Genomic DNA, 144,179 nt, shown 5'->3' with positions numbered 1-144,179 from the left:
ATTGTCCAGCACAGAGAAGTTGTTTCCTTGTTCATCACATCTGCCCAATTTAAGCCAGAAACTTTCAACAACTTCAAAATCATCAATCATTTCTTTTGGTTTTGGCAACAGTGATTTTTTTTACACTGTGAATGTGACCCGCAGCAGATTCTTGAGATGCGTTCAGATTGAACATGAAGTGTTCCTGAAGTGAGATGAAGTTTCTTCTCGGTTTATTCACATTACTTAGCTTAGATAGCTGGAAAGCCACAAGCGGTCAGACCGTCTGCAGAAGCCGAGGTGCTGGAGGCACAGGAGTAACTGCTCAGTATCAATCAGTATCTGCTGTGTCTGTGTAGGGAAATCAGTAAGACGCTTGGGCGGCTGTGGCTCAGGAGGTAGAGCGGGTTGGCCGTTAATCGGAAGGTCAGGCTCCCCCTGGTTGCGTGTCAAAGTGTCCTTGGCAAGATACTGAACCCCGATTTGCCCCTGGCGGCTGTTCCGCCAGTGTATGAATGTGTGTGACTGGTGAATGCAGATGTAGTGTAAAAGCGCTTTGAGTGGTCGAAAAGACTAGAAAGGCGCTATACAAATACGGAGCATTTACATTTACTTAAAATCTTACTGTGCTGGGAAAAGCTTTTTGTGTGTTCCAACTAAACTCTATAAACTGGTGTCTGAAAGTTTGACTGTCTGGCATCACTGCGGTCATCCTGCAGGTGATCAGAGAGGTGATCAACGTCCACTCAGAGGAGCTCACCAGACAGTGGAGAGAGGAAGAGGACGAGGACGAGTCGGCCAGATCTGAACTCTCCTCCCACAGGTACAACAAACACCATGGCCTCCTGACAATCAGTTTCCTGTAATGTTGTGATTAATGAAATGAAAAGTATTTTAAAGTGAAGAAAGTCTGACAGAACAGTTGAAGGCTAACAACTGATATTGTGTGACTGTCAGGCGCCGGCTGGATGAAAGGCGCTCTGCGTCGTCAGAGTCTCGTCACTCCCACAGCAGACGCCATCGCAGCCGGGAAAGAAGCCAAGACAGAGAGAGCAAGAAGAAGAGGAAGAAGAAGGAGAGGTGTGAAAGGACAAACCTCTTTATGTTGTCCCAGGTTCTTTTAGCTTCATTACTGGATACTTGTCAGATACAGAATAGGCTTTTGCTGTCAAACCTCTAACGAATACATTTGTCTTCTAACAAAGCAGCTATAGAAAAATTAGATGGCAATTAGTCAAAGATGGATTAGTAGAACAATCTTTTTTTGAAAGTGCCAAAATGCATTCTCACTGTTTGCCTTGGGAATCTTTGCAGGGATTCCCACTCCCCTGATGACCGCCACCAAGACCGAAAGAAGAAGAAAAAAAAGAAGAAGGAGAAGTGATAGTTCTGGATCAGCAACAGCAGAAGCCCGATCCGATGTGGGTCATTGTGGCCTCTACAGGTCAAAAGATGTCAAGTGTCATAACTTTTAACGTCCAGAAATGAAGATAAATGGGAAATAAAGTTTTTGGGAACCAACAACAGCAATATTTAGAGCTTTTTTTTGCTTCACAAAAACCATTGTGAAATATAAAATGTTGTAAATTTCAGTGTTTTACAGTTCAGTTACATGTCTGCTAATCCTTAACAGGCCCCGCCCACCTCTGCGTGATTGGCTGGGAGAGGTTTTCAACCAAAAACTGTTAGGAATGTTGGACAGGAGTGTCACAGCTGACACGCTTTTATCACTGGGTCAAAGGTCACTCTTGTTTCATTATTTACGCAAGGTTTCTGCAGTCATTGGGAAATCCTGGGAAGTTTCTAAATTCTTTTTAGAAAAATGACTCGATTCTGAAATCCATGGCAGAGAAAATTATCACAGTGCTTCACATATAGGATGGGACACATATCACTACGAGTACACACAGACAAAGGTTAAAGTCCTTCCATCCATCCATCTTCAACCGCTTATCCTGTGTACAGGGTCGTTGGGGGCTGGAGCCAATCCCAGCTGACACTGGGCGAAAGGCGGGGTACACCCTGGACAGGTCGCCAGTCAGCAAAGATTAAAGTATATAATCTAAATAAACAAAACTTAAGGCAAAGGGAGCGTTTCTAAAAAGGCAAACAGCAAACCACAGAGTCAGCGGATCTGATGGATGCGGAAGGATATTTCAGAGTTCAGGCACAACAAATGAAAAAGTGCGCTCACCATATGATTTAAAATAGGGACAGGGAAAAGATAAAAGACCTTAATCCGGTGATCAGAGTGGCTGAGAGCTCAAATAGGGGCGCAACAACGCTGCTATATATACGGGGGCTGTAGGCCATGCAAGGCTTTGTAGGTGATTAGTAGGATTTTAAAATTAATTCTGTGTTTTACTGGAAACCAGAAAAGGGCGGTGCGAACTGGGATGATATGAGTCAGAACACTGGTATTTGTTAACACTCTTATTGCAGCATTTTGCACTTAGACAAGACAGACTAGAGAGGGCTGAGTAATGCAAGTAAAGAGGGAGTTATACTCTAAATTAGAAAGGGTTAGGGTGTGTACCAGAAGTTCCATTGGTTTGGCTGATAATGATATTATTTCTCAGCTGAATGAAACAACACTGAATGACTTTAGTGGTGTGGGGTTCAAAGTTCAATGTTGGTCAAAAGGAATACCAAGATAACCAGGACTGCTGAAAGTTTAAACTAGCGGGCAACTGATCCATATTTTAGTTTAAACTATTGTCTGTGTTCTCTATATAATATATATATATGTCATTTTCTACATTTTTTACTGTTAAAACGTGTCAAGAAAAACTCGATTTTGGCATTCCTTTCAGTCTACGTTAGGGCTGATACAATTGTTTTAGTTGTTTACTGCTAATAATTTTCCTGACTAATTGTTTGGTTGAAAAAACATCAGAAGACAATAAGAAATGAAAAACGCAAATTTCCTAGAGGAACTCACATATACCGTTTATAGTAATGTACTCTTACAGTACTCTGAAAATTACTTCATAACATAAAAATAAATGTATAATTAAACTAGCTGTTATTTAATTTCATAAATCTGTTTGCAGCTCTGGGTCAGATCATTGTATAGTTTGTGTGTAGTTATTTTAGCACTCTAAACTATTTAAACTTTTGTTTATTGCGATGTTGCGAAACATTTGTTCTCATGATATAAGGAAAATTACTTTGACAAGATAGAATAGAGAGGAAATTGGGCTGAGCAGCGAGAATCCATTTTAATCTGCAGATAGATTAAGTATTTGTAGTTTCTTGCATAGTCTTGTCAAGTTGGCTTTTTGGCATGGGAGTTGTGTTTTCAGTGCCGTTGGTGAGAATATGTCATAAATGTTCAGTTTCAATGAAATGAAATGTAGATGTAGATATGTTTAGCATATTCAGATAAAACTCAAAACAATCTGGCGCGTCCATGTATTTTAACTTTGATGCAGAAGATTACAAACTGATGAAAAGGTGTTTCAGGTATTAAAATAATATATAATGCTTTCTAGTTACTTCTTGAACTGTAAACATCACGTGAGAAGAATAAATGCTTAAAGTTTAGACATTTCTGCACAGATCCCTCGGTCTCTTTCTCTGTCTTGGTGTTTCTCTGCTGATGCTGGATTCTGGCTCAGGTATTTCTCACCCTGTTGAGATGCAGAGATAGAGCATGTGAAGAACACGAGAAAAAAAAAAGACGGAGAGGATCCCGTCAGTGCCTGGGAACCTGAGGGATCCTGGAGAGACAGAGCGAGGACAGGGGGAACCACCGGGGTGATAATGCTGTAAGGAGAGCTGCTCAGGGAAAGCTAAATCAGGTCGTATTTTTGTCCTCATCTGTATCCTGAAAACGTCCTGCGCAGGATCTGGTTTAGTCTGAGGGGACTCTGCAGCACCATGGGAGCCTCCAGCGACAAGGTAAGAGGGGATGGTCTGGGTTTGGCCTGGGGCCCTGCAGGTTTGGTGTATGTTTTGCCTCCCTGATGGGACCGGGGTGTAATTTAAATTGAAATCAAATGATTTCTTGTGCAGGAGGCAGGTAATAAAGAGGACTGATCACCGTTAACATGTTTTGGACAGTTAATATCAAAAAAACTGTTCAGGTTTAGCTGTTAAATCAAGCAGTTTGTTTTAGCACTCGGTCTGTTTTAAAGTAGTTAACAAAGTGTCAAAACATCAGGCCTTAAAAATAAGTATTGCTTAAAAGTTGAATATATAACGTCATCATTTCCACATTAAAATGTCAGCTGAATTTGTTTCTCTCTTTGTTAGAGTTAATAGAGAGGATCAATGTTGGGATAACGCCTGTTTTAGAAAATGAACTGAGAGTCTAACAGAAACTCACCAACCATTTGTTAAATGTCTTTATTTATTTGGTCTTAGAAAAGTATTAAATGTGACTTTCTGCTACCTGCATACACCCTGAAGTTCTAACACGTTCTTCAATACAACTTAAAACTCACTCAGCTTCGTTCTGCACATTCAGGCATGATGAAAAATGTTTGATCGTATGTGAAGGACATTTGTTTGGAAGTTGTTTTGCTGAGATCATTTTCCATTGTGGCAGATGAAAAAGCAGATTTTTATCTACGTTGCTCTTGAGTGCATAAACAACGGTTTTATTTGACTTGTTCTTTTGAAAGATAATCATCATAATAAAACCTTAAACAGGAATTGTTTTCCCCTGAAATGTGCAGACCATGAGGCATTTTTATTGTCAGGTACAGTAAAATCCTGGAGAAAATAATTTTATCTGAAACCCCAAAACAACCTACACTGACAAAATATACTGCATTTTCATCATACAACACACGTTTTATTTATTTGGAGCAATGTTGCATGACACAAAACATTTTTTTCTATCACAACCCACAAATATCCATGAGAAGGTGTTGAATATGAAAGACTATGGAGCGTAGCAGGTGAGACCCACCTCAGTGCCCCAGAGGTCCCGCAGGTCAGGATTATTGGTCCATTCTCACCACAACAAGCTCCACCTGTATCGCTTCTGTTGCAGCAGATTTTAGATTTAAGCCCAAACTAACCTGTAGTGAGTGTTAATTTACAGCACATCATACTGTACATCCAGCAGAGCCCAGAGACACTGCTGAAAATATTCAGAGTAACAGCTGAACTCTGAGATGAATGTGGCAAACACATTTCTTGTGCTCTTTTCTGCATTTTTACTAAATCAAAACAGGCCCCTTAAATGTATTTTCAAAATAAAAAAAGTAAAGTTGTTGAGGAGAAATACAATTTTTTGCCAGCCATGACTGTCAGCTGTTTGTGGCTCTTCGTTTCTACTTTTACCCTAAATTATCCTTTAAGTTAAAAATAGTCGTGGACAGTCGTTTAGATGTTTTGAGAGTTAAATATATCCCTAAACGAATTTTCTAAAACCAAATATCTAATGTGTGATTTGTGATATTGGGCTGTATAAATAAAATTGACTTGACTTGACTGTGAGATTTTAGAAATCACACAATGTAAGTGAGGTCATGGTCAGTCTCTCCCCTTCAGCCCACAGTTTACTGACCTCATGTCTCACTGTGCAGCGCGGCTAAACGTTCAGGATTTTCCTAAGATCACAGTGACGCTTAAGGAATGTCAGATGAGTCTGAGAAGAACTCAGCGGTTTTCATCCTGACAAAGAAACCTCTCAGTCTGTTTCACTCTCACCCAAACACCAGCAGAGTTTCATCTGAGCAGCTCAGACCCTCAACAGCCACAGGGAGCCTGCACTCTTCAGAGAAAGAATCTACTTTTTAAATGTAGTCCACTTAAACACTTTTCCTTCACACAGCAGGCTCTGCTTGCTTTATCACGCCTGTTGCTCTTTTGGTGCCAGTTTAGGTGACTCAGGCTGCAATGATGCATAAATTAATGGAAGTTGTCCGTAAGGATTTTTCAGCTAATATGGAAGGAAGCTGGCTATTTATTTTGGCTTGATTCTTTATGGCTGCACCTAAATCTGCAGTTATCACATGCATTAATCATGGTGCAGGCACTGTGCTGTCCAAAAAATAAGGGCAGTTTTATCTAAACATCTAGATTCCTTTATATGTGCTGTATTTCCAGTTATTGTGGATTACGTCACATGATATTAATTTATATATCCATATCTCCCTGCATTATGTTCTGCTGTTATTTATATTTATAATCAACTTTTTGTGATGTGTTTAATTCTAAAAAGTTCTAAAATTTTGGGTAAAATATCCAAACCCCTGATATGAGTTTGTTATTTGAGCCAATCTTGAGTTCAAAAAAGTCTAAATCTTTTTGTTTTACAATGGTTATTTGGTAATTGAATATTAAGTATTTGTTTTAACAGTGTTACATAAAATCCATAACTCCTAATTAAAGCTGAGTTTAGCAAAGTTGTAGACACCAGCCAGAGTTTGAAAGTTTCAACCGAAGAAATCCCACCCCCTCCCCTCGGGCTTCCCTCCCTCAAGAACACATGTGCATGTGCAATGAGTGCACTGGCAGAGTGCAAATTAAAAGATAGTATGTGTTTTATACAGATTTATACGTTAAATATCCAGATCTTGACAGAAACAAGTTTTTTGATGTTTTTATTTATATCAGAAACCAGGAATATAAAAATTGTAAGTTTATTTTGAGTAGTATCAGTAGACAGGATGCGTTGTCCTTCATTACGCTCTGGAATTATTTTAAATATAGTTTTGTTTGTGTATAAATTACCTTGTTCATTATATGTTCAATTCAATTCAATTTTATTTATATAGCGCCAAATCACAACAACCGTTATCTCACAGTGCTTTTCATAAAAGAGCAGGTGTTATTTACAGAAGCCCAACAGTTCCCACCAAGAGCAGCACTAGGCGACAGAAGCAAGGAAAACCTTCCTTTTAAGAGGCAGAAACCTCGAGCAGAACCATGGCTGGAGAGAGAGAGAGAGAGAGAGAGAGAGAGAGAGAGAGCAAAAGAGAGGGGGGGGGGGGGGCAGCCTACACAATATACACACAAAGGTGACTAAATTCAAAGTGTGGTTGCTAGAACAAAGTAGGGCTGCAACTAATGATTTATTTTCATTATTGGTTAACATGTAGTATTTTCGCAGATAATTTTACTCTGAAACAGCATATTTAAGTGAAAAAGCCCCTTATAAAGTAGGTCAAAGTTCTGTCTTTAAACTGTTTTATTTGACAAAGAAAAAAATAAATCCATTTAACTTAAATCAAAGCAGTTGCCAAATAATGTTTTGTCTGATTCATTAATTGACTAATTGTTTCAGTTCTACTCAAACTCTTTTAAAAGCATCATTTTGAGATAAATATTCCCTCTCAGCAAGTGAGATTTGAATTCTTATCATTTTAATTGTGTATTTTTTATTTTATTTCAAGCCAGTGTTCTTTTGTTTATTCAAGTGTTTTTAACAGATCTTTTATGCATTTAATCCAAGATGTAAATTAACAAGGTGTCAGTCCTCAAAGCTTCATCATGTTTCATGGAAATTATTTTTACTTTGCATTTACTTGATGAAGGTCTCAGAGCCGATGCCTTCTTCATAAAGTGAGAATGTAAAATCCTTTTTTCCTTCACTGCAAAGAGTTTTTGTTCCAACAGATCTGTCAATAAGACAATCAATAAATCAAAACTGTTTTCATCTGCAGGTCTGAATTGAGTAAACTCACACACAGTGGCTGTTCTGAACCTAACTTCACAGATTGTATGAACTGGTATTAAATGGATGCTGCTGTGTGTGTGTTTCCCCTGCAGGCGTCTCTCCTCTCTGGGCTGCTTGTGTTCACGCTGTGTATCGTCTCTTCTCTCTGCCAGGAGGAACATTCTGGATACCACTCAGGTGTAGAGCTGCCAAACACTGATGTGTTCATAACTAACACATTTAGAAATGTCACTTATATTTATCATGAAGAGCGTATGCAGAAATTAGTTTAATAGTGCTTCACAGAACAACTAAGAAACAAGCAAAACTACATCAGTTTGTTTCATTTTAATAACTGTTTTCTTTTGAAAAATGAAATTATTTTCCATATTAAAGAGAAAGCTGAATAAAAACATGTTGGTGTTGGAGATGAAACAATTGTTTGGTCTAGAAAATATCAAAAATAAAGACAAATATCCGTCACAATTTACCAGAACTTATATATTTATCTTAAGATTTCTTTCTGAAAAGCAAAAGATTTATTTTTAGAATAACCTGAAAAAACAACTACTGAAAGTTGCTGCTGCTGAAACCAGGAAATGTTTAGCGGATCTTAAAGATTAGCGTATTGGCTCGATTATATGGCAACATTTGTTTTTCTTTGGTAATTATATTAGACAAAATGATATTACATATATAATCACCTTTCAAGATTAAAACATGCCTCAACCCTCCGGATTAACAATCAATTGTTTCTACTTTTATTAGTTTTTCTTCACTTTCTGCAAATTTTGCATGTTTGAATTACTGTTTCAACCCATATTGTAGTTATAGAAGTAATATCTATGTGTCTCAAAGTAAGGGCTCGTGCGGGATTTGAATCCGGGACCTCTCACACCCGAAGCAAGAATCATACCCCTAGACCAACGAGCCACATGTGGATTAACCTACAGAATCAGGTCTAACATGCTGTTTTTAATGTGTTGCTGTCCAGGTGAGGAACATACCTATGAAGGCTCCGTGGTCGACCACTATGACAACTTAGCCTCTCCTCAGCCAGGTTAGTACAGCGACCCTTACTGTTTGTTCTTATCTGATTCTGATATCTGTATTTGAACTGCATTTATGTCCAAATGTTGTCCCATCCGTCTCCTCTGTGCTGTCAGAGTATCCACCTGAGCCCACTCACAGCTACGACGAGGACCAGGAGCGAGACTACGACCCCTACGGCCCTGCCCCCACCCAGGTGACCATGATCACTGAGGAGGCCTTCCCCTACGCCACCACGGCCGAGTCCCACTACGCTAAGGAGGATAAAGAGACCATGAAGGTAAGACCACTGAGGCCTGGAGGACTTTAAATTTCAGTCCAGAAAACTATCACACCACAAGGTCCGTTTAGCAGCTGCTCTGGAGCTTTCAATCACATGGACATTTAGCACATGGAGTTTGTCTTGTTGTCAAGGATTTGTAGGTTAATTAAAATTTTTTACCTCACCTGTTTTTTCCAAGGTCAAGAATTAATTTAATTTGATCTTCATTTTAATTTCACTTTTTACAGTATGTGAGCATTACTTCTTCCAGATTATTCTGATGGCAAAAATCTTTCCTCTGATCCTGCATTGGATGTCTTTTTGTTATTACTACTATATAAAAAAAGCTTACACAAAGAAGAAACAGATATTATGTCTTTTAAAAGGAATTACGTTTACGTACATTGTTTTACATTAAATAAATTATGTTTACAGTTTTAGATATATTATTATTTGACAGAGGTGCTGTGCATTATTCAAAGTTTCAGTACTTTTTCAGGCTTGAACTTCAACCAGTACAAAAAAAGCATGATAAGAGCTAAATCTGTGCCGGACAATAAATGTGACGGTGGCAAAAAAGTGTTTTAGTTTAGGTCAAATGTGGAACCTGATCCAATAAACACGCATTAAAAGCTTCAAAATGGCTTCATCAGCAAGCATGAAGTGCAATGTTCCCAGTTCAAATACAACTTGATCCGACAGGTTGCATCTCCCTCGTTTCCTTTCATCCCTCCACTATCACTTTATAATCATCCCAAATTCAGTTCATATCCCATAACACCCCTTATATGCTTTTGGTTGGAGAGAGTTGGTTGTGGAGGGAAGAATGTTACACAAACTGTTTATCATCAATGATAAAAGACATTACGTTATAGTTAAACATCATTGAGTGTACATCTCAGATTTGTAAATATTTGTTGTAAATATATTTTTAAAAATTAAAAAACTTACATTTTGTGTAAATATGTTTGGTCTGTAAATTTTTGTAATCTGTGTCAATTTTGCAGCTGCAACAATGCAATTTCCCCTCAGGGATCAATAAAGTTCTATCTATCTATACATTTCAAAGAGCTTTGTAAGGTAAAGTAACATATTAACGAGAGTTAAGGATAGTAAGCTAAAGAAGTCCATGTAGGCGTCACATTATCTCCCATTTTTGTCAGAGAAGACATGTATTTCAACTTTAACCAGAATCTCAGCAGTGTGTATTTTCATGCTTCCTGTGGTGTAATATTAATAATATTGTTGTGTTTCAGGTCCCATATCGTCCAGCAGGACCAGACACAGACTCGTCGGAAGAGTCTGGGGACGACGCAGCGCTCGGCGAGGAAGGGCCGACAGAGTGCAACTGTGAACCTGGAGAGCCTGGATTTGCTGGCTTTGCAGGACCAAAGGTACCGTATGGAGTTGTTTTAGTGCCAGCACAACTTGAATCTGAATTTAATATATCTAAATTTGAAATATTCTTGTCTATTTCACAGATCAGAATAGAATCTAATGGTTTGAAATTGAATTTAACTAGAATTACTTTCATCTTGTGATTAATATTAAAATTTTTGTGTTGGAATACAATTTAAATTTTTTCAATTTAAAATTTAGTAAACAATCTTCAGTTTAAACTTTTCTAATTCAAAACTATTAAATTCAAAACTGAGTTTGTGCTGGCACTAAAATAACTCACTCACAATACTCACATCACATCCTTATCATTGGGGTGGGGATGGAATAGTGGATAAGCTAGCTTCCTTTGGTGTGAGAGACTCAGGTTCAATTCCCACTGTGTGTCCCTGAGCAAGACACTTAACCTCTGAGGCCCAATCCACACTACTGCGTTTTTCAAATTAAAACGGAGACCTTTTGCTACTTTTGGACCTCCCGTACAGACTAAAACGGGGAAAAAAAACGGAGAAGTTCGGAAACGCTGCCGACCTCATTTTGTGTTTCGAAACTCCGCAGGGCGTTTTAGTGAAGATGGGCAAAAACAGAGGACTTTAGAAATGATGACACAGACGCTCACGCTTGGCTCTCTGATTGGCTCTTATAAGTCATGCAAAGCAGAAACATGATGCTGCTGATAGAGTTTTTGACAGGGTATTTTTGTTAAAATAATCTGTACGTGCAAATAACACTTAGGCCTATCTGCCTACGCTTCTAGGCTACTGTCCATGTCGCCGTTTACTTTGCTGCGATTCTCAGTCTGTTTTAACACTCCCGTGTTACATTCAGTAACAGTTATTGGTGCATGCAAAAAAAAAATCTGGCCTGATCTTTTCGTCTGCATTTCTTTATTCTTTTGCCAAATCTTCTGTAACTATGGAATAGACCATCTGCTTCATGTTTACACCGGCATGTACATGCCCAGTGTACCTGAAAGGCCACTAGCTGTGCGTTTTCAGTCGTTTTAATGTAGACGGAGATTACCTCTGATATGCAGCTAAAACGGTGGTGTGAACGGAGATGTGTGACTAATTCTTGGATCATTATTCTGTACAAACACTGCTCCTTGTTCCATGGACACTATGGACGGAAACAAAACCCAACTTAATTTCACAAAAAAGTTTGTACGCTCGCTTGTCGAAAAAGAGTTAATGCGCTAAATGGGAGATTAAGAGATAGAAACACTTTTTCCCAATAAGTTCAGACGTAACTCACGTCTGATCAGCTGTTTCTGCTGTCGGCGTCTTGCCCGGTTGTGCAGAGTTCCATATGCCTGCTGAGAATTTCATGCACCTAACTTTTCTCATTTTTCTCTTTTTTTCTCGACTTTGCTCATTTGTGCTGAGAAAAGAGGTGAATGCAAATCTTGGCAGGTAGCCTTCATCATCTGTTCTGCCTAATTATGCATTCACCTCTTAAAGGTCCTTTTCAGATCCTTTGCTCTGCACACTGATCAAACGGGGTTATCACCGCATATTTTTGCAGAATCTCAATGAATGCTTCTTCTGCTGGGTGTAATAAAATAATAACGACTCTAAACGTTCATAAAATATATACTTTGAATCATTTATCACCATTGATGAACCCCACAAAGAATATTAAAGCGTTTAGAAGCAGTATTTGGAGGTGCATGCAATTCTCTGCACCGGATATTCCCATAACGTGCGGGGACATGGCTGGTAGCAACTTGCCCGCTTGAAACACATTTCTGAGGACCTCTCTCCATTTTTCTAAGATCAGTGGTCCTCAGGTTCATGCGACTGGTTTTGTTTCTGGTTTGGAAGCCATACGTCTTGTTTATTACAGCCATGTGTAACCTCAACTACTTTACGCTTGCCGTAGCCTGTTTATTCGCTCCAAACCAGCTGATGGAAATGACATTTGACAAATGACAAAAGGACATTTCAAAAGTACGCTAAAAATTTGCATGAAAATTAGATGGAAACATGGCTACTGACGACAATACATATGAATACTTGAAATTTACCTCATGCACCAAATTCTTTTGCCCGTTACTCGCTGCATTCATCCAGCTCTCCTTACAGTTACCTAAAATTTATTTAGTAAGTTTAAAATCTACTTACCATCAAAAACCACTCTTAGTACATATAAACCAAATTTGTAAAGGAAATAAACAATCTTTAGACGTTCTGTATAATACTGCTGTATGCAAAGAAGTTTATTGTACACTGAACATGCAGTCAACTCAACAACTAACACCATCTGGATGAGCCCATGAAACACCTCTGCTAAACAAAAATATATATAAGGGATCTTTTGTGACCGTGTGCAATTCAAATAATGAACTATTTTGTTTATTATGTTTGTTCTTTTTATTTTGTTATATTTATTGTTTTTTTGGCATTCAGTTTCTTGATTGATGACAGATTTCCTGCCCTGGTGGAAAAGTTTTATTCTATTATTTAGCAGCAGTCCAGTTTATGTGTCCCCCCACATATTCACACTGTTTGATGAGGCTACATTAGCAGGAAATCAGTTTATTCTAGAGATTGTTTCTATCTCAAAATGTTTGGTGTAATGTGGTGAAACACTTAGTTTCTAACGCATAAAAAACACAGTAATACTTTAATTGCACGCACTCACCAAGAGTTTATTAATACATGCATGCATTTTGTTCTGATCAATTTGTTATCTTTTACTTTACCTGTTATTGATTCTTTTTCTCTTCTTGCCAGGGATCCAGGGGTCTGCAGGGTAAAACCGGTGAGCCAGGAATTCAAGGCAGAGAAGTGAGAGACTACATCATCATTACTGCATGTTTATTAAAGATGAGAGAACCTAAATAGTATAAGAATCCTATTACAGCTGCATGTTTCTGCTGCTGCAGTTTCATCGGTTTTAATTGTGTTTTTTGTTTTTTAGGGTTATAAGGGAACCAAAGGAGTTCGGGGAAGAGGAGGAGACACCGGACCAGTAGTGAGTAAATCATGTTAAGGATAGTTAATGCAACCATGGCTCCTACTGATAGATATACCTGTACTGACACTGTAGTGACAATATAGTTGAATAAACACAAACTGAAAGAAAAAGTAAAAGTGGATGGGAAAGTAAAGGAAGGTAAAATTGAAACTAAAGCTGGATAAACACTTAAAAGGGGAAGTTAATAAAAGACAGAAACCAAACAAAGAAATAAAAGTAAATTTAAAGTAACAGATATTTATTATTTTTACACGCCTGAACACTGTCTTACATTAGAACAATAAAATAAAACTAGATTTTAGAAACATGTTAAGGAATGAAAAGAAACAATTATTTTATTTAAAAACAAATAAAATAGTATCCACCTGTTGTGAAATAAAAATACGTGTGATTAGTTTTAAGTTTGCTGCTGATAAATTTTGTCTTTTTATACAGATGATATCCTAAATATTTAGAGACATTTGAATTCTCACAACTTTAACTGTGTGTAGTGTGTATTTATATCAAACGGTATATACTATAGTATACTATATAAAAATGTATATATACCAAAACCAAAACAGTCAATACCAAAAGTATTAAACATTATTTATAGTGAAATTGAAAACAGAATTCAAAACTATTTGATTTTGCAATTTAACAATGCCAAACCTTAAAAGCCTTGTGGTGTGTTACTCACTGTGTCAATGCAGTTCTAAAACTAACAACGCAATTCATATTTGTTCTTCCTGTTGGTTTATTTGTGGTTTCTGACCTTTGCCCTCTCCTCCTGCAGGGCGACCCCGGGCCTGAAGGAGATGATGGCGCTTCTGGTTTCTCCGGAGCCATGGTGAGTTCACTGACCCTCCGACAGTGAAAGTCTGCTGATGATTTTTAATATAGGAAAATGACACAACTTGTCACATGTAAACAGGGTGTCATAGCTTATAAAGTTTTATAATTTGAGGAGTAATACTTTCACTATAATGTTGAGCTTTATAATTAACGGAACCTTTTGTCGTCAACAGGGAGAACCTGGACTTCCAGGAGACCCCGGCGAGCAAGGACAGCTGGGTCTGAAGGTACACACACACACACACACACTCTTTTAGATTGAAGCACTGACCGGAGATACACCTTCAACATTAAAGACTGAACACAGTCATCTGAAATACACTAACGTTACTATAAAGTCACTTTAAAATTATTATTATAACCACACAGCAGATCAGTGGCGACTCAGCTATCAATTCTGTTTTGGCTCAAACAGGCTAATCAATACTAAAATGTATTGATGTAATGTTTTTACTTTCTCCATAATGGTTCACATACTGTATCATATTTACATTTTCATCTTTTACCCATATTAAGAATTAAGCTCTTGGTAATTGAATTGGTGAAACAGCAACACAAATGTCTTTGTTTTTAAACATTCTGGTTACTAATATTTTATATTTTGTTTTGATTTGATACAATAACGAGCAGTGGAAACAATTGCTAACAGGCTATGAAAGAAATCGATTGTCATCTATTGGATATTATTATCAACTGGAAACAGGTTTATTGCTGAGTGGGTTCTCACATACAAGAAATTTTCCTCAAATTTTTTGATATCTAAAAATGAACATATTATAAGAAAAGAAAATTCAAGTACTGCAAAAGTTGAGAATCATAAATATAAAATATAAATTTACATTAAAAATGTAAGTAAGTATATATTACGTATATCTGTTTTGTTTTTAATAAAAAGAGCTGTACAGGGTAACAAGTCAAGTTAGACTTTAACACTTTAACATGACATAACGTGTAGTGTCTGTGGTGAGTTAGTTTTGCAAACAGACAAAGTCATTTTTATTTTTATGGTTAATAAAAATGTTTTTTCAGCCCTAGTTTTTGTTATTTCGTTTGTTCTTCTCAACAATACTGCAGAAGTATTTATATTTCATTGTTGTCCCTCTTTCATTTTTCAACCTAGTGTTCCAGCATCATAAGGAGCTGCAGCAGATGAAGTGTTTATTAAAATCTGACATCTCTTCTTGTCCACAGGGTGACATCGGTATGGAGGGGCCCCGTGGAGGAGTCGGAGGTCCTGGGGAGACTGTAAGGAAAACACAACCTCATCCTCTCTGTGGTGGAGACATTTTTCATTTCTGAACTAGCTTGTCTGTAAACTGCACTGAAGAGACAAAATATTAGTACTATTACTATTTTCTTTAACTAAATCTTGCTAAAATATTTGTATCTCCTATTGAATTCCATAAAAAAATCTATAGCTCTTGATCACCTCTGACCCTACAAATGATTCCCACCACATTTTAAGCTTTTAAACACAATATGGATGTAGGTTCACAGTATTTAAGGTGCGTGGAGGTCAAGGTTGTTATTAAAGTCAAATTACTTACATTTAAAGTAAGAAGTTATATTAAAGATAAAATAAAAACTCAAATCAGTTATGAGTATAAAACAGAAAGAAAAAAATGTGTTTTAAATATTTTAAAATGTGTTCTTTATTGATCATTTAAAAATATAATATGAAATTAATCCCTAAAATAATTCATATGAATTCATATTTAAAAATATTTTCATTCATCATTTTAAAATATAATCAAACAATTGGTACACATGAAATTCTCCCATTACCAGTTTATTTTCTGTATCTATTAAATAATTCAAACGAATCCCTGTAACAGTTTATTTTATGTATCATCTAAGTAATCCATACCATTGAATTTAGTGATATAAAAAAATGTAACTACATGGAGATTTAAGTGTTTTCAGACCCAGAATCAGGAACGGCTTCAATGCCAAGTAGTTTTTACACATTTAAGGAATTTACTTTGGTGACTAGGAAAGCATAAACCTACATAAATGTATAGATATATAAAAAGTAATGTGTACCAATTGTTTGATTGTAAATAGAATTATCTCAAGGTCACACATTATCGCTTGATAACAGATACCACATAATACCAAAATGACACTCTTGAAAACTGTCAGGGAACCACCTGCTGAATTGTGTAAAGATTCAGGTGATCTTTATCTGTTGATCCGCTATTTGTTCCTCCACATGGTTGGAAATCACCCAGAGTTTTCACTCCTCCCTCTGGACCAAACATCTGTCGCGGTGGTTCCTTCAACAACCAGTTGGAGAAACAGCACAGAGAAAATAGGCTGGTGGTGAATTTGGGGGTTTACCCACTGCTGACGCTGTTAAACAACATCTGAAATTAATTCCATTTTTCTTTTTCAACTGCACCAAATTCTACAGCCCAGTAAATGTCTACATATTTTATTTCAAAACAGATTAACTTCATATCAAACTGAATGTAAAAACTTTAAATAAGCAGCAGTCTGTATTTAGTGTAAGCTTTAACATTATAGTGTATTTTCATGATTGTTCTTATTAATTTAATTGTAAATTGTTTAGTCAGCATTACACACACACATACACATAAATTAAAAACTTTTTATTAATAATTTATTTGTTTTATTCCAGGGCCCTCTTGGTGAACCTGGGCCTCCAGGACCAAAGGGAGGTAAAGGAATCAAGGTAAAGAAAACACTTATTTAAGTAGGAGCGTGTTGTTCTTATAACAATGTTTCAACTTTGATCTGTCTTTTCAATAGAAATATCTACTTGTTTTATTCATTTCAAGAATCATCATTCATTTCATCATTTGACCTCTTTCCTTAATTTCCGGCTCTGTGTTTTCTGTTCAGGGGTCTCGTGGTGATGAAGGCAAACAGGGTTCTGAGGGACGAGAGGGACAGAAGGTCTGGGAATAAAAACATACTGAGAGAACTTGTTGTCTCCAGTGTGAACTTGTTGACTTGTTGTCTTGATGTCTCTTTAATCGTCCCATTCTTCTCCCACAGGGTCAGACCGGAGCTCCTGGGTTTCCGGGGGACGTCGGCGACAGAGGATACACTGTGAGAAAGATCCTCAATCACCATCTGTGCTCTAGAAGGAAACATAAATTGTTGGGTCATTCACATTTGGTTTTGATTTCTGCTCAGGATTCAGGGATCTTTCCCATTTAGAGCCACAAAAAGACCTGAAAAGTGGATAATTATCATAGCAAAACTTTCTACAAATGTAATTGAATGTTTAGGCTTTTATCTAAAGGATTGCTCATACAGATGTTGAGGTTGATCTCTGAGTTTCTCAACTTTGAGGAATTAATTTTGTGCGACGAGACTTTTTAAGACAGAAAATATATTTTTTGCATTTGCATAAATTATACTTTGTACTAAAAATTACCATCAAGCAAACAATCATTTCTAACAGTAGTTAGCAGGAGTATTTGTCACTAGGTAAATTTATTCACAGAATAAATTTTTGTTTGCTCAAATTGAATAATTGAATGAGGATAATCTCCATAGAAAATAATGTAAATATAATTATATAATGCATAACATATTTTTCTGCGCTCAAAATGTCCCATGTCACACTTCTATAGATTACACTTGGGTTCAGGAGATTCTCAACATGGATGTATTAATGTGTATGATACATTTTTGCTAAGAACAAAGCCTTTACAGCCAAAAAGCCTTTACATCAGTTTACGTCAAATTGTTGCCACAAACAAGGCTTCATTGATTCTTCCTTTTTTTATGTTTCCATTACAACAGACGTTTAAAGTACGTACCATGTATCATGTGTCTGTTGTGGTTCAGTTTTCCCTTAGTGAGTTTCATTTCCGTCTGCATAGCAACAGATGACATCCCTCAAACTCCTCCTCTTGGGCATATCCTGACATGAGATCCAGCCAGAGTCGCTTTAATAACTCGTCATTTATTTTGTGGTTTTTAATGAGCTGCTTCCAGTGTGATTTTACTCCTTACTTTCAGGTTTAAGTTACATAATTGGTACTCCTGAATGAAATGTTTCAGTGCTTTCTTTGCCTTTGAAGTCATTTACTTGTCATTGTGCAAATATGTATTGGTGCTAATCTTTGCAAAAACACGTCCTGTGTGTCCTCCTCAGGGTTATCCTGGACAGCCTGGATCCATTGGACCCGGTGGACCAAAGGTACAAGCACATAGAAGATCCAACTTTTACTTTCTTTGTTCTTAGTTTACATACCTCACTTTGTGTGTGTGTGTGTGTGTAATAATCTTTAGTTTATCTTTCAGTGGCATGTTTTAGTTTCACAATGACATTCTGCAACAGTTTATTCCAGGGATGAAATACTGAAACCTAAAGGCTGTAAAGACAGAGAGTCTGTCTACCTCAAATACTACCAACCAAATTCCTGTTAAATGAGCAATGAATATTCAGCTTCCCCAGAGGATGAATCTCACTAATTTAAGTGACCTCCTGAGCTTTATTTTAGCTCTACAGTGAGATCAAATTTCAACTTGCACACAGACAGTACTGGAAATATATTCATACTCCCCAGAGGATGAACTCTGCCCCTTATGACCTTTCTTCTAGCACCAGCCTCAGGACAAACATTAGAACTAGTAAGACTCTAAAAATAACTAAATCATCCAAAGCTGTGGTTTCCAACCAACCAGGGGTGTAAGGTGTTCAATGCTATGCTAATGTTAACTTATTTCTATCCTTTTGGGTAATTTAATCTACAGCAATGCATCATATTCCATATCTGTCATCATATGCTTGTGGTGTTGTTGTCCTGTGAGAACCGCCTGTCTTGAGTTCCTTAAAAACAGCCATGTCAGCTTTGTGACAATTAATTTGCTGATCCAAGGGTGGTTAAAATAGATAATTTAGCTTAAAAAGCAGGAGGAGTTTCTCAGCCCATAAAGGAACACTTCATCCTGCCGTTTATCACTAACATTTAACATCACCGCATTTGGAGGTACGCGGTTTTCACTGGACAGGATAGGTATGACAAATTTAAATCTGCAAAGTAACAAGTAACTAAAGCTGTCAGAATAAATGTAGTGGAGTAAAAAGTACAATATCTGCCTCTGAGATGTGGTGGAGTAATAGTATGAAGTTAAATAAAATGGAAATAATTAAGCAAAGCGAAGTTGTATTTAAAAACAGTACTTAGGTAAATGTAATTAGTTATGTTCCACCACTTATGATCACAAGTAGACATTGAAGTAATCACAGCCTCCAGGTGGCTCTAGTGTTACTGTTTGTCTGGCGCAGCTCAGCCTGACCATATTGTGAAAAATTCCCCTGTGGCAAAAGCATTCTCCCTGAGCACTATTATAAAAGAGGCATCTGTAAAATTGCTAACAGGACACTGCAAAGTGCAAACAAGGACAATTATGACTCTTTCTATAATGAAGTTTTGATCCATATAGGTTTATTTTATATTTAAAAAGCCAATAAAAGACTTCATCACAATGTAAAGTCAGGGGACCACGTATTCACGGGGCCACGTACCCCGGAAGTAAACCCAGAAGAAAGAAACTTTATTGGCATGTGTGCCCAAGTGGGTCTATCTGCAGGTCTACAGTACCACAGCACACGGCTACTACATGACACGTGCTCTAAATGGCCGCAGTTTGGTTAGGTTTAGCCACCAAAACTACATAGATAGGTTTATAAAAACGTCATGGTTTTGTTCAATATCAAATACGTCAATCGGGGGGGCATGTCATGAAGTAAAGTGGACGTGTGGTGTAGTCTGCGAGACTGCAGAAAGAACTTGTCTATGCGCCTGGCAAGCAATTCTTATTGGACTGAACAGGCGGTAGTCGGGTATTCGAATAATAAATCCATGAAGAAAAGAGTCATATAAAAAAAGGGAATATCAGATTGAGCCCTTCATAAAACTCCTTTAGCTGAACACTGCTAAATAAAATGATTGTGAAATGAGGAAGTAAATGTACCATGCTGTCACGGGTTTGTGGTTTACAAACACATGAAGTACCACCGTCAGATGGTCAGGAGGAGCTAAAAGGTCACAGGTTTGACCTTTGCAAAGGCCTTGTGGCCTGCCACAGTCTGCGTACTAACTATGACTGGCAGTAACAGGCCTGAAAGTAAAACAACAGCTGTCTGTCCAGACCTCAGACTGAACTCATCTGTTGAATTTCAGATACAAAGGGACTATAGACTGTGTAGATGTGGGTTTTGAAATAACTCAGTGTGTGTTCTCGTGCTGCTGGGAAAGTCTGATGTCCGGATGTTTTATAATCAATTTGAAAAGAGAGGGTGAGCTGGAGGCAGGGTGAGGTTAGCCTAGCTTAGCATAAAGACTTTAAGCAAAAAGGACTGTCGCGGTGAAGTAATTTCCACCGTGGTATGCGGTATTATCGCATTTTTCATCAATGAAGTGATTTGGTGCCAAATAACAGAGAAAGAGTGTCTGTATATGTCACCTCACTGCACAGCGAGCCGCTAACAGCAGCTTCATGGTCTGAGCAAGCTAGCTGCGGCGTGCTAGTCAAAAAAACATTGCCAAGCAAACTCCTTTTTGTAGTTTGCTCATGTCTTTTTCAGACGTAGCTATATCATTACCACATTAGCTGCCCAATATGCTAACGGAAAGTTAGCTAACCTTTAAAATAAACAGTAAAACAACACAAAATACGGTAACACTCACAGCTTCAGAGTTCAAAGTCATGTTCATGTTTCATGTCACGTACAGCCCATGGCAATCCATCCTTGAACCATTACAGAGCTTGTTACGGTTGTGGAACTTTTGATGTACTCATTTATTATTTATTATTTATTTATTATATTTATTGTCCTAGCACCTCTGAAGCTCGCTAACCAACGCGTTGTATTTCATTTGTTTAATCCAAACGCAAGCAAAAGTGTAAAAAGAACATTTGTAATTTAACCTTGATGAACTATTTTGACGAGCAACAATTTGTCCATCCGCCGCAAACATTTCTGAGCACAGGTTTGGTCTTTTTATCTCACTGTTTGAAAGAAAGCCACTAAGCCTATATCCAATAATACAGAACTATATCTATTTATTTATCATTTACAGAAGCCCAGAGAGGACAAACATATGAATGTTAAGCTGAAGACATGATCCCTGATGTAATACAAAACAAGCTTGTTATGTCAGATGATCAACTCTGTTAATCACAAGGAAAAACTGTGTAAAAGTCTCATCTGGTTTTCAGTATCATCTGACTCTGAATGTGACATCTCCAAACAAAATATTACTTTTTCTGATTTATGGGTGATAAATAGAAACGCATAAGTCTATCTCAGTTGTATCTCACTGGCAGTGGGCACAAACTCTATGAAGTTTAACTGGGACTGGACAATAAAACAATAACAACAATAATAATAATAATTTTTTTCAATAACAATATAACAAATGTTTAATAAATATTCAGTAAATGTTTGATTTTATTCACTTAAATCATACCATACTTAATTTTTTTAAGAAAAAGGACTGAAAAAAGCTTTTACTTAACTTTATTCGTGCATATTTGTTGACAAAAATTTTATCAAAATTGTGTTGAATGTTCTACCTCAGATTTGTGAAGTGATCCACTGTTTGGCATCAAGTGTTGACCATAAAGAAGAGATCAAACCACAATTAACCATCAGGTTTCTTCAACTTTCACTCTGGAGCAAAAATCAGCCTTTAAACTCGAAAGAAATGACGATTTCATACTTATTATGATAATTATTGATGTTGAAAGATATGAAACTTTTTATCGTGCTAAACTTTTTGGCCATATCGTCCAGCCCTAAGTTTAACTCTCTCAGGAGGAAGAATGGAAAATTTCTGTCTCTCATTTCTGGAGCCTGTGCAATATCTAAACTTTTGAAATTAGTTTTCTAGCACATATGACAGTCTCTCATATCTTATCTCACACAATACAGATATGCCCTCAAAACATTCACTCCAAGTAAGAAAAATATCAGAATTGCTACAAGGTCTTTTACTCAGCCACTGCCCCGATGTAAATTGCAGGTTAAGTAGGGAAGACATAAAGGAAAACAGAAAGTTAGGTGTCAGATATCTGATTTGCATTGTAATAAAGGAAAAATAGAAACTGGAAGTGAGTAAATACTTAAATGTGATCACCATGTTTATTTATTTATTGTTACATTACATTACATTACCATGCTGTCTGGACAGCACCAGTGACACAAGCTTGATGATTAAAGCACATGGTTTAGTTTCTGAACTTTCCCAAACCTTTGCCCAGGCTGTTGTATCAACACCAAACATGCATGCAAAACTGAAACCAAACTGCAGCCACAGTAGTTGGATGAAGGTTAGTCACAGATGAGTAAAGCCAAGTAAAAGTAAAACTAAATGCCAAAGCAAGAGAGTAAGTAAATATTATAGGTTTGGCCCTGCTTTACATTCTCATAACGTTTATTATGTGCAGGTCACACTGTTCTCACCTGCTGAACTGGTCCACACTGAGGCACCCATTATTGGGGTTCTTTTGAGTGCAAGCCATCTTTTACTGGGCTTTAATACAGTAAACACATTTCAAACAAAATGATAAAAATGAAAGAGCAGTTATCCACCAGCCTCCTGAGTGGTTTACAAAAGTCAATTGTCTTTACAATCAAATGTGCTATATTAGGAATTGAAATAAGTTATGTTTGTACATTAAAATAAAAAGTAACCACAGCCAAAACAAACAAACACAGGATTCGATGATATTGCAGAGACATTTTAGTTCAGGCCATACTGATTTTCTGTGCACTACGTTTTCTCTCTGCTCACTTTCTTTCTTTCTCCTGTTCTCTCTCAGGGCACTAAAGGTCACAGTGGCCTGCCAGGCAGTGACGGCGACCCTGGCGAAGATGTGAGTTGATGTATATATGTATAGTTGAAACTATAACGTAACCTGTTGCTGCAAACCTCTGTTGACTCCTGCAACTCGTCTACTCAGGGTCCTATAGGAGTCCCGGGTGTGATAGGAGAGCCTGGAGTCTTCGGTACCAAGGTAATTACCATAATGTCTCCTCCCTCCAAGGGCATTGACACAGCATATATACTGTAGAGATTATTAATCTCAATAGGAATTAGATTTTAGTTTAAATTGTGGCAACTACAAATGCTTCCAGCTTTAAAACTTTATTTAAAATTTATAATAAAATTTAAAGAGGTGGTATTCTGCTCATTTTCAGGTTCAAAATCTTATTTAGGGGTTCTACCAGAACAGGTTTACAAGGTTTAATTAAAAAAAAACACAATTTTTTCTAATACTGCACATTGCTGCAGCTCCTCTTTTCACCCTGTGTGTTGTACGCTCCGCTCTTGAGCTACAGAGTGATGCATCTTACTTGTACAAAATCTTTGCTGGGAGTTCCCAGGTAAGGACTACTAGCCAATCAGAAGCAGAGAAGAGCGGGTCGTAAGAAACAAGGTAGTGTGATCCAAATCAAAGCCGCTTCAGACTGCGACCGTAACCTAGCAGATGGTAAACGGATAATTATATAATAAATAATAAGTCCACAACCACACAACATCATTGTTCCACATCTTACCATAAACCACTTCAAAAATCAGCATATTTCAACTAAATTTTACAAAATAATTGGCCAAATAATTTGAACGTTTGCTCAGTAGCTTTTTAAATCAGGTGTAACATTAGCATTTTAGCTATAACTTTATCCGTGTTAGCCAACGTTTACAACAACTCCGCACTTGAACAGTCTGTGAAGTTACATTGCCGTGTTTATTTTAAATATAATTCACAACCAATAAAGCCTACTTTGAGGTTGTGATTGTGAATTTCCAGGCCCAAACAGAGTCGGAGTTGCATCGTCTTTTAGGGCTAAACGTTGAACTGTTGCCGGTGTTCTGACGATCTATGCTGCCTTGCCGAAAAATGCTACCATATCGTAAATGTGAGTCAGTCAGTCTTGAGAAATGACACATGAGACCACCTCGCCAACTTCACCCACACATCATACTTTATTTTCATTCTTAGCATGTACAGGGTGTCATCCAGATTTAGTCAGTTGATATATCAGTCCAAACAGCAACACCGCCTGGCTTCAAGTCAGTCAAAACACCCAGGACTATTGTTTTCTGTTGTCATGTGTGAACTGCACGATACACAACTCTGTGAAACACACTTTACAAAAAGTAACTTACATTATTATTTTTTACAGAATATATTTTGACATTTCACGGTATAAAAATCACAGGGGTAAATAATAAAATGAGCGATGGCTGAATACCATTTAGTTGCATGGTTGTATTGTACAATGTTGGCTCCTTCGTTAAAGGATCACTCATTTCCACCAGTGCGTCCTGCAACACCTCACCTCTCTTGAGATTCCAGAGCAAGAATTGTCCTGAAGTGATACTTAAGTTTCCTGTGTAAAACAAAGGGAGTCACCAGGACTTCATTTTGCCCCGTAGGAATAGGTTACGTTGCCGGTTTGCGGCTGCTGGCTGAAGCCATCTTCTGCATGGAATCCAGAACTTGCTGTACCTACTAGTAATTTCAACACCACAATATGTGATAATGTTTAAAATATTATTATTTTATTTATTTAATGTATATCCAGGTTCAAAAATACTGAGGTTATCCTTTATTGTTTTTAGTAACACCTGTGATATTTGTCAAAATGTCTGCTGTGAAATAAGCCTGTTGGATCAAGCTTCTCAGTGTCATAATGTCCTTTATACTTCTGCAGGGCAGTAAGGGGGATCGTGGTGTGAGAGGACCTCGAGGCAGAGTGGGCGCTGGGGTGAGTCAGCAGCGGTGTGATCCCGTGGTTTAATACACCGTACTTTAAAGTCATAGGTTTGATTCCTGAATCAGTGTCTTTGTGAAAGGGTAAGATACAGATCATCTTTACCAGCTTCCTCCTGTAAGTTATTCTGGATAAAAACCTCAGTTTAAGTAATTATCTGAGAGACTTATCTGACGTATCTGAATGTGTTTGATACCACAGCAGGTGTTACAGTAGGTCCATCAACAGCCCATTTTCTTTGGGAGCCCATATCAAGTCTACATCAGCACCCTGCAGACTTGAATTCTGTTAGAACTGAGCCGCTCTGTATAAAACTCGGCTTTGCACAAGACAAAAATGTTAGGACTGACTGCTCTCTGGCACTCTGGACTTCACAAGGATTTGCTCATTAAAGGGGCACTCCGCAGATTTTACATTTTAAAGCCAATTGAGGAGCATGTGAAAGCAGTTGTATGATGTCGTCTGCGGCTCTAATGAATAGGGATGGGTATCGCTACTCATACCTTTGAGGTTTCGACCAAAACCGCCCATTATCATATCGAAATGTCTCCAGTCAAACCAGTACTTCATTCGACACTTTTTGTAACCAAGTCGCAGCAAAAATTACTATTTGTATGATTTGCTTGAAGCCAAACACACAAGAAACTCACAGAAAGAAAGAGAAGAGCACACTTCTTGTTTCATTATGAGCCTGCACGTGCCGAACACAGATTTTGACAGATTTGTGAACAATATTTGAGAGAAATAGGTCTTTTGTGTACATAGAGAAAGTCTTAGATCTTTGAGTTCAGCTCATGATGAATGGGGGAAAAAACAAAATATATTATGATTATAATTTTGTTCATTGTATTTGGAGTGATCGGCTGGACGTGCAGATTCTCTTTTCCTCCGATTGCTTCTTTGGCCTCTTTAGTATAGTTTAGTGACTTGTTTAAACAGGCTCAGTACTCGTTTTCTTCATCTCACTGTTATCTTTTTGGAGGTTAGCAACTCACCGCTAAAGGAAAGCCGCCAAGATCTTTCAGTTCAGTTTATATAGCCTATCGAAAGTTAACAAAATAATTTCCGTTGTTTGCTTTGAACAAAAGTTTCAAAAAAATCTCATTCAAATACAAAGAAACTACCAAGCTGTAGTCTTTCCGGTATGATAGGTCTACTACCCGTGAGGATGACCTATAGGATGAGGAGCCTAACCGTTATTTTATAAAAGAAAAAAGTAATTAGATCACCTTGCTTGTCCATAACCGCAATAAAAATAATAATACCAATCAACTATTATGGCTTCAACAGGGGGCATTTTACAGAAGGGTTCGAATTACTCTATTGGTATTGGTACCACTTTAAGGTTACTGTTTTGGTACTGGTATTGTAAAATTTTAAACAATACCCAAACCTACTAATAAAGCTTTGTGTGTCTGAGAAAATAAGGGACATCACCGGAGTAGTCTCGGCCTGGAGAATACAACAGAAAGCTTGTGTTACCAACATGTGTCAGTATCAATCCCACTGACCTCAAAAGCAAATCAAAATAAACATGAAGGGGGGAAATCAGCGATACTTCTGCTTTCTGTAGAAGAAAAGAAGGGTGTTCCTGTGATCATATAAAGAAAGAATTGAATTATTAAATTCAAAAAATGCTAACCCGAAAGAAAGACTGCTTAGCTGAAGTGTGTCACTAAAATAATGACTCCTGGAAATAACTCTGTGATCAAATACAATGGATTATTATCTGCCCTTCACCCCTAATTGGTGGTGACAACTTTCCATGCAGCAGGGCCGTACAGAGACCTTTGGAAGGGCAGGTGCTCAAAGCATAAAAAGGGCACATGGAACAAGGATTTAAATAGGACTCTTCTCATACTATTGACAGAAATATATTGTTATGTATTCCTTGTTGACACGCATATACAGATGCTTCTGTGTCGATACATCAACAAATGCTGTGACGCAAAAATAAACAGGGAATACCAAACTCTAGCTTTAAAACTCTGTGGGATGCCATAACTTACAGTTGAGGGGTTGCTATGCATGCGGCTGCTGCTGCTGTTGTGTTGTTACTGATGCTACTGGAGGTGATCTGTGACTACAGATATTAAAACAACTATAGGCTATATATTAGCTGATTAAGCAATTATGTGACCATAAAAAGATTGTTGAGTGTTTGGGACTGGCTCACAGTGACTGACCTGCTGTAATACTGCCGCCACTACCAAGGCTGACGCTAGGGAGACGCTCACACAGCTGCACACCAAAAGCTGCAGGTGGAGGAAATACCAGCGGAATCGAAGGTGTCCTCTAGGCAATCTTTACATCTTTTCATGGTCACATAATTGTTTAATCAGCTAATATATATCCTCTGTTTGTTTTAACAATTCATACATTTTTCTGAAATCTTATAGGGCCATTTCTTCTTCACTCTTTACTTTGATGTCAGGAATATTGTTTTTTTTTACATTGGCACTGACATTTTTATATGTACTTCCAGTTATTGAGTTTTTATTGTAGTTGAGCTGTTGTAAACACTAATGTTGCTGTCAATATGTAAATATATTCAAAGCTGTTTTTATTTTTTTTAAAAGGGCTGAAGTAGGCTATAAGTTAGAATTTTACCAAGGTTGTTAAACTTATTTTAAGGCACAAGGCTTTTATTAAGTCACTGTAATAATCCTAGTTCAAGTGCAAAGATTTTAGTAATGTTAGCTGTCAGCGTGTTAGCCGGCAGCTGATATTACTTCTACAGGCAGGTGACACACAGCAATATACACAACAATTGTGCATGCTCTCTTTGCAACAATCCACAACAAGCACATTGCGGCAAACCCCTCTTACCAGCGGAATCGCAGGTGTCCTGCAGGCAGAGCTGCTGAATTACTAACGGTGTCTGAATAGGAGGGCTCGTCACACATGAGGTCATCAGGTGAAAGGTCATCATGTGGGTCATTTTATTTACTGCAAAATATTAATTAATTTTACTGATAGTTTGATCGGGCAGGCCTTCACAAAAGTCCCTTTACAACTTTTAAAATAAATAAAATGAAGGAAATTTTGTGTTTACATTTTGCTTCAAATTTCATTCGGGTGTCTTTTTTAAGTTTGTATTGGACAGAATACCTTGTTATCTCAATTAAAAGTACTGAAAATTAAAAAAAAAAAAGTTATTATTTTGGCTTAATTTTCTACCAGTCCCACTGGCTGGTTAGCCACCCCTGCACACACAGCAGTGGGACGTGTATACTTGGTCAAACTGGAAGAGCAGACCTGAGTTACAAGGAATCAAATGAATAAACTCATACACTGAATAGTCAAATAAATTAAGAATTAGTTAACTAGTTATTTATTTATTTTTTATTGTTTAAATAATATTAAATCATTATATTGAAAAATTAAAATAATATCAAGCATTATGTTTTCTGACTGAAAATAAAGGTGTAGGCTGAAGCTAAAGCTTATTGTGCCTACACTTAATACTTAAAATATATTATTCATATATATTTTACCTTTGCGCTACCCAAAATGAAAAAATATATGATAAAGAAACACAGAACAGAACAGAAACAGATTGTCAGGACATTTTCTTAAACTTCCACATATTACTACATTCTTTTACTTCATTATTACAACTATTCCCATAATTTAACTCCTTTAACTGTAACATATCTATTTTATTTAAACATATAATGTCCCTTAAATGGATACCTGCTCTCCATCATTAAAAATAACCCTTGGATACAGGAAGTGTTCTGTATTTTGCTCTAAACATTATTTGTAGAGTTTAAAAGTGTAAATATTTATACATATTAAGGTATATAAATTCATAAAGAAATGAGTTGGTTGAGTAATTATAGTCAGTCAATTATTATGGCTCTTTTTTGCAGTATAAATATTTAATTTGTGCAAGATGAGTAAGTGTTCCCCCATACATCCACACAGTATGTGATGTATGGAAATATGGTTGAGCAATATAAAATAAATAGTGAGTTGTGGTTGAAGTTTAGACAGTAATTGATTTAATTTATGTGAAGTTTCCAACCTCAACCTTATGGTCTAGTATCACTCCACAGAATTTGTTTTCATACTCTTTCAATTTCTACATCACTGGTTTTCACAGTAGGGTCCTGGGAGCCCCCCTGGGGTCCTTTAGGGAGTTCAAGGGGGGTCCCCAGCAAAAAGGGAAATCATTTATTTTCACTATACATGCATACAATAACACAATGACAGGATGTATTGTTGACTGTTCAGTGGTTTCATACACTTTGTGTAATCAAACATCTAAAAGCAAAACTATCCAATTGAGGGTCTAATTTGTGTCAGTTTAGGGGTCCTTGATGTGTCTGAGAACCACTGTTCTTTACATTTACATTTACTTCACATTTATTTTATCATTTCCAAACACAATGAAAAGTTTTGTTTTACTTAGATTTAATGACAATTTATTAATATCAAACCACTTCTTTAAGGCTTCCAGTTTCCCTTCAGCTGTCTCCAAAAGTTCTTTCGTTTTTCCCTGAGCGTTTATTTACAAAACATATAAATAAGTAATTAAAACGGCCACAGAAATAGATTCAGAAAAATGCGCAAAAAATTGTAAAATAAAAGAAAAACACATTTGAAAATGAAAGTTAATCATCTCATTGTTTTGGTTTCTGTGGTCATTTGAAGAGTGATTTTAATCATGATATTCAAATGGAGACTGTGACTTATTTTCTTCTTTATTAAATATTCTCTTACATGCTCAGGCCGAAAGCTCTTGAATCTGGTAACACTGTGCTTTAGACATGAGCAATCAAAGCCGATACTGACATGACACAGATCAGCCAATCGTAACTCAAGGAAGGAAGGAAGGAAAATTCTGCTGGAAATAAATCCAATAGTGGAAGCAAATTATAAAATAACATGTACTTATTATTTATTTCTGAAAAAGTTAGTTGTGGTTTTAAATGTAAAAGTAAAAGTAATTTCTCTAATCTCTAAAGTCTAGCAAGTAACTTGAAAAATCCCCCAGAGTTCAATTCTCAGGATATCCTATATATTTTTTTTTTATTGACATTAATGTGGTCAGATGAGTGACATTAACAGGAGGAACAAGAAGGGGGATTGCCCATAAAACAAAACAAAGAACACACCGTTGTTTCAGATCACAACACGTTCTAATGTGTGACCAGACGTAACATCTGGAGTATCTGGAGAAGAGTTTTTTCACTTAAAAATTTAATATATGTAAACATGTTCTTATAATTGTAGAGAACTTTTAAAAACTACAAATGGTGTCCATTTGCTGTCCATTAAATAACAGCAAAAGAATAAATCAAACAACAAAATAGGTTGTTTGTCAATGCCTCCTAAAACGACACATATGAGCGTTTCCCATGATGGTCCAGTGACAAGTGACCGAACCTTTACTACATTACGTAGGTCATGACATTAAAATCAGGGTTAACATTGTGAAATGGTTGCAGCTTGGTTAGGTTTACGCAAACATAGTGGTTTGTACGTTATTTAAGTCATGTGATAGAAGCTATTTAACTTAAGCTCAATAAAACCTAACATTTACTTGGTTTCACATGAAACGCCATTTCCATACATCCACCTTCTTATCCGGACTTTCTGGCTACCTATAATGTGTCACACGACTTCCTCCTTTGCTACTGTTGTACGCCCACTAGAGGTTGAAGCCACAACAACCGTTATGGTAAGCTACAGTAAGCTACCCGTTGGAAGCTTACTGTCATCCGGGATTTTACATCCTTAAGGCAGTTGAGCAGGGTTTTAAAGCAGCATGGGTCACCAGATTTTAACAGAAGTATTGCCTGCAATGCTTTAAGTTTGGAAAAACTAGGTGCCAGTACTGCCTATGCACATGCTGGCGTGTGTATAGAAGGTACAACCAGTGTTAGTCTCAAATTGTTTATGCTAAGTATTAACTTGTCAATATTCATCACCATTAATGCAGAACAACTTTTGCACACACTTGGATAAAAAAGCACTAATTTTTTCCCCTGCTCTGTCTTCGCTGGTGCAAAAGGCAGAAAAGAGTACCGGCAGTCTGTGAAATAGTAAAATTGTAGAAGTTTCGTTACCGCATACAAATGAGCAGTGTTGGGCAAGTTCCTTCCAAAATGTAATACATTATAGATTACTAGTTTACATTTGAGAGTAATTAGTTATGTTACAATATTGCTGTCTCTGAATTGTCATGCTTTACATTACTTTTGCATTCATTTTGAGTTACTTGCACCGCTATTTAATGGGCGCATTATTCTGATAGTAAGTGGTGCAGCAGAATAACGTCATTGATTACTTGAATCCCCCAACACTCCAACAGGATCTGTCAGGATGAACTGACAGCAGCCTCTCTGATCATGAAAGTAGAAAACTATTTACACATGATGCAGCTGGGGAGCTACCGTCTTGTTAAGAGGAGCCGAGCTCCCCCATAGTTTGCTTCCTGCCTACAATCTCAACCGATTCCCGCAACAGGAAATAACTCTCATGGATTTGTTTTTCTGGTGCCAAAATGTTTCTCGGTGTTGGCAAATTATTTAAAAAAAAAATTAATTTGGGGTTAAAAAGTGTTGGAACACGCATTACTGAGATTGTAACGGGTACAATATTAGTGATTTTTATTTTAGTGTTGCGTTACAGCAAAAAGCAATACACTGCGGATTAGTACCGTCCCACTTCAAGCACTGGCCTTCATATTACTGTGGTTGGAGAAGTTGTATTGTCTACCAAGAGCACAATGCAGCTTATTTAAAGGGAGACTAAGTATTCTGTAAAAGGATTGTTGATATTTAAACTAAACTGATACACCCCACCCTCAGAAGATCCCCCTAATTTCAATTCTCTGAGGTTAGTCCAGCTTTGAAACACCTTCACAGTTGCCTGGTCTTATAACTTTCTTCTCTGTTTATACTCTTCACATCTTTTCCTTTTTGCCTGTGTCTTGGCCATCTCTTCCTTTCATTGTCCCTGGAGTCCAGCACATATGATTTTGCAGGTGCACAGTCTGCCAAATAAGTAAATGGAAATGTATAGAACTACAGTATCTTTCCCACTGACCCCCTCCCCCCTCACTCCAGTGCACCAGCACTAACTGTTGCTGATTGGCTGGAACAATGTTGTGTGGCAATGTCCACACCACTTTCTTTGTTTTCCATTTACAGAACCAGGGCTGTGTAGGAAAAACTGTTTTGTTTCTTTCAGCGCACACACAAATAGATCTAGCAAACCGTGAGGAAATATGCGCAGAATTAACAAAAAGTGTATTAGATCACAATCACTTACTGTACCTTTAAGGACAATAAAATAGGGACTAATATGGACCCTTGTGGCACTCCACAAGAGAGATGCAGAGGATAAAAACCAGGGGGCTGCTTTATTTTCTCACACCTGTTTTGTGTGAAATTTCTCTGTAGCTGGTTTTACAGTCGAACCACACAGACTAATGACAGACATATCGTCTATGAAGATTCTCAGTCATCCAGGTCATAGTTATCCAACGAGGGTTAAAATGAAGGGCTAAAAAGTGGGGCCGTTATCCCGGGTCATCGATACCGCTGGTTCGTTAGTGTTCCTTGGTGTTGTGACGACAGTCGTTACAGTCGTTGAGACTACCTGTGGCCAAGACTGAACGACCATCGTTGGTATCTTCACCTGAGGCCAATAGGTTACGTTTGTTGAGTTTCGCCACCACTTATCCCCCACTTACAATGCTGTCCTTTCATCACTTCCGAGGAAACTCAACAAACGTAACCTATTGGCCTCAGGTGAAGATACCAACGATGGTCGTTCAGTCTTGGCCACAGGTAGTCTTAACGACTGTAACGACTGTCGTCACAACACCAAGGAACACTAACGAACCAGCGGTATCGATGACCCGGGATAACGGCCCCACTGAGGTTAAATAGCTGAGTTTCCCTGCCAGTCAGTCAGAACTGAAGAAGTCCTTTGGATAAGGGACGAAACGTCTTCCAGTAGCTTCAACCAAGTCCAGTTGCCCTTCATTTTAACCCTCGTTGGATGACAGACATATCATTTCAGTAAGTTCACCAAAACTCTTTAGTGCTGACTAACACAAAACCAGTTAGAAAAATTAAAAGCTCTTTCTTCTTCCTTGAAATTTGACATTTGGAAATTTGAGGGTAAAGTACCCAGTGAAGGGTTTCACTTCCTCTTGTTAATAACTTCACTATCTTTACTAAGTTCTATCTATGTGATCTTAATCTCTTTTGTCTTACTTCCCTTTATATATATATATATATATATATATATATACAGGTGCTGGTCATATAATTAGAATATCATCAAAAAGTTGATATTATTTCAGTACTTGTATGATGTATACATTCATTCCACACAGACTGTATTCCTTTTAATTTTGTTGATTATAACTGACAACTAACCCCAAAACCCCAAAATCAGAATCTCTGATCTTGGTAAAATTAGAATATTGTGAAAAGGTTCAATATTGAAGACACCTGGTGCCACACTCTAATCAGCTAATTAACTCAAAACACCTGCAAAGGCCTTTAAATGGTCTCTCAGACTAGTTCACAATCATGGGGAAGACTGCTGACTTGACAGCTGTCCAAAAGACGACCATTGACACCTTGCACAAGGAGGACAAGACACAAAAGGTCATTGCTAAAGAGGCTGGCTGTTCACAGAGCTCTGTGTCCAAGCACATTAATAGAGAGGCGAAGGGAAGGAAAAGATGTGGTCGAAAAAAGTGTACAAGCAATAGGAATAACCGCACTCTGGAGAGGATTGTGAAACAAAACCATTCAAAAATGTGGGGGAGATTCACAAAGAGTGGACTGCCGTATGCAAGACATGGGTTTCAGCTGTCGCATTCCTTGTGTCAAGACACTCTTGAACAAGACACAGTGTCAGAAGCGTCTCGCCTGGGCTAAAGACAAAAAGGACTGGACTGCTGCTGAGTGGTCCAAAGTTATGTTCTCTGATGAAAGTAAATTTTGCATTTCCTTTGGAAAGTGTAAAGTTTCCACTTTTCTGAGGTCCAAGGTCAAAGCAGGAAGCACTTCAAGCTTCCTGCTGCTGACCAACTTTATGGAGATGCAGATTTAATTTTCCAACAGGACTTGGCACCTGCACACAGTGCCAAAGCTACCAGTACCTGGTTTAAGGACCATGGTATCCCTGTTCTTAATTGGCCAGCAAACTCGCCTGACCTTAACCCTATAGAAAATCTATGGGGTATTATGAAGAGGAAGATGCGATACGCCAGACCCAACAATGCAGAAGAGTTGAAGGCCACTATCAGAGCAACCTGGGCTCTCATAACACCTGAGCAGTGCCACAGACTGATGGACTCCATGCCACGCCGCATTGTTGCAGTAATTCAGGCAAAAGGAGCCCCAACTAAGTATTGAGTGCTGTACATGCTCATACTTTTCATGTTCATACTTTTCATTTGGCCAACATTTCTAAAAATCCTTTTGTATTGGTCTTAAGTAATATTCTAATTTTCAGAGATACTAAATTTGGGATTTTCATTAGTTGTCAGTTTTAATCATCACAAGTAAATGAAATAAACATTTGAAATATATCAGTCTGTGTGTAATGAATGAATATAATATCCAAGTTTCACTTTTTGAATGGAATTACTGAAATAAATCAACTTTTTGATGATATTCTAATATATATATATATATATATTTATATATTCAGCATGTATGAGACATTTATGTGTATAAAACATTTAAAACATGTTCAAACTTAATTCTTTTATCATGGATTAATCACATTGATAGATTGAGTATTTTTCTGTCCCTTTGTTCAACAGGGAGCTCAAGGAGAGCAAGGAGATGCCGGAGTACCAGGGAAACAGGGACCAAAGGGCCTGCAGGGCCAGACTGTGGGTACACACGTACACACTCAGAGTGAGAAAACAAACAGTAACACAGTTTAAGATAAGATAAGGTAGACATTATTGATCCCACACTGGGGAAATTTACTTTTTACAGAAGCTCCAGATAAAACACAACACAAAAGATAAGAAAGTACACATTAAAATACACATTACACACAGGACGAAATATAAACAGCTATAAATAGTTTAGAGATAATAGAGACAATAAAAATAGGGCGTGGATATACAAACCTGTAGATCAGCTATTAATAGAAAGAAAATAAATATTCATATTTCATTGGATATCAGACGTTACCACAAAGAACAACTTTAATATAATCTGAATTTAAGTAAGACAACCTAGTACATTTAAAACACAATAAAAATGTAAATAGAGAAACAATACATAATTAAAATGGTGGATTATTAGAACCACTCATACAGGTTCATACTGAACATTGAGAGGTACAGTAAAATAATAATCTATTTTAAAGTGAACTGTGATGACGTGAAGACTAAACATGTAAACATGAGTCAAAAACACAAATTACCATACAGAAACTTTCTTATTTGTTTCTTTATTTGGACAGCTTGTGTTAATGTTAATCAATTTTTATTAGCCAGTTTGGAGTTTGTGTTGCTTCCTCTGGAGCTCCATACAAGTTTTAGGGGACTTATTATTGTTAAACTGCGAAACATTTTGACACCTCTAGTTTAAAGCGTAAATCATCATTAGTTTGCAGGTTAGCTAATGTGACGAGTTTGTTTTTCTTCCAGGGGGCCAAAGGTGAGACTGGGCCAGATGGTGAGAAGGTGAGACATCAGACTACTGCGTTTTTCTTTTAAAGCGGAGACCTTTTGCTACTTTTCCACGTCCCGTCCAGACGGTGAAAACGAAGACCTAAAACGGAGTAGTTTGGAAATGCTGCCGACCCCGTTTTGTCCCAGTTCGTTATTGGTGCATGCAAAAAAATCTGGTCTGATTCTTTGTCTGTATTTCTTTACTCTTTCGCCAGTCTGTAACTACGTCTGCTTCAAGTTTACACCGGCACATGCATGCCCAGTGTACCTGAACGGCCACTAGATGTGCCTTTTCGGGGACAAGCTACCCAATAGTATATAAAGTAATTAAAGTGATCAATACGTTCATGCATCAACAATTAAAATCCAATTATACATATAATATGTATAATCTGAAATGCAACATTCTGCTTTATAAATACTATTACTTTTGGTATTTTCAGTATATTTTAATGCCTATTTATACTGTTGTACTTAATATGTAAACTTTTGAATCAGGACATTCCCTTGGAGCAGAGTACGTTTACGCTGTAGTACTGCTTCTTTTACTAAAGGAAAAGATGTAATTACTTGTTCCACCGCAGGTCAGCTCTGCATTTCAAGAGAGTTTCCGAAACTTACAGTGGCCACTAGCTGCCACACAGCGAGCCTTTTGGGAAACAAATTAAATAGCTTGAATCTGAGGGAACGCAAAAAGTGAATAAAAAAATATGTATGATTAACTAATATATAAGATGGAAAATGAGAATGGTTCAGACTGAGAATCAAATCAGACTTTTATCTACTGTTCAGTTTGAAATTATTAAATTACATAGTTGCATGTCAAACGCTCATGACCTACATTAAACCCCAGACGGGAGTTTCCCTTCGTCTGTTGACTTCTTTTGTACCTCTTGTTGGTCCTGTTTCACAAGCTGATTGTTTACTATAAGTCAGCTGTGTGTTCTGTGTAATCGGAGTAACACACTTCGTGCAGTCAGTCAGCTTCTGTTGTTGTTTCAATCACAACTTCCTCTTTCATCACATGTGGTGGTTGGGTTTTTCCTGCAGGGTGCAACAGGAAAGAAGGGCATTAAAGGTATAAAAGGACAAAAGGTAATTCACCTGTTTACAGTCTGATGATGAAATTCCCCATGTAGTATTTATCTTCCTCTTTCCTCACTGGCTGGGCTTTACTTACTGTTTGCTCCTCCTTCTTCTGCTCTTTCAGGGAAGCAGGGGTGACCGTGGAGACAAAGGACAGGTGGGTTCTCTATTTATTTAAAAAGATTTTACCCTGACGTCATAGAAATACACACACAGCTAATGCAAGTAAAGAGTTTCCAATGCATGCTTCATCTGATGCCTGGTTTTACAAAATATTACAGAGCACAAACAGGTCAAACAAAACTTCTTTCTGTTTGGAGATGTTAAATGATAAACTTCAGGTTCACCTGTCCAAACTATGGACACTCGAACATCAGCTGCCACATGTGATAGTTGAACACGTGCAATAATTTGGTGCTATAACACCCGGCGCTCTTCCAGGATGGCTTTCGAGATCATCAATGAGGTCCAGCAACACTGATGTCAGGGGTCAGGTCTAGCTCTCAGTCCAGTTTATCCCAGAGGTGTTGGATTAAGGTTGAATTCAGGGCTCTGTGCAGGCCAGTCAAGTTCATCCACACCAAACTGGGAAAACCATTTATTCATGGTCCTGGCTTGAGCATGCTGAAACGAGACAAACACACACTGTTGACACAAAGATGGGAGACCTGTTTGAAGTATCGCTGCACGCTGGAGCTTTTAAGATTTCCCAAGATAAAACTAACCAGACCCAAACCAGGAACAACAGCCTCAGAACAAAAGTTTGGAGTGTACACATACTTTTGGCTAAACAGTGTAATTAAATCAGTTTCCATTCATCAAACATACAAACTTTGCTACAAAACACCTGATTGTGATCTGAAATGTTCATGACATCAAACAAAACGTGTTCCTTGCAAAATAAAAGCTGGAGGAACTGATCTATTTAGCTTCTAATTACTAAAGACTTAGAAAAAGTCTCTAAACGATCAAAATAATAATCATTCGGCCTCAGATTAGATTTGAGTATGATTAAGTATACAAGATAAGTAAGAATTTGTTGTATAATATGTAAAAGAGACAATAATTACATTTGAATATAGTTTACTCTTTAATTCTTCATCCTTAATTTCATTTCTTCTGTCCGACAGCGTGGACCGAAAGGTGCAGTTGGACGTGACGGCACCCCCGGCCCTGTTGGACCGCCCGGCATCCCGGGTACCAGAGGGGAGCGCGGTATGATCGGTGACCTGGGTGTCAAAGGCCGAGCGGGACCCAAAGGAGTTCCAGGCCCTGCTGTGAGTAACAGTCTGTAATAGCTGCACACTTTGAAAACCAGTGGACTGCCTTCAGTGTACTCACATTTAGTCAGGGTGCCACATCATCAGTGTGTTTACGCTGCATTTAATGTCACAGCACTTTTTAATCTTTTGACAAGATCACAACAATAAAATGAGTTATGTCTTGGCCACGTGAGTTAAAATGACTAGTAAAGTGAGTAACGTTGCTGGGAAGGAAATAACAGTATCAAAAGGTGTTTCCAAGCACATTTTGAATCCTGATTTTAAGACTCAGTGGACGACTAATCGACTTGTTAAAGTTGGTGTTGCGTTGCAGTGATGTAGAGAAAATGAGCCCGAGCGGTCTCTGTCCTGCAGGGTCCTGGTCTGACTGATGAGCAGGTCCTGCAGCTCTGCAAAGGCGTGGTCACGGCCCAGATCTCCCAGTACGCCTCCTCCATCCGGGCCAAGTGCTCCCAGGGCTGCCCCGTCAACAACCGGACACTCATCGGGCCCCCTGGAGTCCCAGGGCCAATGGGATCACCTGGCAAACATGTAGGTCCCACCACCTACCTCACAGCTGCGACGCTGGAGAGGATTTTAGTTCAGTTCTCCAAAATGTTTTACAAAAAATCCCCACATGAGTAATTCATTTAAACAGACAAAATGTGGTGGTTGTCTGCTGCAAGAAGATGCTGACCACCACAGTTTATATACAAACAAGGTCTTCTTATGAGAAGAAAGCTTAGTAACGAGTCAGATATTAGAAACTCAAGCTTTTCACAGTCAGTGGTATTTACATACAATATGTTTAAAAAGATTGCACTTTGTCTATGTGTGTGGATGAATATATACGGTCAAGACCGCCCAAACCGAGACAAGACCAAGACTTTTAGGGGCTGAGACCAGTCAAGACCAAGACCAGTTTCCCACATTGCATGATACACAATAAAATGTGGAACGAGACCATAGGTACTTACATTGATCTGAAAGATCCACATTCCCATTAAACAAACACTAAGAGCTGGCATAAACTTAGCCATCTTTATTCAACACTCCTTTTCCATGTTTACCATTGCGGGAGTCGTTAATGGGAACAACACATATTTAATTAGGGTTATTGGTTGCATTTGAAGCAATAAGTTTTACGTCCAATCAAAGTTTGGATGTTAAATAAATGAGACAATGCAAAAGCAATTTATTGATATTCCCAAAGTTATGGTCTTGACTGGTCTTGAAAAAAAAATCCAGATTCCTCAAAGTCCGAGACGAGACCATCAGAAAGTGGTCTTAAGACCGGTCTCAAGTACTACAACACTAATATACAGTACCTATATTCTTTTTCTATTCTGCTTTATGAAAATGACTTTAAAAAACACAGTATGCACTGACTTTTTACATTTTAGATGATCATTTTGCAGTAATACCAGAGGAGAGTCATGATAATCCTGATACCATTGTTATCACACCATGATACACTCATATCATAAATTACTACTGTGACTTCCTGCTCAACCTGAAGTAAGGATTAATTGGATACCATCTGTGCCTCCACCTATCAGGGTAAAGCAGGAAAACCCGGAGCCAAAGGAGCCAGAGGTGTTCAGGGTGACAGAGGCCTGGAGGGACAGAAAGGAGCCCAGGGTAACAGAGGTGAGATTAGACCTTCATATATCCAGTAATCCTCTGAGTATATGATATATTAGACAAAACGTTAAATGTCGGGAGGACATTTATTTTATAAAACATTTCCTCAGATTACAAATTTACGTGCTTATTATACTTTTTTAAATATTTAATACTATTATACTTTAAATTTTGTGAAATATGTTTTTTGAACTCAAGGGTTAGGGTTATTTATTTATTCCATTTGTCTGTTTGATTCTTGTCTTGGACTGAAACATAAATATAGTGATGTTTTCTTTATCTAACGTTTTGTTATCTTTGACATCCTGTGTGTTACTACCCTCAACAACAGACCACAGAAGGAATATTTGGTTATTTCAGGCGGCAAATAATTAATTCAAGCAAACAAATTTAACAATTCAACAGTAAACATGACTAAATTTAGGGCGCAGAAGAATAATTTTGAACACATAAATAAGAACACTGAACTAATTGATCAGAAGTGTTCCTCTGACAGCTCCCGAGCTCCTCCACCATTTACAGCTTCAACAGAAAAAGATGAGTTCTGTAGTTTTGTGTCCTGCGAGTTGCAGCTTTGTGTTTTTCTCAACAGGTCCAAAGGGACCTAAAGGCCTCGCAGGTGATCCAGGTAAAGGCCTGCCTGGACTCGACGGACCACAAGGCATCCGAGGTGCGACACTGTTCTTCTCCACACTCTTAATAACTTAACATCATTCGGATTTGAGGAAGCTGCTGGAGATTATCTGTATCAGGATGATTCATGGTCACAGTTTAGTTTGTGCTGCTGGTTCCTTAGAAATCTGAACAGGGAAGTGAAAATGTAAACTACAACCCCTTTCGAAGAATTTCTTTTTAAATTCCATTTTATTTTTTCTACATGAATAAAACAACAATTGAAAAATTAAATAAAACTCTATCCTGCTACAATATTAGTGCATTACAGTAGTTAGCTGGTAGGTGGAATGTAAATATTTCGCATTGACATTTTTATGATTTTTAACCCCCAAAACATCCTAATTCTATTTTTACATCACTTAATGTAGATTACAAATTGTGCCAGACCACATATAGAACTTTTTAGAAAACCCATAATAACAATATAACGTTATAACCGTTTGTTTTTTGTAATAAGGTACTTTTTACTTCTGAAATTATTTTGTGATATGTACTTTATCAAAATCGAGGGACATTTTGTGCCTTTGTTTCACTGTATTATTCACCTTGTTTTTCTACAGGCTTATGTGTTTTATAATTTCCTCTCCGCAGGTTTGCCAGGTCACCCGGCAGAACCCAAGAACGGCATGGAGGGTCCCCGAGGTCCCCGTGGCTTCCCTGGTCCAGTCGGCCAGCCCGGCATGCTCGGGGTCGCAGGCGTGCCGGGTTTTTGCGAGGCGCGAGACTGCAGCATTCATGCGCCGGTGATGCGCAAAGAGCAGGGTCTGGTGAAAGGGCCCGTCAGCTCAAAGATCTGAACACGAGCGACAAGGGCCTCTGTGAGATTACAGAAGGTCTTGAGATTCACCTGGTGGCAACTTCACCTCATTGAATTCCAGCTGACGTTAGAACTGGGTTAAAAAAAAATGTCTTAAATTTATGACACTAGTTTGTTTAAAAGCTGCAAATGATTCTGTCTCTTATTGACTGTTGTTGAAAATGTCAGTGGACCAAGTAAAGAACCGCAGGGCGCTCCGCTAGGCAGGAAACTGCAGGATTGAAACCAAAAAAGACTTTTCAGTCTGAGCCGGCTGCAGGTGAACTTTTGATATTTTAGAGGTTTCATACATCAACAACACTGTAACAGTTTCACATGGTACAATTGTATCTGATATTTTTAATTCGATTTTTATAAAAAGGCTAAATGATTCCCCTCTGAATCCTTTCCCTTGTTTAGTTTTCTCTGGTTTAATAAACAAAAACTAAAGAATGCCATGTAAATATCTTGTAAAGTTATCTCATATCCATGTACTGTGCTCTGGAATATGTTTCAGATAAACTGTCCGATGTTTTTTAAGCTGAGTCTCCAGTTTGTTTTAAGTGTTCATTAAAGAGGTTGTGCTTTTAATCCTGAAAATAATATTCTGGAAAAGATCCAGTTTCCAGACTTCTGACCTTCTCAGATTGTTTCAGCATTTAAAATAGAAATGAAAAACTATATGACAGTTCATTGTGATGATCACAGTAAAGCAGTAATCTAACAAGATACTTTATCCTTCAGACTTATTAAAAATATAAATTATTTAAAGTATAAATAACTGTTGAATCAGTGTTTCCCATTAATTATCGAGACTATGGCGGCCCACCACAGTCTAATTTGTTCCGCCATTGTTTCAAAATTAACCGAATATATATTAACATTAAAGACTTGGTGAATGTAGTGCGAGGATGGAGGATACACATGTGACAAAGTCCGGTTTTCAAAATAAGGTCTTAACACAACGTATACAATATAGAAATAAGACTAATTGGATTATATTCATAGAAGTATTAAACATGTTACACGTGTCCATTAAAAGTAAAATATAATGTTAGGGAAATTACTCACAAATTATTCTTTGATTTTGGGTTGCTGGAAAAACATTAAATAAATCAGTTGACTTTTTTGCTGTTTCATCACCATTCATAGCTGTACAGTGTCTTTATGATCAAATTGTTATAGGGCACAAAACTGTTAACAACAGTGCAAAGTTTTTCATAGATCTAGCCTCTTTATTTTGCTTTTAACGTGCACCAAATTAATGCACTTAACTTTAAAATGCACAAATATTTCTATCGGGTGGGAATGCCCTGAACCCCCCCCTGTCCACCCACCATAATCTCATAAAATCCTGCGGGTAACACTGGTTGAATATCATGAATTTTAACTTTAACTTTTCAAGATACTTAAAATTTCTTAAAAATAGTAACAGAAAATGTTTTTGCTTTCAAAACTTTTAAGTAGAAAAATCTCACAATTATACAAAAATCTAAGGAGTTTACAAACGTTTTCATGGCTTTGTGAGGTAAAATAGTTATATATAAACTTTTTACTGTTAAATGTATCACCAAACATATCAGAATCTCATCATTAAAATACATTATGAGTCAGATTGAAGAGAAGCTTTAAAGAAAAACATTTATTGATTGAAGACATGAGAGCAGCAAACAACAGAGATGCACATATAGTAAGTTTTGTCCTTTGTCCATATATATACTGATTATAACTGTATAGATGGATTACAGTACAACTTTTTGGCAGATTTAAGAATCTGCCAGGGTTTGGTCAGGATTAAAAATGCATTAACATTTGTATAAACATCAGTGCTGGTTTCACATTTTTCAAGTAAAAATCACATTAACACCAAAAAGTTGCAAAACAGATATGAAAATATTTTGCCAGCAGCAGATTTTGGACTATGAGAACTATTTTATGGCAACTATCAAGAATTACATATATAAAACTGAATACAGGTTTAAAAAAATCCACTTCCTAGTCAAAAAAAACAACAACACAATTTAAACTTGCATATTGATGCCGTGGATCAGTTCTTGGTTTGTTTAGAGAGAGCGTACCTTCAGTGTACCATTTTCAGTAGTTTTAATTGGGGCATTATAATTATTACAGCCTTTCGCATTTGACACTAAAATCTAACACTAAAATGCCTAAACATTAGTAGAGTTCCTGTCACTTAAGATCACGGGATGCTTAATGCCAAATTTTAGTGATTTGATCAATTTTTAAAGGTCAAAGACAGTCATGGAGCAGGAAGGAGCATCATTAGGGACTAAATACCTAAATTAAAAGCCTTTAATAAAAATAGATTGATTTGAATGTCAGATTTAATACAAGGACTAACATAAACTAAAAACCCTGGAAAAACTACAGATATCTGCACAATACCGCCAATTTATTTTCAAACAAAAAAAGGATCAGCAGCATTTTAAAACTTCGTTTTAGGTGATCGGATTTGAATTTTTAGTCTGGGTGGCAGGTCTAAACGTAGCAAAAGTGCTTCATATGAAAAATTTAAAATGAAAACGTAGTAGTGTCGATTTAGCCTAATTCAACTAGACACTGATCACTTCATTAGAATGATAATACTGATGTGTTTCATTAAATGTACCGAATTATTTTTAAAGTGATGGCAATAGATGTACAGCAGAAACAAGACTGTGATATAAAAGAGAGAAAATAAAGTACAAACAGTGAAAGTGCATGTTTAGCAACCTACACAAACATAGAAATAGCTTATAAATACATATGTTGAGTTTCTTGAAAGTGCATAGACAGTGTATTACATAAGAATGGAACAGACCACCTGTTCAATTCATACTCCAAACAAATATGGGGCAGCATATCTCCAGAAAGTTCTACTAAAGTAACTACTGCTAACTGTAGCTGCCGTTAGCTGGTTAGCTCAGTTAACGGCGAGCCCTGAGGTGTTATGAGCCCGACATGGCCTTTTGAGGTAGAAAGTGGTATTACGAGGTAAGACAGGCCGGGGGCTAGCTTGTTAGCATGCTAAGTGCAGTAGTTATCTCTCCACGATACAGATGTCATAGTTCATTTTTGAATGTTTTAAACTAAAACTCATGCATAAAGATAATTTAACATCCATTAGCAGCGTTAAGTAAAGTGGGAACAAACTGGTTAATAAATAGAATAATGTTTGGATATCTGTTCCATATATTTGAATAATGCAATACTACTTGGGTTTCCAGCTGATGTGAACATAAATGGAAGATAGTTAGATAGATAGATAGATAGAAAATTTCTCAACTATGCGGCCAAAAATACAATTCCCCTCTTCATATTGTGTTTGTGGCATTAAAGCTGCATTAATTTGTGCCACTTTAGCTTATGATTGGGTGCTCTTTCCTGCTCCGACACCATTTGACCTTCCTTCAAGTACAATTGTGACCCTGATATGTAGTAAAAGGACATTTTTCAGTGCAAAAACAAAGTTGTCAGTGCTTTCTATTTACCTATATTCCCTTCATTTATTCCTTCCCACTAAAATACAAAGATGAGACACCTTCCCCCTATATGTTTCCTTTGGCAGATCTGTTGCAGCTGTAAACTGATTGTGAGTTAGTCACCTTAGCAGAGAGAAATGTGTACGGCTATTTTGAAGCTGTCCCCATAATACCTGGGCACCTAACATCACTCTTTTGTAAACATAATGTTTTTGCGTGTCTATCAGCTGCATGTAAACACTTAGGGTCCAATTAAAAAATCGATCCTATGACACCAACATCTCTTCTTTTTTTTATTCCCCGGCTGATGGTTCAGGAATTGTTTTTATTCCCCATACTTTATACTATTTTTTTTTAAACAGTATTGTAAAAATCACAGGACTCTTCCCCCTTTTAGTAGTACATAAAACAGGATTGACTAATTGTTTCTCGCCAAAGTAAGTGTTACATGGTCTGTACTTATCTAGCATCTTTCTAGTCTTTGGACCACTCTTAAAGTGCGTTCACATCGAAAGCAAATCCAGCGTTTTGGGGGGCTTGATTACATACAGCGTCAACGCAAAGACACGAATTCCTGCGAATTCGCTCCGGGCGGCGCGAAACAGGCGTTTGTCGTGGCATTCGCTGGTTCGTGTGAGTTCAAACGTGATGTTACGAAAGCCTATCAGCGGTGAGATTGTTCAAACGTCACCTGTGGCTTCGGACTGTTGTTTGGAGAGGACCTGGCGAGCGGTGTAATGACAATCCGCTGCTAGAGAAGTGCTAAAGAATGGGGAAGTGTACGGGGAGCAGCGCTTCAGCTTTTGGACAAATAAACACCCGTAGTCGGTCTGGATTATGCTCTGACAACTACGCCATTTACCCGTGGGAGGAGATAGGAGTTAACTGCTTAATTAGCTTTTTACTTTAGTTTTTGGGATTACAACTCGATTTATCTTCACTCGCGCTTCTCGGCAGCGAGCTTCCGTGCACATCCGGTTCCACTGTTGTTGTTAGCGTCGGATGAGTTCTGCTGGACAACTACTTCATATTTATATAAAACTCGGACAAAGCTGGATGTTACTTGGAGAAAAGAAAGCGAGGAAGTTGAACTAACTGGTGAGTTCAGAAAATATGTGTCAGGTTGGCATAGCATAGCCCTGATCGATCCAAACTCCATTCAGAAAACAAAAATTTTAAAAGTTGTCGTCCTGCTAACTTGCTGACAGACCTGACAAAGTATGAATTCATATGTCTAACAAAACGGCATCATATTTTAGTTATTTCAGCATTAGTTTGATCTGTTTATTGCAATTAAATCACTGCAAAGTGTTTACTTTGGGTTCATATAGCTGTAGTATTTGCAGGCTGTGTTTATTTGCTTGTGTGTGAACACTCAAAATGTCCAGCGGTCAAACTCGCGCAAGTAAAGCAAGGTGAATATTAAATTAGCTTTCAGTGTGAACACACCTTTACACTACATCACATTCACCCATTCGCCCAAATTCATACATAGTGGCAGAGGTTCAAGGTGCCAACGGAAATAACATTTAAACACATTCACACACTGAGAGCAATCTGGAGCAATTTGGGGTTCAGTATCTTTCCCAGGGACACTTTGACATACAGCCAGGAGGAGCTGGTGGATCATAGTCGTTAATCTTTTGTAACATGGAAAAAAAATGCCCTAAATAGCTCCTCCCACTTTGCAACTCTATTGTGGTCCCTAAATGTTGACTGTTCAGTTAGCTAATTGGTACCTAAGAGTTTATCTGAGGTAAAGGTGGTATCACCTGATCTTAGAAGAGCAGCTTTGCTCTGTGAACTCAGAGGGCTGCATATACAGTGTTTTGGCAGGACTGATGGAAACATTGCTTTTAGTATAAGTGTATTTGAATCAATAGATTTTTTTTGATGAGTAGCAGCATTAATATCATATCATATTTAAAGGATTAACAATAAGGGACAAAACTTGATGTGCATGATTTAAGCTTTTTGCGATGTGCATATGTTCATGCATAAGTGATTTGATAAATATATTTGCTTATAAATGCGTATAAATATAAAGTATAAAACCAGTTTACCCATAAAAAACACTGAAACTTCACTTCATGTCAAGGCAGTGAAGGGAAATGTCTTAAGAAAATAGAAATGTCTATATGAATATATATCACTATGTCTACTAAAGGCCATAAAAATTTCTTCCTACAAGTAAAGTGCAGAGAACGGCCAGCAAAAGCAAAGAAATACAGTACAGTACAGTCGAGCCTGTACCATGATAGCAGCATTACACTCAGACATCACCTGGTCTCAGTCTTGATCTTATGATCTTTTAGATCATTTATCCGATCGTTCCCACAAACAATGCACCGATCACCGCTGCCAGCAGCACCAAACAAATGGACCCTGCAGCAACAAAAATAAGTATCCTCACTAACAGGTCAGAATTTCCCTTAAACAGTCAGACAATACTTCATGAGAATAGCAAAATTTAAATTGGTGTGTGTTTTTTATATGGCAGCTCTAACCAACACCTCCAATCTCGTCTCACTGATTGAACTCCAGGTTGGCTGACTCCAATTAGCTGTTGGAGAAGTCATTGGCCTAGGTGTTCATATACTTTTTCCACCCTGCACTGCGAATCTTTATGTCATTGTCACGTTGTCTATAAAAATAAGTGGACGTCACTCGTTGATTTGTGGACAACTGTTTAAAAAGCCTCGTGAGTTTGGCATTTTGGCCCTCGCCATCTTGGTTTTTTGGAACCAGAAGTGACCATATTTGGAGGAGAAGGTGCTTGGTTAGCAAGGTGCTTCAATAATTCATGTTAACTATTATTCATATAATCGTGCAGCTCTTTTAGACTTCAAATGTTATAGACCAAATGGATCACATTCTGATGAAATTAGACATTTCACCATGTTACAGCTGCTTGTTTGGTTGCAAATAAAATTCATATTATTATAAATTAATATTTTACTATGAAAAGTTACCTTGATCTTTTTGTAGCACCCAACAGACCCCAAAATCCCACAATCCTTCCCAAATCACTGTTTTATGTTTTTAAACTTGACACAGCAGTGGTAGTGAGTTTGCAGAAAACCTCCTGATAGGCCTAATGACTTAAAGGGATACTTTGCGATTCTTATCCAATACACTTAAATTTGGCGAATATTTCCTCATGGGTAGGTAGCTCTCTGGTTTTGTGTGCTCTGAAAAAAAATCCGGTTTTCCTACTGTAATGGGAATTCCAAACATTTTGCATGTAACCCTGGACTCTGTAATGTGGCACTGAATCTGTGTAAATGAAACAGTCAAAATATCTCTGTGCTCTGTGTTATCCAGACTTCAGGGACAACGTGTCTCTGTGGGACGATATGATTGACCCTAAAGCTGGATAAATAACAGGCTCACTGAGCTCTCCTCACTCATTCGAGCAAACGCACATGTGCAAATTTTCAGCTAAGGTCTGCGGTCATGATTTCAGTTAAATGCTAAAGTTGCTGTTACTCTGTGGGCCGCTGGCAGAACACCGGCTGCTTTCTGATAGGGCGCCGTCGTGCTGTTGCCGAGGCGACAAAAGTTTCGTTTTAGGGTGGACGGACTGTAACATTACAGAGTTGTTGGTTTCTTTGGCTTGAAATAATCCCATACTTTGGACACTTTCTTTTTGTCCCTTGCTGTTTTCTCTCTCTTCCCCCACTTTGCAAACAGCTCCATTATAATCACGTCGTGTTCACAGCATAAGCGCGATGTGCGACAGTAATAAATGTCCCTGCGAAACACTGTTCTGTATAGTTGCGTGGATTAAACGATGCATCGATGCAAAGAATTTGTGTCGAAGCATTTTATGAATCGATTTTATCGATGAATCGTTTCAGACCTAATGTTGAACAAAGGCTTTTGTAAAACAGCCCTGGGTCTGAAAACTGAGCACAAACAAAGCTGCTCGGAGCGAGCAGCAGCTGGCGGTGCCGCGCTTGGAGCAGTCGGAGAGAGAACGGAACAGCGGTACGTTCGGACATGCTTCTTAGCTTAACTTTAGCTGTGAAGATGACTGAGTAACAGCCACAGAAGGAAGGTCTGAGGAATTGTGAGACAAGGTATATGACCAGGCGAGGGGAAGACCTGTGTGGGGTTTCAATGCTGGATAAAGGAATAAAAACCGATGTTGAGGTTGCTCTGTTTCTGCTGGACAGGTGAGTAGGCCAGAGATGCTCACAAGTCTCTGAGCTAGCTGAGTCCAAGTCAAGTCTCAAGTCTTTGAGCTAGAGTCCAAATCAAGTCTCAAGTCTTTGAGCTAGAGTCCAAGTCAAGTCAAACTTCATAGCTATAAGGAATACCGTTAACCTGTTTTTTATTTACAGAGCATAACCATGTAATGTGCAATGCAATTATTGACGGCTTATTAAATACTTTAAGTCAGCACACTCCCCAGACTCTTAAACCCAGTGTAAAATTAACTAAATAAAACTGTGACGTTGCATAATCAACAATAAACCTGTAACCTGTTTTTAACTTACAGAGCACAACCATGTAGCCTAATGTACAATGCGTCTACAATTAATGACAGCTTATAAACTACTGTAAGGCAACAAACCCTGTTGACTCTTAAACCCAGTGTAAAGTTAACTGAATAATACTGTAAAGTTACATGGTCAACAATAAACCTGTAACCTGTTTTTAACTTACAGAGCACAACCATGTAGCCTAATGTACAATGCGTCTACAATTAATGACAGCTTATAAACTCCTGTAAGGCAACAAACCCTGTTGACTCTCAAACCCAGTGTAAAGTTAACTGAATAATACTGTAAAGTTACATGGTCAACAATAAAACTGTAACAAGTTTTTAACTTACAGAGCACAATCATGTAATGTGCAATGCAGCTTAAACTAGTCAACACATCCCCCACTCTCAAACCAGTGTAACGTTATAACTAAATAATAATAGGTAATAATAAATAATAGGCTACATGATCAGCAATAAACATGTAACCTCTTTCTAGCCAAGAGTAATAATTAACAGGCAGCCAGCAGGACGTAAATTATTACGTTGATCGATCACCACCAGTTTGGCAAGTAAACAAACGATCATTTATCTTTTCATAATAAACGACAGTCGGAGCAAACCTCCTGTAGGTCATAGCTGAAGCAAGAAGCAAGCTAACGTTAGATGGCCAATGCTGAGCTAAACATGTTTACTCACCACAGGTTATAAACGTATTTGCGTTCAGCGCGTCTTTGTTTGGGTCTTGTTTTATGACGTTTTAAAGCCAAAGTTTATGATGAATGGCACAGCAGCTCCTGGTGTTTGTTGTCCTCTCTCACGTGCGGTCGTGCAGCAGATGCTGTGTGTTACGTAGGCAGGTTGTAGGTAACGGAGGGAGGGAAGTTTCCTAAAAAGTAAACATTGTTCACGAGTCCCGCACCTCGAGTCCGAGTCGAGTCTGAAGTCTTTTGAGGACGAGTCTGAAGTCTTTTGAGGACGAGTCTGAAGTCGAGTCTGAAGTCACTGTGTGTGCGACTTAAGTAAATGTACAGTAGAAGTTACAGAGGCCGGTGAATAAAGACTGCAGCCTCTCAGGACTAAAGAGGAGCTCCTGTGTGTTGCTGCTAACTTTTGAATAAAGAGTGAAGGAGTTTAGCCCCAAAGTTAGCTTTGACTTTGGCCCTGGAGATAAACAGTTGCTCCTGTGCTTCCAAACTCTTATCAGTCACTATATTTTTGTACAAACTATTTCAAATAACTCACTAGTTTTTTACTCTGTTGTGTTTTGGATGCTGTGTTTGTGTGCTTACATGTTGTTTATTTGGTGATGTTTGCTTCAATACATATTTAAATATTGTCAGGCTTGTTGTTACACCTTCTACAGTGCTGCTAAAACATGCCCTCTTATTGAGGCTAACGTGCTCTCCTACAGCAGACTCTGTGGATTCTGCTATATTTCAGCAGTGTAGGACTGGTTACCATGGCAATGCACGTTCATGAGTTTGTTTATCAACAAACTCTCTGCAGAATCGCATAGTATCCCTTTAATGTGTTTGATTTGTGTTTGTTTCTGAGCGTGTTTTGGATCAAACATGTCATTTAAATTCACTGTTAGAAATCTGCGTATTGGTTCATAAACAGGACCCACCCTGATTTACTGGAGCCAAACGAGATTCAGAACAAAGCAGGCCGTAATGTCGGATCCTTGTCTCCTCAGCCACATTATTCTCCTGTAAATAGACGTAGAAGTGAAATTAGACATGAACCCAACAGTTTCTACAGATTTGATTTCGGCTTCAGTGTTTTCATTTAAGAGTTCATAAACTACGATAGTACTGGGTTTGGAAACCCTGTTAGATTACTGCTACAAATAAGTAAATAACACCAGTGTGCAACCTACATTGGTGCACACCATTGTAGTGTTCACATCAGCACATCCATCCAGCATCATCTGTCCAGTTTCAATCTTCTTGCAAGGGTGAATGCACCCTGATTTGTCGATGCCTTTGTAGTAAGCGATGGGCTACATGAACAAAACACCACAAACAAAAATCACTTTAAGAACAGTGAGTAAGCTCTTAAATGTACAAGTGTCCAAATCAAAGATTTAGATGGGCTCATTTTGGTTGCACTGATCCATATCACAGCTGATTTAACGGTTCCCTGAGGAGTGGATTTAAAATATATACTATAGCAAATGAAAGAAATACATTTGATATGTCTGTTAGACCTTAAGCACACACACACACACACACACACACACACACACACACACACACACACACAGTGATTTCTGGTAAAAAAAAACACTGAATGTAAACATAAAACTCCACAGAGCATCTTTAAATCATCGTGACCTGAATGGAACAAAGTCAGCTCTTCCACCCAAATGTAAAATATTTAATCTAAGTTGTGGCTGGCTTCTAGCAATGAGGATGACAGCGATTGGTCCGTCTTAAGTCTGAATGGAGTCACATTTTATAATGCTCTCTATAATTTCTGGATTATAAAATAAAATAAGATTTTGTGTTGGGGTTGGGTATCAGGGTGCAGAGCTGTCTGTCGCTATGTTTAATGCTAAACACAGTCACTATAAAAGAATACACTACAAACTGCTAAAATGTCAAAACTAAAGCTGTGTCTGAAACAACTCCCTCTGTCAATCCTTCACTAGTATAAATACATTAATTCCCTTTCTTTAATTAAGTAAAATATTGAGGTACTTACCTTAAATATGTCAATTGTCTGCTACTTTATACTTCTACTCCACTACATTTATTTAATAGCTTTAGTTACCAGTTACTGGATTGTACTGAGTGAACAGCGAACAGTACTATGGAGTAATTTTGGACACAGCCTAAAGGGCCTTTCAGACGCACCGCTGCTTATTTTGAATGTTTTGCACCGCGCCATGGTGGTTTGTTGCTGTGTTGACCAACATGCAGCGCACAGCTTGGCGTGCTTACAGGCATACTACGGTCAAAGTTCACCAACGTTTTTTGTGTTGAACCCAGCAGCCAGTGCAGAGCAAATTGCTTCCTATCTGAAAGGACCTTTAGAGTAAGCAGCCACGCTAACAGCTAAGTGAGGCACAGCATTAATGAGATAAATGCTAATGCTACCATGGCAGCATGCTCACAAAGGCGATGCTAACACGCTTATGTTTAGCAGGTAAAATGTTTACAATCTTTATTTAGTATGTTAGCATGCTAACATTAGCTAATTAGCATGAAACAGCATCAGTTCTGTAGGTATGTCATAAATCAAAGGATTGGACAAAATTTGACCTGATGATGGCCCTAGATGAAAAATCCTGAGGGGAACATAAATGAGCAAACATTGTGAGATAATTCAGGGAACTCTCATGTATAACCATAATTATAATGCTAAGTGAAAAAGACTTTGCATTTTTTGTGTAGGTAGGCTGTTTTCTAACCTTTGTAACTTGCACTTTTACACATGCCTTTTAACCATGATACACTTTTAGCTCATGTAAAATGAAATGGCAGTTTGCAGTTTTATTAAAGTTTTTGTAAAATGGTGGCAGGTTGGGCTTGTTTGTATCTCCCTTGAATAATAGTTAAAACACACAAATCAAATATATTTGTTGCATTGTCTTGCAGGGTGATGTTTTTTTTTACCTTGTTACTAATGTACCAAACGTTTTCACAGTGGTGGTTGAATGAAATGACAGGGTTTTCACAGCAGGAATAAGGAGAACTGCTCTCCATCACATCGGAGTTGGCCATCGCAGACACCCCAACAGCTGCTAAATACAATGAAGAAATATATTTGGCTCTTTATTTCTCCCTCGATTTGGTCAAAACATCAGATTTAAATCAATGTGGTCCAAAATATGCTTTTACATTTTTCATCAAGGCTATTTATTATTTTAACTTCTTGACAGTGATGAGGGAACACAAAACCTGAATGCCTCAAATGAATAAATCATCCATTACTTTAAATCTGTGCCTACAATCCAGTGCATTAAAAAGATGAGAAAATGTTTTTAAACTTCACTTGAGAGCTTGTTGAGTTTATTTTTATTCCTGTCTAAAAAAGCCTTATGTTGCCTGTTTTATAATGGTAATTCCTACTAAAAGCACTGAAACACTATCCTCACTCATAGTGGGGATTTCCTAATCTGAAATAATATATTTTTCCTTTTCAACAGTGGAAACTACCGCCGCGTAACGTTACACACGGCAGAGAAACCACGGGAAAATCCCACAGGGTGCTTTCACTATCGTACTGTCAATCATAGTATCACATCCGAATAACATATTATTTCATGGTTGAATTGTGTGCATTAGCTTGAGGCATCCAAAAACACAAGCATGGTACTTAAGTAATGTATTAAATAATGCGTTAGCGCAGCATCATGTCGGGCTGATGATGACCCAGCGTTTTTATAGCAACATTAGCCGTCAAGCTTAACAATGGCCATAAACATAGGCTATATATAACCAAATAGTAAACAAAACGCAGTCTTTCTAGACAGGCCCTCTACCATTTCCGTCAACGTTGGAGGCTTACATCAAGCGCCTGAACGTGTGCTGCTTGTGTATGTAACGTTAGTTAAGCAGGGATGCATTAACATTCTTCAGCTGACAGGTATTAAGTAACGGGCTCTGTCACAAAACAACAGCATCGCAAGACTCAAGTTACAGAGAAGAATCACTAGCTTTTCATGCAATATATTCAGTCGAGATAGCATAATGAGACTACTCACCAAAAAGAATAAATGCAACGTGGCCACGAAGCGCTTTCATCGTGGAGCTATTATCAACCACTATCTATTGCCGACTGACAATGACACTGCAAATAGTCACACTGCAACTCCCACTGCAACTCCCAGTTGTCACTTTGCTACGCCTTAGTGTTAGTTTCGCTTTCGAGGTCCTGCCTATATATGACATTGCCCGTCGAGTGGTTCACAGACCGATCTGCTTCTTTCTCACAATTTCATCGTCATAATGTCTCCAGGTTTCCTCCACCTCGCTCTACTTCTGTCACTGTGTAAGTATTTAACGTTATTAACTCTTGTGAAATCATAATCTACGTGATTATATGAACTACACGAGGCGTATGTTACTGTGCATAAACAGCTGCCTGCATTTGTGTGTGGCTTTTGTTGTCACGCTGTGAGAGCTCTTGTATTGAAGGTTTACACCATACACACACTTTATAAACTTTAATTTATGTATTCTTGTGTATTTCCTCAGTGTGCCTTGCTGTGGGTGCGCCTGTTCAGGAGGAAATGCCTGAGGTTAAATCCGTTGTTGGTGCGGATTGTACTCTTCAGTGTACCGCTAAATCCAAGCCTGGTGTCCAGTACAGCGCCCTGAGATGGTACAAGGTAAATTATTTTCATGTCTCAGACAGACTTGTACACGAATACAAAGCTCCAGGAAGGAGACGGGCCTGCTTCTAATTGGTTGGCTGGTTTGAATTCAAATGAGGCTCCATTGACTTTCTGTTTCTCTCTTATCATTAAAGTACAGCATAAGCAGGCCAATAAATTGTATAATACAATGTAATAACAGTAGTTTACTCTTTGTAGTACTAATAGTTTTTGCTGTTGTTCAAGTAAAAGCAGTAGAGGCAGTAGTTACAGTGGTATTACTTTAGCAGAGGTGGAAGAAGTAGTCCAACTTAAGGGAATTTTAATGAAGAGCATTTTAATGTAAGTTTGTCAAGATGGAGCCAGTTTTGGATACTTCATATAATACTGGGTAGAATAGTAGTATAGTACTGCATCATATGTTAATATCATGCATTTTTTTTAAATGTAAAAAGTGTCAACTACACCTAGTGGACTAAAAAGTACAATATTTCCCTCTGAAATGTACTGGAGTAGCAGTATAAGGTAGAATAAAATGGACATTTTCAAGTAAAGTACTGGTGTGCCAAACTCGTACTTAAGGACATTACTTAATTCTCCAGCTATACTTAACAGTAACAGATGAAGTATCAGATCCTTTTCTTAAATAAAAATAACACATTGAGAAGTAAAATACCTGCAAGCATCAGCAGAACTTAAACATAAAAGTCACTCCTTTTGTGTTTTTCATAGCGATTCATTTAAGAAATATAAGCAGTAATATAATAGTTTGGTTTATTTAATAGCTTGGCTGTAAGTATAGTGACAGTTGTAGTAGCAATGATGAACTACAAATGGAATTAGGACTTATAGTATAGTGGTAGACTGAATGATATCAGTACTGTCTGCAGTTACATGGTGTGTTCATGTTGATTGTGGTTCTGATCCATTAGCTGTATATAAATCTCACACTGTTTTGATGATGTCACAGGTCAAAGAGGCTCCGGCGCCTGGTCTTAGCGGCCTTTTGACCCGAGACCTCACCACCGGCATGACGCGACTGTACAGGGGCGTGGAGCGAGAAGTGGAGCTGCTGACAGAGTCTAGCAGCATCTTCCTGCCTAGCGTGACGTGTGCTGACCGTGGCGTGTACAGCTGTCACCTGGCAGCACCTGTGGGGGAGCAGAACCAGGATGGAGAGGTCCTTCTCAACGTGACAGGTAAGAGTCAAAGCTCAGGATCAGCAAGCAGATTATTCAGATTTTCTACAGTGGGAAAACATTTGACACTGTGAAAAGTGAAAGACTCCGTGACGTATCAGTTACTTTTGAATTTAAATCAGGGAACTTCCGGACCTATTTAACGATCATGTTTGCATCTAGTGTGTAGGGATGGAGCGTGGGTGTGAAATCAATTATAATAACCCTTTAATGGAACTCTGATTTTTAAAATTCCCACCAAAACCCACTTTAGAATAAGTGTAATTAAATTTTTTGCCTCTTCTATGAAAGCAAAACGAAGAGTCTGCAGCTATGCTAGCAGCTCTGTGAGGCTTTCTTTGAAATGCTAATGTCAGCATGCTAACAATGCTAAGTTTTGCATGCTAACATTTGCTAGTTAGCATTCAACAAAAAGTACAGCTGAGGCTGATGGCAATGACATTAGTTTCTGTATTTGGTCATAAACCAAAGTATTGGGAAAAAATTAAATAGTTGACCGGATAGATGGCGCAAGATGAACAGTCAGAGGATCAGCAAAGTTATTAGAATTTATGTTTTGTAATATCTTTTTTATGGCAATTCATCTAGTAGTTGTTATTACAGAAACTTTGTCTACTTACCTTTATAATTTTGCTGGAAAAACCAACATTTTCAAACTGCAAAAAACACTGCAGCTGGGTTGCAGGTGTTGTGAAATTGAATCTCATTTATCCAAACCAAAACCAGTCTCTGAATAAATAAGAGGCGAGAAATCCTCTGTGCATTATTTTAGATGTACAACACCGAATTGTTCATGAAGTTTGGGAATAAAGAGAAAGCCGGTCAGCCATCAGGATGAACTCCAATACAACACTGTCATCATCATCTAGTTTGCTGATCTGTTTGTTTTAATCTGCTGGACTCTTATGATTCTCATGGGGTGTTTTCCAGACTAGAATCTTTTTCCTCAAGATTTCTGCTGGTTTTGTGACACTGAATGTGCCTCAACTTGTATGATACTGAAACCTTTTAAATTGTCATAAAAAAAAAGATTAAAACATGATGTGAACACCACTGACAATCATGATGGTTTAAACTTGAGTAACTTTCATTTTCATTTCCAGATTGTGCTGACACTCCCACGGAAAACCAGACAATCCCGATGACAGATGCTTACATGGTTATTATTGCAACAGCGGTGCTGATGGTTGCACTTGTCATATTCATAATAAGCTATGTAAGTAACAGAATATGCTTACACACACACATACACACTCTCAGATGCTTGGGAAACGTTCCCACATAAGCACTTACATGGCTTAATGTAACACAGCTTCTCTAACAATCCTTGTTTACATGGATTCACTTAACGACCAGTTTAACTCTTCAAATCCATACTCCAAATCTGCACTTTGTCTTTCACTCCTTATCTAAATTTATTGTCTTTTGTCTCCACCACAGGTTAGCCTGAAGAATACCATCAAAGGCAAAAACAAGACAACAAATAAAGAAAGGTTATTGAACGCATCGCTCAAACCTCTTGAAAAAAAGGACTTAATGATGATCTATACATTGGGTCCTAAACCCACGATGAAGCATGTCTGCGTTTAAAGACAAAGCCTGTGCAGAAAAATCCTACTGCAGGAGAAATAATTCCAGGACGACTCCACAAAATAGCTTCTTTGATATCTATAACTGGTCGTCAGTTGGTGCCACTCGTATGAAAAACAGATGAAAATCTCCAGATTTGACTGAAACAATGAAAAATTCCTCCAACGAAAAGTCCAGTTTAATTAGACAACTCATAATCACGATCGCAGACTTCTTTTCCATGATGCCCTCTAATCTAAACATCAGCTGAGGACGAGGACCAACTCGTAGAAAACCCTTCAGAAGCTACAACAAATGTGGACACAGAGCGGGGTCTTCCTAACCCGGACTGCCAGGAAGCACAGAGTTAAGCACAGGCCGGTGAATCTAGAAGAGGCCAGGAGGAGGAGGTAGCATGGTTGCATCTCCTGTCCACATGCTGAAGTTTCCTTGGGCAAGACACTGAACCCCATCTTGCTCCTGAGGGTCAGGCCAGCACGCATCAGTGTGTGAGTGAGTGTGAATGATTAAAGATGAACTGTTGGGCTGTTTCTTCCCATCTATGTGCAGTGTACGTGTATCAAAACACCTTAAAGAGACATCTGCTGAACAGCGGCCACTGTGGCCACAAGAGGCATCTACGGCATGAGAGTAAAATTTAAAGTGTAGTGTACGGCAATTTATACTTCTGTTAGATATCGTAGCGATGAAGAAGACAAAAGTTAACACAGTGGTACATAGAACATAGTGGAACATGGTTGTTGTGCTTTTTGTGCCTCTCGAGTTCAGGGGGCTTTAAGACAGATCTTCTCTTTGCCTTGTTGCTGTAGCTGCATTTCGCACATGATTATTCGGTCACATCACTTTATTTTATGCTCTTGTCAAGATCACAACCTTTGAAACGAATGCTGAATCTGAATTGCAGGATGTCGAGGTGAATTGTAGGAAGTTGTGCAGGGTAAAATTAGGGACCATGACTGAGGATGAATGAACAAGGACAGGAAGTAGAATTACAATCCAGTTAGTGTGTCCAGGTGTGACGGATAAAGGAGTGTGGATCTTGGAATTGAGATGAATGACATTAAAGCTACAAACAGAGGGACTAGAACACCCCTCTGCATGATACCGTATACCTTTTGTTGTTTTTAAGTCTCTAAAAGTTCTCATTTGTTATTTGTATGTGCATGTACCAAATTGTTTTTTTATTCTTTGTATTTTTTTTATAGCTTTATATGTAATTTAATGTTGCATTAAAACTTGACTTGACTTGACTTACTGTGACTTCTGAACTTGTAAAAACATAAAATCAATTGAATTTAAAAGGTTTTTATCTATTTCATATTTGAACAGCAGAAAATCAGGAAATCAGATTCAAGATTCCACATCTGCAGAAGAAATGTGTCTGTTGCAAAGACCAGTGTGGACAGAGCTGTAAAAATGGCTTGCAAACTGAACATAGTTTGTACGTTTATATCTTTTTTTATCACGTGCGGAGGTGAAAAACTCCTACCCACGTGTTGCAGCAGCTTTAATTCCCCTCAAAAAACTGAACTGAATGACATTTTCTTACACCTCTGCTCTCGGCTACATAAATAATCTCTGACCTTTATTTTGAAACTGGGAAACTCCCACAGCGAGCCATGTCATTTACTGTCGGGGCTTTTTTGTAATTTAGCACTTCTTCTTTGAAAACAGTCTGAAATGCACATGACATGTTTTTATTTGTGGAGCTACAAAGAATAACAACAGATATACCTATGTCACAATGTCTTATTTATATTATTATATCTTTAATGTCAAAGACTGCTAAGTTACCTGGCTCAGTTTAAGAATATTGTATGTAGATTTCTGTTTTATAAGACTTTTTAGTGGTAAAAATGTAAAACTAAAGAATGGACAGAGGAGTACACTGAGGAAATGAAGGCCCGTTGCTTAGAGTTCACCTCACACCTGCAAAAAGAATGAAAAGTGTGTAGTACTGTGTGTTATATATAGGATTTGGGGCTTTTAGCATGTTGAAATGCCAGACAGTGAGACACTTTGAAGGCAGATGGTTCTTGTTGTTATTGTTGTGTTCTTTATGAGCCAATAGAAGAGAGAAATGGATCTTATGATTCTGAGATCAGTTATGAATTGAGAAGAGAAAGCTACTGGTGCTTGTACAACTTTGGTTTGTTGACTTGTCTGAAACAGTGCTGACAGTGTAGTGGGTTTTTCTCAGGAGTTTTTTCAAGGCATAAATGTTGACTAGGCTTATTCAGGGTTACACGAGTTACCTATGTGATTGTGTTTGTTGTTTATCTGCTGTACTGTGCATTTCAGGTTTTCATGACAGGAAATTAAAGCAGTAGCTTGTATATGACAGAAATAATGTGTTTATAGGGGAAGTCCATCTAAAGTGCTGCTATGAGTTTCTATTCTGCAAAATGGATCTGTTTTCAGGTCAGTGAAAGGAAGTTTTCTTCCAAAAAACATAAAGGCATAAGGAGAAATAACTCATAACATGTCTCCCTCACTGGGTTTTAACTAAATATCATGTCTTGTAGTTTTAGTAGTATACTAGTAGTGTAATATGCCTATTTAATAACAACTAAACTGTTAAATGTATTTGGATGAGCTGCATTTACATCATTATCAAGTTTTGGCAAAAGCTGGACCACAATAAAACAATTTTAACCTCTCACAGTGCACATTTTTATTACCCTCCAATTGACATATTAGCATTTCAGAGAGACAGTGTTAGGATGTAAAACACTTCCAGATTTGAAAGTGGTCGTCAGAAGAGACAGGTTTCTCTTCAAAAATGGCGCCCAAATTGAAGCAGACGAGGTCGAGATGTCCTGACTTTTAGTTGCTCGTGTAGGTAAAGCTCCAAAAAAACCCTGGATACAACATTTGAATTGTAATCATGAGAAGAAATCTGACCTTCATATGTATAATTGGTGGAGTTCCCCTTGAACTAAATGAAAGAAATTGTGCTTAAAGGTCACAGAACAGTGACCTTTCCATCCTACTGTTTATTGTTTTGAAATCTACAGCAGCCCACAAAGCAGGCATGTGGTTTTAATCACTAAGGTGGTATGGTTTATTCTCAGTTTCATTATTGTTGTTGTTGTTGTTATTGTTTTCTTTCTTCATTTATGTTCCACTTTTTTGTTAATAACTGATGTAAATTTTGAAATGATTTTGGGTATGACGACACGCATGTTAAAAAATACTTTGGAAAGCAGATAGATTATTTAAAATTATTGATTTGTGGACAGGGTGTGGGATTAAATACGTTCTTCTCTTCCCCTCACTCCCTTTTGAATATGTAAACAAATTGACAAATGTTTCAAAAAATTTCCTTTTGGCTGTAATTATTATTATTATTGATTTATTATATCATTATTTAATCATTTTGGTTTGTTTCAATTATTCTTTCTAGTCTGATGTTTCTGTTTTACACATATTCACAATAAACACTTAAAATGAAATGGATAGATGGACGTTTTGATATGTCTTTATTGGTGACCTCGTATAGACAGGTTAAAGACAACACACGCACACTTACTGTTTTATTATTTATTTATTTATTTTTAAATATTTTAATGTTATTTTAACACACAAACACGCACTTTTACTGTTTTATTTATTATTATTTAATGAACTGTGTGAAATGAATTGTTCTTTTGTATTATATTTTAAGCTTTGGCAATAATGTTGTTTGACATTCATGCCAATAAAGCAGAATTGAATTGACACCTGTGCTGTCAAACTTTATAAACAACAACTGCATGAGCTTTAAGAACTTCACACCAGATCGGAAAACACCATTACCATCAATAAATATGCCAGTGCCAGTTGCATTTTCTGGTATATTAATATCTAACTTGAAACACAACCTGTCCTCATCCGTTTTCATTTGCACATTCTGTTCAGCTAAACACAGCCCCTATTCTTCTGCCCATTTTCACACCTATGTGTAGGCTAATAACATACCAGGAAAGCAAAGAGTAAATGTTTAACACTATCCATATACATATATCATGTAAATATTTGGTTTTACATTACCTTGTCATTAATCAGGCCTCACTATACAATAAAGTTATGACAGAATCCCCAGGTGAAGTTGCTTAAATGAATATGCATCACAGGTAGTCTGGTAAGAACTGAAGAAGAAGAAAAAGAAGAAGATGAAGAAGAAGAGGATGTCCTAAAACTGTTCTTGTGAAGTACCTCCAGGATTATTTGAGTTGCTGTTGTGTTCCCAAATGTACGCATTCCTCACCAGAACTTAAAGAAAACCTGGTTCACCATTTGGGACCCTTTAAAAATGAGATGATAGACCACATCTCAAGAGGTCAAAAAGGTCTGCAATCAGAAAAACTAACTACATGCTAAATATGGATAAAAACGGATTGTATTCAATGACTATCAGAATCAGATTTATTGCCATGTAGGTTTTTACACACAAGGAATCTGAGTTGGTATTTTGGTTGATAACAATAAAGCATAGCAAGAGAAAAGAAAAAAGGAAAAAACAAGTGCTGCAAAAGTCCAAAATCCTAAATAAAATATAGGATTACAAAAAAAATATCTAATAAATCAAAAGAACTACACAGTGTTTAAAACAAAGTTGACTGAGAGTGAAATATTGCAAGACAATTCCAAATATTCACAGTATAAAGTGTGACAAATATGTGCAATTGGAATAAAGTCAAAATAATGAAAGGTTGTAAAGAAGTATATCCATGTAGTACTCATTCAGTTTATAGTATCATGCATGAACTATAAAAAAAAAGCAATTGTCCCCACGAGCACGTTCAATCTCAAAATGTTTTCCACTACAGTTTCCGAAGGCTCAGGGCTGTCCCAGTGTAAAATCATCAAGTATATGAGGCCTCTCCTGCAGACTTTTTGAGTCCATTATGCATGCCTTAAGTGCGCATCTCTGCAGACTTTACCTGAAGGAGTTACCCACAGTTCATAGCATTGTGATGTTAAAGCTATGTGTAAACACTGAGTTACCAGGGGAAGCCTGCGTTTAAAAAAAGGTAAACAAACATGGAGAGAGCAACTACAAGAAAAAGAAGTTTACATCTAAGCCTATAGGATCTATTACACCAATGTGCCAGCTCGCTGTGCTGTATGAAAGGTACGGAGCCCGCAAGAGGGGTCCGATTTGATTCTCTGGCTTCAGGAACCTTCCCGACCACTTTCAAAAGGGCTCGGGTTACACCCTTGCTCAAAAAGCCCTCACTTGACCCAACTCAAGTTGAGAACTATCGACCAGTGTCTCTTCTACCTTTTTTATCCAAAACTATTGAACGGGCAGTATTCAAACAGGTCTCAGAATTCCTCTCAGGGAATGACCTCCTAGATCCATATCAGTCTGGTTTTAAGAGTGCCCACTCTACTGAAACGGCTCTTCTGTCTGTAACAGAAGCCCTAAGGTCAGCTAAAGCTGCAGCCCAATCCTCGGTTCTTATCCTGCTTGACCTATCAGCTGCCTTTGACACAGTCAACAACAGGATCCTGCTATCCGCTCTCTCAGCAATGGGCATCTCGAGTAAAGCACTCCTGTGGTTCGAATCCTACCTCTCGGGGCGTTCCTACAATGTTTTGTGGCAAGGACAATTATCCTCCTCCCACTGCCTCTCCACAGGGGTTCCCCAAGGCTCAGTGCTTGGGCCCCTTCTCTTCTCAATTTACACACCTCACTGGGGCCGATCATTCCATCATGCCATCATCACGGCTTCTCTTACCACTGCTACGCAGACGACACGCAACTCTACCTATCCTTCTCGCCACTGTCTCGGTGCGGATCACAGACTGTCTATCGGACATATCTTCATGAATGAAGGCTTGCCATCTTCAACTAAACCTCTCTAAGACTGAACTCTTGGTCATTCCAGCCAAGCAAGACTCCGCAACCATCACTCCAACCAAGGTGGTGAAAAACTTGGGTGTCATGACTGATGACCAGCTGTCCTTTTCAGACCATGTTGCTGCTGTCTCTCGGTCATTCAATTCAATTTTATTTATATAGCGCCAAATAATAATAATAATAATAATAATCCTTATTTGCAGAGCACTTTTCAAAAACAAGTTACAAAGTGCTTTAACAAGTGTAAAGAATAATACAAAAAAAAGATAAGAGCATGAAAATTTAATATAAAATTAGTAAAATACAATAAAATAAAAGGGATAAAATAAAGTCAAATAAGATCGGGAAAAGCTCTCCTATAAAAGTATGTTTTAAGAAGGGACTTAAGAGTTCACTGACTCAGCTGACCTGATTTCCTCGGTCAGGCTGTTCCAGAGCCTCGGGGCCCTGACAGCAAACGCTCTGTCCCCTTTAGTTTTCAGTCGAGACTCTGGAAAAGACAACAGACCTCTGCCCGAGGATCTCAAGGTACGTGCTGGTGCGTATGGGACTAAAAGGTCAGAAATATAACAAGGCGAGAGGCCATGAAGAGCTTTAAAAGTGATCAATAGAATTTTAAAGTCAATTCTAAAACATACTGGGAGCCAGTGTAATGAAGCTAAAATAGGAGTAATGTGGTCATATTTCTTTGTTCTGGTTAAAAGCCTGGCAGCTGAGTTCTGGACAGTCTGGAGTCGATCAATAGATTTTTGGGTTAAACAGGTGAAAAGGCTGTTGCAATAATCCAGGCGTGATGAGATGAAGGCGTGTAAAATGGTCTCGGTGTCCTTAAAAGTTAACATAGATCGAATTTTAGCTATATTTCTAAGTTGATAAAAACATGATTGAACAAGCTTTGTGGTGTGCTGCTCGAAATTTAAATTACTATCAAACCAAACACCAAGGTTCTTTGCCACAGGCTTAATGTGATTTACTAGGGAACCAGCAGATGGCAGTATTTGATTTGCCATCTGCTGGGACCCGATGACCAGGATTTCTGTTTTGTCTGAGTTCAGCTGGAGGAAATTATTTGACATCCATTTTTTAACTTCACAAAGGCAGTTGTTAAGTGAACTCAGCATTCCAGGGTCTGTGGATCTGACGGGCAAGTATATTTGTGTGTCATCAGCATAAATATGAAAAGAAATGCCATGTTTATGGATAATATGTCCAAGGGGAAGCAGATACAAGGAAAACAAAATGGGCCCTAAGACCGACCCCTGAGGCACACCATATTTAACTGGACAGAATGAAGAGACATAGTTGTTTACAGACACGCAAAACTTCCTATTTGACAGGTAGGATGAAAACCATTCTAGAGCAGTACCAGAGATCCCCACCCAGTGCCTCAGTCTGTCTAACATGATGTTGTGATCAATGGTGTCAAAAGCAGCGCTAAGGTCCAGGAGTACAAGGACTGAGCACATACCTTCATCAGCAGACATTAAAAGGTCATTGGTGACTTTAAGCAGGGCAGTCTCAGTGCTGTGGTACTTCCTAAAACCAGACTGAAACTTTTCAAATATTTTGTTATTTTCCAGCACAGTGAGCAGCTGTTTGGACACAATTCTTTCTAGAATCTTTGCAATAAAAGGCAGTTTTGAAATTGGTCTAAAATTTTGTGGGAGGGAGGGATCTAAACCAGGTTTCTTTAAAAGTGGGTTCACGCAAGCCGTTTTAAAATAATCAGGGACACAACCAGTAGATAGGGAGCTGTTGAAAACAGAGATCAAATGGGGCCCAACAGAATCTATTACTTTTAGTAAAAATTTTGTAGGTATTATATCAAGTGGGCTGGAGGACACTCTCATTTGTGATATTGTTTTTAAAAGCTCAGACAAGTCGATGGGATAAAACTGGTTAAAACTCTGTTGTTGCTGGTGAGGAACCTCTAAGTAAGAGGCCGCGGGGGAAATAGAGGCTCTGATTGACACCACCTTATTGGTAAAATAAGATAAAAACAATTCACAGTCATCATTACTTCCAGCTGATCCACAGTCTTAAACAGAAACCTGGGATTGTGTTTATGTGTAGTAATGAGTTCAGAAAAATAGTGTGTTCTCGCATCCTTAACCATTTTATTGTAGTTAATTAATAAATCCTTCAGACTGAGGTAATGGACTTGGAGATTGGATTTTTTCCATCTGCGCTCTGCTTTCCTGCATTCCCTTTTTAGGCTGCGAATGCTGTCATTTATCCAGGGTTGTTTACTAGCTTTAGACATAGGCCTAACCTTTAGAGGAGCAGTAATATTTAGTGACGACAAGCAGATATGATTAAAGTGATCGACCAGATTGTTGGTGTTGGAATCAGACAGGTGTTGGCTTTGGTTCTGAAAGACTGCGCAAAACTTTGAAACACTTTGTTCATTAAAGATGCGACAACACACGGAGCTTGGTGAGGCGGCATGAGTAACAGGCGAATCGCAGCTAAAAACAATACATCTGTGGTCAGATATGGTCATGTCCACTAATTCCACAGAGGAAATGCTGACACCCAGGGTAAAAACCAAGTCCAGTGTATGACCACAGTTATGTGTTTGCCCTTTGACATGTTGTTTGAAGTTAAAAGAAGTGGCCATATTTAAAAAGTCAGTTGCATTAACATTGTTGGGGTCATCAACATGAATATTAAAATCGCCACAAAGAACAATTCTGTCATAATTTAAAACCAGAGTAGATAAAAATTCAGGAAGTTCTGATAAAAATCCTCCAGGCGGTTTTGGGGGGCGATAAATTATAACAAATATGATAGGTTGCAGCCCTCCAACTTTAACAGTGAGAACTTCAAAGGAGCTAAATTCATCACAGCGTACTTGATGACATTTAAAATTTTTCCTATACACGCTCACTAGCCCACCACCACGACCACTGACCCTCGGTTGACTAAAGCAATCATACTGAGGCGGACACAGTTCAGCTAGCTGGCTATAGTCATTCATTTGCAACCAGGATTCAGTTAAAAACATAAAATCTAGATTTGCAGACAAGATAAAATCATTTAAGATAAAAGTCTTACTTGAAAGTGATCTCACATTGAAGAGAGCCATTTTAAATGAGTTTGTTCTGGGTGCTGGAGTTGGTGCTGTTGTCCTAATCCTTAAGAGATTTCTATTATTTCTGTGTGGGATGTGCACATTTCGGTTTACTGGTCTATGCGTGATGATGACAGGAATAGAAGTCTTTGGAGCAGCGCTGGGAGCAGACGGCATGCATTTACATGCCAGCAGGTGGAGACAGTTGTTTGTGGCAGTGAGGCAGAGATCTGTTCAGTGAGCGGTGGTGTGTCCAGGTGTGCTGCATGAATGATTAGTCATTCACGTAAGTCATGTGTGGACCGCACCACATGCTGTATGTGCGCAGCTAACATTTCTGAGCCCCGTTTGTTTGGGTGAAGTCCGTCTGTCTTAAAAAGAGACATTCTTTGCCAGAAAATATTAAAATTATCCACATAAAACACACGGTGAGCCCTGCAGGCGGACTGGAGCCAGTCGTGGAGGCCAAGGAGTCTACTGAAGCGGCCAGCACCGCGACCGACTGTGGGAATGGGACCAGAGATAAAAACGGACTTTCCACACTGCTTTAAAAAGTTAAGAAGACGGTTAAAATCTAATTTTGTCAGCTCAGACTGCCGAAGAGCTGTGTCATTTGTTCCGACATGGACTATCACTCTTGTGATGGAGGACGGGAGCGATGGCATTAGGTCCTGGAGTTTTTTTAAATGTCAGCCGTGGTGGCACCGGGGAAGCAGCGAGTGGTAGCGTTAAAGAAACGGAGGTTTCTGGTTATGGAGTCACCAATTATTAGTGTGGTTGGGGAGAAAAGAGGACGAGGAGATGCTGGTTGTTGGGATCCAGAGCAGGACTGAGCAGAATCTGCTTCAACACTGCGTGCGGACTGAGGATGGAGTGTGTGAGCTGTTGAGTGTTGTGTTGGAGCAGCAGTAACAGACCTGACAGAAGGGCTACCTGACGGTGCAGGGTAGAGACGGCCTCCGGAGCGTCTGAGCACAGCCTCCTTCAGGATCCTACGTCGGGAAGCGGAGGTTTTTGACCGGGATGACGGCCGCCGATCAAGTCCGGTGGCAGACCGGCGGCCCAGTGCAGGAGATGTAGCCGGTAGCGGAGATGCAACAGTGTCGGCAGGCGCTGTCCGCCGAAAGAGATCCGTATCAGGGAGACTCGAAGCCGCAGGTGAATCCGCTGGATGGACCGGAGTGTCGCCAGACAGGGCTGCATAGCGGTTGGAGAGGCCGATGTCCGGAGGAGAGGCAGCCCCATCCGAGCCTCTCTTGCAGCCACGGACCACCACTTCAGCCCAGGTTGACTGATGCTTCGGAGTCGAGCAGGATGAAAGCCTGGGAAGACTAGAGGGGTCCCAAAACACGGTGTCCTGGATGTTAGCGGTTGCGCTAAGAGAAACAATCTGTTTGGCTTGTACTGAAGCCACATCCATAAAGCCAGTCAGCAGGGAATCTTTCTCTTTGAGTTCCTCTGAAAGTCGTCGGATGTCTTCCATAAGGTCAGCAATCTTCTTGTTCGCTTTCTTAAGGAGTGAGCAGTCCTCATGGGGCAGAGTTATCTCGGCTTGCATAGTCACCGGAGCTTTGTTGCGATCAGTAGCGTTGATGGTGTTTTTACGGTCATCTATCTTAAAATCCATGTCGGATGACTAAAATCCTTAACCCACGTAAAACTTAAATAAAGTTAAGTTAAATAAAAGGATATAAAAAATGTAACGAAAAAAGATTAAAACTGGATAAGAGTCAGGTTCAAGACGGAGCTTCCGACAGATGGCTACAGACGCCAACGCATGCGCAGAGTGCAGATTACGTCAGCAATTACGTCAGAGATCTTGTGACAAGATGATGCAAGTGCAATCAGGTGAGCAACAGTTATCTCACAGCGCTTTTCATAAAAGAGCAGGTCTAGACTGTACTCTGTGATGCTATTTACAGAAGCCCAACAGTTCCCACCAAGAGCAGCACTAGGCGACAGAGGCAAGGAAAAACTTCCTTTTAAGAGGCAGAAACCTCGAGCAGAACCATGGCTCAGGGTGGGCGGCCATCTGCCTCGACCGGTTGGGGTGAAGGAGAGAGAGAGAGAGAGAGAGAGGAACAGAGAGAAAAAGAGAGGGATGGAAGGAGAGAGAGAGGGGAGGGAGGCAGCCTACACAATATCCACACAGAGGTACAGACAGTAAAGGTGATGTTGCTATACACTAAATGAAAAATGGTACAGATATTTATAATAGTGTTAATGGTAACAATCGTAATGTTAATGATTATAATAACAATAATAACAATAGGACTAGTAACAATAGTCGTTGCAGCAGAGGGTGTCGAGCAGGAACACGGGGGCAGCAGGTGACCCGCAGCCACAGATCCAGACTCCACAGCTCCAGAGCCAGAAAACCTGCAGGAAGTGATAGGAGGAGAGAGGAGAGGGACGAGAAAGCACAAGACTACCAGAAAGGGGAGAAGTTGTGTTGTTTTTTGTTTATACATTGGGTGTCGCTCTAATATTACCTGGGGTCAAGGTTATATAGGTAGCATCCAAACTGTTGGGGGCAGGTGTTTTGACCCGGAAGGGCAAAGGGTTTTTGACCGCTGTGGCGCATTGGCGCGGGAACCTTTTGTTTGACAGTCGATTGTATGTATATGGTTTTGCCGTTGAAACTGGATAGGCTAAATGGACATTTTACTCTGCACGATAAAACAAATAAACTTATTAATCAGCAACACAACAAATTCTGGAGATTCTTAAATGATACAGTACGGTAACACAAAGAGAAAGGAACAGCGCGTCAGCCAGGGCACTCCTGGGCGAAATCACCTCAGTAGCCCTCAGTATTAGACTGAGCTACTACACTTCCTCTTATAACACCTCTAACTCCTAACCTCTAACATGAACTTCTAATCAGTTTGCAGACAGTCGGTCCCTTCAGTGCCTCAGCTGTGAAGAAAGTTAAAAAATGTAAAATAAAAAGTCAAAGTAACGTGATGTGTTGCAAAGAGCAGTGCTGTCCCATTATAGCATTTCGAGCCCTTGCAGCCTCTCGCACTTAAGCACTTACCAGGTGACATCAACCACAGTAAGTCTGAGAGGGTTCAGGGTTTTAGGCTTTAGGGTAGAGACTGGGAATTGGGTCAAAGTCTGCAGAGATGCGAACCTACAGAAAGTGTGCTTAAATGGCTCAAAAAGTCTGCACAAGAGACCTCATGCACTTGATGATTTGACAGTGGGACAGCCCTACGTCCTAACAGACTATCCAGGAAAGCACCTCAAAGTCCTGTGAGTGTGGAGCTGGAGATTGGGCCTGGGATTCAGCCAGTGTGCAACAGACTTTGAGGTAAGTTTTCTCTCGTTTGGTGGATGTGTCAGATGTGTTATCCAATCAGCAGCAACAGATTAGTAAGGTCAAGTGCAGTGCCTTTGCAAAGGCTACAACAGGGTGTTCAAGGCGCCACCGTTTACGTTGAAATAAACGTTTTGCTAAGTTTTTTGTTGGGCTGAACTTGGCTGCTTTCTCAGTTCAGTTCTGGCAGGATTTATGATTACTTTTAAATTCCTATAAATCAAGATTCCCCTCTTGGTCCTTAATAAAAAGACCTGGTTAAAATTCCTGCAGAGTTTTTTGGGTCCCTTCAGGACTTCCAATGCACTTTGTTCAAAAGGTCAGCATCAGAGCCTCGAACGCCTCCTTGTGGACGAATAAAAAAGCCTGTTTCAGTTGTTTGGTTTAGTAGTGTTAAGTACCAATTAAGGCCGTGGCCAATCAGAGGACACCAATACCTGCTGGATCCTTCATGGTCTTTAGTAGTGTTGCTGATATCAGCTCCCAGTTAGAAGGATGTATTTTATCTCCCTTCAGTTATTAAATCCTGGATTTTTTTGTTTAAGAGACTTTTTATGGTCTAAGAGATCATAAGACTGTTACGGTAAGTCCTGACAAATAATTCTGCTGAGAGGTTTGCGTATATTACAGTTGTTTTTTTTTCATGCCTGTGGTTTATGTGACCTTAAGTTAGGAGTTACAATCCTCATTTATTGGATTCAGTGTATGTAATTCAACTCAGCTATAGTTAAAAAGCTTTAGTGCAGCACTTTTGCTTTGTAAGCACTCTGTTTTATAATTTAATCCGGTTAAAGCTATATTTTCTGATTAGTGTAGTTAGCCTAGCTTCATGTAGCCTAGGTGGAAAACTGGTAGCCTAATTTGCACAATTGGTAGGCCTGTAACACAGGGCCCGTGAAATAGGCGGTAGCATGGCTGAAAATGTGAGGGGGCCGCTGCAAGAGAAAGTTTTTGACTTTGCATGAATCAGCCGCGCACGCTGTGAAAGTAACCATTTCGTGCTGTATTAACATCTACAAACTGAGCTGCACTTTGTCAGAGATTCTGAAGTTAACACATTTGTGTGGATATGTGGTGAGATTTGGTGTTTTCAGTAAGTTTCGATATCCACCTGCTTGTGGAAACCTGCATAGGGCTCCAACGCTGCCAGGGCCGGGGATTCTGTCGAAACCTATCGAAATGTGCTGCTTAGCGTTTCTGCGCAGAACTCACAAACGTTTCCACACAGCCATAAATCTGTGCAACATTGCAGTCCGGCATGCAACACCACCAGTGTATACCTTTTTATATAGCCTGCAAAATTGTAAATGGGAACACACAAGGTAGCTTTTTACGACAAGGCAGCATAAGAGTAATAATTAGCCTTATATGCTACTTTTAATTATGTGTCAGAGACTAGGCTTCAGTTCACAGATAATGATCTGAACTAAGTCTCATACAGAGCGGCTTGCGTTAAATGTGAGTGGTAGTTTATAAAGCATAATTTGAGAACATCTCTTTCTTCAGGTGTTTTGCCGAGTTCTGCTTTCCCGCGTAAATTGCACGCACTTTGCGGGAACGCGCACAATTAAGGAATGTTAACCTTATTTCTACGAAGTTGGTGCGTGTAAAAAGTATCGATCACTCCAAACGTTCATAAAATATATACATACAATCATTTATCACCACTGATGAACCCCGCAAACAATATTGCATCCTTTTTACAGCGTATGTATACAGTTGTCGTGGCCGAGTGGTTAAGGCGATGGACTAGAAATCCATTGGGGTCTCCCCGCGCAGGTTCGAATCCTGCCGACAACGTCAAGTGTTTTTTTTCTGTTATTAATTAAAATTGTTTTACTTTATTTTCACTACCTTACTCTCACTCAAGCCTGTACGTTAGTGTGAATTATGTTAAATTTCGGGTTAAGCAAGATTCTGTTCTAATGCGAGGCCTATCAAACAACACTACTTCCTTTTCATATTTTCAAAATAAAATCCTTACTAGGTAGGTATGGGCAGCAGTGACATAAATATAAAATATATTATTGGCTGCTCAGCTCTGCCGTTCTGTACACTTGTGGTTACTAATGTATTTCCAGAAAGAAACAAAAACAGCTGTCAAATCTTGAAAAGAGCTGGGCCCCTGCCACTAAACCTCACCTACATTTTGAGGTTGATGTGATGCTACATCCAGTGGTAAAAGAAATACTTACAGCTTTAAGTTAAAGTAGCAATTCTACAGTGTAGAAATATTCTGTGCTATTAATGTATTAACACATAAATACAAAATAGTATGCTTTAAACAATAATGTGTGTCTAATATGTTCAATCCACAAAAAGTATGCTTTACTAAAATCCTTAAAAAGGCATATACTCCTTCCAGCTCATTAAAGCAAAATACACAGATTTGCTGATTAAGAAAATATGCAAAATTATTATGACAATGGGCTCCTGAACATATCTAGAGTCACCCCCCCAGTCCTGCCGCCAGAGAAAACTTCCTGGAGGGACATGTGACTTTTTTTTAATCTCTAATTTCATTTTGATGCATGGTTGGTTAGAACTAAGGGACAGATTGTGGATTTGTTCCATTAAAATGTTGTGAGAGGGCTGCTTTTGTCATTGTGAGTTTCTTGCACGCATTGTAACTGGAATTGAATCCCTTTTTGCGCTGCAGAGGTTGTGCGACTACCACACACACCACCTGTGTGACTCTTGGGATTCCTGTATAATAATATAATGACACATTCTGTTTTTCTTTCTATCGTGTGCTGTATGTGGTGTTACTGCAGGTGTGAATATAATGTGAAGCCTCCTTTTTCCTTAACCTGCTCACGTTGTTCAGTTTGTTCATCATGTGCACCATCCTGACCAACTGCTGCTTCATGGCCATGTCTGAGCCGGCGTACTGGGCCAAATACCTGGAGTAAGTACACCTGTCTGTCTGTCTTTGGCCAGTTGTATCCCTCACTCAAAGCTCAGTCAACTTTGGGAGGGGATTCCCACACACTGTCTAACTGCTGTTGAATGTAGTGCTGCCAGGAGATGCCAGTACACTGTGGTCTGATGGTGCAAAGGCATCCAGGACAAAGAAAGGAACTTGTAGGTGACTTACATAATCTTTTCCTAAACCTAACCAAGTGGTTTTGTTCCACAATATTCACCACGTGTTAAATGTCACTTGCATAATGTAATTTGTAAACACTGGTAGTACATGAACGTTCATATATGTCGTTGTAATTTTCTTTAAAGGCCATATAAGTAGTTTTGGAAATGGTCGTATATGACTCTTGATAATTGACTTATTTTGTAATTTAGGTATGAGGATGTGTTGTTGCAGAAAATTGTTCCCCATGAAAATTAGGATTGTCTTAAAATGTTGTTTAAAAACTTTGCCAGTTAAACTATATTAATACCTTGATACCACAAGGGGGACTGGTGAAAATGTGTATTTTTGTGACCCTTGAAAGTATTATTTTTCTTGCTGGATCAATTGTCTCCTCCGCTACTATTTGTGCACTTCAAGTCTCTATATCACACTTGTATAGGTTGTAAACTGGACCAGGATTGGCTTCCAAACTATTTGTGATCACAAATCATGCTCGTAGGTCCACTCCTTAAAATGTGAGAAACTAAACAATTTCAAAAGAGTTTTGTAAAAACATCCTTCTAATGTCATGTTCTAGGGCAGACATCATTCTGCACAGTGAAGCTCAAACATCCATAATAATAGCTTTATTTATTAATGCATATGTGTATAAATTGCTATAATATTGCAGCTGTTCAGCTAAATGCGGGGCTAATTTTAATGTATTTATATATTTTTTTAATATAAATATTTCCTGTAGAACTAAAGATCAAGTTTCATCCAACACTACCTTCATTTTCCCGACATCTTATTTTGAAGGCGATGTTGCACCGTTTCGCTCTCCTCTCTCGTTACTCAGCAACGGTGAACGCTCTGAGTTAGCCGAGGAGCTTTCGGTTAGCCCCGAAGCTAGCAGGCCACATACACAAACATGGACGATGAAGATCTGGACGAGCTGCTCGATGAAGTTGAAAAGAAGTTTTGCAGCAACGTTTCTGTCGCGTCTTCAGCTCGCGTGGACTCGAGCGATGCTGGGAAACGCGGGAAAGACAACGAAGGACAGAGAAAACACCGGTAAACAAAGCCAAACTGGCTAGTAGCTAATATCTGCTGTATAAACTAACGTTTAAAAAACAGTAGGATGTGCAGTGTGGCTGCACGTTTGCACCCCGTACAGTCTGTGGTTTTCACATTACTTTAACCTCTGTGTTGATCATGTCAAATGAGCTGTATGTTCTGGGCATTAAATGGTTAATAACATGTATGCTAATTGCGCTAACCTTACAAGCTAAGTAAAGATATAACGTTATGCTTCATTGTAAGTTATAAATATACAATCAAATGCAGTTTAGAGCAAAACCGCGTAAAAAATAGCGTATATAAATAAGCATTATTAATTATGCTTAAGATTTGACTTTATGAATGTAGACTCTCTGTTGGTTTCCAAAATCCCCAGAATAAAGTACTGCCTGCCCAAAACATTGATGAATAATACAAATAGAGGTTTAATGTCAAAACTATCTGTCTGTACAGCGACTACAACAAAAAGACAATAATTCATAATTTTGCTTCCTCTGATATAGCGCCACAAAACCCAAACAGCCGATAAGCAGCGTCTCTGAGGATATTGACGCCCTTCTGGAGGAGTTACTGGAGGAAGACTACAGTGATTCACCTCAAGTAAAGGTGAACATTGCATGGAAATGAGAACTTTTCAGCCACCTCTCAGATAAAGGGTAGGGTGTCCTGTGTATATAAGTGCACCTGTGACGCACTGTCTACCTGCACGGAGTGCTGGGAAGAAAATAGTTCATTAAAAGAAGCAGTTAAGAAGAAGTTAAAGTATTCAAAAAAACACTTCTCATTTGGTAAAAAGCTCCATTTGGATACTGGTGCTGGAGGGGAAAAATCTTTGCACTAAACTGTTAAGTATTAATAATTTAAGTACTCTTTGTGTAAACCAATCTCTAGTTTTACTTACACAGGGCCCTGCAGTGTTTTACAGCAGAGGTGGACTACCTCGACTTGAACTAAGTCATAAAAATGAGTGTACTTATGATAAATAAAACATCTTTAGTGGTAAAAAAAAGGAAACCCTGACCTGTATTAAGTATTTCAATTTTATATCTGGTGTAACTTCTCAAAATACACCTTCTTTGAACTCTAACAATTCAAAGTTAGAAAATTAAAGGGCCCCTGTGGAGTTTTCTTGTATACAAACAAATGTTGTGTTTACATTCAGTTTATTTACCTAAACGATTGAGTGTATCCTTGAACAAATGTTTTCTTCCTCATAAAACATATACAAAGTCAAGTATTTTAAATCCAGCATAGTTTACAACCAATCTTGACTAGCATGCAAGCATATCTCGGCGTTTTACAGCCACCTGTTGACCGGTGGAATAGTGACGCCAATGGTAAGATTAATAAAACTATATGAAAATAGATATACTTACCCAAAGTTATACTTTTGCACAACACATGAGCACATCTCCAAGTCTGTACCTGTATTATGAAAAACAAAAACAGACACTTGGACTTGCAAATATGACTAATACCATATGAATGTTGTATCTGGTGTTTTATTATGTGACTACATAGATCAGAGGCATGTTGACCAATGCAGTTTATAATACATCTGTTCAGGTTTAAACTAATTAACATGAAAATGTATCTTTTTACCAGGATGCGTTCGTCTGTAATTTGCTGTTTTTACTTTTCATTTCAGACTGAACAGTTTCCTAAAGGGACACAAGACAAGAAGAAACTGTCGTCTCAGTCTGGAGGGAGAAAGTAATTAAATTAATTGATTCTGAATATAAAACATTCAGGTGGGAATAGTAATTACGGAGTATAAACAGATGGAGAAAATGCACTTAGCCATTTTGAAAGTTTTGTTGTAGCTTTGTATGTTTGTTCAGCCAGGCTAGGGACAGTTTGGTTCTGTTGAGTCTTTTGATTCTCTTAAATTCGGATGCTGCTTTTTATGGGTTCTCAGAGACGATCTGTTTGTTATGCATCCAGGTGCTATCCTGTTTTCGTTGGCGGGAGCTCTGTCACAAATGGTGTGGGAACAGCCACATCCAAGAGGTGTGAAAAAATAATTTCATCATCTGTCATGTCTGTGTATTTTTTTAGTTTATAAAGATTAAAGGATCATTTCTGTGTTTTTTAACCAGGGCCCTTTTTTCCACATATTTTGGTGATGAAATTAAATGATGAGTAGGTAAAGGTTTTTTAGTAGATGGAAGGACGCTGGTGGAAATGAGGAAGAGGAGTTTGTGTATGTGGAGGAGCTGCTAGCAACACTTTATTTCCTAACATTACTCCAACAGCACAAACTCCTCTCTCACACTCTGACTCTTGTTTCCACCAGCGTCTTCCTGCAACAACTTGCCTGTCATGAGATTTCAGAGTGAGAATTGTCCTTGAGCGAGACTTCAGTGTCCTGTTAGAAACAAAGTGAGAGAATTGTTGCCTAAACCTTTTGTATCTTCTAGACTACATTTCCACACCAAAGGATGTAAAAATAAATACTTTAAAAAAAAAGTAGGGCCCAGGTTTAAAAATACCAACATTTCCCTTAACTGATCTGAGAGGCACCAAATCATCCCCATCATAGTCTTATTTGTTTAAATCAGTTATACCAAGTTGGCACTTCATATATTAATGACATACTGATAAATAATTAGTGCTGCTAAAATGTGTTTGTTTTTTATTGTATACACTACTGTAACTAATTACTGTATCAACAGGTCATGTGACCAGTTGCGTTGTATATCCTGTGACTTCCGGGTGCTGATGTTTGATGACTGTGAGTGGGACTCGTCCTGTGATTACCTGTTTCTCAGGTGAGTCTGCAGAGCTGCTGTCACTTAACAACAAACTGTGTGAGGTTTCCCCTCTTACACAGTCGATTTACTCCTCCTACTTTTAATTTTGTCCTTTTTGTTTGACATCCGACCCACCAGAGCTCTTATTGGCAAGAAAAGTTCTTGTTGTCCTTTGAATCACTGAACAGAAAATAGAGAAAAGTGTGCAGAATCTCACCTGTAACAGCCTTTTAGTGACTGTACTCTATATATACTATAAAATACAACAGAAAACATCAACGTATGACTCACAGTGCCACAAAACAGCCTTTCTTCTTTATTTCTAAGATGAATCAGTTTGCGAGACATGTTTTCAGAAGAGGTTGGCTTTCGGAGATGTTTTTCAGTTTGCTCAGAGGGTGGCAGTATTGAGCTGTGAAGTTTCTGCATTACATCCACTGAAACGTTTAATCTAAAGCAAGTGAGGAGGTGTAGAAACATATTTACAGGGCACTCTTTTGAAAACTACAAAAAAATAACATGAGTTTTGTTCAACCCTCATTAAGCCATTTCAAATTCACATGTACATTAAATGAGAAAATACTTTTTTTTCCTCCTTCTACATTCTCCACAAACCACGTTTGAGCTTTTACCTTTTAAAAAGGGAAAAAAAACAAATTCCAGTGGGGACAATCCTGCATCTGCCGACATTTGTGACTGGAACAGAAACTAGCAGATGCATTGTTCAGTCCAAAAACCCACTCTGAAACAAGTGTAGGGTAGTAATGAAGACTTTCTCTCCAGGCTAAAACAGACTGGTTACGCCACTATTTAAGAGAGTACATGACACACTTTGTCGATTCAGTAAGCTACACACTGGGCTGCAAGGGTTTGGTTTTTTTGGCCTATATTTACATTTAGGCAAATTGAGACCAATAAAAGTCTGTTGATTTAGCAGTTTGCAGTATATTCACAGATGTATGGTGAACTATCAGTGCATTACTGTGACACTAAAGAAAGAGAGAAAGAGTTATAAGGAGCTAAAAATAAGTGTAGTACGTCCGTGTGCTCAGAAATGACCCTGAGAAGGAGCTTAGAGTACTGTTTAGACACAATCAAGTACCACAGTGCCTCCATGAGTTTTGTGTCACTGCTGTTGATCACCGGCCAACAGGTTTTCTCTAATAACTACTATTTGTGTAAATATAAATATAGAGTTCTTGTTATTTTCCATCTTTATTGCTCAGCGCTCTTCCCTTGTTGTGTTTCTGCTCTGCACTTAGCAAACACCACCTGTACATCAACGCAGTGTGGGCGAGAGTCTGACGTCCTCCTCCTGGATTTCGGTTTCTGTGGGTGGCGCTCTTGTCTTTGTCTGCCCAGCTGGGATGAAGCCGTTCATCTCTTTCTGGTTTATTCCAGTAGGGAAACAAACAGGCATCAGTTGCTGTGCAGCAGAGAGGAGCTTACAAAGCTTTAGAAAACACACAGAATAGCTTTAATGAAGTGGATAATAGCTGGATCAGTGGTTTGTTAGAGTAATCAGTGGTACTCATATTTTTTTTAAAATATGTTTAACTCATCCATCCATCGTCAACTGCTTGTCCTGCGTACAGGGTCGCGGGGATGTTTAATTCATCAACGTAATAAAACAACTTAATTCACAATGGCAGTAATGACAAGAAAATCATAATAGTCATGTTGGTGAGTTTTACATTGCTTTCCATTTATAACTTAAAGAACTAAAGAGCACTTAAAGCAAGGAACTTTCCCCCATGGTCTTAAATAAAAACAACATTCAAGATGTCCAGTGTTTAAATAAAATCTTTTGAAATAAAACAGTCAGTACTCAGTTGTTAAATTAAAGTGCAGCATGATTCTTCTTCCTTTGAACAATAGTGAATGAAAAATGATCCTGTCTCCCCCGCTGTTCTTCCATCATCATTACTCTTTACAGGGAAGCCAAAATGCTCCCATACATGCGACTAAGTCTGAATAGACTTTCAACATTTCAGAGGAAGACACAGCAGACGTTCGTTTTTCACTGCAACTCTGTACCACGATTTACAGAATTATTGCTTTTAAAAAGTAAAATTGTGTGAAAAAACACAATGATAGTTAAACTTGCCTGAATTCTGAGTAACACATTTCTATAAACATTTTTAGACTGTGGGGAAAAATATGGGTGATGCTTATTTAAGTCATTTTAATATTGATCTGCAGATACCAACTTCCGATCCGATACTTGTATTTTCCTAGATAAAACAGTTGCACAGGTGAAATTCCTCTTTTTTTTTAAAAAGTATCCTCCAGTCTGTGTTGCTTCGGTGGAGCCTTTTGCCCGAGTTAACCGAGTGAACTCACTGTATTCTGCTGGGTGTTTATTTTTTAGGTACCGTATTAAATTGGTAGTATTGAACGCAGCTCTGTTACTACCGCCTCACCAAATGCTCGCATTATCAGACATTACAAGTGTCAGCTGGACTTCTTTAACAATTTAAAGTATTTCCACACTGCAGACATTTTAGCCACGTCTTGCCACAAACTGTGCTCCCTGTTTACGAAACTTGTGTGGCAGCTAACGTAAAATAAAATAAAGGATCTGGCTTAGGTTCATACTCAGTAAAGCTGATATAATCAGTTGAAAAATGCCTTGATTGGCCCCAAGTTTGAGATCAGATTGGGACATCCCTAGATGCAAACAGTTGATGGTTTTCGAACCGTGTAGAGGTTAAATATCCAGCCTCACCTTTCCATTGAATTGAGGAAATTTAATTTCCTAGCACAGTATAAAACCATCCAGAGATCATGTGGCGGCACTGCACAGGTGATGTAATGACTGGTTGATTGAAGTTATAGTAATAATCCAAGGAAGGTTAAAATCCATGGCAACTGGACTTGGTTGAAGATACTTCCTGGGAGATAAGTCGACACCACTTATACCTCGAGAAGCCTCTTGGATGAGAGGTTAAACGTATTCAAGTATCTTCAACCAAGCCCAGCTGCCCTTGATTTTAACCTTCTTTGGATTGACTGTGAATGACAGAGAAGCTTACAGACATCTTAGAGTGATGATGGTCCCAGCAGGAGGAACAAAGACTAATTCCTGGTGACACAGTGTCATTTGTTGCAGTAACATCGACTGACAGGCCACAGCAGAAAAAACAAAAACACTGGATGATGGAGGGATGTGTGTGTGTGAGATGAGATCTGTCTTCCATGTCTGATCCTATACCAGAAGCTCTGAAGAGTTTCATGGTAGTTTTGTTTGTTTGCTGTGTAATAACACAAAGAGGATGTGGTGTGTGTGTCTCTGGAATAACACACCTGAATAATTCTAAATTTTAGAAAGACATGAATGAAGAGGCAGTTAAAAAGTATTTGCAAAGAAAAAAGTAATGAGATCTGTAAGTGCGTCAGATGTTTTGTTTTCAGGCTGTTTCTCTTTCCCAAGTTGTCAGAAATCTCAATAATTGCACTATAAAATCAGGATTGGTTATGTGCTTTTACATTTTTGTTATTCTATTTGTTATATTTTTCTCCCCATCATGTTCCATCTCATTTAAAGGCAATAATGCACAGTGTCATCCCCGCTAATTTAAATATCCTGAAATGAAACACACTCAGACGCCCCACAGAGTCAGTTTAATAAGCCGAGATAAATGAAGGTTATGCTTTTTATTCACAGAGAGATGCTTTTTGTAGCTCTGGTTGTTTGCTGTTGTGAGTTGCAGGTTGGCGTTGGTTGGACTGTGCACTTGTTTCTAATGAGTCTAAATCTAAAAGGCAGTGTCCACCAGCTTCATGACCTTGGAGCCTCATTCACAGCTCTTTTCTCCACTCTGCTGTCTTTATGCCCCAAATCTATTTTTGCCGAAACAACTTGGATCTCTAAAAGGTGAGATTCACATGTGAACAAGTATAAAATATTAAATAATATAAATAAAATGTTGAATTCTGGTCATATAGACCTACGCTCCGGTGCAGTTACAATAATTTTATGATACCACAGTTTTGATAAAATAAAACAAATACAGGTTAATGACTACAGAATTGCGCGTGATAACATTAACATATATAAGAGAGATTCAGATCAGGACGGCAATAAAAAATTGTTTTCATTATCTTTTAATCTGTCAATTATTTTCTCGATTAATCAGTTGGCTATTCCAGAAAATTGTGAAAAATGTTTCCAAAAGGAAAGAAAGAAACCAGAAAATATTCTCATTTAAGAAACTGAAAAGCAAAAAGCGATTAATCAATTATCAAAATAGTTAACGATTAATATAATAGTCTTTTCAGAGTGTGGACTTTTGGACTACACAATTGTACTGAAACTACAGTACTGTAGTTTGTACTCAAACTACACAAAGTTTGAGTCTGTTAGTATGTTTAGTTTTAAAAGTGAGTTTTGTTAACCTTTCTGTTTTTTATAATTTGAACTGTGATTACACTTTAGTGTAGTTTATTTTTAATATTCAGGATGTATTTAATAAACGATTAAACATGTTAACAGAATAACATAACTTATATGTCTTGGGGCCAGTAAGTTTCAAACCCACTGGCCCGATGGGGCCAGTTGCAAAAGTTTAACGTTGAGCCCTGAAGAAAGTTAGAGCAGACGAAAGGTTGTTCTCTTAAACAGTAACTTTGTCATCTGCAGTGTAATAGCATTAAACTCCATCAAAGTATGTCAAAGGCTGTTGAGAAACTAATTGAAATCGATGGCGGTGGTCGATGTCTACTTTAGTTAATGTCAGAATACTTTTTTGATACCCAAGGGGAATTCTTTGTTACAGATACTCGCAAGGCATAAAAGGAATAGAAATAATAGTAGCAGTTGGTAAGTAGAGGATATAAATAAGTGTAATAATCTAATAATAAATGATGATAAATGTGGATATTTACTAGGGCTGTACATGACTATAATTTTTCAAGACTGTTAATCTAACGACTAATTTTGTGTATTCTAAAAAAAAAGTTGCCTTTTACTCGATTACCATACCAATTTATAATTAGGCTACTGTACTTCAAACTTTAAATGTTTCTGACATGGATTTATTTCAATATTGAGTAATGCAGTATGATAATCAAATGTATTTCTACATCAGTGTGGGACAAAGAAAACAACTGAAAGGATTCACAGACTGTACTGTTACTGTTGTCTGTAATGTTAGATTCAACTGTTTTTTTGCTCATATGTGGTCGTTAAATAAACAGACGGTGTAACAGTACGTTACCATGACAGCAGCGGGGCAGAAATACTGAAGAAATACTTTTTAACGGACTACGTGTCCTCGTGCTTATAATGTGCCGTGCTTGTGTGGAGACAGAAAGTAAACAGGATTTGCAGTGCTGCCGTCAGTGCTGCGGGATACTTTCGCTTAACGTATTCGTGGACAGCAGTTGTGCTGCAGTGAAGCTATTTCCGGTTCACAGAGCTCACAAAGCAATACATTGTGGAGTGTCTGTCTAAAATTCTCCCAGACTTTAGACGGTCGAAGGTGCGGTCTGATAGATGGAGCTTGTCCGGGGGAATCCCACTGATGCAGCGACGCTTCGACGCACTTAATGAGAGTCGACGAATCGTCCCAGACCTAATTTCTACAGTATTAACAGCAATATAGAGCCGGATTATAAAAATGTAACGTTAATCTTGATTATTTGAGGATTCGTGCGTTTGTTGTTGGACAGGAGATGAAACTATGCAGAAGGAGAGCAGGAGAGGAGAGAATAGTGTAGAAGGAAAAGTATGGTTCCCCCAGTAAAACGTGGCCATTTACGACACTGATCACACGCCAGCATAAAACATATATATTAAGACTGCTGCCATTTCAGCAGTACTTTGGTTCAGAGCACTCTGAAACACTCAGGGACACTCAGGATGATGAGTTTGTCCTTCATGTGTTTTTATGTGAGAAACTTCAGCAGAGCTTTGACCAACCTGCTGCAAAAGGCAAAATAACTTTATAAGAACAGACGGAGGATGGGCGAGATGTATGTTGTGTGCTGGTACAGCCTCCAAATCAGAATTAGAGAGCTCTCCACCACACGTTATTTTATTGTTCAGTTCTTCTCTTTAATGATTGATGTACATGTACCGTCGGAAGTTGATGCTATAATTTAATTTCCCTTGACCTCTGTCTGGCGTGGTTGGGTTTTAGTAATTTTGTCAGATTACTAGATTTAAAAGTTTATCCATAATTGTCACCTTGTGTTTCTGCCTGTTTGCTCTGTAGTTGTTGCATCTGAATGGAAAGTGTACGTCCATTACTGAAGCTACCCACACATTTGTTTTATTATTTAATGTTATATTTTAATGAAGAGGCTTACCCAACCTACCCCAGGTGTTTCAGCCTGTCAAGAGAGCTCTTAGTGGTTTCATAAAAGCAATTATGAATGGAGTATGTGAATTGCTCTTAGACTTGTTGATGGTGTAGGCGTGATTACTTGAATTAAAATGTAGCTGCCCAAGACTAGAGCTCTTTTACCTTCTTAACTAGAAAGTATGAAGTGACTTTGCTTTTATTTTACAGCACCAATCCAGATGCAAAGCGCTAAATGCATGTGCACTAAATGTTAAGCGCAATTGAGCTTAACTTTGACTCTGGAGGTGCTTGCTCAGTTGCACTATCATAAATTTTAATTCAATAAAGATTTCTGTGGATGAATCCAGGGTTCAGCAACTTTTACTAAAATCAAATTGGGATGACATGATATTATGTTGTTGTTTAACAATTATTAAATAACTATACACAATAAACTAATGATTCCAAGATAATTCTGATAATAAGAGTCTACAGCCAGACTAGCAGCTCTGTGAGTCTGTACTGTACAACGTCAGATGTACTCTTGTACCCAATTCCATACCACGGTAAAAAACAAAACAATTAATCCCATGTACTTCAACACACACTCCTTTAAAAAACAAACAAACAAAAAAACCAGCTGTTAAAGTTGTGAGAGGTTTTCCAGGACGGATGAGAGGTGGTTTGGTGTCAATATATTCATAGATGAGGAAGCTGTTGAAATTACAACCTAACAGTGTCCATAAATAATTAATTACTTCATTTATTTCCCTAACCTTTTTTTTAATATGCTTACAGGTTTGAAATGTTTAGGGGTGGCCACTATCTATACTGGCAGTGGTTTAAGATTTCTTCAAGTTATTGACGATTGAAATTGGGTGTACTGGGACTGAAATTCAGCCCGGGACTTTGAGATGGAGAGGCCTTTTATGCGAGCGTTATTTTAACACATGTAGTGTTGTACTTGTATACAGTCAATGAGATTATGCTGAAGACCTTCATGAAACTTTGGGATGACACCTGCCTCCTCAGCCAGAGCTAGGGGTGCAACAACAAATCAACGTAGTCAACGAAAACTGATTATTAAATTTGTTGCCAACGTCATCGTGGCGTAACTGCACCGTCAGCTTAACGGAGTAAAGTGATCACAGCGCTTTTCATAAAAGAGCAGGTCTAGACCATACTCTGTGATGTTATTTACAGAAGCCCAACAGTTCCCACCAAGAGGAAGCACTAGGCGACAGAGGCAAGTTCGTTAAAGTATGGACCTTGTAAAAGGCCATAAATGAGCTGTAATTGCACATTCAAATCAAAACGTCTGAATTCCTGTCTGATTTCAGGTTTGGCTCAATGAGGCTTTTTTGTGCGCCTTGGGATGATACATGTACCACAAACGTTTTGTGCATCTTGGTGATTCAGTGCGCATAGGCTGCATCTTTGAAGATACACTTCCTGATTCCAGCAGGTGGCGCTATGAGCATCAAAATTTGATGCCACGCCAAGGACACACGGTTATCTGAAAACTGACAAGATTCACAACATAGCATCATTAATGTCTTAAGGCTCTTCTGAGACTGTTTTGAAGAAGGTGAGGCAAATATGTTGGGAGTAGTACATAACAGCGTAAAACTTGACACTTCCTGTTGCCAGCAGGTGGCGCTATGACATTGTGTATTTGTTGGCATGTAGATGTGTTCAGGGCGGGACTCATCCTACATGCACAGTTTGGTGCAGATCTGAGCATGCACACTGAAGTTACAACAACTTCCTGTTTCACAGCGAATTATTATTTACACATGTAAATAAACGTGAGCTGAACAAGAATCTAACACGGCTTCCTGTAGCTCCTTTTTGTGACTTTGTAGATGTGAAATGCTATCAGAGCCGTAACCGGAAATGAGCGATGCTGCACACGAAACAGCTGTTGTTTGTTATTATAAAGATAACAGTTATAAAGACAAAGAATCTGGGTGAAAGGATGGATTAGTACACGCAGGCAGCAGGGATTGTCTGAGCTACAGAGAGATGGAGGGGAGTTAAAAGGTGCAGCTCCCGACACCCAGTTAATTCCTGACTGTGAGGTCACAACTCACGGCCCAAAAAGGAGAACAACAAACTCACGTGTGCACATTTTCACCTGAGGCCTGCGGCTTACTTTGGCTTCAACTCAACAATCAATCAGGATTTCAAGTAGCTGTTACTGTTACCTTGTCTGTGGTCCGCTGGCAGAACACCGGCTGCTTTGATCAGCTGCCGTCGTGCTGTTGCCGAGGCGACATAAGTTTCGTTTTACGGTGGACGGACTGTAACATTACAGAGTTGTTGTTTTCATTAACTTGAAATAATCCCATACTTTGGACACTTTCTTCTTTGTCCCTTGCTGTTTTCTCTCTCTTCCTCCACTTTGCAAACAGCTCCATTATAATCACGTCGTGTTCACAGCGTAAACGTGATGTGCGACAGTAATAAATGTCCCTGCGAAACACTGTGCTGTATAGCTACATGGAATAAACGAAGCATTGATGCAAAGAATTTGTGTCGAAGCATTTCATTTATCGATTTAATCGATTAATTGTTTCAGCCCTACATTCAACAGCAGCTCTCTGTATCAGACGGCATGATTTATGCATGGTGGTTAAATGGTTTCACATAGCTTTGGTTAGAATGAAAGAGTGCTGGTAAAGGAATGAACTAGATGTGAATATGCTACATTGAAATTATGTCAGATTATGTGTAAAGTGAAATACACGTGGTTCTCTCTCACTCTCTCTGCTGAAAAAGTTGCACCTTCCAGTAGCAAATATTTATTGATGTCTACAGTCTCAAAAAGTGAACATGTAATCTATCTTATTAACATAATATCGGCATCGGCCCCCAAAAACCCAAATCGGTCGGGCTCTAATAAAGACAGTCCCTAACTTTGCATTGCAAATGCAAACTGCATCGTCATCTTTGGTGATTTTCAGGTGATCAAAACTGTGAAATGTCTGCCTAAATTAGCTCTCCAGCAGATCCCAGCACTGGGAGAAATCAAGGCTTTGACATGGAGACATGGAGGTAATGGCCACAAAAAATGACCAAAGTGTCGGTTCTCATGACATCCCTAGGACCCACCAACATTTTGAAATTGTGGGCCTTTTTCACTATTGTGACATTTAAAATGTCTAAAATGTATGTATTATTTAATACATTTATCAGTAGAATAATTGTTTTGATTTGAGCAGTTCTAAGGGCTGTATTTTGCACCATGAAACAAAATGTGTGCATCTCTTCATGGCTGAGAGCTAAGTTAATTTCCTTCTTTCTTTTATTGTCTGTTTCATCTCCACACCACAGCTATTTCTCCTCACAGCAGATATGATTTACCGCTCAGTGCACATTGTTAAATGTATCTCTTATTGAATCTGAAGTGGGAAAATGAATTTGTGGCTGCTGAGCAGAGCACTAAGGAGCTCTCTGCAGGGCTGCAGCAGAGAACACTTAACAAATCTTATCCTAATTATTATTCACTACATTCTGTCTGTGTAGGAACAACATGCCGGACTGCCAGAAGCTCAGAGACAAGCTGAAGAAGAGGAGAGGTTTCCGGGCGTACGCCTGCCAGTGCAGCTGGTTCTCCACGTTGGAGTCGACGGACCTCCGGGACCAGCCTGAACTCCGATGGGTCTGTGGCAAACACCAGGGCTGATATTCATGCCTCACTGCTGCAAGATGGCAAAACTGCCTTTTGCTGCTTATCTTTTCTCTCTGTCTGTTCATCTGTTAGGCTGAGTTCTGTCCTTTAGTCCATCCATCTGTTCAGCAGACTTTCAGAAACATTAGAAAAACACCAAATCCATTTTCAGACAGAAAAATCTGCAATGAAAAGGACCTTCAAGTAGGAGACTTTGGCCAAATATATTTATAAGGAACAGTTGACAGCTACCAATAACATTGGCGATACAGAACAGGTTGTACTATATGATGAGTATGTATTATTTAAATTAAATTACAGGCAAATATGCATTGTTGCCTTTTAGATGATGGTTCACCATCCACAGTATGTTTGTCAGTGGGTGCTGACATTGTCGTGTGACCTCAGACAGTTACCTCTTCCTGAAGATGAATGTACACAGAGTTCACAAGCAGGAACTCACTTTGGGTGGCGTTGAGTTGTACTTTTTCTAGTTGGAGGTCATAAAAGGTTTGAGTTCCGAGTTCTCTTGAACGCAGCATCACTTAGCTGCTAGGATTGCTAAATTAGCAGCAAGGCTAACTGAGCTAATTGCAGTTAGCAGCAGTTATGGCCTGATATATACATGAGAGTGAATTATAGAGGGGGAGAGTCTCATCTCTTACACATTGTACCTTTTTTGTAAATGGTTAATCTGAACCACTAGAAAGCAGATAAGTTTAGAGTTTTACTGTAAAAGTATGGAACATCTGCAGTGACACAAGAGCGCCCTTCTGATATCATATCTATATATTCTGACTGACAAAGAAATCTGAGAGAATCCTGTTTGCAGCTCTGTAGCATAACTTGTTTTTTTTAGGTTGTTTTTTTAGGTTGCTTATTGAATCTCCTCACTTGTGATTTCTCTTTTGTATCACTGGAATCATTTTCTGAGCTGTGGTTACTATAAACTGCAGCGGTCATTGTTTTCTTGCTCCAGTTAACACAACTTTGAGTTGAATCTGTTGTTGCATCTGTTTTAATCAATCCGCTCCTAAAAAGGAGCACAGGTCTCTCCTCCTTCTGGTGAAACACCACAGGACCTTTATTTTGGAAAAAATATGTACGTAAGTCAACTGCAAGATACAACACCTTTGTTGATCCTGTTTGAATTGTGCCCTGAATTACACACAATGTTTTTCAATTTAAATGATAATTTTGCAGAGAAAGACAGTTTGTCATAAAAAACAGTAAAGTTACATTTAGATTTATGTGAAATCACTCAATGAACATCATCTCTCAACTCGCAGAACATACTACATCACCAACATGTTTGTTGTAAAAGTATAAGTCTGTGAAAACACGTAATTACAAAGAACACAAACCCAGAAGTCGCTCGTGTATGTAACGTCTTAACTCTTTCCATGACTGAAGATAACGTCAAAGCGCTTCCATGTGTAGATGATGTGATGAAACAACCAGCAGTCTTTGGGTGATGGCAGAACAAAAATGTGCTTGAAAGTTTTCGTAGTAGCTGGCGAGGCCAGCCGCCCGCTCACAGAGCCCTCTGCTCCCGCCGTCACACAGACCGCTGCAGCAACAACGGCAGAGGAAAACACAGCTGGAAGCTTTTCATACCGCTTATCTGTCTTTACATTCTGAGGAATGTTGAAACGTTTTAACATAAATCAAGAGAAAGCTGTGTGGATCGCTGGTGTGTGTGTCGCATTGAAAATTACATCATGGCAGTTGTGTGTGGCGTCGCTATGACGACCAGCTACACTGAGGGGTACTATCTCTGGGTACTATCTGCAATGGAAAATGGAGCACGGCCAAGTCGAGGCGAGTTGAGCTGGTTCAGTTAATGGAAAAGCTACAATGTCCTGGGTTTGACACATCAAACCACCATGCGGACTGTCCTGCTTTTTTATAATACGTCGCCCAACTTCTTCCTTTGCTACCGTCGTACGGCCACTGGAGGTTGTTGCCACAATAAACCTAAATATGGGTTGTAGTGAATTAAGAAAAAATTCTGGTGAAGACGGTGTCAGTGAAAATGACAAACACATTGGGTCTGATTTACTAACATCCCGAATAAATTGCATGTGCATTCTAAATTGTAGTTGCAATTTTAGTCCCTGTTATGGGTGATCAACTAAGAATTATTGCGTAGACGACAACAGGTGCAAACACAATAGAGGTGGCCGTATTTAAATGAGGGGTTTGCGTGTTTTAATGGTTTCCGCAGTGAGTGGAGAGTCGGGACGGAAGCAGACACTGCGTAAAAAGCTTGGTGTGTTTCGTTCAGTGCGTCCTGAGTATGTGGAAATTGTATGTACCTGCCCATCCTGCCTAAGACTGCACTTGGGACTTGTACTTGGGACAGCACACCTGAAAATCTGCTTTGGGAAACCCCAACAGATACAGTATGCTGGAATGACCCAGACGCGAGGAAATGCCAGCAGATCGTGCTTCATCCAGCCCGCACCATGCCCGGTACAGCTGTTTCTCCTGCTGGCAACAATAACAGCAGCCATCTCTGCGCAACACTTTCCGGTTTGCACCTTCCTTTCAAATGTATTAAATACAGAGGCTGTTGCTCACATGAAATTGCGTTTAGGCTTGGTCGATCACATTGCGTGTAGTAAATAAATGTATTTGCTTGTTACCCTCCCATTACTTTGCCAGTATTAAAGTCTTAAATTTCATATTACAAAAATAAGGCCTTAAAAGTATTAAATTTTGTCGTCTTAACGTCTTAAATTTGTTCTTTCGTAGGATTAAATAAATGACGTAACATCATAAACTTTTATGTGTGTGACTGAAACAAGAAATGTTAAAAAAAAACAAATGGAAATACTTGAGAGGTTTATTTGCACAATAAGAAAACATGCAATGCCATTTAAATATAGAAGAATCAAATGTGCAATGTCCAAAAAAAGCAAAAAAACAAGCTGCTGAGTACTGCATTATATTCAGTTTGAATTGCCATCTGAATCACTTTAAGACAATTCTAACATAAATTGGTGCAGAAATGTCTCCAGAAGCAGGAAATTATGTGTTTAGTGCTCAAATTCTTCTAGGGGACCCCTGTTTATATATTTCAGCAGGGAATATTTCATCAAATATTGTTAAAATATCATCTTGTCTTCTTCTTATTGTAAATCTTGCATGTGAGCTTAGAGTATCGTCACACCCCTAATTTGAACCCCTATGTCCCCACCACTTTTTAACACAAAGTGACGTCCTTGATTTATATCAAAGTACAAACACACCCCAAAAATCTATAGTGTGTTAAATATTGATGTATTATAATAGAATGTTTTATTAAATTCATGTAACTTTGTAAATAAGTTTCTCAGGCTTAAAATTCATACAGATTTTTCATTATACAGCAGTGAAGTTGGTATTAAATTTCATCCTAGGTGGTATTAAAAAAAGTCTTAAATTTAACTTTGAGAATCCTGGGGGTACCCTGTTTGCACAATAAAATTTAAAAGACAAAAGTAGTAAATGAACAGGTGCAAACAGACGCTATTCTGCGTACACACCTTTAGCTACTTTAGTAAAATCAGCTTACATGTTAATTTGCTGGTGATACACATTTGCACGCGTTTTTACTCACACAGACCTTTAGTAAATCTGGCCCCATGTGTGTAATTCAGAGCACAATTCAAACCGGATAAAATATTAGCTGTCTCTAGCTGTTGACTACCGTACATATTGTTTCTGTAAAAAAGAAGGGAGGGACTTTATGAGGAAATAAATATTTTTTAATTCCTTGGTTAAACGTTTTACTACTATGTAGTTTGTTTGATGCTAATGTGTTTTATTATTTAACTTGATACTAGCAGATTACAGCTATGGCTATAAATTCTAACAAAATCTGTATATATATGTGTGTATGTAGACGCAGCCTCACTTTTTTATATGAATGTGAAATGTGTTTATAAACATAGATAATGAAGCAGGAACTCAGCCAGTCGGCAGAGTCATTTCTTGATGTTGCATATTTTAATTATTTCCTTCTATAATTGTCAGCTAATGTCATTCATGATGTATTTTCCCTGTTAATGATCTGTATTTGATCAATAACCAACACATTATCTAAGCCCTGCTGTTAGGGTGTTAATCCCGTCAACTCATCCTGCTACTGATGATCTGTTAAATTAAAGTCACACGAAAGCTGTTTTTTATGTTGTGAATGGACAAATCTGCCCCAGTGATGTTTAGTAACAGTGATTAAAGCTTGCTGTTCCAAACACAAACAAAACCATGAGGCGTTAACAGCAGCTGTGTAATTATTCAGTAAGCGATGAGTGGGAGAGAGCTGCGTTTCCTGGCTTTCTGCCGAGGGGTGGGCAACACCGTGGTGTTTTTATTTTATAAAAACCTCATGAATCACTTGGTGGTGGGTTTTTATTTTATTTATTTTCATGAATGTCATTAAGTTTCATGTTGTTTGTTTGTTTTTTTTATTATTATTATTTAACCTTCTTTATTCAGGGAGTTTGACTGAGAGTAAACTGTCATTTGCAGGAAGGCCCTGATAACAATCCCACCGTTGCACATTCACACCTGGAAGCTGCCCAGTATAACCGCAGCCTGGTCTGCTGGCCACTGAGAAGCTCTACTGGAGCTGTTGGGGCTATGGGCCTTGCTGAAGGGTAACCCAGTGGTGGTAAATGAGGGAGGGCAAGCACTGTTTGATTTATCCTGCCGGTCCGGGGTTTGAACTGGTGACCTTTGGGAAACCACTGACCCTGAGATGAGGTGAACCACTGAGACTTTTCACAACCTCACAACAAGAGGTTTTAATCCTAAAATAAAACTATTACAAAATCTAAATTCTGAACGATAGCTCATGGTATTGTTCTGTATTTTTCTTGTCAACACGTCCTGTGAAAAGTCTGCCAGCACCGTCTGACTTCCTGTCTGTTGGTCTCTGCTCCGAGCCCATTGGTTCCTCCCTGAAGATGCAAACCTTTTTAAAAACACTTCACGTTATATGCAGTCTCATGTTTAAAAAAAGGCACAGTAATTTCCGAAAACTGCTGCTCACAGTTATCAAACAGCAGGAGGAAATAGTTTGTTGGTTGAGGGACTATTTTCAGTGGCGGATGAATCCACATGTGGCGCTCCACTTTGATACACGAAGAGTACTTGTTTGCAGATATATTCACTGTTGGGACCTTTTCCAATTTCAAATGTAATCAATTCTTTTATCCTCTGTTTATTGGTTTCCATAGAATCCAATATACAGAGGATAAGAAACGGGATAAAAATCAATATATGCTTTATAAACTATTGAACGTTTACCCTTACTGTACTGTGACTTCATGTCACACAGGAAATGTCAGAGCAGATATTGGCTGTTATATAATATAGATAATACATATTATGTAGTAGAAACCTTTAAAGACAGATTAAGTGTTTTAAAAATAAATGATTAGGTCTATATATGCCAACAGGTTAGAAATAAAATAGTAACTTTACAACAGCAGTTAAACTCAAAACAAGGCAAGCGGTACATAAATTACCCACAACCACTACTGTCTTAAGTGAAGTAACATTGGTGTAATCAGTAGCAGTACATGTACATTTTACAACAAACAACAGAAAAAATTATAATATATATATATATATAATGATATGAATAATACTTAGTGTTTGTCTGTATTAATATAGAAATATAGTACAAAATGTAATAAAACCGTATATCATATTATAGTACTTATTAATGTCCTTTATTTCAGTAAAAGTACTAATACTGCTGTAAAAAATACTAATGAAAAATAAAAGTACCTAAATTGGACTGCAACTAGCGATTATTGGATTAATGTGCTGATTATTTTCTTGGTCAGGAGTTTCCCAAATGAAAAACTTTTTAGGTAAAGATGAAAAGCATATTATCCTCACTATCATAAGAAATTTATATACATACAACTTGTGTATGGTGCTGCAAACCATCAGGTTTTTCTACAGGGGAAAATTGTTATCTAATTGATTAATGAACTAATCATTTAAGCTGTACTAATGCAAAAATCTTAATTTGTTAATGAAGTAAAGCTGTGAAACAATATATAAAAAATATATCCCCACTCAGTTGAAGTGAAGAAGTATAAAGTAGGATGAGAAGAAAATACTCGTAAATGTAGTTAGTTTTACATTCCACCACTGAGCTGTAGTATAATTATTGTATATTATATTATACACTGCTCAGAAAAATAAAGGGAACACTAAAATAACACATCCTAGATCTGAATGAATGAAATAATTAAATACTCCTTTCTTTACATAGTTGAATGTGCTGACAACAAAATCACACAAAAATTATTAATGGAAATCAAATTTATCAACCCATGGAGGTCTGGATTTGGAGTCACACTCCAAATCAAAGTGGAAAACCACACTACAGGCCGATCCAACTGTGATGTAATGTCCTCAAAACAAGTCAAAATGAGGCTCAGTAGTGTGTGTGGCCTCCATGTGCCTGTATGACCTCCCTACAACGCCTGGGCATGCTCCTGATGAGGTGGCGGATGGTCTCCTGAGGGATCTCCTCCCAGACCTCCTGGACAGTCTGTGGTGCAACGTGGCGTTGGTGGATGGAGCTAGACATGATGTCCCAGATGTGCTCAGTTGGATTCAGGTCTGGGGAACGGGCGGGCCGGTCCATAGCATCAACGCCTTCCTCTTGCAGGAACTGCTGACACACTCCAGCCACATGAGGTCTAGCATTGTCTTGCATTAGGAGGAACCCAGGGCCAGCCGCACCAGCATATGGTCTCACAAGGGGTCTGAGGATCTCATCTCGGTACCTAATGGCAGTCAGGCTACCTCTGGCGAGCACATGGAGGGCTGTGCGGCCCCCCAAAGAAATGCCACCCCACACCATTACTGACCCACCGCCAAACCGGTCATGCTGGAGGATGTTGCAGGCAGCAGAACGTTGCCAAAAGTCCTGCACGGTGTTGGGCTGTAAGCACAACCCCCACCTGTGGACGTCGGGCCCTCATACCACCCTCATGGAGTCTGTTTCTGACCGTTTGAGCAGACACATGCACATTTGTGGCCTGCTGGAGGTCATTTTGCAGGGCTCTGGCAGTGCTCCTCCTGCTCCACCTTGCACAAAGGCGGAGGTAGCGGTCCTGCTGCTGGGTTGTTGCCCTCCTACGGCCTCCTCCACGTCTCCTGATGTACTGGCCTGTCTCCTGGTAGCGCCTCCGTGCTCTGGACACTACGCTGACAGACACAGCAAACCTTCTTGCCACAGCTCGCATTGATGTGCCATCCTGGATGAGCTGCACTGCCTGAGCCACTTGTGTGGGTTGTAGACTCCGTCTCATGCTACCACTAGAGTGAAAGCACCGCCAGCATTCAAAAGTGACCAAAACATCAGCCAGGAAGCATAGGAACTGAGAAGTGGTCTGTGGTCACCACCTGCAGAACCACTCCTTTACTGGGGGTGTCTTGCTAATTGCCTATAATTTCCACCTGTTGTCTATTCCATTTGCACAACAGCATGTGAAACTGATTGTCAATCAGTGTTGCTTCCTAAGTGGACAGTTTGAGTTCACAGGAGTGTGACTGACTTGGAGTTACAATGTGTTGTTTAAGTGTTCCCTTTATTTTTAGCAGTGTATGTGTGTATATATATATATATATATATATATACAAAGGTTGAGTGAAGTTATTTTAGTTTGAACTTTCAGAAAATTGATTTTATTGTCCAGTCACCACGTCACTGAACACAGAAAGTCAATGTGAGGTACGTTTAAATGTCTGTACACAAATACTGCTGCACCTCACCGTAGGCAGTCCACGTGTTTGTCCTCGTCTTTTCTTTTGGCAGAAATGATTAGTACCTGCTGGGTACCTATTGACGCTCACCCGGGGAGAGAGAGTTCTGGCTTGTCTGATGGATCGCCCAACAATTATTGTGTCGGAGGAAAACGCAGGCGTTCCTGCTGAGTGTGAAACAACAGCGGTGGGAAGGAGACTGCTGGGTGTAAAAACATCGGCTCAGAGTGAGATGAGTGTGGTTTATATCTGATAACGTGTTGAATGTGTTTAACGACTCTCTCGCTGGATGGTGGTGTATTTTCTATGTCTCTGCACGGGTGTTGCTTAAAATACTCAAAAGTATAGAATAAACTCTGCACCGACCAGTAATATCAGGTGTATGCTGCTGGTTGTACTGCAGCTTTTTCTCCCCTTTAGCAGCAGAGCCTGCAGATTCAGTCCATCTGTCCCAGCACTTCAGTCCAGATTAAAGTGTCCTGATAATTACCGGTCAGATGGACATAACATTTACTCATTCATGTTGAATCCTCTTGTTTGTGGTGACCTCGTGATTGAACAAATTTATTTTCAGGATTAAACCACTTGAGATGTTGGCTAGTTTGGCACCCCCTAATCTCAGTGTCTATTTCCTGACACTTTTGTTTCTTGAAGATGGCTATGCTTATAGTAATGTCTTGTAAAGTTAAATAGCGTATTCTTTTTTTAAAATTTTTTTTGGAAAGAAGCATTTTTAGCAGCTCCTGGGGTAAGATGCCCAGTTTCAAAGAATGGTCTTTTTTGTTTTATAAATAACAAAATCATTGAAATATATACATAGCTTGGTATGCCAGGGTAAAATCACTTTAATAGGTACAAATTAATAAATTACAAGATACTGCTTGAAAGCCAGGGAATCATGTGATAGGCTTGTGTTACTAGCTTTTCTATCATTTACAGTGGGGAGAACAAGTATTTGATACACTGCTGATTTTGCAGGTTTTCCTACTTACAAAGCATGTAGAGGTCTGTAATTTTATCATAGGTACACTTCAACTGAGAGAGACGGAATCTAAAACAAAAATCCATATATCCTTCTTCCTCCAAACACGGCGAGTGGAGTTTAGACCATAAAGCTCTATTTTTGTCTCATCAGACCACATGACCTTCTCCCATTCCTCCTCTGGATCATCCAGATGGTCACTGGCAAACTTACCTCAGAATGGCTTTGATCAAGTAACGTCAATAATTGCGATGAAACAGGAAATCTGTAGTTGAGTGAGACTAGCAACAGCCAGAAGAAGAGTTGAGAAAAAGAAATTGGGACATTTTGTGCTTTGTGTAAGAATTACATGGGGGGGGGGGGTCTTGGCCCATGTTACCCTACCATCTCTCTTTTGAGGGACTCCTGACAAAAGACAGAAAAACATAAGACACAACAAAATATGCAGCAAAAAACAGACAGGTACAGTTACGATTTGACTCATAAAAATACAAAAACAAAACACACTCACCACGAAATCTAAAAACCCACACTAGTGTAACCGTACAGGGCAGTGTAACCGTAAACAGTGACAGAACTGTAATTCTGCAGACATCTAAGAGAAGTTGGTAGGTTGTTCTACGCTCTGGGAGCCTTAAACCCATTTAATCCCATCAGTCTTTTTCATTTATAAGGCTCTAAAAATGTTACTGAATGATGTATCAATGCATTTTAAGCAGACTCTGAAATAATAAAAGGTCTCAATGAAATATGTGCATTATCACATGTTCAGTCTAAACTGTCACATGACCAGAGCTGTTGCACCGTGACAAATGAATGGCTACATCACACCTCCCAAACAAACGGTTAGTTAAGTATGTTAACGTAGTGATAGGATGTAGAGTTTTGGTACACAATATCAAGCTCGGGTCCTCTACCTGAGGTCTGGGAGATCATTTTCTCTCTTTTTGATAGAACTTGACCACACTTGTCCAGACTGAATCACATTCCAATGTTGTTGCTGCAGATCCTGGTAGTCGATGTCTTGCTCATTCATCAATGTAGAGGAAGTGACTGATGGTTGCTCCACTTCAGAACCCATATCCGTAACCACTCTTTGTGATTACCTTCCATTTAGGGGGTCAGATTAGGGGTGTGACAAAACACCGAGACATTGCGCAAGATTGGTGGCTATGACACGACAAGAATATTGTTTAATATGTCTACTATTATACTACTATCTACTAGAAAAAATATTTGTTGCTGAAATATTTGATTTTGAGCATTAAACACTTAATTTCCTGCATTCTGGAGACATTTTCTGCACTAGGAAGCACAAAATTCAGGTGGGAGGTGACAATTCAGAATATAAAAATATAATGGGATCTAATGCAGTAGTCAGTAGCTTATTATTATTTTGCTCAAGTTACTTTTTTTTGGACACAGTTTTCTTCTATATTTACATTGCATTGCAGGTTTTCTTTTTGTGCAAATAAACCTTTTGTAGTGGCTATTCCGTTTCAATATTACAGCCACTGCCCCAGCACTAGAAGATTAGTTTTAACGCATCTTTGTTCCTTTTTGACGATCCAGCATTCTGTGTTCGCCGTTTGGAAATAATAATTTAACTCTAAAATCCTACCTAGAAAAATAAAACTTGAACAGTGATCCTGCCAAAACATTGTAGGTTAATGCACAGGTGTGTAGTGCAAATGAGGGAAAATAAATAGTAGCCTATTGACTCAAAAATGATATCAAATAAGATGAGACAAGGTGTGGTTAAACAACTGTTTGGTCTCAACTAAAGCTAGGGGCTCCACTCCTGTTTCCAACTTCCCTTTATTAATTACACCACACACAGCTACTACGGTGAGGCTGATTTGCCAATCAGTGGCCAAACTGTCCATCGAACTACAACCAAAAATATGGGAAGTCTTGAAATAATAACTACTGTTCTTTAAATATAAACAAAGAAATGCTATTTGGGCTCCTACACCTTTCTCATAACATTTTTATTTGTTAATGAACATTTCTTGGTGCGAGCTATTTTTCAGAACATTTTCAAAAAGTGGTGGCAGTACATGTCCCCAGAGTCCCCAGTGTAAATGACCCTCTCCAGCCCTGCTTCCACAGCCCCACTGAGTTTTTGATGAAGGCTCTTGTGTCCTGTTGATCTTGTACATTTCCAGTATTCCAGTATCCATGTATATGGCATTGAGTCGTGACATTCTTGTAGTCAGTCCTGGCGGTGCACAGATTGGTCTGCCTGGTCTTGCAGTTTTATTTTATTTTGCTCAGTGAAGGCCACTTTTGAATGCATATTCTACAGGCTACCTCTGTCCTAAATGTTTCCTTCATGTTCAGTGTGAAGGAGTCAAATGACTGCTATACTGTTGTTTTTGAATGTTGCACTAAAGTGCAAGTTCAAATGTTACAATACAGTATAATACAAGTTACAATATTAATGTTTGAATACAAGTAGCACTAAAGTTACAACGTTGAAATATGCTGGGTTTTTGTCTTTGCATCTCCAAATTGTCACTGTTGTATAAGGGGTTTTGATATGTAAATTAGTCATGCTGGAATATGATAGAACATTTTAGTGTCAATGTTGAGAACTACCATCAACAGTTTTAAATGTTTTACTGGTTCTTAACTGGTCTGAAATATATAGAAATTTTGGTGACTGCACATGAGAAATTAGTTGATTTACAACACATGACCCATGGGTCACAATTGTGACCGAGCATAAAACACACTACTTTTCCATGTAAATTAGAAAAAAAGAATGTTTGAATGATTGTTACTGATGACAGATGATTTGGATATTTTCAAATCTGGGAAAAATTCGGGATTAAAAGGGTTAATATTAAATGCTTTCCCCCCATATTTCAAGTGATGTTTTTGGAACATTCAATAGGAGACGGTTATTGCTTCTAAGAGAATAAATAGGATCATAATTTTGCAGGATGAATAGCTCTTGTGAGTAGATAGGATATTTTAAATGAACACATTAGAAAAGAAACTGGTAGCAGTGCACCTGCCGTCTATTTTCAAGAGAAAGCCATTGCAGATGATTGTACAATATAAAGTGGTGAGTTAAGATGTGAATAAATCTGCATCAACTATTAAATGTGACGTGAATATGACAATTTTGCCAAATCAGTTTTTGAAGCATTTTCATACATAACGTCTCCGTAGTCAAGCAGAGGCAATAACAACCGGGATACCAGCCTCAGTTTTATATTCATGGTGAGACAGTCTTTTTACACATTAGTGTTTTTTATCGGATCATTCAGAGTCAACCCAGGCAACCTCAGTGAGTATAACACCATCAGATGTAAAACTAGAAAAATTATCAGGAGCAGATTTAAGCCGCAGTTTTGAAGCGAACAGCATGATTTTGACTGCACAGAAGCAGTGATCTGTAACATATTGGAACTGGTCTTTCCTGTTCCTCAGGAACAAAACTGTCCACTTTTGCACGGACTACACTCTGCATACTGTGTTTCATAGTAGTATGCAGCATGTACTACATACTGCATACTACTATCTGTTAAATAGATTTATTTTGCAGTACAGCTGCAACGATTAGTCGATTGCAAGAAAATTAATTGACAACTATTTTGATAATCGTTTCAGTAATTATTTTAAGCAAAAATGTGGAAAATTGCTTGTTTAATGTTCTTAAATGTAAGGAACTGCTGCTATTCTTTTTCATTTATCATAGTAAATGAGTGTTTGGGTTGTGGACAGTTAGTTGGACAAAAGCAGAAATTTAAGAGGGGTCTATTCCACCACCTACAATGCTGTCCTTTCATCACTTCCCAGGAAACTGAACAACGATGGTCGTTCAGACTTGGCCTCCGGTGGTTCTAACGACTGTCGTTAGACAGCTAGGAGCACCTAGCTTGAACCAAATCCAGATGCCCTTGATTTTAACCTTTGGATACCACTCTGTATGTCTGGTCTGAGCTGGACTCGAACTGGCGACCCTCTGGTTTACAAGCCAAGGCCTCACAGACTGAGCTACTTCCACCCCCAAAGTAATAAAGATTAAATATTTTTTTGAAAGACCAGTTGTTGTGACCGTTCTGGCGCTTTGCATTGTTGGACATCCGATGCATACTGGAGATTTTTTCTGAATCAGTACGACATCAGGGTAGTTTTCTGCGATTTGGCTCGTTGTTGGGTTTTTTTGTATATTACATTTATGCCAAATCAATATGTACTGCTACTATTTGAATACAGCCACAAACATCTGTCGAGCTCTAAAGACGATTTTACAAAAAGTGCCGTTTTATAAAAGTTAACTAGAGCAGCAGTTGCAGCAGTCAGGGTGGGCTCATCTGTGTTCCTGGTGATTCCCATCAATAACTCCTCTTTTTAACTATGAATCCCACCTGGAACATCGTAAACCTGTTTCTAACGAGATGATATAAAGAGTTGCTGTTACTCTGCATGTTTACATTCAGAGTGAAGAAGAAGAGCGACGGACTGAGAGAGGAAGACAGAGTGGCAGAAGTGTGAGTCACTCTCTCTCCTGTCAGACAGCAGGAAGAGCAGAGCGACACGGCTGCTGAGGAGGAGGAAGAGGAGGAGGAAGAAGAGGAGGAGGAGGAAGTGCAGGAAAACAACAGCTGGAGTGATGGAGCTCTGCACATTGTGGGAAGGATGCCAGAGTCAAACTGTCTGTCCGTGTGGAAACCGAGAAACATCAAGGTCATCTTTTAAATCACACCAGCAGTATTTAGATATCTACGGAAGCCCTAAGCATTTTTTGTTTTTCCTGTGATAATGAGGTAGTTTAATTTGTTTTCTTGAGATAACCGGATCATTTTCTTGAGATCTCGGACTCACAAAACTTTGTTTTCCAAAATAATGACTCAAGTAAATAGAGATCATGAGAAAACAAAAGTGATAGACTAGTTAGGAAATGACTGCAGGAAACATCAAGGCCTGACACAGGCTGAAATAGCTTTATGTCTTGCTGTTACAGATAAAATTCACATTGTTCGTTATACACATTGTTTTCTTGAGTTCTCGAATTCATAATGTCATTATCTCGGAAAATTATCTGTTTATTTTGGGAAAAATTTTGTTATTTCAAGATAATGTCATAAATAACTTGAGATCTTGAGAAAACATAAATTTAACTCGCTAACAGCGGAAAACAGAGATAATAACATGTGTGAATGTTTGACCTCGGGGCTTCCATAGATATCATCTTCACTTCATTACACTATTAAACTCTCACTAAAAGGAAAATACACCAGGTGACGATTTTATTTGTCTTTCGATTAAACTCAGCCTCCTTATGTTTTATTTTAGTGAGTCTCTGTGTTCTGCAGGATATAGTTTGAGAACGCAGGGAGGTGCAGACAAAGTCAATCAATATTATATAAGTCAGAAAACTCTTCTGCAGTGTACCTTGCTTTATTTATTTAATTTTCAAACCAGAAATATGTGGGAGTAAATGTTTTTCCAGGGGAAACATTTCATCAGGTGATGGGCTGTAAATGGTTTTCTAGAGAGGAGTTCTTCTTCAACCACTGAGCCTGATGGGCAATAAGACTCTTAAGTACTGTAAAGTAATTTAAGTACTTTTACTAGCATAGATTATTTCCATTTTATGCTATTTTATATCTCGACCACTGAATCTTTTTTACTTTATATTTATTTGACAGCTATAGTTAGTTACTTTTTACAGATTGGAATGAATATTCTCACCAGAATACTTTATTGATCCCCGAGGGGAAATTCTTTGTTACGGATACTTGCATAAGGCATTAAAGGAATATTCAATTCATGAGCATTTATATGGCGCCAAATCACAACAACAGTTGTCTCATGGCCCTTTTCATAAAAGAGAATATTATTTCACAATAGAAATAATAGTAGAAGTCGAGGATATAAGAAAGTTGAAATTTAAGAATGTAGTAAATAACAAATGTGGATATGTCTGCGCTATTAGCTCTTACTAGTATGTATTGTCTGTTGTAGATCTTGTGCTGCATTTGAGGAATTGTTGATTCTTGTATGTTGTTCCTCAAATGTAAGCCTGCCAAATGAGTAAATGTAATATGTACAGGAGTGTAATTATAAATGTAATGAATAAATAGTGTAATAATAATGAGAGCTGGTAGTGTTGAGGTGGAATGGATCAAAAATCCTACAGTTACAGTCCTAAAACACTAACTTAATGGGACTGAGTAACCTGAGTATTGAAACACAGAATGTTGCACTACAGGTTCAGTTAATGACTGATAACATTTACTAATATACAAATATAATATTTAACAACAATAGACTAATAAATGATGATGTATTATTACAGATTAGGCCAAAAATAGCTCTGCCTTTACCAGCTGCAATATTAGTGATGCTTATATATTAATGTGTCAATAATTATAATATAGTCATTCATACTTTTGAATGCAGGACTTTTACATGTAATAGAGTATTTCTACATTGTGGTAAGTAAAATATTTGACTACTCTGTACAGATACAGTACATCTGGATTCAAAATGTTACTTAAGTAAAGGTAGTATTAACATTAACATATTTTTAAAGTACTCCTCACAGAATGCCCATTTTCTGAATAATAGTATATAATTGGATTATGATTATTTATGCATTAATGTTGTAGCTGTAACCGTGGAGTTAATGTTAATTACTTTGTACACCATAATTTATTATCTGATTTTATATTTTTGAATTAATCATCTGAAACTGCAAAGTAAACAAAGCAGTCAAATAAACGTTTAGGGATGTAGTGAAGTAGAGGTATAAAGTAGCATCAAATGGAAATGCTCAAGTAAAGTACAAGTACCTCAAAGGTGTACTTTCCACCACTGTCTGAGCAGTCAGAGTAGAAACCAGTAGCGACGCCTGTCCAGCAGGGGGCGGTGTCACTTCATCATCTACGAATGAACCAAGAACCCGCAGACGGAAGTACAGCAGCAACAAAGTCATGCCTCCTGCAGGAACGTGAGCAGACTGCCGACATGGAGGAAACACAGTTTGATGATATTTTAGATGACTGGTTTATCGAGTCCCTGCGAACGTGAGAAATGTTTTCTCTTGGTTTAAAGTTTATGTTAGCTTGCAGCTAGAAGAGTCATTCAGCTGCTAACGAGCGGCGCAGTGAACCACGCTCCACTGTCTTTTAGTTCCCCTTAACGTTACTTGCCTGCAAGTGTAACGTTACGTTCATTTTAAATAATATAACAAGACATGTCCCGGATTCAATCCAGCCGCTTTAAAATTCGGCTTGCAGTTACTACGCTTTGAAGCATCTATTCTGCCTAAAGGGTCAAGTTTAAGAAGTGAGGAGCTCAGTAAACTCGTTTGAAAATCGCGAAAAGCTACAGCTCAACCTCAGTGCAGCAGTGTGTGAATTCTGTTTCATAAAGTCGTTGGTCTATATCAGTGTCTTTCAATGCTGAATTGAATAGAGGACTCTATTGTTCATTAAAAATATGCCATATTTTATAGCTAAGGTATCTGTGCTTAGCCCTGAGAAATAAAATATTAGTTTTTTAATTTTTTTTTTTTAAAGGAGTCTGGTGCGAAAAAACGATTAACATAACAGCCACATATCTGTAGAAATATTATTGGAATGTTTTATGATTTTGCGTTATGGAGAGTGGCGAGGTGAAGCTGTGGTGGAGGAAAGCAATCTATCCAAACTGAATTATCAGTACCAGAGGTTGTCTTAAAGTGAGCTGTAATTGCTTACTTCTGTAGTGTAATCTTTCTTTCAGCGTTCATCCATCTTATCTTCTACTCCAACACATCATTGTTCTGCTGCTTCATCTACAGCTTAGAAATAAAAAGCAGTGGTGATGATGAATGTATAATTTGCTTTTACAGTAACATTCCTGTCTGTGATTCGGGTCCTGAGCTTGTGAGCTTTGTAGTGATCCAGACTTATTGATCTGTTCGGTCTTTAACACCTGTCTTGTTTCTTCAGGTACAAAGATCTTCACGAGTATCACCTGGAACATCCCACCCAGGTCATCGAGTGGACATCCGGAAAGAGTGAGTTCATATTCTCCTACTGTATCTTTCACAACTTGTATGTTGTGTATTTAGTCAATTTCAAATTCTTAAATACACTCATTGGCCACTTTATTAGGTACACCTTGCTAGTAGCTGGTTGGACCCCCTTTTGCCTTCAGAACTGCCTTAATTCCTCGTGGCATACTTTCAACAAGGTGTTGGAAAGATTCCTCAGAGACTTTGGTCCATATTGCCGTGATAGCATCACGCAGTAGCTGCAGATTTGTCAGCTGCAGATCCACGATGCGAATCTCCTGTTCCACCACATCCTTAAGGTGCTCTAGTGGGTTGAGATGTGGTGTCTTTGGAGGCCGTTGGAGTTCAGTGAACTCACTGTCATGTTTAAGAAACCAGTTTGAGATGCTTTGAGCTTTGTGACATGGTGCTTTATCCTGCTGGAAGGAGCCGTCAGAAGATGGTACACTGTTTCCACCCAGGGGGTCAGTGTGGACATTGTGGAGGATTACAAATACCTGGGAGTGCACATGGACAATAAACTGGACAGGGCCAAGAACACTCGAGCCCTCTACTCTGTGGAGGCCGGTGCTATCCTGTTTGCAGTTGCATGCTGGGACAGCAGGCTGAGGGTAGCGGACGCTAACAGACTCAACACACTGAACCGTAAGGCCAGTGACGTTGGTGGGGGTGGAGCTGGACTCTCTGTCGGTGGTGTCAGAGAGGAGGATGCTGTCCAAACTACATGTCATCTTGGACAATATACTTAATATACCAACTTTCTATTTTTATTTAAATTCCTTTGCCTTTAGGTGCAACTGTGACACAGGATTTCCCCTCGGGGATCAATAAAGTATTTCTGATTCTGAACCAGTCTGCTAATTTTCCTAAAACATCAACAAGGCATTTTCGTCCACATAACTGCCGCTCACTGGATATTTTCTCACCCTAGAGATGGTTGTGCGTGAAAACCACAGTAGATCAGCAGTTTCTGAAACACTCAGACCAGCCCTTTCTCCCCCGTTCTGATGCTCGGCAGGTTGTCTCGACCACGTCTACATGCCTAAATGCTTTGAGTTGCTGCCATCTGATTGGCTGATTAGCTATTTGTGTTAACAAGCAATTGAACAGGTGTACCTAAGAAAGTAGCCGGTGTGTATTTATATTTATATAGATTTAAGCCTCTTGTAATGCTTACAGCCACCAAAGTCAATTTCTTGTGTGCGTGTGTGTGTGTGTAAACTACTTGGTAAGACAGCTGTTTATGATTCTGATGTAATACAATAAAACGATCATAGGAAAGTATATTAAAAACTGGTCTGGGGAATTTACAGCTTACTTGCAACCCCAAACAGCACAAACAATTATTTTGCTCATTTGGCAGCTTTATACACAGAAGTAAGACTAAATAAGAGACAGATTTAGGCCGATACAGACCCGTCTTTCATCCACTGTGACCAATGTTCACACAAAACAGGATCAGCAGGATGCTATTGATCATGTTTTACAAAGTTACACAGTAAGAGATGTGCTCACAGTGCAGCTTTTACAACAAACTTCCAAAATTGATGCTTTTAAGCAGTGCAGAAAAACTCAAGTTAAACTTTATCATTGTTTACAGCCGTGTGCGTCGCAGGATATGCCTCTTCTAAAAATGAAATCCTGGAGCTGCGTTTGCCTCTGAAGCTCTTCGCTGATGAAAATAAGGTAAATACAGAGACAGGCAAGACTTAAAACACAACATCCAAACGTCCCTTTTAGCCTCTGAAGTTTGTGTGTGTGTTGTGTTCAGGGTCTCTGCGCAGAACGGGATTTCAAAGTCATCAACGGTGGTTTGGCAGACGGTCCCGTCCGCTGCCTCAGACACGTCCCGGGAACAAGGTGAGTTTCAACTGGATCACCTGGAAAGAACTTGTTTTAATTTCTCTTTCTGTTTGTGTGTCAGTGATGTTATGGTCGAATTAGAAGTTCTTCTGCAGAAAACTTTACTTTCAAAGCTTCATCGTTTAGAGTAATTTTGATTAAACGCAAAAAAAAAAAACATGAATCCAATTAAACATCTTTGAAAGGACAAAGCTGAACAAGAGAACACAAAATGATTTATCTTTTATTCAGTTTAAAAGCTGCCTGTCTTATTAATTAGTTTTTTAAAAACCCATTTGTAAAGTTTTCATTCCAGCTCTGTTCGAATATTACACTGAAGTTGTGTTTAGAAATATGCCAGGTTTTTGATTTAGTTTTGATTATAGCCTAATTACACATTAAATACTGATTGTTGTATAGTTCTCTTGCTCCAGCAGGGGTTGCAGGTTATCTGTACATTGTGTCAACAGTGTTGTTATAGCCACAAAGTAACACTCGTCGTGCTCTTTTCCCCTTTTTGTTTTCTTGTGGTTGGTGGAAGTTGTAGTCGCGAGGACAGGGAAGGTGTAGCTTCAGGCAGCCACGGCATGGGGGAGAGATCTGACACGCGCGTTGCTAAAACGCTGCTGTGGATGGAGACCGTATTTGTTTTAAAACAAAAACAGAAGTGTGGATGAAGCCTTAATGTGGCAATGAGTCCATTGAAGCTGAGCACTAACTTCGTTCTTCCTTGGCTCCAAAAAAAGTTAAATCCTTGTGTAATTGAAACCAAAATGTCCCCAAAAAAGAATCTCCAATGTGACGAGTTGCTGCTTTCCTTTCTTTTATGACAATCAAATTGGTTAATTACTTCGCAGCTCTATGACGGAAGACAGGTGCGTCGGGGACAAGTAGGATAAAAGATTCAAAGAGACACTAGGGCTGCACGATTAATCTAATCACGATCGCAATGTCGTCATGTGCGAGTTCATAAAACACAAAGTGTGCGTGACGCTCTCTTCTCTGTGTGCGCTGGAGTCTGCTCATTATCCACGCCCACACCGGGCTCTCGCAGGTCCCCCTTCAAACAGGTGGGCCTACGTGCAATCACAAAAATGATTTATGAGCAGTGTGCCAGTAAATGTTAGACACACAAAACAAATGAAAATGCTTTGAGAAGGGTTGTTTGAATTGTCACCTGAATTTTGTTTCACTTTATATAAATAAAGACAATTGTACCATAAATTGGTGGAGACAATGTCTCCAGGATGCAGGAGATTATGTTTAGTGCTCAAATTTTGTTGATCAAAACCCTAACCCCCGTTTATATATTTCAGCATTGAATATTTCATCAAATAGTGTTAAAAAAATCTTCTTGTCTTGTCCTCGTGAACCCAATATTGTGAATCGTGCATGTGAGCTAAGAGTATTGTCACCTGTAGAGTATTGAACCCTTATGTCCCCACCACTTGTCCTTGATTCATTTTATGTTATCAAAATACAAACACGTCCCAAAAAGCTATAGTGTTAAATATGAATGTGAGTATTATATTAAAAAGTTTTATTAAATTTGTAAATAGATTTTATATTATACAGCAGTGAAGTTGGCATTAAATTTCATCCTAGATGGTATTAAAAAGGTCTCAAACAGTCTTAAATTTAACTCAGAATCCTGGGGGTACCCTGATTTAGATCCAGGATGCCAGTGTGCCAATATGTGCTCCTTCTAGCTGCCTCCGCCGTGGAGCAACACACTCCCCTGTATCTGTTTTACATCTGTTGTTATTGTTGTAAATATTGTTAATCGTTTAAGTTGAGAAATACATATTTCAGAATGTTAGTTTTTGTGCATTTCCCTTGATAATGAAGCAAGTAGACTCCTAGTTCAATTATAATCGCAATGACTTTTTTCCAAATCCTGCATCCCTACCCGCACACTGTCTAACGTGCAAAATATATAAATTACCTTCATCAGGCAAATGGTGTCACGTAGTGAGAAGCCATCTTTTGTACCCACTTCCTCATGAAATAAGGCAACAATCATAAAACATTCATTCACATTTCCATTACTACAGATTGAGCTGAAGCTTATATAACACTCTCTGTGGTATGATAGACGATGGAGTGATATGGAGGGCCGCTGCGAGGGCGTTTTAGTAGTTATAGGTGGAAGTCTTCTGCTCAGCTGATTGAAGCATCCTCTTATATGAGATCTCATTAACACTGGAGAGGTCCAGCTGAGGGGAGGACGAGGAGGTTTATTTGACTTGAATATTGAAATGAATGTCGTGTCGGCAGGTGTGTTGTTACCAACGATGGGCTGAGCTCAGACCTGCAGGTGTGGGACCTCGGAGGAGACGACAGCGGTGAGTTTCATCAGATTCAACACGAGTACCACTCCTGTGCAGGCTGCACCCACCCCCAGAACTCTCCCTCCCTCACACCCAACCGGTCAAGCACATGACCCTGAGACAGTCGGGGATTCTGCCTCTTAAAACCTGTTGGGGACTGCCAGCTATCTGCTTATATTTCCAGGAAAAACGATTAGAAGAACATACCCAAAACGAATCAGGAAAAACTCCTCAACCATTATGCCTAGATCCATAATGGTCTCCTTTGAAAGGTCAGAAGGTGAGGAATATAAATCCATTGTAAATTAACACTTTTATTTTACCATTACAGAGTAAATGGAGATGCAAAAATATGAGATTTTCATCCTAACCTGGTTTAAAAAAAAAAAGAAGCTATTTTTCATAAGATACACCTGGAACACAATTGTAACTGTAAATTTGTTGAAAATAAACTAAAATACAACGGTTTTCATACAATATTTTCAATATATACCAGGCAAATGTCCATATTTTGGCCATATTTACTGTTTAAATGTTGGGAGTTGTCCTTAAAACACTATTTCTGTCCATACAACCACGTTCCAAATAACATAACATTGAAATATTGTTAAAACTGTGAATATCCATCAACATTCCTGTGACCAAGAGCTTTACAGGCGTGTAGCTTGAGAACGGAACCTGCCACAGTGGATTGAGCAGACCTGTCATTTGATACCCTGGATGTCTATGTAGCTGCTACAGGCCGGCCACCACACCGCGAAAAAGGCCGTGTTCCAAAGCAGCACTTCTCTCTGCAGAAAAAGGCGAGACAGAACACCGGGTGTTCATTAATTAAATGGAAGTTTTTCCTTACCTCTGTCGCCAAGTGCTTACTCATGGTGACAATTGTTGGGTCGCTTTAAAAAAATATAACAAAAAGCACGGTGTGGACCTCCTCTACATAAAAAGTGCTACGAGATAACTTCTGTTATATAAATAAGTAGTTTGTTTCCTCACTACGTACTTCAAACTCTGATATTTTATACAAAGAGCTTTATGGTCTCGTCTTTGACCGATTTGTTCTGGAGAATAGTAACTGAGTAATAATATAGATCAAGCTTTATATATTTCACCTAAAAAAGACTTGGTGGTTTGTCTGCAGGCTACAGTCTCAACAACCTCCGGCAGTAAAGCAGGACACTGCAGCGTAATGCCTGGAGGAGATTGATATTTTTTTATCTGGACTAATCTGGTGGCTAGACAATAAGAGAACACGTTCAGAGAGACTTCAGTGATAAAAATCAACCTGGAACAAATTACAGCGAGAACAAAAATCTGGGTTTGAAAGTCTCCTGTGGGAATTACCGCCCTTGGTTTTATTTCCTGTCTCTCAGATTTCTGCCTTCACCCGAGACAACACAGGCTGAATGAAAATGAGTTTTGTGCTCACTGGGTGTCTGTACAGGATAGAAATAAAATGTATTAGATTATATTCACAGAAAGTATAAAACATATTACATGTGTTCATTGAAAGTAATTGGACACATGTAATTTACTTTACCGGACCTCCTCGGGGCCCGGACCCACCCACCATAGTCTCTGCACATCCTGAGTAGAAAGCACATTTTGACTGTTTAATTTATGCAACGGTAAAAAAATTTAAATAGTAAGAAAATGTGAAAACCTTGTTTGGTATTCAGGAAAGTGTGTCGTCATATCTGGTTTCAGCTTTGGCCAAGGATTTTCATTTTAGAAAGATATTCAAGTATCCAGTAGCATACACAACATACATACATTTCACCTATATTAAAATCTTTAAAAAAAATTTATAAAATTAACTTATAACACAGTAACCACAGTAAACAGTGCAAATTCAGTAAACAGTGTGAATGGAGGCAGAAATTGTCCTCCCTGCCTTTGCCATGCCATTTTGGTGCATCCCTAGTATTGAATTTTATTTGCATAGCCCAATATCAAACATTTTCCTCAGGGGGCTTTAAAATCTGTGCAGCATCTGACCTCCTCTGTCCTGAGAAATTCATTCAGATCATCCACCAACTTTTTTTGGGATAATATAAACCAAAGGATTTTTTTTTTAAAAAGAGGCCAGCTAATAAAAACTGTTTACTTATTTAGTGGAAGTGTCAACAAGACAAAACATTGAACCAAAAATAAATGATTTGGATTCTGACACTGGACCAAAAAATTTAATAAAAACACACCCAGCCATCTTTGTTCCTATGTTATTTAACCTTTGTGTTATGACTGAAGCAGATTCTAAAATGTGTTTTCTTGCAATGTGATTGGTTATCTACCTCGTCTCTTTGTCCAATGACAGATGTGATCAGAAGAACGGGAAGTATCGAGGGGAGGAGGCGATTTTCAGAGGGAGGCAGCAGGATCGCAGCTGGACTCTCGTCGCAGCCACAAGTTCTTCACGGAGCTCGGAGCAGCGATGTCCAGCTGACCCAGCTGATCTCAGGACAGATTCTATATAAACTAGGTAAATGCAGAGATCTGAAATGTACGGGTCCACTAACTTTATGTTCCTGCTCAGTTTAAAACAGCATTTCAGTTTCATTGGAAGCTTTTCAGAGAAGGAAGTCATTGGGTTTGTTTTGTGGTTCAAAATCAGCTTTAAAGCTGATGTTACACGGGGCAACTTTTTGTGCAGTGTTGCTGGGCAATACTTACTAAATGAACATCATGTTGTGTTGAAGACTTGAAACTAGCGACTGAGACCATAAACTCATCAGGAAAATGTTTACTGAGGGAATAAATCAGCTGAGAAGTAGAAACATTTTCTCACTGGTCACAGAATGAACTATTTGTTTATAAAAATAATTTAGATTTCTTTGACTTTAATTGACATTCTGAAATTTTCACCCGTATCATACAAGAATCAGAAATAGTTTATTGATCCCCGAGGGGAAATTGTTGCTCATGTTGCTAAGGAAGGTATTAAAGACAATGGAAATAATAAAAATGTTGGGAAGTATAAAATAGAAAAAGGTGACACATTAAAAGGAGTGAGGAAATATCTGCAGTATGTGACAGAAACATCTTTTAGAGCTTTAATGGTCAACTTTAGTCAATCGAAAGAAAAATTATCTTGATAATTGATTAATCATTTTTTAACCAAAAATCATGACAAATTGTAAGATATGATAGATCTTTTCCTTCTAGTGATGTCACAAGGGCTGTACATTGATTATTTTTCAAGTCAGTAAATCTAACTTGTTTTTTTCGATTAGACGATTAATCTAACGACTAATTTTGTTTATTCTAAAGAAAGAAAAGTTGCCCATTACTCGATTAACATACCAATTTATCCAAAATAAATATCAAAAACATGTCTAATCATCTGATGACGCACATTAGAATAATGACGCCACGTCACTGATGTGTTGTGATAACAATAACAGACATTAATTAGGCTACTTTACTTAAAACTTTAAATGTTTCGGACATGGATTCATTTCAATAGAGTAATGCAGTATGATGATCAAATGTATTTCTGCATCAGTGAACACCTGAAAGGACTCAGACTGTCCAGACAGTCACGGATCGTCTGTACTGTTAGTTTCAGCTGTTGTCTCGCTCATACGTGGCCGATAAACAGATAAATATGAATATAATATAAATTGGTATGTGAATTTCTTGTATACTAACTGCAAACACAGTGTATATTATTTAGATATAGAGATATAGATAGAGTAGTGTTGTAGTACGCCGCACTTGTACTCGTCTTGTCTCGCTCTCGGACATCGAGGACTCTGGGTTTTATTTCAAGACCATAACTTTGGGAAAACCAAAAATTACTTTAGCAGTGTCTGATTTGTTTGTTAACATCCAAACTTTGATTGGATGTACAACATATTGCTTCAAATGCAACCAATGACCCCAATTAAAAATGTGTTGTTACCGTAACGACCGTCCCCGCGATGATGGAAAAGGAGTGTTGAATAAAGATGTTTAAGTTGATTTCAGCTCTTAGTGTTAGAATGTGGATCTTTCAGATCAATTCGAGAAGTACCTATGATCTCGTTCCACATTTTATTGTGTGTCTTGTGATGTGGAAACTGGTCTTGGTCTTGACTACAACACTAATATATAGTGCATACTGCAGTCACTTATATGCTTGTGTGGAATGGAGACAAAGAAAGTGAATCTTAAGCTGCTCTTAAAGATGAAGAAACTGGTCAAATAAAAGAAACGTGAGGTAAAGGAGGACAAACTGTTTATTAAAAGCCTTGATTTATTCTGGTAATTAATGCTGCTGATGATAAGATGCGACAGGAATGTGACCACCAGTTGGCAGAGCAGCTGTTAAAAATACAGGACAAATATTTACATATTTATATCCCATATTTTCATAAATAAATATACATGTCATGATTTCATTGCAGTTTTAAAACCTGGTTGAGTCACTATTTAATGTTTTATTTCCATATGTCTCAGCTCGGTTTGTTGTTGGTAAGTTAGCGTATGTAGGTCTTTATCAGCTGAACTACAGGCCTGGTTCTTTTGCTGGTGTTGTTGCAGCAAGAGTCGTCTTATTTACTAGATTTCCTGCTGCTCTTCAGATTCAAACCAGTGACGTTCTAGTTGTGTATGTGTGTGTATGGGCTGACAAACGATTAATCGCATGTTTTATCACATGATTAAAATTCTATTATTACATATCAACTGTTTTAAGTCAGTATTAACAATGATAATTCTTGCCAGAGTATTTAGATTTCCTGGGGGGGGTTGGGGTGTCTATTACTCTGTTGAACTGTATGTAAAGACTTCTGATACCATTGCCTCCGCCAATGCATTGGTAAAACAGCCATCAGCAAAACACATGTTGCAGACTGTATATAAGACGGTGGCAGGTGAAAGTATGACGCGTTCTCTGTCATCTGTCCTCCAACACCGCACGCAGATGCCATAATGAACATACCTACTGGAAGTTCTAAGTAAATGACATGATAAATTGGTTAGCTAGCTCACAACGATGCTTATCGGCTTGATGCTCTGACTTAATGAGGCGTGACAGTGCGCCTGCGCAAGCTTGGAGAATGACGTATGACTTATGGAATTACTCTAGTCATACGACACCACTCTGTTTTAACAACTAAGAAACTTTTGCAACTTTGAGCACAAAATTAAGCTATTTGGCAAAAAATATTTGGCAAACTATGTGGGTAATAAACATTGTAAGGAAATGACTGAAAAATATGGAGGGGGGCTTTAAGCTTGCTTTCAGAAATTCTACAGCAGAAGTGCATGTACAAAATGCACACACATTATTATAAAGTGCATAATAAACAAAATACTCCATTGCTACATTGCACAACTGTGTTGTTGTTCATCTCCATGGCTGCAGCAGGAGGTAGGAAGTGTCTGTGGCAGCATGACAACAAGTAAGGGTGGATCGAAGGGTCAAAATAGTAGCAGCCAGAGATCTTTTTAGCAAAGATTCTGTGGTAACAGCACCAGTGACTGTGTAAAATAATAATTCACACACGCAATCAAAACAATTAAAACAGTCAGTCCTTGATCTCATCTCGATTAATGTGTTAATGCTGTCAGCCCATAGATAGATCGAGCGAGAGATATAATAATTTTAATATCTCATGTCTTAACGATTGCTTTTGTCCCAACAGAGACCGACTCAGCAGATCCTCTCAGTTCCTTACATTTTGTGAGTGATGCAGTCTTCCTCACCGGCTGCTGTAACGGGAAAGTTTACGTCGCTGACACTCGGACGTCTGCTGCTCCTCAGATTTCACCTCCACCTGCATCTTCAGGTGAATCCGTCCTCTGGTGGACAGATGCCTCCGCAGGTCTGTCCGGCTGCAGGATCCTCAGACTCTCCTCCTCTGGACAGGCGGTGATATCAGACCTGAGGAACCTGGGGGGAGCTATGAGTCTGGCTCGGCTGGACATCCAAACACGTCGCTGCAACCTGGACGATGTCAGAGTGTCGTGGGCTCCGGTGCTGGACGACTGTATCGCAGTGTCAGGTTAGTTTACAGGCACAAAGGAATCTCATTTAAAGGAGACTGTTTTGCTTTTCCACATTTTATGACTTATCTACAATGTTTGACCATGTTTAACATGAACATCATAACTTTCAAATAATGAGGTTAAAGAAATATCTGAGCAAAAAACTCAGATTTCCTCCTGTTTTGAACTGCTTTTTAAAAGAGACAGGAGCATACAGCCTGCTCAGACAGAACGAAATGAAGGCCTACATGAAGAATCAGTACAAGGGGGAAAAAAAAAAAAAAAAAAAAACTTTTTAACTTTCAATCATGCAAAGCTGCCATAACAGGAGTCACAGAACTACAATATAGGTCTGGAAAAGCAGCATAATAAGTCTCATTTAAGGAAATACACTTCCATTTCTGTTAAACATACAATTTCAGCCAATTAGCTTAGCAATAGGTGGAAACAGTTAAGGTAACCAGCACCTCTACAAACTCACTAATTAAGTTAATGTTACATTTTGTTTATTTAATCTGTACAAAAAACAAAGTGAACAAATATACCAGACAAATGCTGCATGTGTGGTATTGGACCTTGCATCTGAACCAGGGGCATTTTTGGGATCTTGGAACATTGGGGGCTTAGCCCAGCCCATAAAACTTCACATAATAATTGACCCCCCACCCCCACCCCAAAGTTAAGTCTGTAAAGCAGTATAGCAACAGTAAACATCCTCTACTTATACGGTACAACAAAACTCACAACAACACTATTAACTGTCTCACTTTGATGTTGCTAAATTGAAATGTCATGTGTCTAATTACAATAATATAACAACAAAACTGCGGCAGTATGAACAGGGGGTCTGGGTGTACTCCCCCAGAACATTGTGAGTGTTAAACACCTGCAGTCTGGTGTTTTTCTGCACCAATTTCTGCCTTTTCTGCATCAATTTATTGTGGAATTGCAGCTCTCAGGCATTCTGGGTTGCTTTCAGATGTTTCTCCTGTAGATCAACTTTTAATATCATCACTGCTGAATCAACACACACGCAGGCCTGACTGATTGAGGTAACCTCTTTAAATGTGCATGTGGCACCTTTTTACCTCATCAATAATACATTAAATCATTTCAGAAACTCCTGGACTTTAATAGCTCCTGTGTTTCAGCAGGTTTTCTGCTCATGTTCATAGTTCTGCCGCACTGTGTGGAAGGGATCCATACCACGGATTCTGCAACCCGTTGCACCACTACTATCCATGGTAGTGTGGGGATGTTTTGTTGTGCAGGATCACAGCCCCTGTGTGTAGATAGGCTATCAGAGTAAAAATGGACTGTCTATTGAATTAGACTAGGCAACTCGATGAGTTGATTTTTTTAAGTAGCCCATTAAAATATTCCTGCAAATGCAGTGAAGAAGCTGATTATCTGTAATTTATTTTGGGAATGTTTGTTTTGGGATTTTATCAATGTCATAAACGAGATCTACTCATTGATTGAAAATCTTATTTTCTTGGTGGTAAAAGAAATGGGAATTATTATTGATATTATAAAAGGCCATCTGGTCACGACAGAACATCTGTGATGTTCATTACATCTCAGTGTTCTGTATTGATCACCAGTAGTGGAGCTAAAAATGTCAACTTTGTCCCGAGGGTGCTCGAGGAAACTGAATATCTGCAGCAAATGTCATGTTAATCTGGAGTCCAACTGGCTAATTACAAAAGAAAGAAAATCTCAAATTTAGAGTTTTGTTTGCATTTCACCCTCCAGCCCTCATCTTACAGCTTAATAAAAACGTCCAACTGGCTGTAAACAAACAAACCTCCAGGTCAAGCAAACATATTTGGAAAAGAAAAGGTGAACCATAAAGTGCCCGTTGTCGTCCGGCCTGATCGAGTTTCTTCACCTGTAATGAACTACAAAGTGGGCAAACGCATCATTAAACATCCAATCCAGTTTTTTCTCTTCTGCACACCAGAATATTTCAAGGTTTAGTCGAGCCATTTCATGGAAAAATCATCATCATTTGTACAGTAAAGAAGACTCGCACTGAATATCTTTGAATCCTCAGTGGCTAAAGAGGAAGAACACCAGCTCTCAACTAAAGATCTTTTTAAATTATTCAGGGCCAAACTTTAAAGAAGTAGATTACATATGTGCATATTGAACTAAACAATAAAAGCTTATTTCTAATAATTATTCCTGTAGATATGCAGCATATCCACCTCCTCAAACATTGCGTAAAGCTCTTCTGCTTATAGAAAACTGTTTTTGTTCCATGTAAACATTTATTATTCTTCAATGATTTGGATCATTTCACAATTTTGTGTATTGACCCTGGTGCCCCAACAGAGATTTAGTTAAAAGTACTGGGACACCTGCTCATTACTTTTATGACATCCCGTTCTAAATCCATAAGCGTTAATATGGAGTTTGCAGCTATAACAGTTTGGGAAGGCGTTTTAAAAGACTGGAGTTTGTCTGTGGGATTTTTTGCCCCGTTCACCCAGAAGAGTGTTAGTGTCAGACACCGATGTTGGACGAGACGGCTTTCTGAGCAAAGGCCAGAGCTAGTAGGCCTACGTACTTTATGGTGACATTTTTACATTCAGTAAAGTTAAGTAACCGACTTGCAGTACATCACTTCCAAAGATAGTATGTATCATAGCAACCACAGCGTCTTGAAACCCCCCACTGCGCCTCCAAAGCGCACACTAGCGCTCCCAGCTACGAGTTGTCAGAACAGCAGCAGGCGTTTTCAGCTGGTAAAAAACACTTTGGTGGACATGGGCCCTAACTAGTAAAACAGAACAAGGGGAGCATGTTGCTCTAAAAGCAGCAAATAGGCACACTGGCACCATCTTTGTCTAATGAGTCTCTATACACAACCTGGAGGAGGAACTGTACATGAGTATCTAATAAAAATAATAATCTTTATTTGTAGAACACTTTTCAAAAACAGGTTACAAAGTGCTTTAACAAGTGTAAAGACAATAATACCCCAAAAACAATAATACAGAAACAATAGAAGATAAAAGCAAGAAAACACTGAAAAGACCAATATACATGTTTAAGATCAATATAAAATAAAAGGGATAAAATAAAGTCAAATAAGATCGGGAAAGGCTCTCCTATAAAAGTATGTTTTAAGAAGGGACTTAAGAGTTCACTGACTCAGCTGACTTGATTTCCTAGGGCAGGCTGTTCCAGAGCCTCGGGGCCCTGACAGCAAACGCTCTGTCCCCTTTATTATTACTAAAGAGTTAAAATAATAAAAATAATAGAGGAATTAGAATTAATGTTTAGTTAATAGTTTACTGTTAGTATACGGTAGGTTGTTGTCTTAAATGTTACTGGCAGACTGCTCAAAAATCTTTTTTCTCATTGTACGGATAGATTTTATCTGTTTTAGGGGCACATGCGAGAGCCCGGTGTGGACGGATATAATGAGCAGACTGCAGCGCGCGCACACACACACACACACCTTTTCTGTTTTAGTAAAATCGCACACGCACATTGCGATTAGATTAGTCGTGCGGCCCTACATAAGGTTGAGGTCAGGGCTCTGAGCGGACCAGTCAAGTCCTTCCATACCAAACTGGGAGAACCATTTCTTTTCTTTTCAATTGAATTTATGGAGCTGGCTTTGTGCACGGGGGCGTTTTCATATTGTAACAGGAAAACTCTGAAATGCTCATCTGAAATTGTACGCTGTACATCTAAACCGGAATATTTCAAGACTACTTCGAGAACCAACGTACAAGATAAATAGATTTGTCTCTGACCTTCCTCTGGCAGGTTTCGGCGGAGCGGTTCAGATCTACGACACATCGCTCTGGAAGGCGGAGCTGCAGGAAGCTCAGCCGCTGTTCGAGCATCGTGGTCACGCAGTTTCATCAGAGTCTGATGAATGCGTCTGTGTCACCTCCCACGTCTGGCATCCCGAGCGGCCACGGACGCTGCTGTCTGCAGCCTCGGACGGTTCCATCCACGTGTGGGACTGGGTCGACCAATCGGCTGCCAGCTGTTGACGGTCAAAGCGAAGATCCAGCTCACCTGATGAAATGATCACACAGTTCATCACCCTCTGAAACCACTGCTGGAAACATCAAACCGCCCTCTGTGGATTCCAGTACAGCTTGCATTTTTCATGATGGGTTGAAAGTGAAATATAATTACAGAAACTATTCAGGAGATGAGATCAGAGAACATCTTCAGTAAATAAACTGAACATGTTCGTTTTCTCATTTAACTAACAATGCAGTCAGATGGCTACTGGTTTTTGTATTACAGCACTTTATATTGTGTTCTTGTGTTCACTAATGAAAAAAAAAGGGTAACAATAAGTTCAACCAAAACACAAAAAGTGGTATCAGATCATGCTGATAGTTTGGATATTACGTGAGAATTGTTGCTATATTAAAGCAACATTATGCATTTAAATTTTTTTTATCTTAAAAATAACAGCCTTGAAAATCACTTTGATTGCACACTGACTTCTAGAATGGCGTCCATCATTGCCACTCGGGGCCCCGGGATAGCACCATCTGGTACGTAGCAGGGAAGTGAAGAGTAATGGCTTTTACTCGTTGAGCTAAGAGAGCTGAAAGGCTGCAGGACAGACGCTGAGCTGGTCTTCCATCTGTTTGGACTAGTCAGTAATAACACGTTACGAGTCTTGTGTTGCTTGATGTTCAGCTGTTAGCAAAGTTGTCGACTTGCTAGTTTTTGATCTTAATGTGACTCCTAACAAATGCACGTGTACAGCTGGCCTTATTTACCACAGCGGTGAATTAAAGTCTGAAACTGCATTGACACCAAACCATGAAAAAGACTTCATCTTACATAATGTTGCCTTAATATAGTTGGTAGTGGAGACAATATATTTATTTTTTACACTGCAAGTTAACGTAGCAACAAGATCGGGGAAAACACGGTTAAAGTGAATTCAGACTGATAATCAAAACAGCAGCACGTGGTAAAAATTTACCCAGCCTGCGTGGCTTTTCAAGATAGCACAAATAATCATAACAGTAAGACTGATGCAGAGTGCTGCAAATACAATCACTTCCACTGACTGTCTAACACTAGAGAAATCACAGTAAATACAGATTCAGTTTATTGTGCCGACCTTTTTCAGCTTTGAGACTTACATTTAAAACCACAATTGTGTGTTTACTCCACATAAGCGCCTTCTTATTTATCCTTTGGATCATTTCACATTTATGCCAACGGACCCTGGAGACTACTGCTTCTGTAGAAATTGTCTATTTAAACTGACAGTGTTTCAGCATACAGAAGATGCTATTAAGTCTAAGAAACACAAAAGAAACTGCACTTCCCCTCTACTGTATAGGACATTTAAAATACAAATATCTACAAATAAAACAATCTGCAACGGGGGATAGTGAGACAATCTGTTTAGGAAACTGGGTGACCCTTTAAAATCGATTAAACATTGTCGCAGTGTGACATCTGATGCAGCAATAACGGACAAAATAAATGAACTTCTCCATCAGAGAACAAAAAGTAAAGTTTCTGGTCTTAAGGAGGTTTATAGGAGATTTTTCTGGATGTAATGATGACAGTCAGATTTTAGTTTACAGAAATAAAACATTCCAAACATGTGATTCTCTGGCTGACTTTGTCTTTTTGTTTATGTAAGTGCAAGGACATTTTATCTTTCTGTACAAAGAAGGCCAGAAAATATGAGTCTCTGCTTTAACAAGAAACTGACTGTTTTGAGTGAAATTAAATTCCTCTAAAATTGCATGCTTAAACTCTGTAATTTTACAGCATGACATCAGATGCTTTGAAAAAGCCTTTTCAGCTCTGAAAGAGCAGATGTACTTAATCTACACAGACAGCTTAATGGTTTGTGTTTCAAATCATACTATACATCTATTTTACACACATCTATTAACAGAGGCCAAAATTAGTTTGTTGGTTTTTCAGTTACTGGTAAATTATTCCATTCTTACAAGTAACAATTAAAATGTTACTGTCAAAAAGCCATTTTACTAGTCATTAATGAAGACTAGCTTTCTAGTAAGAATTCAAATGTCCCTAGTATCTTTTGGAGTAGTTACTAGTAACTAATAAGTAGTAATAGATTTTAAATAGAGACTAGTAAATTTTAAGAAATAAATGTTAAAACGTCTTGCTATTATAATCGTTTATTTTTCATCAAGGTAAATTGTTCAATTAATCATGATTTTGATTTTAGGTGTTATTGTCCGGGGGGGGGGGCGAAGAAAGAAAAAAATAAAGGTGATTTATTGTACATTCAGACTTTTAAAACATGGTCTTGGTGCAAACAATAAAAAGGATGGTTAGTATCATTAGTAAAAAGTGATAGCAGCTCATTTTTCACCAATTGTCTTTTTTATGAAGCAATTTGCAAATTTGTTCCGACAAAAGGACTAAATCATGAAATTACTGAATTACGCCAACATTAAGTCTTATACACCTGGTCTGAAGGTCTCACTATGGGCCTGGTTGGATTTCCTACATATGAATTATATTCATTTTTTGCTTTATGCTCATCCTCAATCTGTGTTTTGAATTTTAAAGCTGGGTTTTCATGAGCTGAACAGCTTCTTTTAGCGTGTAATTATATATAAACAACATTTTGTGTTGCTCAAGATCATAATGAAATCAGTGTGCTGCACGTAGACAGTGTCGAGGGGACAGATGAAATTAAAGTGATAGTGAAGGTGCAATTAAGTCATTTTAGGGGCACAAATTACTAATGTGAGCAAACAATGAGGTCATTTGAAGGTGCCATTACTAAATTGAGAAGGAGATGAACATTTAGGGCATTATAATTAGCTAAAGAAGTTGAATAAAGTGAGATATAAAAACACTTTGCCTTCTGAGTGCTTCCAGAGTTTGAGACTTCCCCAGGTCTTCAGTGACCAAGTCACTCTTTGGTTCCTGTAGAGACATAATGATGTTTGTAAGTCAGCTGTCTGAGGTCTCTCCTTACATTTTTATATACATTGTCCTCAAAAACATCCACAATGTTGTCCAGAGTATTTTTTTTAACTTATTAATATCATCTAATATCATCAGTGCTGTCTTTTTACTCCAAATTTAAAATACTATTCAGATCATTCTCTCGTGTGTAAAGGCGATGTGAGGCGGTAGCTAGTGATGGCCAAATGAAGCTTTTGTGAAGCACTGAACCACTTGAGTCAATTGTTTCGAAAAAGGGTTCATTACTTGAAGCTTCAGTTACAGCGAACTCTCCTGGCGAAAAGCAAGGCTGCAGTCAAATTAGGCAGGTGGACAGACACGGACACGGACACGGACACACACACACCTCAGTGAGCAGTGTTGCTTTGATCACCCTTGGATTATTAACCATCTTTGCTTTGAAAACTATTTGATGCACACACACTAAGACTGAATATAGTGTTTTATATAAAAATCAAGATTGATTTTTGTGTGTAATGTGTTATTGAGGAGAGTGTGCTCGGATAATATGGCATAGGTTGGGTGTGCTTTTGTAACTATGGCAAGGGGTGATATTTGGGATGGGGAACACTCAGACTTTTATTGAGGTAGGGGAGAGTGGGTTGATTTGAGCCTGAGTGGAAGTTGACCCACCCCTGGTTTCTCGGCAACCCTAGACAAAATTGGTCATGTGACCACACATTTTTTGAAGAGTCATCCGGAAATACATGTAATAATGTCAGTGTCGATCTAAAATAAATAATATTCCTGACATCAAAGTAAAGAGTGAAGAAGATTAGTTTTGTTAAACAACTCAGGACAGACCACCCTTTGTATTAGACCACTGCATTCTATGGTGATGTCGATGGGTCGCAGGCTTGAGGCAGTTATTGCAAGCAAGGGTTATGCCACCAAATATTAAATGTTATTTACTTTAAGATTTGTTCCATTACTTTTGCTCACCTAACTGTTGCATTCGTCATTTGTGATGCTATTCCAGGCTTTTACCACAGCTTCTGTCAGTTCTTGTTTGTTTCAGGGCATTTCTCCCTTCAGTCTCCTCTTAAGGAGGTGAAATCAAGTGGGAAGCTTCTGGTCTACAATATGAAGCCAATGCGGAAGTCCCTGAAACTTGCATTCTATTGAAAATCCAGAAGGGGTGACTCTTCTGGTTGCAAAAAGAAGTCCGGCTCCATTAGAAATAATGGTAAATGACCCTACTTCTCAGCTGAATAATTACCCTAGTAAACATTATCCTGATGAGTTTATGGTCTCAGTCGCTAGTTTCAAGTCTTCTTCAATACAAAATGATGTTCATTTAGTAAATTATGGTCCCGTTTATTTAAAAAAAGACCTTAAAGCAGAGTATGTTTCAGGGCGGGATTATGTATGATTGACAAGTCGTTACCATGGCGACCTGTCAATCAGGCTAGAGTGACTCGTACCCTCTGTACTGTGTAAATTTAACCAGCACTGCTGAAAAAGCTTATTAGGAGTTGGCTGTTCACTTTATCTGTTGAGTACACTTAGTTTTGAGACTGTTTGCTAGACAAAGTTATCAGCCCTGTTAAAATGACAGTTAATGTGAATTACAGTTGCACTTAGCTAAGCAAGCTAGCTAGCTCCGCACAAGGCCGTTAGCTCCGCTGTATCGTCACTTCCTGGTTGCAAAAACTTGATAAGGCGGCGCCCTATCGGCCAAACTCAAGGCTTTAAAGAGCTTTAGAGATTAATCTTGGTCTCATCAGTCCATCAGATTGTGTTCCAGAACTTTTGTGGCTCATCTATGTACTTCTTTGCAAATTTCAATCTGGCCTTCCGATTCTTCCTGCTGATGAGTGGTTTGCATCTTGTGGTGTGGCCTCTATATATTTCTGCTCTGAGTCTTCTTCCAACAGTGGATTGTGATACCTTCACCCTGCACTGTGGAGGTCATTGCTGATGTCACTTACTGATGTTTTGGAGGTTTTCTTCACAGCTCTCACCATATTTCTGTCAACTACTGTTGTTTTCCTTGGCCGACCTATTTGATGTCTGTTGCTCAGTACACCAGTAGTTTCTTTCTTTTTCAGGACGTTCCAAATTGTTGTGCTTGCTATGCCCAATGTTTGTCCAATGGCTCTGCTCGATTTTCCTTCTTTTCTCAGCTTGACAGTGGCTTGCTTTTCTCCCACAGACAGCTCTCAGGTCTCCATGTTGGTTTATCCTCTTTAACAGGAAATTAAGTCTTTATAGGTTTGAACCAAGGATGAAAACTTAGACTAGTCATGCAGAGCTATTTAATGTTTGGACAATCAACCTAAAAGGCAACACCTGGGCAACAAGAAACATCTGGAAGTCACATGTTCCAATAGTTTTGCTCACTTGAAAAATGGGGTGATATGTCCTGAGTTGTTTAACACATCTAGATGTGAATACCAGGAAATGAGAGCTGAAATTCTGACCTCTTGTCTCAGACTCGTCTTTTGATCTTTAACCCAAATGTCTTCAGTGAACAACAAAAACAAAGGAATTTGCCTTACTGTTCCAATACTTTTGGAGGAGACTGTATATCTAGTCATAGATCACTACCAGTAGTATCAGCAGTAACAACAGCAGCAACATCCCCAGCAACCCCCTCCAACAGCAACTCTTTCTTGTAAGTTATGTCAGCCCACAGTGTTTTAAAGCAAAACCTGGGTATTCCCGGTGTTTCTTTTTCAAAACGGTGTCACAGCATTTGTTGATGTATCAATACAGAAGCATCAGTATAGGAATATCAGCAAGGAATACATAACGATATATTTTTGTATATTTTGAAAACAACCCTATTTAAATCCTTGTATACTTTCAGCACCTGCCCTTCCAAAGGTCTCTGTATGGCCCTGCTGTAGAGAAAGCCAACTGTAACTAAAAATGCAATTGGAGTCTATAATAGACAGGTTTCTGGTATACAAACACTACTGAATGCGCGCGCAGCCAGGGGGGCAAACGTGTTTTGGTAGCAGGTGTTGTGCCAAATTCTTCCTGCCTGCCGAGAACTGCATGTACCTCGCGGCTGGTAACGCTCATTTATGCTGAGAAAAGAGGTGGATGCAAATCTAGGCAGGTAGCCTACAACATCTGTTCTATCGAATATGCACCCACCTCTTAAGGTCCTTTTCAGACACTTTGCTGTGCACATTGATCAGATGCGGTAATCACCACATCTTATAGCTGAATCTCAATAAATGCTACTTGCTAAATGTAATAAAATATTAACGACCATTGATGGACCCCATGAAGGATATTCTAGTCTTTAAAAACAGTATTTGGAGGTGCATGCAATTGTTGGCAGGCATGCAAAACTCAGCATAACACTGGTCAGAAGACTGTAGTCAACTACTATAATCAACGTAGATTACGTATTGTTGTAAATTCTTGTTGACTTAATAATAAACTGCCATTTCAGTGTTGAATCTGCTTGTTTGTGTTTCATTACGCATATTAATATAACATGCACGACTGCGCTGAACCAGACCTTATGTTGTTCAAGTGGTCTGCTAGCCAAAAAGCTAAACGAGAATGGAGAACGAGGGAGAGAGGTGCTCTTTCCACAGCTGTAAGTCCTGCCAATAGGCCTGTTCTTTCTAGGCCATTAGGCTTAGCTTAGCACACTCAGAGATGCAAACATTGTCTTCCGTTGTAAACTTTGTGTGACCAGCAAAAAGCTTTCACCAGCAAACAAGTTTGTATTGAAGCATCTGCTAAATAAACATGAAACTTCAGCGTTAAGCTATGGATTCAATTTTGATTCGTAGCAGGATATGAATCCCACATTCGGTAATGCTTTGTGTTTTGTAAAAGCACTGAATAATTCTCTTATAAACGCATGAGCAAAACAGTAACATTAGTTTAAAAGTTGTTTGATATTTTTTATTCATCTCAGACAGAGGTGTAAAAATTATTACTCATTGATGCCGTTATGAATGCGCGATCAGTTAGGAGGGATCTGCTTTGTTTATTCTTTTTAAATAGCCTATATCCATAGCCTATATGATATGACATCCTCTGGTCTGAGATGCTGCAGTGTTTTCAGTTTGGCTGGTTGTTGACTAAAAGGCACTTGAAAATCAAAACATACATGATTTACCTCATTTATTTCTAACTGAAACATTTCCCCAGAATAATTCTGGTGTAAATTCTGCTGTGGACAAAATCAATTCAATATTTCATCATTTGGCTTTATTATCTAATTTGAAAGCCTCCAAACCAAGACCTAAACAAATGAACAGTAACGGACGGTTTGACACTGAATTCAAAAACCTAAGGAAAACTAAGTAAATTATCAAATGAAAAGCACAGGGACCCAGATAACCACAACATCCGCTGTCAATATGAGGCCACTCTGAAACAATACAAGTACACCCTAAAACAAACAGAAAGAAGAAGAAAGAACAACACAGCAAGAAGCAGCTCTGTAAAATTGAGGAATCCTTAGAGTCCAACCAGTTCTGGGAGAAATGGAACAACCTAAACAAAACCCAGCAGGATGAATTGGCGATCCAAGATGGAAATACTTGGATTAATCACTTTAGTGAATTATACAGTAATATTACAAAAAATTATGATCAGCGCCTGGCCTCCTCCTGAATGACACAGAGATCAGAGGTCTGCTGTATGCAGATGACTTAGTGCTGCTTTCACATACACATAGGTTTGCAAAAGCACCTTAATCTCCTGCAGAGATTCTATCAGACCTGGCCCTGACAGTAAACATAGCAAAGACTAAGATTATCTTTCAGAAACAATACAGAAATCAGGTTACACACAATTACAACATATAAAAAACTACACTTACCTTGGCCTCAATATTACATACACAGGAAACCTCAACATGGCTGTGAAACATCTGAGGGACAAAGCAAGGAGAGTTTTCTATGCAATAAAAACATTAAAATCTATATTCCAATTGAAATCTGGCTTAAAATCTTCCAGTTTGTACTAGAACCAATAATTCTATATGGCAGCAAAATTTGGAGGCCAAAACTTAATGAATTTGACAGACGGGACAAAACAATCATAGAATCTTTCCATACGGAGTTCTGTAAGAGCATCCTTAAGAGAAAAGAGAGAAAAACACCAAATAACCTGTGAAGAGCAGAGCTCGGCCAATCTTAATAAAAATACAGAAAAGATCAATTAAATTTTACAATCAGTTAAAATCAGTTATCCTCCAGACATATCATCACAAAGGCCTGACATACCAGGAGCTGAAACCAGAGAAGAGTCCTCTCAGCCAGCTGGTCCTAAGGCTCTCTGCAGTAAGTCCCCAACAACCTCAGGACAGCAACATCAACTCAAGTAGACCAAACCAAATTATCAACAAGCAGAAAAAAATATATACTGAATACTGGAAAGAAACGACCAAAACACAAAGTAAATTCCATGTTATCTGACCCTAAAAAGAGAATTCACACTGGCAAATTACCTGAGCACAATAAAATGTCCTAAACTAAGACAAATGTTGACAACATACAGACTGAGTGAACACCGCCTGGCCATAGAAAAGGGTTGCCACAGACAGAGCTGGCTACCACAAGAAGAGAGACTCTGCTCCCAGTGTGACAGAGAACAGGTAGAGACAGAGCTGCACTTTCTAACCTCATGCCCTAAATATAAAACATTAAGACAAAACCACTTTTCCCAAATATACCACAAATTCAAAGTTATATCAGACACACAGAAACTCCCCCATTTACTGGGAGAAATGCCCAAATGTGAAATAATTGCTGCAAAATATGTTTCCTCATGCCATGAAGTGAGGATAACCAGTGGAAACTCAGACAGATAAGTAGTTGTAAAAATTTTCAAATTATTTTGATTGTTTGATATTTTAGTAAATTGTTTTGTTTTTACATTTGATACTGAATTTATTGTTGGAAAAAAAAATTTTTTAATCAAACTATATATTATTTTAATATTTTTAAACACACACACACACACACACACACTTTAATTACTCTACGCTTTAATTACTTATTTAATGAGATGTATGGGGTTGATTGTTCTTATGTTGTTTGTATGATGCTTTGGCAATATTGTTATACATTCATGCCAATAAAGCTAATCTGAATTGAATCCTCAGGTTTGTTCCAGTAACCCTGAACAGGCTTCCCGTCACTTTTAAGGGTGGGGTGCGGTGGTTTAAAGTAATTGTAACATAACGAGGATCATGACTATTGACTAGTTAATATTACTTTTTAAATGAGTAAAAAAAAAAAGTAAGGTCATTACAATTTTAGTAATTTGCCCAACACAGCTACTAGATATGCCGTATAAACTGATGTGCCGCGAAGACAGAGTTCTGCTTTCTGCCCCCTGGTTGTACGTGTGTAGCGACTCGAGGGTGGGGTTATATATAAACAAAACTAGAATTAGGTCCCTGAAAATAACTAAAAATACCTTTATTAGGGAACCAAATAAGCAACAACAACTACGCCAACACTATCCTACAGGACCGTGTAACAGGTCCTAAAACTGAATCAACAGAGACATTCATCCACAAATAAAAAGCTTTATTTATAATTTTCAGTTTGCCAAAATATACTTCATCTATTTTAAATGCATAAAACATAGGCCTCACACACGCACTCATCCATTCACATAAAACCACATGAGGTATTAACAGAACCAATACCTGTAGACTATATCAGTCCCAATAACAGCAGCAGCAAAACTGTTCCAGTATGGGCACAATCAGTCCTACCCGTTAGTCTATTCTCAGTTTATGCATCCCACCCGGATGCTGAGCTGATAGGCTGAGACGTGAAGTTACTTTGGTGGATTACGAGAAGAAAGAAGGCCGTCAGACTTGTAAGGGCCATCAAAGAAGGGGAAACCCGCGAGGAAAAGTTCAATGTCAATGCCTATAAATTGGAAAACAATATAATGTAAGGAATGTCCCAGTCATATGTAGCAAGAAAGAGAAATACACACCGCAGTTGAGAATGAATCTAAAAATTACACTTTATAAACTGCGAAAATCAATAATGCACATTAAAGAACAACAAAAACGCTTACCAGTTTTAGAATGGACAATGACCCAGGTTGGGGAATACAATGCTGAATCCCGTGCACCCGCACCGTGCATGCATGCTGCGCACTGTACTGTGGTTCCTAATGAATTACCTAGCGGAAGCATATACAAGGTGAATAATATAGGTCCAAGGACTGAACCTGAACTCCATGGGTAACTCTGCTCTGCAGAGAAGACTTATCGTTTACATGTACAAACTGGGTGCGATCTGATAAGTAGGATTTAAACCAGCTTAAAGCAGTTCCTTTAATGCCGATTAAGTGTTCAAGTCTCTGTAGTAAAATATGGTGATCAATTGTATCAAATGCCACACTTCGATTTAATAAGACTAATACAGATACTAGTCCCTTATCTGATGCTGTTAAAAGATAATTAGAATTTACCAGTGCTGTCTCTGTACTATGATGCATTCTGAAACCTGACTGAAATTTTTCAAATAAGTTGTTGCTATGCAAAAGTTCAGAGTTGATTTGCCACGATTTTTTCAAGGATCTTGGATATGAAAGTTTAGATATTGGTCCGTTACTGTCCAAAACCCCTGGATCAAGAGTAGGCTTGTTAAGAATTGGTTTAATAACCGCTTCCTTAAATAACCTGTTGTTAAAGAAAGGTTGATAATATTTAACAAGCAAGTACCAACTGATGGCAAAACCTCTGAGCAGTTCGGTTGGGATGGGGTCTGTGAGGCGGACTACAGTTTTGAATGGAATTTGGGTGTACACTGTAAATATTTTGCACTATTTAATCCAGTAGGTGGCAGTAATGCCAACTGCAATAAAATGACGAAGAATCAGACAGAAAGCGCTTTGCAGGTTTGAAAACGCAAGGCGCACAGCAATGCCTTTTTTGGTTGAATTTAGAGAAGAGCAAAATGCTGCGGTTTTTTAATGTTGCTAGGCTACCACCGAATCAGCTGTCCTGTCAGTCTGATCAAAGTTTTTAGCGCCAGCAATCTGTAATCTTTGGTTTGCTAAAAACAGTCATATTAGCAGAAACTTGATCACAACTCACAGGTCTGTCTTTAGTTGCTAAAAACATCTGCTATAAAAAAAACAAAAATAGACAAACGGAGGGCGCCTGCTCTGGCACTGTTTTGAGTGTGTGAGGTGTACAAACACGCAGGAGACAGGGAAGCTGAGATCCATGTGGGCACGTGAGACTCTCAGGTCCAGGAGCTTCGTCTTAATGATGGTCGGTTTAAGGCTTATTTCAGGATGAGTCGGGGACAGACGGTTGCAGTCTCTCAACAATCCAAGCAACTGTAAACTTCCGTCAGCACAACAGAGGGCCCGTCTTTCCATTCATTAGATTGGACAATGAAAAAAAAAAAAAAAAATGACGTCGGGCACGAGTTGATTTTTTTTCAAATCTGTGTGCTCATTCAAAAATGCAAGGCGCAGCAGGCAGCCAAACGCGAGGTGCCCAGGGCGCATAAACAGCGCTCAGAACGGTCGCAAAATATTTTCAACTTCAGAATAGAGTCGGACTGCCAGAAAGGTTAAGAACCCCTGCCATAAAAGGTATCGAGTAGAGATCCCCATCCCTAACCATTTATAATATTTTCTTGTCACGATCCTGCTCACTGGTCGGTCCTCAGGACGGCTTCAACAGAAATAAACCTTTCCGTTTCTGATCATCACCTCTCTTTTCTCACCTTGAGGATTAACACAAAATGAAGTAGGAGGGGTTAGCGCATGAATGAACCAAACTAAAGGACCTACAGACTGAACGGAACATCAACAACAGTTTCTGAGCATTTCCCCCTCCTGCCTGATCTTGGAATCTTTGATGAAAATCAATTGCGGTCTTTCTCCTTGACAGTGTATCCATCAGTGTCCAGCCCACACACGGCACTGTGACCCTGACCTGTCTTTACCATTCACTGACAGTGATTAACGTCCTGAAGATGACGTTTTTTTCTTGCGTTCAGCTGCATCGTGAGTCAGAAAACTGGATTCAGGTTAAAAGCCGTTCAACCTTCTCTTCAGAATTGAAAGTTAACAAGAAACTGAATCTTAGAAATGAAAATAATAACCTGCTGATGAACATAAAGAATCGTAACATATGAAGCCCACAGTTAAATAGCAAGGATGGATTTTTTTTTGTTAATTCAGATGGAGGAAATACAGCCTTGAGAAGTAGATGTAATGGAGGCTGTAATCACTTGCGTGTTCTCCTTTGAGAGAAAAAATAAATTTAAAAAATCAAAGCAGAAGAGAAGCAGAAGTTTAGATCTAACGTCATGTCTCGTTTTCTTAGAAACATGAACTCACATCTTGTCCTGCACCATGGCATGTTGAATGAGCACAGGGGAAAGGGCACTGAAAGGGCTAGATAGCGAATTGGCTGCTCAGCTGCAGCACATTAAACTGCAGGAGTGCGAGGAAAAAAATTAGGGCTGTCAGCATTAACGTGTTTATCGCGATGAGATCAAGGACTGATCATAACGCGTTTTAATTGTGTTGATCGCGTGTGTGAATTATTCTTCTGTACACCGTCACTGGATGGAAGATATTTGGCTGCTACTATTTTGACCCTTCGATGCACCTTACTTGTTGCCATGTAGGTGAACAACAACACAGGCTCAGACGGCTCCATTGACAAGTCAAAAGGAGTATGCCCCTTGCGGGAAAGGGAATAAAAATATCATCAAAGCACTTTGAGCTTAAGCTAACGTTACCATCAACGAGCTAAGCATACAGCTAATCAGGTTGATGCTAGCAGACTGAGGCAAAGCACTATTTTGGAGAGTGCAAGTTATATACAGTGTTGACGCAAAAGGAAGAACTCGGAAGTGCAGCGCACCAGACAGAACGGATCATGATGGAGTTGAGGCAGAAGGAGGAGGACAAGCAGGAAATGCGACGCTACCAAGCCGACTAAAGGCAGTTCTTTTGGTCTGCATTACTGTGACATGTCGTTACATTTTGTGGAGGTGCAAGTCAGGCTACAGCGTAAATTAGACGCAGATGTATAAATTGGCCTTCACTTGTAGGTCATTTATATAATAATTTTATTAGAATTGAGCTTTTCTTAAATGTTTAGATTAGATAGTGGGATAAGATGATTATTTATCTCTAGATCTTATATATATATATGCATTATATCAATTTCAAATTTTCAAATTAGCTTTATTGGCATGAATGCATAGCAACAATGTTGCCAAAGCATCATAAAATACAGAAGGACAATTAATTTCATACATTTCATTATATAAGGAAATACAACAAGGAATAAAAAATAATTTAAAAAATATATATAAAATATAAAGATTCCGTAAAAAATAAATATAAAAAAGAAAAGGTCTGTGAAGTCTGTTGTTTTCCAACTGCTGGAAAAGTGAAGGCAGTTAGCGCTGGCTAACATGTCCCCTGCAGACTGCGGTCTGAAAGCTGAGCAGGACGCTTTTTTTGCTGCTAGTTCTATTTCATTTGTTGTCATTCATCCACACAATGAACCAAATGCCGTTCCTAAGGCCCATGGTGCTCAATACAAGATCACAATAATCAACTTACAAGACACAAACATGTAACTACACGAGACGAGACAAAAAAAAGGAAAGATATATTACACAGAACACTGGATGCTTTGATCAGCTGCCGTCGTGCTGTTGCCGAGGCGACATACGTTTCGTTTCAGGGTGGACGGACTGTAACATTACAGAGTTGTTGTTTTCTTTAGCTTGAAATAATCCCATACTTTGGACACTTTCTTCTTTGTCCCTCGCTGTTTTCTCTCTCTCTCTTCCTCCACTTTACAAACAGCTCCACTGTAATCACGTGGTGTTTACAGCGTAAACGTGATGTGCGACAGTAATAATTGTCCCTGCGAAACACTGTGCTGTATAGCTACATGGATTAGGAACTCTTTCCCAACATCGTCTCACTACTTTTGTTGCACCTTAAGACACAGACTTCTACAGCTGACTCATCCATTTCAGACTAAGTTGTTTTTTGTTGCTATTCATTCTTCCTGCCTCCAGGGTCATACTGAACATCCTTCTATTCTTGATGTTTGATGCTCCCGTGAAGGTCTCCATTCTCAAGTCTGGATTTTCCCTGCGAGGAAACTAAAGTGTTTCTGTCTCTGCCTGCCAGTGTCAGGTTTTACTGTCTGTCACTGCTCCAAATTCCTGTTAATACTTTTCCCCTTAAACTGGAACAAAGGCACGCTTTTCCCTTCTGATAACATCAACACCCGTCTCAGGCTCTAGTGTGAAGGATTAACAGTGGGGCGTCAGACGGCCGGACACATGAACAGCAGCCGCCATGGGTTATATTCAATTTGAGCTTTTCTGTTCATTTGCCAATCACAGCCTCCACTGAAGAGCTGACAGTGCTGACAATCGATAACCTGTTTGTCATTTGTCAAGCTACATTTGCTGGTTCCAGCATTTCAAACATTTTTTCGCCATTTTATTTTCTTGTAAATGGAATATATGTTTGGGGTTTAGGTTGTTTTTCAGACAAAACAAGACATCTGAAGACGCAGCATTGGCCTCTGGGAACCTGCAATAAGCCTTTCTCTTAGATTTTATAGTCTGAATGATTAATCAATTTGCAGCAGGAGCTGTTAATGTCAACGCAACTAATGTTTGATTCATTTTTGGCTGACAAATAACAGGCACCCAGTTGGGATGTTACATAACTCTTTGGGTTACTCATAAACACAACGCTGTTAAATCATTCCAGTGAAGTCGACGTAGAGTAGCTGTGGACAGAGAGAGAGCAACAAAGAGGTACGTGAGTGTGGGAACTGATCAGCTGTGGGGCTGAACAGAGGAGACGCTCTTCTGTTCAAACATTTAATTAAACCTCCGCGGCTGTTTGTGAGGCCGCAGCCCTCTGAAAGCTCGTCTTCATTATGTTGTCAGACACAACACACTTATTCAAAAAATATTGATTGTGTAGAAAACATTTCACAGGCCCCTAAAGTTTATGCAACTCACCGAACGCAATGAAAATTTAAATGTGTTTTTAAAGTTTGTTTTTCTCTCTCAGGGGAAGCTTCTCTGGGAAACATGACTGGTTTTCAGAGAAAACAGCAGGTCAAATAGATTTTTTAACTCCTTACGCAGAACTGGGAAAACAGCAATGTCTAAAAATCCACATAGCACCTTAGCTGCTGTAACATGTTTTTCACCTGTTTGTTTTGGTTTACAGGCACTGCAACTAACAATTATTTTAATTATCGATTAATCGGTCTCTTGATTAGGTCCAGAAAATGAAATGTCTCAGTGTTTCCCAAGGTGACGTCTTCAAATTTCTTGTTTTGTCCACAACCCAAAGATATTCACTATACTGTCACAAAAGGTGTAAAAAAAAACAAACCTGAAAATATTCACATCTGAGAAGCTGGAATCAGAGAATTTGGACTCAAAGTGATGATTCAACTATCAAAATAGTAGCAGATTAATTTAATAGTTGACAGCTAATCGATTATTCACCTAATCATAGCAGCTCTAAAGTCTTTCAGCTCTTCGTTTTGGTTTATTGACTCGTAAATTCACTGTCTGGTTCAGTGTTTCCATCAAACAAGCTCTGATAAACCCACTGTACTCGTCTACCAGACAGGCACAAGCTCCTTTTATACAGTCTGTTCCAGGTGGGAATGTTGCACCATTATTCCACCTCACTGTCTTTTATAAAATGTATGAACACAGAATGAGGGGACATTGTTGTTCCACCTTTAAGACAGGGCAGGCAGTGCGTTCTGATGACATGTTATGTGTGCAACGCACCACCGTGGGATTTAAATAATCGCAATAAATATTTTTAAATCGCAGCCCAGCACTAAAAATTCCATCAGTCTATCAATACTTATCAGGAAAAAAGTCAAATTATAATTCTTTCAAGTTTAAATTTTTGCTCCTGAATGAAAGTTGAAGAAACCAGACTGTTAATTGTAGCTTTAAACTTTTCTTTATGGGCAGAACAAACACTTTATGCCAAACAGTGGATCACTTAAATCCGAGGTAGAACATTCAAATCAATTATAATAATATATGCATGAGTAAAATTAATTAAATCATTTTTATGTGCTTTTTCCCCCTCAACAAAATAAATATCTTAATAGAAAAGAATGAGTGCTGATTTGTGTGTTCCTACTCGTGAGTGTGTACTCTCTCTCTCTGCATGTGTGTGTGTGTGTTCTGGGAGGCAGCGAGGGCTAAACTGCAAAGGGGCAAAATTTATATAGGACGCGAGAGAATTATATTGACTGACAGAACCCCGAGCCATGAGCCTGAACTCTCTCGGTCTAATGACGCCAGAGCCATTATAGCCGATCTTCACGGAGCGATCTGAATGAGTCAGAGCTATTCTCTACTCTGCGATGCCTCTAAAAACAGCAGCATCCGTTCGTGAACGAAAGGATTTAAATGGAAATCTGACGCCTACGTTCAAGACGCGACTCATGAGAGTGACTGACAGATGACAGTTACGATTTAACAGACCAGCTCCCCCTCCCCAATCAACCTCAGATAAATTACACTTGACATCACTGCTGCTATTTTTTCTATCATCCTGAAAAAGAGAGATATAAAAAGGTCATTAGAATAATGCTGTGTTATGATGACAACAACAACAACAACAGAAGACCCTATTTGTCAGATGCCTGATCAGAAAAATACTGGACCTCAAATTCTAAAGGATTGCTGTAACACAGATTTATTTAAACTCTGTATGTTGACCCTTTCCAGAAGTGGAGAATCAGAAAAAAATATAAATAAAAAAGTACTTGACTTAAAACTTAAAACGGTGGTGACTAGGGATCCAGCGATTACCGGATTTCACTATTAACCCAGCTTTAAAACGTCATGATTAATTAATCGTAAAGGCTCCGCAACATAGAGTGTTTCTGTTGCACGGAACGAAACTGTGGCAACTTGCACAAAGCAAAAAGTTACACGAGCAGTGCACCAGCTTAAGTGTCGTGCTTATCAGAGGCTACTGCACACTGGCTAACCTCTGGCAGAGGGGCCAAACTGTGAAGCTTTATTTCCACCAAAGAAACGGCTGAAGTCGGCATTGTGGGAGAATTTTGGGTACACCAAGTCTGACCACTGAAGATGACTGCTCACTTGTTGTAAAACTTGCCGTTAGAAGGTTCCTGCTAAAGAAGCGAATAACTACATTAAACTTGACGCAGCACCTGCGGGATCACCACCCAGCTTTGCACGCCCAAGTAAATGTAGGCCTAATACATCATATTAAATAACGTGGCATGTTGGTAGGGAATTAAATATAAACATGTCACAAACGATGCCGTAGCGGTGAGACTCGAGCTTTCAGCGCAACGTAAACAAACACAGCAGCATGTAACCTTTCAGACCCACCGCAACTACAGCCCCGCTGCGCCATGAGGCTCATTATTTTCAATGGCTTGTTTTGTGTTGCGTCAGGAAACGTGCACCGCACGGCGAGCTCGTGAATACGCCGCGGTCAAAGTAGTTGAACTTTAGCCACGGGATGGCATCGTCTATGGACCCAACCCTAGTTCTCAGAAGAAATCCCTGCTTGGACCAGCTGCAGCGATGCACCGACGTCCATTATGCAAAGTGACATATTTTTTATAATGTCAGCAAACTTGAGCTTGCCCTAGTGAAATTAAATTATCCCCCTTTTTGCTGGGGATTTACTGGAACCAAGCAGGAAGCTTCCAGTCTGAGAAGCGAAGCGAACGCTGAAGTCTCCTCTGGTTGCAAAAATAAGTCTGGTTCCATTAGAAATAAAAGGTAAAATGTTTCTGCTTCTCAGCTGATTTATTACCTCAGTAAACACTTTCCTAATGAGTTTAAGGTCTCACTTGCTAGTTTCAGGCCTTCTTCAACACAGCAGGATGTTTAGTAAATTATGGTCCCATTTAGAGGAACAGAGACCAGAAAGCAGAGTATGCTTCAGGGCGGGACTATCTGTGATTGACATGGTGACCTGTCAATCAGGCTAGAGTGACTCCTACCCACGGCACTGTGTAAATTTAAACAGAAAAAGGTTATTATTAGGAGTTGGTTGTTCATTTTCTCTGGTGAGTACATTTACTTTTAAGCCTGCCGTTTAAAATGACAGTTAATGTGAGTTACAGATGCACCTAGCTAAGCAAGTTAGCTAGCTCCACAGTCTCTTCCAAATATGGTCATGTCCGGTGCCGCTGGTTGCAAAAAATTAACATGGCGGGGCCCAAACTCGAGGCTTCAAAACTCCAGTCCACAAACCAACGGGTGACGTCACGATGACTACGTCCACTTCTTCTATACAGTCAATGAAACTCACTCAAGGACCCCTGGGGAACCACCAACAACCACTGCTTTAAGGGTTATATAACATCATCCATCAGCGACGGCTGACAGACATCACAACGTTGAGCTGGCATCGTGATTGTAAAAAAAAATCAAACATTTTCACATTAGCAGCTTTTAATGACCACGAACATTCTTCTTATTGTTTAAGTATGCTTTTCACCTGCCTCGGAATTCTCTTCTCCCCACACTGACACACTCACACAACCCTACACCTCAGGTAAACACCCCGGATTGCCCCACCTCTCTCTCCCCATCTGTTCCATTTCCTCCATCAGCAGTATGTTTTATAAAGTCACCTGAAAGTCTTTTTTCTGTATTTTTCCTCCCGCGATCCATTATCACGGCAGCAGGTGAGCCGCACGTCGGCTTATTAATGACGCGGCCTATCAAACAACTGAAACCAACACCTGCACCCTGTGTGTTCACTGCTGCTTTACCTGGTGCGTGCGTAAAATATCCACCGCGACACATGCAGATAAGACAAATGCAGCCCCCCCACGCACCCGATGACATCGTCCATCCCGATGTTTCATTTTAGACATCGTCTCATGGAAATTTTGTAGACATCGCCCAACCCTAGTAACTGTCATTAACATGATTACAGAACCAAAACACCATATCCTGTCTGCAGACTGTAAAGAGACCTACGTATATTTCTGAGAGATTTGATTATACAGTTTGTTTTTGTATTATGGAAACCAGGAGAAGTAGTTCTTGCCACAGAAACAACTACTGGGGATCCAAATAAACAAACTTGTAAGAACAAAATATTTTCCTACAAGAATTCCTGAGTTCATAAGTAAAAAAAATGAAGAAGAAGATGTTTGGTGAAGAGGCTGCTTGTTAACTGAATTGAGGTCAAACAGAAAAATGCACTTGCTGAGAAAATGGAGCGCTATCAGCGTTTTAAAGAAAGTGTGTGCCGACCTCTCGGCCTGCCGAGGAAGCAGAGAAAGTGACTAATGCAGCGAAAACACAATAAAAGAAGAGTGTGCGTCTCTGAATGAGCTCCTGATTAGACTCCCTCCTGCAGAGGGTGGAAGTGGAGAGCTGTGTGGGTAATAACTGGTTATCATACTGCTTTCATGCAAAGAATAATTTAACCCCAGCGCCGTCATGCTTCAATACGCTGTCTTGAGTTTGTGGTTTTCTCCTACCACAGTAATGACTCATTGTTCACCCGTCAGCCTCACCGTCCTCCTGACCAGGATTACCTCGCTTTAAAGTGGACATACAAACAACTTCTTTTTTCCTCCTCCTCCTCAAATTGTAACCAGGCGAATCATTATCGCATCATTTCACCGCGACTGTTTCCCGCTGAAATGTCTGCCGTCCTGTTTGCTCACTTGACTCAATTCAAGTTTGATTAAAATAAATAAGTGAACGTACTTCTACTTTTACTTTCTACTTCTCTGTGTGAACGCACTTATGCAATCAAAATATTATTAATAATAATATTAAAAATAAGTATTTAAGGGGGCAAATTCAAAACACACTGGAAGTTTGTTAGCTGGCAATAATGCTAACGCATCCTGTGTGCCAAAACGTCTAAAAATGGACTTGCAGGTGGACAGAACAGCTTGTCCATATTGCAGAGAGAATTTGAGGTAACCTGCCTACGGAATGAGTTCCAACTGTCTCGATATTGAAATTGCAACTTAAAGGAAGAATACAATTTTTGAGTAAAAACAGCAGAGATGTAGGCTAGAATTTAAATGAAAACGACGTAGTTTTTTCTGAGCAGCAGCCACGGTGACCACTTTACAGTAATGAAATTAAGCAATTGTAAAAAAAACACCGTAACTTCCACACTACTGCTGTCATCACTCAGATTAAAATGTCCCACACAGCTGAGGGCTTCCTTTTGTTTTCCCTTTGATGTGAACTGGAGCGTTAAGTTCACTGCTGTCGGCGGAGGTCAGGCGCGCGAAAAATAAAAAACCTCAATAGGAGGGTTTGCGTTGATGTCACTTCCCCTTCCGGAACACGCTGGACTGAGTGGCAAAACATCCGTTAACATGGCTGCGTTTAGCAAACTGGGAGTAAAACAAGTGATTATTTGCTCAAATTAAAGGCAGTCGGACTCGACAGTGATCCTTACTGCTTACCAAAGAACCAGAGTTCCAGCTCTTTCCCATTTTAGATGTGTTGTTTGGGTTTTAGCTGATTTAAGCTAACACTGCTGCTTGTCTTTCTGCCACTCAGTGAGCGTAACTGTTCTGTGACATCATGCGCATATCCTCTATAATTGAATCTCACAATTATAAATCGAATGTGTACCTAACGGTCGAATATTCAGGTCCTGCCCTACCAGTTAGACAGATGATTCTGTGTGTGTTGTACCAGAGATGTTTTAGAGAGGAAACACGCCACTCAATCACATCCTCAATACAACAACAACAACAAAGATGGCAGTTATCCCACCCCTCCCGCTAGAAAGCTTTTAACAGCCAAAGCGGGTTGATCTGTTTCCGCGAAAGTCAGTTACTCACGTATCTGCTGCAAACTCCAGTTTGCTAAGTAAGCGGTGCCATTAGCTGACTCTGCCTGGCCCGGGGAAGTGTACCACAGGAGCTTTGGACTGCCGGGAGGAGGAGGTTTTAAGGCCCGGGGGGAGGGATCCAGCACGGGATGCTGAGGTACAGTTCTGAGGTGATTTATGACTAGGGCTGCAACAATTAGTCGACATAATCGACGATGGTGATCATTTTTCTGGGTTTCACCTTAAGTCAGATCCCTGGTGTCAGATCTCATCGTTTGATGATTATATTCAGCGGTTGTCTCCCCATCATGTGAAGAAAGAAGCAGCAGCAGCATCTGTATTAGCTCACGCCTCTGACTGAGCCATAAGATACCCAAAAACATCTGGTTATTTTTCCATTTCGAGGCAAATTGATGTTCTGAGCTCTAACATCGATTTTTTTCCTCTTTCTTTGCAGAAAACTGCAATTTTCATCCCTTTCTATGACCCTTTCTCTTTTTCTTTTAAAGCAACAGCTCTAGTTTTCAATTTCTCCAACTGTGACGACATTCAGTAAAATAATTTGACGCCTCTGAAGCCTGTGAAACTTTGTGCTCGTCTGCACAGCTCAGGGAACAACAAATTCATTTCAGATTTAATCATTTCTTAGACATATTTAAACACTGTAATCATGCTTCCATTACCCCTGAAACATCCAAGTCTCTCTCGGTCAATCACTTTGTCTACCCTGTAGGCTGATGGAACAGACAACAGTCATTTGTAATGATACAGCAAAGATTAAAGAATTGATAAAAGATTTGTTAGCTGTGTTAACTGGTAACCCGCCACCAGCTGGAGTTACTGCACAGTAGGGCTGCAGCTAACGATTATTTTATTGATTGCACTTTTTGTTAATGCTTAATACTTTCCCTAGGTATTTACCCCATTGATGGGATATCTGCTAGTAGCTCTGATATTTATTAGTGCTCTTACTAGTATGTATTGTCAGTGGTAGTTCTCGTGCTGTGTTTGGTGCTCTGTTGATGCTTGTATGTTTTTCCTCAAATGTCAGTTGCATAGGATAAAAGTGTCTGCCAAATGAGTAAATGTAAATTTAATGTTCACTTTCGATTAATCTGTCGATTATTTTCCCGATTAATTGATTGGTCTATAAAATGTTAAAAAATGGTGAGCCGTTTCCCCAAAGCACAAAACAAAACATTTGGGGACATCCTCAGGACATCGAGCATGCAGATGAGCTTCCCTGAGACGGTTCCTGACAGTTTGTTGCAGCAGCTGTCCGGGCGGCTGGTCTCAGGCGATCTTGGGAGGTGAAGATGCTGGATGTGGAGGTTCTGGGCAGGTGTGGTTACACGTGGTCTTCGGTTGTGAGGCCGGTTGGATGTACTGCCAAAAACTGTGATGGAACTGCACATTTTTGAGCGGCCTTTTATTGTGGCCAGCCTAAGGCACACCTGTGCAATACCCACTACCCATGCTATCACTAGACAGCAGATCAGCTGCTCACATCAGTGCTCGCACAGCACTGCACACACATTTCTTACTATATACCTGTTTGGTCTATGAAAGGACTTGCTTTGCTGCAGCAGAAACTTTCAATAATAAATGTATTTTCTGAAAGCAATGTTCATTTTATTGTCTTGACTGTTAATTAGCACATGGCTAAACCAACCTCAAGTTTAATTAAAAGCTGATAGCTAAATGAGAGGCATTGTGTAATTTTGTGATTCATAATCCGAATAGTCGGTTATTCTTTTTAATAAATTGATAGATGAATTGACTATCAAAATGGTTGTTAGTTGCAGCCCTACTTGTGAGTGCAGTGAATGCATCACAAAATGCCTGATAATCCACCTTATCACTATGAGGAATAACAAATATGACAATTTAATGACATGTCGTTGTCAATCGGGGCTCAAGATCTGGCCGTAGCTTCCAATAAATTGATTAAAAACTAAACTATGATTTGGTATTTTTAGAACTATATAGCTGCAGGCTGTTAATCGGAGCCTGTAGCCTCCATCTGACACCGAGCATCATCTTCCAGCTCTGATGTATTGTAGGATTAGTGTCTCTCTAAAATAACCACTATGATTACCGTCATTATCCTCCATTATCAGCTTACTAATGGCCACTGCTCGCTTTGATTACCCATCGCTCTCAGTCACACTGCAGACAATTTGAACTTACGGAAGCCAACAGAGAAAAATAATCTTCCGTCTCATGTTTCTCCATTTATAGATGCGTAGAAGTTATTTAAAATATCACCACATATCATCGAGAGCGATCGTCTGAGGCAGATAGAGCAGGACAGACAAACCAGACACGGTATTAAATCTTCCAGTTAATCTTTCATTTATATCAGATCATTTAAGCTTATAAAGTTATATTTTTTGAAAGAGGAGCTTCAGTATTTGGATTAAGTAGTTCTTGTCAGATTTAGTAGCTTCAGCACTTTTTTCAAAATGCCAGATCCACATTTAAAATAGACAGATAGGCAAATATTAAGTTTCTGATTAAACACGAAGCCAAAAAACGTGATCGGGACGTCCCTCCTGCGGAGTGTCTTCTTGCAAAGACATCTTGCAGAGATATAACCCAGATTTAAAACTCTCCTTTCCCAGATTCAAGTCTGTTCCTATAGAAAAAATATTTCACTTTAGAAGCACGCTGCATAATAAACACTGAGTTGATTTTATCAGCAGCAGCAAATGCACACATACCACACAATTTCCTCACAATCTTTAAAAATAATTCCTGTTCAACAGCTTCTTTTAAACAGTATAAGTAAAATTAAGAAATATATTTTTTCAGTCCCTTTTCCTCAACAAAATAAATCTTTGTGCTAATTTGTTTGTTATTTAAATTAATTAAATCAAACATTTATAGAATATTTGTTCATATTCATATGTTCATGTTGTTTTTGAGGAAAATTATATTGCGATAATTATCATTATTGCCCAGCCCTACCCACAACTCCTACCTGAGTAGGAACACCTGCGTTTTCAGTATGTGGGGACTTTTATCTACAACAATGCAGCATAATCATCATGTATTTTTGTTTTTAAGTAACTATCAGTGAACTTAAGTCCATTCTTACAACATTCTTGTATAGGAGAGCCTTTCCCTGATCCTCTTTTTTTCCTTCCTCATTTTAACTTGATATTTGTTTTACGTGTTTTATTGTCTTTGCTCTTGTGAAAGCACTTAACATTGTTTTGAAAAGTGCTCTATAAATAAAGATTATTATATTTATATTATCATTGCAGCAGTTAGACAAATTAAGTGAAATAGAACAGCCATTTCCCTCTGAAAAGTAGGGGAGAAACTTTACAGTTAGAAGTAACGTTATAAAGTAGCACAAATTCGAGATCAATAAGTTATATATACTTAAGTACCTCAAAATTGTAGATAAAATTAACTGCTTTGAGTAACGTTAACTTAAATGAGTTACATTCATGCTTATGGTGTTGATCACATTATGACAAAAGTCTCATAAAACCAACAGTAAACATTAACAGGTGTCTTACCTTAATCCAGGTGAGCTCAATTATCGATCCATGACTCCAGCGCACTGATCAGGTGTGATCCAGCTGCCACTATGGTTCAGTCTCAGGTTACCGACTAGCTCGCTGTTACCGCTAGTTAAGCTAGCCGTTAGCTAGCAGGTACGACAGGTGAGTTGTTTAGCTTCAGCATCAGTTCCAGAGTAACGTTAACAGGCAGTCTATAACAAAAGACTTGTTCTTAAACTCTTCATTTTTACCCTCCATGTCTGGCTGTTTCTTCATTTGCTTGTTTATATATTGCGAATATTGTCAAATCTTCCGTTTCTTTAACGCGCCAACTTATTGGAGAAGCCAGCTGTTGCTTCATTCTTCTTCTACGTTGCGTTTTATTGGCGCTTGGTGGATCAGCTTCTAGGCGCAGTTTCGCCACCTGCAGGCCTGAGAGTGGAGCTGCAGCCAGGCAGGAGAACACACAGCACCCTAACATCTCTTCTAGAACTAGCTGTGGTCTGTGTAGCTTAGTGCATTACTCAAGTACTGAACTTAAGTACAAATTTGAGGTAAGTTTCTTTTATGCCACTTTCTACTTGACTACTCTGAGGGAAATATTGTACTTTTTACTTCACTACATTTATCTTATAGCTTTAGTTACTTTACAAATATAGATTGTTACACACAAAACACATTGAGTTTATAAAAAAAATGGGTAGTTCTATTTATAACAAAACCTAACAGCTAATTGGCAACTTTTTTGATTGTTGAAGTTATTTTTCATGTAAAACATTTGATGGTTCCAGCTTGTCACATGTGAAGATTTTCCTTTAAATTATTTTATCAATGTTAATTTATTGTTAATGTTGAGGTTTGAACTGTTGGTTGAACACAACAAGCGTTGTGAAGGTGTCACTTTGGGCCCTGGGTAACTGTGACAGCAGAATCTTGACAATTACGAATTAAACAATCAATTGATTAATGGAGGAACTAATCGGCAGATTGATCCATAATGAAAATAATAATTAATTGCAGTCCAATACAGTTCAGAATGAGCTCCAGCTCAACAACTCCAGCAGGTAAATCCTGCATTTACATTAATACATGAGGAATAATAATCTGATGATAGAATATATAATAATGCAACAGGCACAGGGACATTTTCCTGATAGTATATTTACTTAAGTAACTTTCTGAATTGTTCCTTACCACTGTGGCCAAGTTACTGTCAAAAAAAAACTAAAAGCAACATACCACTGTAGTTAATTAATAAATATATTTTTAAGTAGATAACTTTATGGATGTTTTTAAAAACATTAGCGTAAATCAGTGTGGAAGAAATATTCAGACATTTTTCTTAAGTAAAGGAAGCAATACCAAAATATAGAAATACTCAGTTACAAGTGAAAGTCAGTCTACATTCTGAAGCTCACTCAAGTAGTAGTAGTAAGTATAAAAGTACTCAATATGCAACATGTAAGCAGGATTTCAATACTGTAGCTGGCTGCGTTTGAGTTAATTTTATTCATTTGATCCATTGTTGGGTGTTTTAATTTACTGTATAAAAGTACCTGGTGTTTTATATGCTCATAATACTACTATACTATACGAAGTACCTCAGAATTGTACTTAGGTACAGTACCTGAGTATATGTACTTCAGTATTTGTTGTGTCATTGTTGTTAAATTTATGAATCTACATATTGTTGAGTATTTTATGTACTAGATAAAGCTGCATTTTTATTTTTCTAGGCTTACTTTAGGTTTTTAAATCTGCAAAGTAACAAGAGAGTTTAACTCTTAGATGAATGTAGTAAAAGTTCAGTATTTCCCTCTGAACTGTAGAAAGTAATGTAAAAATAGAAACCTTAGAGTTGTACTTAGGTGCTGTACTTGAGTAAATGAGGCCTAATTAGTTTCCTCTACTCTGTTTGCGTCTCAACTTGTGGAACAACAGTGGATATTCAATCAAGACTATTACTGTAAGCACGGCCACACTTCATGGCGCCGCTTTATAATTTATCTTATTAACATTCAAGAATAAACCCGCTGACAGATGTGCGGTCTGTAATTACATGTATTATCAGGGAACAAAGCCTAAAAAAAACCAAACAGAAAATGACCTTCTACTGAGCGGCGCCTCCATCAGCACGTGTCCAGGAGTGGACTGATGAAGTATCTGATAACCTTGACTTCACATGATTGATATAAGATTAATATTTAACACCTTTGGGATTTGGTTTGATGAAGTTTGTTCGAAGTGTCTTTAAATATGGTAATATATTCATTATCATGTGACACAATTACATCACCTATAATCTCACTGGGATTTGTTTCTAATGAAGATGTTTTTCTTTTTTTCCTCTTTTAAATTTCGTTAAAACTGCTGCTGCAATTTTAATGAATGACTTTCATTTGAAGCCCGCAGGCCTGATTCCTTCACAGTTTCTTAAATAAAGCAACAAAATGTCTGCTGCTGTGATGTTGATTTTAATGCACATTATCAAATCACACTGAATAATCCTCAGCTGCAATGCACATTTTTGTTTCTTCTATCATATTATTTGCATGTTTTCTTATTCTCAAATAAACCTCAAAGCATTTTCATTTGTTAGTTTACATTTCTTGCAGCAAGCCATTTTTAACAAATGCTTTTAAAAAAGTGATGGGACAAAATCAGCGTCCTCAGTGTCAGGAGATAAAGACACACACTCCTGTCTACATCAGTGGTGCTGAGGAGGAGCAGGTGAACAACA

At 38.7% G+C, this 144,179-nt stretch overlaps 5 protein-coding genes and 1 non-coding gene across 7 annotated transcripts in view; all 6 read left to right on the top strand.

Annotated features, from left to right (window-relative positions):
* snrnp48 (small nuclear ribonucleoprotein 48 (U11/U12)) overlaps nt 1-1,505 on the top strand; it is a 5,469-nt gene extending 3,964 nt beyond the window's left edge. The window contains exons 7-9 of the mRNA XM_038710392.1: nt 699-802; nt 937-1,059; nt 1,294-1,505. Of these exons, the coding sequence (XP_038566320.1) occupies nt 699-802; nt 937-1,059; nt 1,294-1,363 (297 nt within the window). The 3' untranslated portion in view covers nt 1,364-1,505. The remainder of the gene's footprint in view (nt 1-698; nt 803-936; nt 1,060-1,293) is intronic.
* Nucleotides 1,506-3,861: 2,356 nt separating this feature from the next.
* Nucleotides 3,862-41,565, top strand: zgc:113232 (uncharacterized protein LOC541546 homolog). Its single transcript, XM_038712024.1, has 26 exons — nt 3,862-3,882; nt 7,708-7,792; nt 8,589-8,654; nt 8,761-8,924; nt 10,163-10,300; nt 13,040-13,093; nt 13,227-13,280; nt 14,059-14,112; nt 14,291-14,344; nt 15,309-15,362; nt 16,759-16,812; nt 16,983-17,036; nt 17,139-17,192; nt 18,250-18,294; nt 22,929-22,982; nt 23,070-23,123; nt 24,829-24,882; nt 34,694-34,765; nt 35,537-35,572; nt 36,611-36,655; nt 36,771-36,803; nt 37,777-37,923; nt 38,284-38,460; nt 39,468-39,558; nt 40,145-40,222; nt 40,819-41,565. The coding sequence occupies exons 1-26, from the start codon at nt 3,862-3,864 to the stop codon at nt 41,022-41,024; spliced, it is 1,998 nt and encodes a 665-aa protein (XP_038567952.1). The 3' UTR covers nt 41,025-41,565.
* A 12,283-nt stretch (nt 41,566-53,848) lies between these two features.
* Nucleotides 53,849-60,568, top strand: cd83 (CD83 molecule). Its single transcript, XM_038710390.1, has 5 exons — nt 53,849-53,995; nt 54,202-54,335; nt 55,291-55,519; nt 56,623-56,735; nt 56,960-60,568. The coding sequence occupies exons 1-5, from the start codon at nt 53,953-53,955 to the stop codon at nt 57,107-57,109; spliced, it is 669 nt and encodes a 222-aa protein (XP_038566318.1). The 5' UTR covers nt 53,849-53,952; the 3' UTR covers nt 57,110-60,568.
* Nucleotides 60,569-71,070: 10,502 nt separating this feature from the next.
* Nucleotides 71,071-71,152, top strand: trnas-aga. Its single transcript has one exon. It is a non-coding gene; the product is annotated as a tRNA-Ser (tRNA).
* Nucleotides 71,153-73,298: 2,146 nt separating this feature from the next.
* Nucleotides 73,299-87,802, top strand: cunh8orf37 (chromosome unknown C8orf37 homolog). Of its 2 annotated transcripts, none has more exons than XM_038710388.1 (6): nt 73,299-73,496; nt 74,006-74,108; nt 75,151-75,215; nt 75,447-75,512; nt 76,178-76,273; nt 86,071-87,802. In XM_038710388.1, exons 1-6 carry the CDS (start codon nt 73,354-73,356, stop codon nt 86,228-86,230), a joined length of 633 nt encoding a protein of 210 aa, XP_038566316.1. In that variant the 5' UTR covers nt 73,299-73,353; the 3' UTR covers nt 86,231-87,802. The 2 variants fall into 2 exon arrangements, with proteins under 2 accessions (XP_038566316.1, XP_038566317.1); XM_038710389.1 differs by lacking the exon at nt 86,071-87,802 and adding an exon at nt 77,518-78,013.
* Nucleotides 87,803-101,873: 14,071 nt separating this feature from the next.
* Nucleotides 101,874-118,759, top strand: wdr73 (WD repeat domain 73). Its single transcript, XM_038710387.1, has 8 exons — nt 101,874-102,025; nt 102,935-103,002; nt 104,600-104,685; nt 104,771-104,859; nt 107,119-107,186; nt 109,489-109,653; nt 112,802-113,161; nt 116,928-118,759. Exons 1-8 carry the CDS (start codon nt 101,889-101,891, stop codon nt 117,158-117,160), a joined length of 1,206 nt encoding a protein of 401 aa, XP_038566315.1. The 5' UTR covers nt 101,874-101,888; the 3' UTR covers nt 117,161-118,759.
* The last annotated feature ends 25,420 nt before the right edge of the window (nt 118,760-144,179 follow it).

The sequence above is a fragment of the Micropterus salmoides genome, unplaced genomic scaffold (genome assembly GCF_014851395.1).
Source record: "Micropterus salmoides isolate LMB-PRFRI ecotype aquatic unplaced genomic scaffold, ASM1485139v1 Ms_hic_scaffold_11, whole genome shotgun sequence".
NCBI classification, from domain to species: Eukaryota; Metazoa; Chordata; class Actinopteri; order Centrarchiformes; family Centrarchidae; genus Micropterus; species Micropterus salmoides.
The sequence above is the reverse complement of the archived record's forward strand: the minus strand, read 5'-3'. Positions and strand labels throughout refer to the sequence as shown.

Bases quoted from the DNA above. Each gene is read 5' to 3' on its own strand.
- cd83 (XM_038710390.1), top strand. From the start codon at position 53,953: ATGTCTCCAGGTTTCCTCCACCTCGCTCTACTTCTGTCACTGT. The intron at 54,336-55,290 runs GTAAATTATTTT...ATGATGTCACAG, and splicing joins GCGCCCTGAGATGGTACAAG to GTCAAAGAGGCTCCGGCGCC. The intron at 56,736-56,959 runs GTAAGTAACAGA...TCTCCACCACAG, and splicing joins TCATATTCATAATAAGCTAT to GTTAGCCTGAAGAATACCAT.
- zgc:113232 (XM_038712024.1), top strand. From the start codon at position 3,862: ATGGGAGCCTCCAGCGACAAG. The intron at 10,301-13,039 runs GTACCGTATGGA...TCTTCTTGCCAG, and splicing joins CTGGCTTTGCAGGACCAAAG to GGATCCAGGGGTCTGCAGGG. The intron at 15,363-16,758 runs GTAAGGAAAACA...GTTTTATTCCAG, and splicing joins TCGGAGGTCCTGGGGAGACT to GGCCCTCTTGGTGAACCTGG.
- wdr73 (XM_038710387.1), top strand. From the start codon at position 101,889: ATGAACCAAGAACCCGCAGACGGAAGTACAGCAGCAACAAAGTCATGC. The intron at 102,026-102,934 runs GTGAGAAATGTT...TTGTTTCTTCAG, and splicing joins TTTATCGAGTCCCTGCGAAC to GTACAAAGATCTTCACGAGT. The intron at 113,162-116,927 runs GTTAGTTTACAG...TTCCTCTGGCAG, and splicing joins CGACTGTATCGCAGTGTCAG to GTTTCGGCGGAGCGGTTCAG.
- cunh8orf37 (XM_038710388.1), top strand. From the start codon at position 73,354: ATGGACGATGAAGATCTGGACGAGCTGCTCGATGAAGTTGAAAAGAAG. The intron at 75,513-76,177 runs GTGTGAAAAAAT...CTGTATCAACAG, and splicing joins GGAACAGCCACATCCAAGAG to GTCATGTGACCAGTTGCGTT. The intron at 76,274-86,070 runs GTGAGTCTGCAG...CTGTCTGTGTAG, and splicing joins TGTGATTACCTGTTTCTCAG to GAACAACATGCCGGACTGCC.